Below are 144,179 nucleotides of genomic sequence, written 5' to 3' on the forward strand. Positions count from 1 at the left end.
TGCAGTTTGGTCCGATCATTACAACGCTTATGACACCTTTTTAAACTTTGAATACACAAGTTTGCATTTTCTGCTGGGCAGGAACATTCTCAGTAACAAAAAAGTTATCAAATTAAGATCCTACATCTATCTGTATGTTACTGGGTCAACTTTTCAGATGCATATCAATGTTTTTCCATATACTATGGTTGTTGTTGCTGGCATAATTAGTATTTTAACCACTAAAAGCATACAGTTTCACCCTGAAGAGGAAAAGAAGTAGCTATAGGAAAAGTTATTTGAAATATTTAAGTATGTGCCAAATCTCTTGAGCTCTGAAAAGTGTTACAGGTGCCTTGGTGTGTGAGTAACAGCTAGCATTAAAGTGCTTTTCCTCCAAGCAATAACTTTGGAATTGTAGACATAGTTGGATGTTGAATGCTCTATGAATTTCAATCATTGTGCCTTCTGCAAGTCTTTTACCTTATGTACTGTATGTCTGAAATATAAATCTCATATGAATGGCAGTGGTCTTTTGGTGTAATCGGCATGAAGGGCTGTCCATTTTCAAAAGTTTCCATTCAAAGGTTCTTAAAGGACTTCAAACCTTCACTCTAAAATAAAAAGAAAGCTCAGTAAAAAAAGAAAAGAAAAAAAAGACTGCAGTCCTATATTCACAATTTACAACGTGGTCTTGAATCATCAAAAACAAAATCAGCTATTAGCGTTTCACTGAGGAATGAGAGGGTTGGGATGGAGAAAGATGGAAATAGAAGTGCAAAGTGATTAACTCATCAATGTATGTCTTGTTGTACTCACAGACTGCAACACATACTTTCTACATAGTACACCTGCAAAATTTTAGCAATCCATAGATTGCTCAGTATGATTCAAAGGATTTGAGGCCTGAGGAAACCAAGGGTTGCAACATATACTGCAAAATATAGGCTACCGCAGTAGGGACAGCTTTAACCGATCTCCATGGCATCTTAGTTGACACAACTGCTGTTTTGGCACACTATCTACAGATATCTGCCAAAATAAAGGAAACACTTGAGTAAATGAGGGATACAAAGTATATTGAAAGCAGGTGTTTCCACACAGGTGTGGTTCCTGAGTAAATTTAGCAATTAACATCCCATCATGCTTAGGGTCATGTACAGAAATGCCAAGTTTCCCATTATTATGGCTACCATGGCTAGAAAAAGAGATCTCAGTGACTTTGAGGGGTCTCAAAGGAGCATAGGTGGTTTAAAGTGTATCTGTGTGTGTGTGTGTGTGTGTGTGTGTGTGTGTGTGTGTGTGTGTGTGTGTGTGTGTGTGTGTGTGTGTGTGTGTGTGTGTGTGTGTGTGTGTGTGTGTGTGTGTGTGCGTTCGCATGCGTGTGTGCATGTGTCTCTCAGTCACCAGATCTCATCCCAATTGAACACGCATGGGAGATTCTGGAGCGGCGTCTGAGACAGCGTTTTACACCACCATCAACAAAATACCACATGATGGAATGTCTCATGGAAGAATGGTGTTGCATCCCTCCAAAAGAGTTCCAGACACTTGTAGAATCTATGCAAGGCGCATTGAAGCTGTTCTGGTGGCCCTATTAAGACACCCTATGTTGGTGTTTCCTTTATTTTGTTAGTTACCTGTACATGCTGGCCAAAACATACTGGAACTCCAGAGTAAGGGTATGTTCCAATTCAGCAAAAGGGATCTGCACAGGCCACACGTCACTGATATGCCTTATTCAGGTGTGATCTGATCCGTGGGGACTTCACAATGTTTAGTTAGTATGTAGTAACCTGGGTGTTACCATACGGATCAACCAGTATTCCTCACTAGACAGGAATTCATTTCCCAGTGGTCAGTCTGTGTCACCGCTGTCGTACTGGAGAGAAGACCAAGGCGCAGCGGGTTGCGTGTTCATCATGATAATTTATTAACTAAACGTGAACACGGAAAAACAATAAACAAAAGAGAACGACAGACCGACAGTTTTACAGGCTAGGTACTTACATACAGCGCAATGCAAAAACAACTACCCACAAAATAATCAAACCAAACACACACCTCTATATAGGACTCTCAATCAGAGGCAACTAGAAACACCTGCCTCCAATTGAGAGTCCAACACCCAATCCTAAACATAGAAAAACTAAACTAGACAGAACATAGAAATACATACACAACACAAACTCTCTGCCACGCCCTGACCAAAACTAATACAATTACTCCCTCTGCTGGTCAGGACGTGACAGTACCCCCCCCCCCCTAAAGGTGCAGACCCTGAATGCACCTCAAAAGAAAAACACAGAAAACCCCAAAATAAACAGAAAAATCCCCTAAACAAAAAGGGAGGGAAGGGAGGGTGGCTGCCGTCAACGACGGCACAGTGCTACACCCCCCCTCCCCAACCCACCTATATGGGAGGCGGCTCAGGTGCGGGACGTGGACTCCGCTCCATCCCTGACGTAGTCCACTTAAGTGGCGCCCCTGACCTCGCCCGACTGACGGGTGATTCTTGCCGCGACCAGCTGGCGGGTGTCTCTGGCTGCACCCGGCAGGCGGGCGGCGATGGCTGCGCCCGGCTGGCGGGCCACTCTGGCAGATCCGGCGCGCGGGCCACTCTGGCAGATCCGGCGCGGCGGGCCACTCTGGCAGATCCGGCGCGGCGGACCACTCTGGCAGATCCGGCACGGCGGGCCCCTCTGGCAGCTCCGGGCAGACGGGCCGCTCTGGCAGCTCCGGGCAGACGGGCCGCTCTGGCAGCTCCGGGCAGACGGGCCGCTCTGGCAGCTCCGGGCAGACGGGCCGCTCTGGCAGCTCCGGGCAGACGGGCCGCTCTGGCGGCTCCGGGCAGAAGGGCCGCTCTGGCGGCTCCGGGCAGACGGGCCGCTCTGGCGGCTCCTGACTGGCGGGCGGCTCTGACGGCTCCTGACTGGCGGGCGGCTCTGACGGCTCCTGACTGGCGGGCGGCTCTGGCGGCTCCTGACTGGCGGGCGGCTCTGGCAGCTCCTGACTGGCAGGCTGCTCTGGCAGCTCCTGACTGGCGGGCGGCTCTGGCAGCTCCTGACTGGCGGGCGGCTCTGGCGGCACCAGACTGGCGAGGTTGGGCTGGTACAGGATGTGCCAGTCTGGGCACACATGCACCTTAGGGCTAGTGCGGGGAGCAGGAACAGGCCGAGTCAGACTGGGCTGACGCACCTCAAGGCTCGTGCGTGTAGCAGGAAACACTGGACCGTAGAGGCGCACTGGCGGTCTTGAGCGCAGGACTGGCATCACCCCTACTAGCTGGATGCCCACTTTCCCCTGGCACATGCGGGGTGCTGGTACTGCGCATACTGCCCTGAAAATGCTCGGCCTCGCCACCGTACCCATCACCCCAAAGCACGGGACCTGTCCAGTTCGTCTCTGTCTAAAAAGGGTACGGGGAGCTGGCCTGGGGCTCCATCCTTGCCCCGCCAAACTGCCCTTGTACCCCCCAAAAAAAAATATTGGGGCTGCCTCTCGGGCTCCTTTACCAGCCGTGTTCCCCGGTCCTCGCCAGATATCCTCCGCTGCTTGGTCCTGGTATGGTGGGTAGTTCCTTCACGGCTGTCGTACTGGAGAGAAGACCAAGGCGCAGCGGGTTGCGTGTTTATCATGATAATTTATTAACTAAACGTGAACACGGAAAAACAATAAACAAAAGAGAACGACAGACCGACAGTTTTACAGGTTAGGCACTTACATACAGCGCAATGCAAAAACAACTACCCACAAAATAACCAAACCAAACACACACCTCTATATAGGACTCTCAATCAGAGGCAACTAGAAACACCTGCCTCCAATTGAGAGTCCAACACCCAATCCTAAACATAGAAAAACTAAACTAGACAGAACATAGAAATACATACACAACACAAACCCTCTGCCACGCCCTGATCAAAACTAATACAATCACTCCCTCTGCTGGTCAGGACGTGACAGTCTGAATGAGTGGGGGCTGGTATATAGATTTGTCTAACTTGTTCTAACTTGTTTAGCCTTTTTGAAGCTATCAGATCAGATAAAGAAATGTAATAATTGCAGTTCAGAATGGTATGCTCATGTGTCACAGCTATGAGAATAGAACAGAACCTTTCTAGACATTTATGAATCTTAAAAGCCATTTTCTTAATTTGAAGATCAATTGTGTTTTTTTCTCCCTTTGCTGTCTTGGATGCAGTAATTACTAAAATCAAAGGCATATATTTGCATCAAACACACATAAATTATTATGTGGGGGCTTTGAAGTTAAATGAATCTCACTTCTCCATTATCCTCTACAGTGCTGTTTTTCAAATCAAACACGTCTCAGACAGCAACCTTACTGTAAATAATGGCTGCAGAGCAACACATATCACATGACATTCTAGGATCTGCTAAACAGTGAAAATAACCTCTTCACACTGACAATGAAGGGGATGAGCTATTCCATTTAAAAACACCCAAGTCATTATACAGTCAAGAAGATTCCATAAAATGGCTTCAGTATTAGTATGAGCTGTGGTGAAATGTTCTATTTAATATTTCCTTTTTCAAATTCTCTTTCCCCGCTTTAGAGCTTGATGTCCGAAGTACAAAGCCAATATCTTGAACAAGTCTAATATCTCACTCTCATTAAATGATTTCAAATCATTCAATTGTATTGAACTGAGGAAGTTTCAAAGTCATATAATGTTCCATTGAAAGGTTTAGGATAAGTAGTTTACCCTTTTGTTGGTCCACAAGGTTGTGGTAATTATATGTTTTCACCAGGGACAGTTATTATTCAGATTTGACTGCCATGAAAAATTGCTTCTAAACCACTCTTGAACTGAATGCAAAATGTAGCAGATATGAATAAGTGCTCTTTAGATCCACTATTCTCAGCTCTCCAGTGACGACCTCTCTTCCAAATACACCAGAAGGTCAACAGCAAAATAAACACAAGCTTGTATTGGAAACTCTTAAAATGTTCTATTTTTGAAGGGGATGTTCAACTACAATATCCATCTGTATCAGTATGTCCTGTGTACTTAAAGCCAAAGCTGGACAATAAAACATGTTCTTACATTTCTTCTTTTTTTTGTCTTTGCTGTCTAAAGGTTCATAACTCAATAGACGAGGTGGGCCATCATCCACTTATACTCTTGGTGAATGTCATCCAGAAACATTCTTACTCTCCGTCTGGCTCTCAACACCTTTTCACTGTGATTGAGGTCCCCTTCTTCAGTTTGCAAGTGTCCATAAATCTGACAATTTTTTCACAAAGTCATCACTCCATCTTAATGCTACAACAGAGACTATGATTTGAGGAAGTTTTAAAGCTTTCACCAGAAAAATGTGTCAATTATCCCTTTTCCCTTTAAACATGTATATGTTTGATGCTTAATTTATCAAAATAATCCACACTATATGACCTGAAAATAAGCAAATAAAGGCTCATCAGCAAAAGGGTTTACCTATTAAAGGGTTTGTAAAGAGTACAAATATTTTTCTATGTTTTACAAACTGTTTAGCCTAATCAGTGGTTTAAAGATGGTTTGTGAATCAGTGATATGCAGGACTAAAATAGCATACAGTAGTAGCACATTTATGAGTTACATTTTGCAGAGATCTCTGCATTTAGATGAGGAAAATGGAACCATGATGCTTTACCACCAACGATAGTTCCTTAGTCTAATCAGATTGGAAACCATTTCACAGATGGACTTGGGTGTAGTTTATAATTAAAGTTAGTCATTTGAAGAAACGTTTGTCCAGGATAGAAAAACGATGTTCAACAATGGCACAACGGAGTCCCCCAGCTGCCCAAGCATTTACTCCGTCACGATCTCTCTGAAACATTGCTGATTATTTGAGCGTGAAAACCATCATAAACCTGGTCTTATTCCTAAATCTCTCCTTTTTTGTCTACAATTTCTTATTATGTAGGGATTTTCCATCTGACTAGCATTTCAAAGGGATATACAAAGACCCAACTAATTAGGAATAGATGGCTGAGTTCCAATACAATGGGGGATGAAAGAACCTTGCTAGCCAATGCCTCTGTGTACAAATCATTTTAACCCTGAGAAGAAAAGGACATCTAGCAGCATTAGTGAATAAATTAGGTCGCAGACCCCTCTAATGGGAAACGCTGTTCATATTCAGAAGATGGGTGGTGGTGAAATAAGGGTGTGTCACAATACTCCCCCTGTCACATCAATAAACACAGATTAGCTCAATGGGCTGGTGGGCACTTTGTTTGAAACTGGCATTGTAAAGCTAAACCTTTTCTTTTTGCTTCAAAAGATTTTGGATCGGTCAATGCCTACGTACCAAGTCCCTTCAAAGTTCCATTGAGGTGGTTTGATCACCAGACGCTGCTAGATTATACACCCAGATTGGAAACACAATAGCACACACAGCAATAGCACAGCAATAGCATAGCAATAGCACAGCAATAGCACAGCTGCTTTTCAATTTCAACAAATGTGTAGAATCTCCATTGCTGTCTCACACTGTAAGATGGCTGAACCCTGGCCCCTGGAGAAAGGGATAACAACTTTTTCTTTGACATGTCGGAGGTGAGGAAAGCCTGTCGGACAATGGAAAGTATGGAACTGCTCAGTGATGAAAATTGCTTTTTAGAAAAAAATACTAATTTCATCATGTCATACAACAGCTTTGTTTAAGTCATTAGCACCTGGGTCAGATTAGGTAGCCTGAAATCAATTATGCTGTATCTTTCTTTATTCTGCATGCTATTTATGATAGCTGGATTTAGTTCAACTAATGGTTTTAAATGCATTGCTAGCGCTAATCACCAGCAAACTTCATTGTTCCTTTGCTAGTCCCAAAGTCAAAGATCATCTCCATATTTTCAATTGAATTCTGCAATGGTGAAAGAGTATTAAAAGGACAGAAATTCAATCTGTTTTCTGATACTGTAAATTAGGGATTGTTGTCCTGATTCAGCTGATTAGTACCATAAGGCGAATTGGGGTATGGTTACAACTAAAGTGTGAACACCCAGTAGCTCTCCAAGAGAATAGTCACCCTAGCTATGAATGTGGAATGTGACCTACACGTCACCAAATTTTGATTAGAACCCCAATGCATTCTTTTGTGAGAACATCTAAGCACAGAATTTTCAAATAAAACGTTTTTTTTTTATGGCTGCCCATAGTAAATAATTTCTAATACAGTATCTCGTTTTTGTTTGCAAATGTAATTCCACCTAAGCTCATTGTAGAGACAGCAGCTTAATTTCAGTGCAGACTAGACAAGAATAATAATGGAAGGACTGTGGCGGAATAATCACTAGGGCTTTGCATATAGTGGATTACCACGATGGCTACACTAGTACATTGGGATATTGATAGAAAATGTATCACAATTCTCCAAGGGACAGTTTAGTTGGGGCTGGTTGAGGACAAAAGGTTATTCCTGAGGTTATGATATTAGAGTCGGATACTGTCACGTCCTCGTAATGTATTTTTCTCCAAAATGCACCAAAATCTGTAGCATTTCACATTCTAACTGGATCTGTAATCAGCATAAATGCATGGCAAGAAAACCATAATTTATGAAGAATGCTTGTCAGAGTGACTTTGAAAAGCAAAATATGAGTGAAGCACTGTGTTATGGACATTAAAGCACAGTTCGTAAACTGTTTAATTTGCGACAAAATTGGCTCCATGCCCTGTTTTGTTGTTCCGTAAATTACCTTGAGTCAGCCGTGTAATGAATTAAACCAGATAAGGGCAGCATTAACCTTTAATGCATTTTTTTACTACATAGAAACTGATGAAATTTGGAAGAGATTGATTATCTACCCTGGACATTAATCATTGTTATTAAACCATGTATGAAATAGGGTGCTCAGAAATCTATTTGGGCACCGATAATTGGCAAGGCACAAATATTAGCACAAAATGGGCAGAGAATCAACTATGAACAGCAAGCTAGAGGAAGTAGTAAAAGATTTGTTGAGTAAGGAGAAGTCATGTGTTGAATGCAAACTATGGCCCTTTTTCAATTGAAGGTGAATGTGTTTAGTTGCAAATGCTTGTCGTGGGTGGAGAAAAACAACAAAGTGAATTGTTCAAGCACAACCCATTCACTTAGGGAACACCGTGTCCTTGTATTCCATGGTGCAGCAAGGACTTTGTGAATGCACTCTGTCCATTAATCCTCACTGGTATTCAAAGGAGGATTTTGATGTTTTCAACCCCTCAAGTGCTTTTATCTGACAAAGTGGTTGACCCAGCCTTGTTTATGTTAGAATACCTCTGAACTCCTCTTACTGTTCAATCTACAATTATAAACTCAAGAGGTTAAAAACTTAATAGCAATTTTTTTGTTGTATATGGTCCATTCTATATATTTATCATTTTGGGATTGCATTTGAATGAAATGCAAATAGTACGGACGCTTCCGTTCTGCTTTTGCCTATCAAACTGATACCGCGTCAGTCACAGACGAGTTCATCTAACATAAAAAAGTATAGGGTCAATTTCACGCCATATGTATTGAATTCAAAATAAAATAAATTGTGAACATGAAAAATACAGTTGAGGATGTAAACATTATATTTTCGAGGATGGGTGAAATAATGGATGTTGAAATCAAAAACCAAACAATTGAAAGCTAAATGTATAGAATTGTAAACAAAAATAAGACATCAAAAGCAAAACCCCAAAACTTGTAAGCAAATAATTTTAAAGCGAGAGCAAAACTCTATGATAAAAAAATGTATATATTTGAAAACGTATGCAAAAATCGTTTTTGGTTAAACTTTCCCAGCAAACAATCCTATTGAATACATTTTCCCTATGCTCATTCCTGCATGTACTACCTTTTGGTTACGCTACTCATATCTTTGTTTTCGATGTGTGTTTCTTTGGTTTCACTGCTAGTCTTTTCGATTGGGAGTTTTGGCATAATTTTTCCATGAAGGGCGGGGTTTAAAGGGAGGCGTAGACAATGAGTCTCCATTGGTCTACTAGTTTTGGAGTGACGGTTCATCTTAACCCAATCAATGATTTGATGTGTCACTGGCTCTGACCCTTCTAACTACTTAGGTAACCATATGAATTACCTGTTGCACAACGTTCAGCGCAGGTGTTGGTAACTGGTCCGACATGTTCAGAACATGCGGGCACAGGGGGGAAGATTTGGCATGTAGTGGTGACATCAGACCGTCTACTTAAGTAGGCAATTGAAAAAAGTCTATCATGTTCATTGATTGGGTTAAGATGAACCGTCACTCCAAAACTAGCGGGCCAATGGAGACTCATTGTCTACATCTCCCTCTAAACTCTGCCAAACCTCACAATCGAGAAGACTGGCAGTGAAAGCAAAGAAACAGACATCAAAAGCAAAGATACAAGTAGGGTAACCAAAAGGTAGTACATGCAGGCAAGAGCGTAGGCAAAATGAATTCATTAGGATTGATTGTTGGGAAAGTTTAACCGAAAACGATTTTTGCATTCGTTTTCAAATATATATATGTTTTTATCATTTGTCATAACATTTTGCTCTCACTTTAAAATTATGGGCTTACAAGTTTGGGGTTTTGCTTTTGATGTCTTATTTTTGTTTACAATTCTATACATTTTGCTTTCAATTGTTTGGTTTTTGATTTCAACATCCATTAATTCACCCGTCCTCGAAAATATAATGTTTACATTCTCAACTTTATTTTTCATGTTAATTAAGGTGATGACCCAGTAATCACAGATGTTCCAGAGGATGGCAAATGGCTACAATGTTCCACCTTTTTCTTCAGGGCAAGACAATAACATTACACGACTGAATATCGGCAATAATTCTGAAAACTACACAAACTTGACATGGTAAAAGGCTTCTATTCGACTGCACCAAAAACAATATTCGCATATTATGTTTGAGTAGATGGTAAACTATCTCATTAGTTTGAATAACACATCATAATTCTTTGACGAGACTGAGTTGATTGTAACGTTCTAATTAAACTTGTGGAGCATGACCATATAATAAATGACTTCAATCCATTTGTCTGAGATATTGCATTATGGTAGAGGGGTGGAACCTGAATGCAGATGTAAGTCACCATGAGGAGAGTGAAAACCCTGGTGATTACCTCTAACTGCCTGTAGTGAAGATAGAGGATTTTCTTTCAGTGAAAGGGAGCTTTGACTCTCCACAATGAATCACTGTTGTGTGGCCCCACTCTGAAGTCCTTCCCCACATAAGTCCCTCTTCTACCTTTATCTTTGTTGTTATCTACAAGGGTGGGCTTAGCATGATTAAATAGATGTGAACAAAATAAATGATGAAGAGGAAACCTGGTATACAGGGTTCCTGGATCTCCAAATCCTAGAGATAATATATATGGCCTCCTCTAGGCCTCTAGATACACAGCTGCTCCAGGTTTCAAGCTGTATTACCAAGATGGCCACTGGCAAATACCAAATGATAAGTTCTAGTCTCTTATCTCAGCTTTAGAGAGGGAATAAATCTGATTAACCAGAAATTGAGCAAAATTCACATATGCTAACAATGATATTCGCTGAGGAACTGAACGGTTGAGATCACTAACATGTCTTTTCATGCCTGTGGATTTCCTTGATCAACATGGTCTAGCTGGCATTGCATAGCAACATCAGTCATCAAGGAGCACACAGCACAGTTGTGAACAATCCTGATATGCATATGTGTGTCTGGTGTTTTGTCAGTATAGATAAATAAGTCATGATTTGTTACAGTACAGTATATGTAAGTGTATATCTAGTGTTGGTGAGGTGTTTAGTTATATTTATAAGAGCAATGGTTGAAGTAGTTGTGTTAATTTATATTCAGGTCACAGTTACGTGGATGATGTAATAATCCAGTTATTGATTGGGCCCACATCTGTAGAGGAGCCTTCATCTGTACCCAAACTGGGTGCCAGGCCTCTGATGAGTTGCACCCTAGCCAGAGCTGTGACAACCTGGTGCCAATGGGAGAGGGTTCCTTACTGCAGTCCATACAGATGGTGGCTTACTTCACCACGATACCCCACAATGAGCTATTATATCACATGTGGGATAGCTTTGACCAGGGCATGGGCTCCTATTCTGGATCATAATTCCCACCTGGATCGTCTATGCTAGATATGTTGCTCCATATCTCCATCAGGTTATACAAACTACAATTTCATAAAGCGAAGTAATTCATCTACATTATACAATACACTCTGTAAATCATTCCGTCTCGTCCTGATTACAGAAAACATCTCATAAAAGTGATTTATTTTAATTAACAGCTATTGTATACTCCTAAACATAGCAACAATATTTATCCTCAGAAAAATAATGGTATGAATTGATTTGTTTCAGAATCAAACCCTCAATTGATTTTTTAAGTGGAAGGGAATTTTCCAGATATGATTCTTGTTCCTTCTTGATAGAAAACCTACTCATGCACTGTAGTCGAATTAGAAAAAGCTACAGTTTTCTGCTGTGGGACTGAAAGGTGCAGCCTGGGACCCCCAACACCCATACTTCCTCTTCAACCACTTTATTGGTACTCTGTTGTCATGCCACATTCTGCAGAGTGCATAGGCTACATACAGAAAGCTAAGGGTCTGGTTAAGAAATAGAAAAGGCAACAAAGTGCCTGAATGTGGAAATGGAGACAAGTGGGAGTGGAGTTTCTGTGCGGGAGATAGAATGATGATCAAAGATAAAAGTAAAAAATAATGTAAAATAAAACATAATAAAAAGTATGTTTGAATGACACTGAGGGGCAGTGTTTTAACAACTAATGCCAGTTTGCCTGAGGCTGATGCCATGCAACTGTTTGTACACATGCATATACACACACTCTCATTCAAATAAACACATACCAAAACACACATACATGTAATAGTGCCAGACATGCACACAAAAATATACAATTGGCATTGCTGTTATGATTTTAGTTGTCCTTGATGTCTTGTTTTTTTGCATTGTTGTTTTCTGTCATTTTCTTTTTTCTCTTTTGGTTCATTTTTCCTCAGTTGTTGGTGCATTGGGGGGTTCTTGGGGGTGGGGAATGGAATTAATTGTATTTTCTATTTTTTATTTATTTTTTATCTTCTTGGGGGGACTGTGGGAGGGGTCTCGAATGGTTGAGGGACAGCTATTTGGGAACTGTGGGAGGGATCTTGGAGGGAGATCTGTCAACGTGCCCTTGAGCAGGGCATTGACCCTGGATGCTTCTGTGTGTCGCTCTGAATGGGAGTCTGTTGGATGACTGGTGTGGTGTAGTTGTTGAGCGGCTTCATTGCAAGTATATTGTATGTTTTGGATATTCAATAAAAAAAAGTAAAACACTTTTTTTTTAAAGACTAAGTGCCTGAAACATACTGGCGAGATAGGCTTAACTGAAGTATAGTTCAAGATTTGTTTATGATTTGCATATATTTGTCTTGATCTGCAACAACCCACTCTACTTTTGAGCACTGATTCACAACAGTCCCAAGCAACCATTTGAGTTGACAATAGGCTACCTACTCTACAAGGATTGGAGAGAGTCCCTTTAACAGACGTGATTACGTTTTACTTGACGTGATTAGTCTTACGCTTTAACTACTATGTGATGCACCACTACATCTTTAATGGATTAGGAGAGGATTTCAGACCATTTTTATTGGATGACAGTGAGCGATCCGATCCTGCCTACTGAGTCGAGAGCACTGCTCCAGCTGCCTGTACTCTCTCTGCATCACCACCATCACTACCTCAGGGTGTGATTAGATGTCATTGTGGATAAGAACACTTCCTGACTGCGTCGTGTGCTTGAGCACTTGATTAAACAGTAGCGCTCTGACAGTGGGGTCTGATTTCCTGTCTCTCCATTGTTAACACATCCTCATGGTAACCTGTAGGCTGTAGTGGTCGCTCACAAACAGTTCTAGTGAATTGTTCTCTAGAAAAGTGTAAGAGTCAAAGATGACCACCATGATGGCTTTGTCCAAACGTTTAGTTTGTTGCCTACCTGGATGATCATGCACCAACGATAGAGTGTGAGCATGAGAGGGGTAAGGATATCATTTTGATATATTTGAAAAAGGACCGCATTGTTCATGAAGATAAGACAGCACTGTAACAGGACAGGATAGAGATACAGGTGTCAGACATCCACAGCTGAAGCTAAGGTTATTTTAGTTTCACACACATAGACAGGTACAGATAATGTATCATATTGGCTGTCCTTGAACCACAAAGGTTGTGCCTTTGATATAATTGAAAAGCAGAATGCTGTATCTATCTTAAAGTTGAAGGAAATAATAGAACTCTTGTTTTAATTAACCTAATTATGTGTGGTAATTTTAAACAGCCATATAGAAATGAGGTTACAATTGGGACTATTGGCCTCCACCTTAGAGACACAAGTTCACAGCAGTAGTATGCAAATTATGATATCTACTGGTTTAAAATAAGGGCATTATCACTTTAATACAACGGGTTACCAACAAATTCAAATAATGATTTCCATATGTCATAAAAAATTGTATTTAATTAATGTATTCATACTATTTCATCCTTCCACAAGATATAGTCCCGACACAAATCTATGGTTGCTACCCAAGCCGGCTGGTCGTTCGTTCTTTCGGTTCTGTTGCCAGAGACGCGACTCAGTCATTCAGTCTTTTTGTTGTGTATCTATGGCCGTTCTTTATAAATGTTCCATTGCCATACTGGCTGGCAACATTCTTTTCCCTTGCTTGCTAGCTAGCCAACTACGGCTAATTTACAAGCATGTCAAACATTTCAGCCAGAATAAAGTAGCTGCATTTGCATTTGTTTAAGCTGTAATCTAGTGACATTTATTTGGATTCATCCATAACAATGAGCTAATGCGGTGCGATTTTGCCTCTCAGAAAATGTGCTCACTCGTCAGGATACTGTTGTTCAGAGGAGCTAGCCAACAACAAAGTTGCAGTATAGTAACACAATCACTTCAAACAGAAGCTGAAGAGACTGCAAACTAGCTACACTTTGTTTAGTTGTACCTTTTCTCAATGTACCTTTTTTTGTATATATCCATAAAAATGATGCCAGCTGATTCATGATTTCAACTGGCTGAGAAAAGCTGCCTGTGTGTCTCGTCACAACTCCCGACACGTTCATTACTATGGAACAGCAGGAGATCAAATGTGAATATTGGAACATTGTTGCAAATGTCAGAGACAGACAGCAAGGTTTATACAAATCTCCGCTCTTGAAAACTAAATGTTTACATTTACATTTAAGTCATTTAGCAGACGCTCTTATCCAGAGCGACTTACAAAATGGTGCATTCACCTTATGATATCCAGTGGAACAACCACTTTACAATAGTGCATCTAAATCTTTTAAGGGGGGGGTTAGAAGGATTACTTTATCCTATCCTAGGTATTCCTTAAAGAGGTGGGGTTTCAGGTGTCTCCGGAAGGTGGTGATTGACTCCGCTGTCCTGGCGTCGTGAGGGAGCTTGTTCCACCATTGGGGTGCCAGAGCAGCGAACAGTTTTGACTGGGCTGAGCGGGAACTGTGCTTCCTCAGAGGTAGGGGGGCCAGCAGGCCAGAGGTGGATGAACGCAGTGCCCTTGTTTGGGTGTAGGGCCTGATCAGAGCCTGAAGGTATGGAGGTGCCGTTCCCTTCACAGCTCCGTAGGCAATCACCATGGTCTTGTAGCGGATGCGAGCTTCAACTGGAAGCCAGTGGAGAGAGCGGAGGAGCGGGGTGACGTGAGAGAACTTGGGAAGGTTGAACACCAGACGGGCTGCGGCGTTCTGGATGAGTTGTAGGGGTTTAATGGCACAGGCAGGGAGCCCAGCCAACAGCGAGTTGCAGAATTGCAGAAATGTTAGTCTAAAAGAAATATGAGATAATGTCTAGATGCTTTTTATAGTGTAGATCAAGTTTACAATTTCCCCCCCCCCCATTCTGGAGCGGGCATTATTTCCCTATAACGAGCTGCTTTTGAAAGAAAAAGTTAAATTGAAAACATTATCACCACTGTTGAATTCGATTTCCATAATGGCAAGCTAGGTCTGATGGATTGGTTAGCTAAATTAGCAAGTCTGTTTGTTTGGTTACCATGGCAACTACTGTAGCTATCTAGTAAACTTGCTAGCTAGCTACTTCAGTGGATGTTGAACACATTTTTACAGGCTAATGAACACATTTCTAGTGGCAAATGTGTTAAATTATGGCTATGGTATAAAAGGGATAATCAACTCGGGACTATATATATGCGTTCTATGGAAAATAATGAACAATGTGGAAGGTGTGTTCCACGCACTGCATTATTTTCCAGAGAACGCATATTTTTCCACTGCCAGGTAGAGTCTACTGTAAGGCACTGTTAAGCAAAAAGGTAAAGTATGTAGGGTCTACTGTGAGGAATTACATAATCACAAAGTTATCATATTTCTTTTTTAATGAGATGCAGTATCTAATGAAACTCTAGAGTTAAAGCCAAAACATCTTACTGTGTATACCTGTATCATAAACTTACAACAGTACCTTATTAGCTAATGCAGCCAAATCTAGTCAAATCAGATATATGGAACAAGCTCCACTACATCAGCATGCACAGTGAACCTACTTATTAAGAGTTGAAAAGATATATGTTTTAATTAGCTATACCTCTAGTGAGTTAAGCCTGAGAGACAAAAAAAAATAGAAGTAAAATGTTAATCAAAGTGGCAAAAGAATCCTAATTGTTTTCCTACAGGCTCTCCTGTGTAGGTACTAAAATAATTCTGAAGCTTTTTTTTTTAATCTTTTTTTTTACTAATCTTACATACTAGGTATTAGGCTGGCCTACTTACATGCTCCCTTGCCAGTTGCTGCCACATATAGTAGCTTTACCTGCTAGTTCCGAATGTGCATGCTCACATGGAACTGAAAGTACTTATATATGTCAGACACAAACTCTCCAACATATTACACGACAAAATAACAATATCAAGAGCTACTTTTACAACTTTTTAATGCCAACTCAAGTATTATTTTTTTAGTAATACCAATATCCCTGTATTCTAAAGGCCCACAGGGCAGTAATCAATAACTGTGATGTAAACAAGTGGAGGTAATCAATAAACACATGCAATGCATATTTTGATCTCATTTTTACCTTAAATGCTAAGCTAGGCAGGTAACTTCAATAGCACAAAAGTTAACACACATGATTGATTCTGAATTATTCTGAATATTCTGAATATTCTGAGTTTATTCTGAATATTTGATTAGATTAGGGTGGCAGGTAGCCTAGTGGTTAAGAGCACTGGGCCAGTAGCCTAAAGGTTGCTGGTTCAAATCCCTGAGCTGACTATGTGAAAAATGTATTGATGGGCCCTTGAGCAAGGCACTTAAACCTAATTGGTCCTGTAAGTCACTCTGGATAAGAGTGTCTGCTAAATGACTGAAATGTAATTAGAATAGTTTGTATTTTATTTTTTTAAAGTCAGTAGGATTAAGGCAGCAATGCCGGCATGAACACTACCTGCTCTTTCAGGAGTCCCAGGTGTATGGTATGAATTTGGAAAAGGAGACAAACTGTTGAAGCAAAATATGTATTCCCATTTCCTATTTGGGTGAGGGACATGGACCAGAAAAGCAACATGACCCTGAAGCTTTGTTAGGATCCTGGTGTGAATTATGGAAGCTAAACTATTGCTAGTTTCCTCTGACGTCCAATAAATCACCAGGCATGTCCAGCTTTTATTTATTTATTTTTCCTCCCACATTTTAATGCAGTAGCTTTTACAGTACACAACAAAGTTCTACATTTTGAGGTGAAGACCGACACCTGCACGTCAACTGTTGTAGACCAGAAAAGTGTTGGCCGTGGACATACTTTAAAGTCAATCTTTAAAGTCAATATAAGCTTAATTTGTGGTAATTAGATAATTATTTGCAAAAATATATTAATAGAGTTCATTGACGTATCAAGACGTGACAATTGTTTAACAAGTGGCATAAGAAGGGACATTACTTAACAATTTTTGTTAGAGGATGCAATTTCTGGTCAAAATAAAAATAAGCAATTAACCTTCTTACAACCGGTTTGGTGATACTGATGGTTTGTAGACAGCTGGAACATTTTAGCTAAGCATAACCCAGCTACGGACAGAAGTGACTTGTGTAGCAGGTTGGGAGAACTAACGCCGCAAGTTAGGGTAATTAATGCCAGAGGTTAGGAGAATTAACGCAGCAGATTAGGATAATTAAAGTAGCAGATTAGGAGAATGAGGTTAAGGTTAAGAAAAGGGCTAGGGTTAGGCTTAGTTAAATGCTACAGTTGTCAACAACTGTTATCCCCGATGCGACAATGGCAAACATATGAGGCCTTAGACCCGCTGTGGCGATGCTTTCCATTGACTATAAAGCATACTGTAGCAAAACACCTTAACCTAAACGTCCCTTGTCTGAAACAAATGTTGAATAAAATTATATTTGAACTTACTTTGCCGATTGTCCATGGGGTTGGTCTGTCGGGAGATTCTCAATTGGGAAAAGTCTGTCCTCTCCGGTTTTGGCTAGATGGAGTACGGGTAGAGGTGGCATGTTAGGAGAACTAAAGCAGAAGGTTAGGAAAATGAATGTATCAGGTTAGGATACTTAACATATCAGGTTAGGAGAATTAATTAATTCCTCTCCTCGACTCCTCCATCGTGGTCTCCTACATGACCCAGCAACCGATAAATTATCACCATATGTATGATAGAGAGAAAACCATGCACATGTTTAAAAACAATATTCTACTTACATTTTATCTCTGCTACCAGCTACATTTCTTTTGAACCACTTTACAGATATATTTTGTAAATGTGCCTGACGTGTAGAAGGAGAGACTCATTTCATACAAGAGCATTGGTTTCCACATTTCCTCTACTTTGCCTCCTCTCCTCAATTACCTTTGACCTTTTTCATAAGGAGGAGAGGACACGAGGAGTCAAGCAAATCCAATTTAGAATCTCCCTATGTCATTTTTTTGAGAACAAGTTCTCATTTGCAACTGCGACCTGGCCAAGATAAAGCATAGAAACTTCGACACATACAACAACACATAGTTACACATGGAATAAACAAAACATACAGTCAATAATACAGTAGAACAAAAGAAAACAAAAAGTCTATATACAGTGAGTGCAAATGAGGTAAGTTAAGGCAATAAATAGTCCATGGTGGCGGAGTAATTACAATAGAGCAATTAAACACTGGAATGGTAGCTGTGCAGAAGATGAATGTGCAAGTAGAGATACTGGGGTGCAAAGGAGCAAGATAAATAAATAAATAAATAACAGTATGGGGATGAGGTAGGTAGATAGATGGGCTGTTTACAGATGGGCTATGTACAGGTGCAGTGATCTGTGAGCTGCTCTGACAGCTGGTGCTTAAAGCTAGTGAGGGAGATAGGAGTCTCCAGCTTCAGAGATTTTTGCAGGTCGTTCCAGTTATTGGCAGCAGAGAACTGGAAGGAAAGATGACCAAAGGAGGAATTGGCTTTGGGGGTGACCAGTGAGATATACCCGCTGGAGCACGTGCTACGAGTGGGTGCTGCTATGGTGACCAGTGAGCTGAGATAAGGTGGGGCTTTACCTAGCAGAGACTTGTAGATAACCATTAGCCAGTGGGTTTGGCGACGAGTATGAAGCGAGGGCCAACCAACGAGAGCGCACAGGTCGCAATGGTGGGTAGTGTATGGGGCTTTGGTGACAAAACGGATGGCACTGTGATAGACTACATCCAGTTTGTTGAGTAGAGTGTTGGAGGCTATTTTATAGATGACATCACCGAAGTCGAGGATCGGTAGGATGGTCAGTTTTACGAGGGTATGTTTGGCAGCATGAGTGAAGGATGCTTTGTTGCGATATAGGAAGACGATTCTAGATTTAATTTTGGATTGGAGATACTTAATGTGAGTCTCGAAGGAGAGTTTACAGTCTAACCAGACACCCAGGTATTTGTAGTTGTCCACGTATTCTAAATCAGAGCCGTCCAGAGTAGTGATGCTGGACGGGCGAGCAGGTGCGGACAGTGATCAATTGAATAGCATGCATTTAGTTTTACTTGCGTTTAAGAGCAGTTGGAGGCCACGGAAGGAGAGTTGTATGGCATTGAAGCTCGTCTGGAGGTTAGTTATCACAGTGTCCAAAGAGGGGCCAGAAGTATACAGAATGGTGTCGTCTGCGAAGAGGTGGATCAGAGAATCAGCAGCAGCAAGAGCAACATCATTGATGTATACAGAGAAGAGAGTCAGCCCGAGAATTGAACCCTGTGGCACACCCATAGAGACTGCCAGAGGTCCGGACGCAGGCCATCCGATTTGACACACTGAACTCTATCAGAGAAGTAGTTGGTAAACCAGGCGAGGCAATCATTTGAGAAACCAAGGCTCTCGAGTCTGCCAATAAGAATGTGGTGATTGACAGAGTCGAATGCCTTGGCCAGGTCAATGAATACGGCTGCACAGTAATGTCTCTTATCGATGGTGGTTATGATGTCATTTAGGACCTTGAGCGTGGCTGAGGTGCACCCATGACCAGCTCTGAAACCAGATTGCATAGCGGAGAAGGTACGGTGGGATTTGAAATGGTCGGTAATCTGTTTGTTAACTTGGCTTTCGAAGACCTTAGAAAGACAGGGTAGGATAGATATAGGTCTGTAGCAGTTTGGGTCTAGAGTGTCACCCCCGTTGAAGAGGGGGATGACCGTGACAGCTTTCCAATCTTTGGGAATCTCAGACGATACGAAAGAGAGGTTGAACAGGCTAGTAATAGGGGTTGCAACAATTTCGGCAGATAATTTTAGAAAGAGAGGGCCCAGATTGTCTAGCCCAGCTGATTTGTATGGGTCCAGATTTTGCAGCTCTTTCAGAACATCAGCTATCTGGATTTGGGTGAAGGAGAAATGGTGGGGGCATTGGCGGGTTGCTGTGGAGGGTGCCGGGCTGTTGACTGGAGTAGGGGTAGCCAGGTGGAAAGCATGGCCAGCCGTAGAGAAATGCTTAAAGAAATTCTCAATTATAGTGGATTTATCGGTGGTAACAGTGTTTCCTAGCCTCAGAGCAGTGGGCAGCTGGGAGGACGTGCTCTTATTCTCCATGGACTTTACAGTGTCCCAGAACTTTTTGGAGTTAGTAATACAGGATGCAAATTTCTGTTTGAAAAAGCTAGTCTTAGCTTTTCTAACTGCCTGTGTATATTTGTTCCTAACTTCCCTGAAAAGTTGCATATCACGGGGGCTATTCAATGCTAATGCAGAACGCCACAGGATGTTTTTGTGCTGGTCAAGGGCAGACAGGACTGGAGTGAACCAAGGACAATATCTATTCCTAGTTCTACATTTTTTGAGTGGGGCATGCTTATTTAAGATGGTGAGGAAGGCACTTCTAAAGAATAGCCAGGCATCATCTACTGATGGGATGAGGTCAATGTCATTCCAGTATACCCCGGCCAGGTCGATTAGAAAGGCCTGCTCGCAGAAGTGTTTTAGGGAGCGTTTGACAGTGATGAGGGGTGGTCGTTTGGTCGCAGACCCATTACGGATGCAGGCAATGAGGCAGTGATCGCTGAGATCTTGATTGAAAACAGCAGAGGTATTTGGAGGGCGAGTTAGTTAGGATGATATCTATGAGGGTGCCCGTGTTTACAGATTTGGGGTTGTACCTGGTAGGTTCATTGATCATTTGTGTGAGATTGAGGGCATCAAGCTTAGATTGTAGGATGGCCGGGGTGTTAAGCATGTCCCAGTTTAGGTCACCTAGTAGCACGAGCTCAGAAGATAGATGGGGGGCAATCAATTCACATATGGTATCGAGGGCACATTGGGGGCAGAGGGAGGTCTATAGCAAGCGGCAACAGTGAGAGACTTGTTTCTGGAAAGGTGACTTTTTAGAAGTAGAAGCTCTAATTGTTTGGGTACAGACTTGGATAGTAATACAGAACTCATGGCCTATGTCATTCAGAAAACATTGTTTTAACCATAATATCTGCCCCAGCAGACCTTAATAAAGACAACATTTTTAAAATTAAAAGTACTATATGTATATGCAAATGTACTTAGTTTGTCCATTTTCAACGTTGGCAGCTAGCTAGTTAGCTACATAACCTAGCTAACAAGCAAGCTGGCAATTTAAAATGTTGCCACATGGCCTAACATGGCCTAATTTTTTTTTTGGGGGGGGGGGTATAGCTAACATCAAATGTCATATTTATACACTTTTATCAAATATTTGCAAGCTTCCATTCTATAGTCTATTGTGGTTGGTTAAAGTTAAAGTAATTTGCTGCACTAGTCGGCGGCCATGCTCCCCTCTAACTGCAAGGTATAATGTTGAAAACAATTGAAGCTGAAGGTACAGAGGGATTTACTCAAGCACTCCTGTTTCACACAAAAAACACATGATCATGGCACCATATAATGGCATGGAACACCAAATCAACACAGAGAAGAAATGAATAAAGAGAGACAATAAAACAATCAGCTGACAGTCAGTGTTATGTTCCAAGTCTGAGGTTACTCAGCTACGGTATAATGCATAATTATCTGTGAGCAATTACACACAGACTGAGTCCTTTGCCTTGGTCAGATTTCATGTTGCTGTCATGTTGGTTGTGCATAATTTATTACTCTGATCTGCAGCCAGGGACAACTGTAAAGATGAGACAAACAGGTTGCATTCCTAGTCTGTAATGATAAAACAAGGAGTCCCTCGCCCTCTTGTCTACAATCTCCCACATCTGACCAGATATAAAAGGTAAATTGTGGGACTGCACAGAGCGCTGTCCCCTGACCCCTGCAGTACAGAGTTAGAAGTTTTCTCTAATTCCCCAAACTCACTGGTTCTTGACACACATTTGGATGTCCTAAACATATAACTACATACTGTACTTGACAAAGAGGGGTGTTTTCACATTCACCTCCACTGCTTTCAATTGAGAATTCACACACACAGAGGCACGCACGCACACCCCACAAAACAAGTGTAGCCACAAAACTAGATAACTAGATAATTGGATACTTTCCAAACTCCCTTTCCCTCCTATTCCTCCAGCCTTGGGAGGTGTTTGGGACCAACACTTAATGTCTACAGCACCAGTGTCAGAAAGGAACTATTGATTCATGGTTCCAGAGGAAGAATCTGACACTTTTTTGTGGATCCCAGAGATAAGAGAAAACCCTGCAGCCTGCTGGAGTGCATCATCTCCTCCCTCTCTGGCGCGTGGAGGAGAGAGGGAGGTCAAAGCAGCAGCCCAATCCCTGACAGAGGAATTAGAGAGGCCCTCCAGGGGCTTGGGTGTGCAGGATAATCACCTCAGTGGCTTGGTTAATGGAAAGAGAGTTCAGCTAGGGACTCTCCTCAGCCTAGAGAGATGGGAGAGGGGGCAGACCGTTGGCAGGGCCACCCACAGACCTGTGAGTAAGACCAGCTGCCTACTCTGCCCTGCCACATCCATACACTCTGACACCTGATCCATACACCTCTCTCTCATACATCACATGAAGTTTACGGGCCGCATGGTGATATGTATATTTATCCAGACATATACATATTATGCTTAACAGTAGCTGTATCTACCTGTAATGTAATGTAATCTTGGTACAGCATGCTGACCTGTAGTCTTTCTTCTAAACATGTTATTTCTCAGGTCCAACAGCATTGCTGCTTGAACAGATATGGGACGTTACTCTTCGGATTTAAACAGGGTTGACATCCTGAAACACTGAGGATACACTGGCATCTGCATTTTAAAAACAAGGGTTAATCAGTCTCTTTCGTGTAAGGCTAACGCATTATAGGGATAATAAACACAAGAAAGTGATTGACATTCATCCGAGGGTCAGAATTACACAAATTGTAATTTCATTGAAGATATTGCCGATCAGTAAACCAGGGATGCTGCCTCATGCCGCTTGTACATTTCAGATTACTCTCATGTTATCATCCGCTCTGACAAGATGACTGTGGTTAAGGCTTAAAGCAAACATGACGAAAGCAATATCACCCTGATTAAATTTACTCTGCTGCTGTCTTCATTTTGGATACAGCTTGAAATGCTGGCCTTGTTTTTGCTCTTAAAAGAAAATGGGTCAAAGGTAATCTTGCACACTTAAAGGTGCAATATGCAGAAATTGTTATGCCAATAGTTTGCCTCATTTCAGTTTATGTGACAAAACAAGCAGTCATTGTGTAGAGAATCATTGTACCATCTAAACCGCTGTGAAATATATTTTCCATAACCAAAAATATAGTATTTTAAGCTGTTTGAAGCTGGTATACAAAACCGAAAATAAAACACGCAAAAACAACATTTTAGAACGGGAAGCATAGAAATAGTGCACATAGAACTGGTCTACAGCTTCTTAGACCTGGCGTCAACAAGAATGACAGATCTATAACTCTCATTTCTATGTGGATTTGGTCAGGTTGCCCAAAAAGTTACATATTGTAGCTTTAAGATTGTAACGCATAGCCCAATGACAATGATAGCACTGGGGAAATATATCTATTTATCCCAAACAACCATGATATTGAAGTGCACACGTTAGAGTGTGTAACTACAGTAATTCAGAGGTCAAAAGGCTCACACAGTGCTTTTCTCACTCACTTTAGCATGGTCCATGTGAGATTAACTGAATGTTTCTCAGTGTGTTGCCCCTCCACCAGAGGCTGATTCCCAGGCTCCCTCCAGACTCAGGTAGGGGAGGGGTAGGAGTTTGAGACTCAAGTAAGGGAAGGAGGTTGAGTATCCTTCTGTTTACCTCCAGGTACCTCCCAGGGGAAATTGGTCGTAAGCCTCATTCAGGTGGAGGGAAGTTACATTTTATTCCCTCTCTCTTCGCCATAGTTTTTTAACACTAAATACGCAGAGGCAGTCATTTTGCCTGCCAAAGCATTTAAAATAGAAATATCTGCCATTTTTAAAGTCATGCCCCCTCTGTCCTTTCCTGAATAAGTCTATTTAACACACATACAGTACCAGTCAAAAGTTTGGACACACCTACTCATTCAAGGGTTTTTCTTTATTTGGACTATTTTCTACATTGTAGAATAATAGTGAAGACAACAAAACTATGCAATAACACATTTGGAATCATGTAGAAACCAAAAAACTGTGAAACAAATCAAAATACATTTTATATTCTTCAAAGTAGCCACCCTTTGCCTTGATGATAGCTTTGCCCACTCTTGGCATTCTCTCAACCAGCTTCATGAGGAATGCTTTTCCAACAGTCTTGAAGGAGTTCCCACATATGCTTAGCACTTGTTGGCTGCTTTTCCTTCACTCTGCAGTCCAACTCATCCCAAACCATCTCAATTGGGTTGAGGTTGGGTGATTGTGGAGGCCAGATCATCTGATGCAGCACTCTATCACTCTCCTTCTTAGCCAAATAGCCCTTACACAGCCTGGAGGTGTTTTGGGTCATTGTCCTGTTGAAAAACAAATGATAGTCCCACTAAGCACAAACCAGATGGGATGGCGTATTGCTGCAAAATGCTATGAAGCCATGCTGGTTAAGTGCGCCTTGAATTCTAAATACATCACTGACAGTATCACCAGCAAAGCACACCCACACCATCACACCTCCTCCTCCGTGCTTCATGGGGGAACAACACATGCGAAGATCATCCGTTCACCTGCTCTGCGTCTCACTAAGACAGGGCGGTTGGAACCAAAAATCTCACATTTGGACTCATCCGACCAAAGGACAGATTTCCACCAGTTTAATGTCCATAGCTTGTGTTTCTTGGCCCAAGCAAGTCTCTTCCTCTTATGGTGTCCTTTGGTGGTTTCTTTGCAGCAATTCGACCTGATTCACGCAGTCTCCTCTGAGCAATTGATGTTGAGATGTGTCTTTTACTCGAACTCTATGAAGCATTTATTTGGGCTGCAATCTGAGGTGCCGTTAACTCTAATGAAGTTATCCTCTGCAGCAGAGGTAACTCTGGGTCTTCCTTTCCTGTGGCGGTCCTCATGAGAGCCAGTTTCATAAGAACGCCTGATGGTTTTTGTGACTGCACTTGAAGAAAGTTCTTGAAATGTTCCGTATTGACTGACTTTCATGTCTTAAATTAATGATTGACTCATTTCTCTTTGCTTATTTGAGCTGTTCTTGACATAATATGGACTTGGTCTTTTACCAAATAGGGCTATCTTCTGTATCCCACCCCTACCTTGTCATAACAACTGATTGGCTCAAATGCATTATACTTATGTCATGCAATAAAATGCAAATGAATTACTTAAAAATCATACAATGTGATTTTCTGGATTTTTGTTTTAGATTCCATCTCTCACAGTTGAAGTGTACCTATGATAAAAAATTACAGACCTCTACATGCTTTGTAAGTAGAAAAACCTGCAAAATCAGCAGTGTATGAAATACTTGTTCTCCACACTGTATTTTGATTTATTTAACACTTTGTTTGGTTACTATACGATTCCATATGTGTTCTCATAGTTTTGATGTCTTCACTATTATTCTACAATGTAGAAAATTATTAAAATAAATAAAAACTCAGACAGAGATGGACACACTTTTACACCTGATACATTAGGTTAGATACACAGAGACCGCATAGACGACATGAGAGGAATGTACACAACTACGAGAGGGATAGTGAAAGTATGTCTTATCTACTTTGAAGAACTAGTCAAATTATTTTTTCAGACAACTCTACTGCATGCTTAAGCTTGGCTAGCCTAGCTAAATAGGATGACTAAAGGAATGAAAAATATTAAGTAATAAAATAAAAAAATTTAACCCCACTGAAAATGTTTATTTCATAGACAATGGATATTTTAAATGGTTTGGCATTGGAATGTTCACTATTATTGGCTTTGGAATTTTCAATAAAAAGCTTTAAAATCATTTTAATGTCATTATTTCATAATGATTTTAATGTTCAAAAATAATTATCGGAACCGAAATCACAAGCCAGAATATTATTTTAATTATCTAACTGAAACCGAACCGACCTCAAAAAGCACTAATCAAAGCAAAATATATTTCCAAGAATAACTGCTGCTCCTTGTGCTCCACACATGGTAATATAAACTAATGAAAATACTTTTGTGTTCTTTGAAGAAAAAAAAGTGTATTCTATTGTTACCCAAGACCTTCATAAACACAACCAAAGGATTATTTGTGTTTGTCACACCAGCCTTATCTTTCGCTTCCCCTCCTGTTCGGCTCAGGCGTTCTGCGTCGCCGGCCTTCTAACTGCTTCCGAACCTACTGCTGGCAAACGCCCTTCACTCATCAACCCCGGACTTGTCTCGTCATCATTACACACACCTGGTTCCAATCCCCACTCTGTCACTGTATTTATACTCACTCTGCCATTTGTCTTTGTCGGTCATTGTAAATGTTACTTGTTTTTCTGAGAGAAATCTCTCCTACAATTCCCTGAGTACTTTATATTTTGTACTTTGGATTCGCCCTGTGCCTTTTTGTTTATGAAGATATATTTTGAGCACAACAGCATTTGGGTTTCGTCCCGTTTTGATCTATGGTGCTTAAATAAATTCAGTAGTTGTAAATCTACAACTGCCTCCTGCCTACTCTTCTCTACACCAGGACATTGTTCTACAGTGCTTTCAGAAAGTATTCACACCCCTTGACTTTTTCCACATTTGGTGTGTTACAAAGTGGGATAAAGATGTATTCAATTGTCCTTTTTTGTCAACAATCTACGCAAAATACTCTGTAATTTCAAAGTGTAAGAAAAATGTTACTCTTATAAAACAATGATAAAAAATATAACACTAATATATTTTGCTTTAATAATTATTCAACCCCCGAGTTAATACATGATAGAAACACCTTTGGCAGTGATTAGAGATCTAACTCTTTCTGGGTAAGTCTCTAAGATTTTTGCACACCTGTATTGTACAATATTTGCAAATTATTATTTAAAAAAATTATTCAAGCTCTGTCAAGTTGGTTGTTGATTGTTGCTAGACAGCCATTTTCAAGTCTTGCAATAGATTTTCCAGACAATTTAAGTTAAAACGGTAACTAGGCTGTCACGTCCTGACCAGTGAAAGAGGTCATTTGCCATAGTAGTATGGTCAGGGCGTGGGAGGGGGGTTTGTTTTGTATGTATTTTGGGTTTTCTGTTTCTATGTGGGTTTGTTCTAGTTGTCTATTTCTATGTGCTGGTTTTCACGTTTGGCCGGGTATGGTTTCCAATCAGAGGCAGGTGTCTTTCGTTGTCTCTGATTGAAAGCCATACTTAGGCAGCCTGTTTTTCCTTTGGGGTTGTGGGTAGTTGTTTTCTGTTCTAGTCTAAGTACCTGACGAGACTGTGTAGGTCGTGCGCGCTGCCACTCTAAACTGTGTGGGTCGTGCACGCTGCCACTCTAACCTGGTGGTCCCAGCGTGCACGACCCACGTGGAGTTCCAGGTCTCCGGCCTCTGGAACTGCTGGTCTTCGGCCAACAAGGCAGAGTTCATCTCAGCCTACGCAGGTCCTAATCCAGGCACTTGTCATCTCCCGTCTGGATTACTTCAACTCGCTGTTGGCGGGGCTCCCTGCCTGTGCCATCAAACTCCTACAACTCATCCAGAACGCCGCAGCCCGTCTGGTGTTCAACCTTCCCAAGTTCTCTCACGTCACCCCGCTCCTCCGCACACTCCACTGGCTTCCAGTTGAAACTCGCATCTGCTACAAGACCATGGTGCTTGCCTACGGCACCTCCGTACCTTCAGGCTCTGATCAGTCCCTACACCCAAAGAAGGGCACTGCGTTCATCCACCTCTGGCCTGCTCGCCTCCCTACCTCTGCGGAAGCACAGTTCCCGCTCAGCCCAGTCAAAACTGTTTGCTGCTCTGGCACCCCAATGGTGGAACAAGCTCCCTCACGACGCCAGGACAGCGGAGTCAATCACCACCTTCCGGAGACACCTGAAACCCCACCTCTTTAAGGAATACCTGGGATAGGATTAAGTAATCCTTCTACCCCCCCCCCCCCCTAAAGTGGTTGTTCCACTGGATATCATAAGGTGAATGCACCAATTTGTAAGTCGCTCTGGATAAGAGCGTCTGCTAAATGACTTAAATGTAAATGTAAATGTTATTTTGTTAAGTGTCTTCATTAAAAGATTGAAAATGAGCCCTATCCACGCTGCGTCTTGGTCTCCATTCTACGACCCCTGTGACATAGGCACTCAGAAACATTCAATGTTGTCTTGGAATGCAACTCCAGTTATATTTGGTTTTAGGTTATTGTCCTAATGAAAGATACATTTGTCTCCCAGTGTCTGTTGGAAAGAAGACTGAACCAGGTTTTCCTCTAGGATTTTACCTGTGCTTAGCTCTATTCCATTTATTTTTATCATAAAAAAACTCCCTCATCCTTGCCATTGACAAGCATACCCATGACATGATGCAGCCACCACCATGCTTGAAAATCTGAAGAGTGGTACTCAGTGATGTGTTGTCTTGGATTTGCCCCAAACATAACACTTTGTATTCAGGACATAAAATATAGATAGATGCCCTTCTTTGCGAGGCGTTGGAAAACCTCATTGGTCTTTGTGGTTGAATCTGTGTTAGAAATTCACTGCTCGACTGAGGGAGCTTCATATAATTATATGTGTGGGGTACAGTGATGAGGTACATCAGTCATTAAAAAAAATCATTTTAAGCACTATTGTACTGTACACAGAGTCCATGCAACTCATGTGATTTGTTAAGACGTTTTACCCCTAAACTTATTTAGGCTTGCCATAACAAAGGGGTTGATACTTATTGACTCAAGACATTTCAGCTTTTCATTTGTAATTCATTTCTAAACATAAAAAAAACTTCATTCCACTTTGACGTTATGGTGTATCATGTAGACCAGTGACAAATAATCTAAATGTAATCCATTTTAAATTTAGACTGTAACACAACAACATTTGGAAAAGTCAAGAGGTGTGAATACTTTCGGAAGGCACTGTATATGAAATGTACATATTAGACAGTTAGAATGTTGCTGTCAAAATGGCTCAAAGTGGAGTCCTTCCAGGCCTGGCTTTTCTAGTGTTAAAGTGCACATTGACCTTTAGCTGGGAAGCATCCCTTGGAGAGGTTGAATAAATTCGCTTGGAGCATCCCTGGGAGAGATACGTTAATCTCAGGAAATGGTCAATGGGAACACTGACATCCTGGGTCCATACTAGTGAAAAGCTCCATACATGAATGTGCAGTGTGTGTGTGTGGGCAGTGTGTGTGTAGTGTGTGTGCGTGTGTGTGCATATTCATGGTGTCACTGGTTGTTCTGTGGCACCATTTGCGACTGTATATTGAACTCCTTTATTACTCTAAGTCCTCCCAGCATCATCCAGTAGACACCGTTCAATATCATAACATAGATCACCTCTAGGGAAAGAACAGATTGCTCTTTTGCTCTTACAGATTTATTAACACCATCATTCGTTTTATAAAAAGCATTTATTTCAAAGTTTTTCGCTTCTTAGATAGAAGCACATAATAAAGCAACAGTACAATGTTCATAAAATATAAGTGTGATGCCGTAACATTTTTCTTACATGTTGAAATACTGATATCTGCATGTGTACTAAAATAAGAACTTTTAAAATTGTACAAATAGGTACCATAAATTCGACATAGAAATTAGGCGTCATTCACTACGACAGGACAGATTGCTATTTTCTCAACAAGGGAGAAAAACATACGCCCCCAAAAAATATTTAAAAAATGAAGAGAACAAAAAAATCATAATAATCATAATAACATCATAATAAAAAATGAGATTTACAAGAACCAATAGGCGCACGTTTGATCCTCAAGAGACATATTTGCACATTGTACTGTACATACGTTATATGTACTTTAGCTTGCTTTAGGATATATTTTTCAAGTTGCAAAAAATGCACTGTGATGCAAGAGTGTCCATTACTTAAGGCGATTTTTGAGCTCACAGGTCTTTCCTTGTGATTTATCATTGGTGAAATTGGGCTGAAAGGGGGGAATTTTCACTGGATTTGTGAAAAAGGACTGTCTCTGTTTTTGTTGAATTCATCTTCCTCAGGAAGATGGAGGTGCTACACGAGCGACCAGTCTCAGTTTGCTTTTGTTGTTTTCTCATTGTTTTCTTCATTGATATAAGGCAACAATTTTTTATTCTCCTCTTTGTGAGCTCATTCACAGTATCAACAATTACATGTCTCTCTGTGACCCACATTCCAACCCCAAACCGTAGTAACCTACAAAATGAATAAAAAATTGAAATACCGAGTGTTATTTGATCTCTCACCACAAACATTAAGCATGTCTTAATTTTCCATACACACCAGTACATCCCACAGAGGTGTTTTTATTAAATGTTTTTAATGTGTTTTATATTTCTCTCTCTCTCTCGCTCTTTTGTCTCCACCTCCTCAATACCCTCTGTCCTTCCTTACCAAACATCCCCAACAGGTATCTAGTATACTGCAAGTATACTTTACACGTACAAATAACAAAGTTTACTATAAATAAAAATGCTTGTGGTATACTTATAGTAAACTTCAAGCACCACACAAAGTCAGTGGAAGGTTGGAGAAAGGGTGCAAGGAGGTGGTCAGGGAAATGGGTGAACGTTAAGAGTTGTCATCGGCAGAGTCTTTGGTGCCGTAAAGGTCGGCCAGCTTCTTGAAGCGTGGGCCCCAGCTTTGGAGGTAGTCGTAGTCTAGGTCTGAATCTGTAGTCACCGACTCCAAGGAGCTGAGGGATCCTGCGATGGAGCCCCGGCCCTCGTAGCCATAGATCTGGATGGAGTCATAGGGAGGGGCCGTGGGGTCGTTGTCCGCGTCGTTTATGCGGGTCTTGATGAAATCATCCACATCCACACTGTTGGCCACGGGGCGCCCGCCAGGCCTCATTGGGTACTGGAGCTCAGGCTTGATGTCCTTACGGGGTAGGAAGCCGTTGGCACCGTCAGGGTTCTGTAGCGTAGCAATGTCGAAGGCCTCTGTGTCCTCCTCTCCACCGCCTTCATCGTCATAGGTGATGATGTTCTCACGGATGTCTTCCTCCTCAAAGACAATGAGCGGCTCCTTCTTCTGACGACGCAGGGCCACGAACAGCACCACGATCGCTGCCATGAGAAACATATCAGTCAGCCAATCATACAAGCTCTAGCTCTTACAGCTCTTAAAATACCTTTCGCATTTAACATTGCCTAATTAGCCAGATCATTTGGATTAGAAGTGCAAAAATATACAGTATTACAGGTGGTATGAATCTGTCTGACATTTTTTAAACAGTGTTAATTGCAAGCTAAATAATTAATTGAGCCTGTGTAAATAATCAAAACGCACACTATTAATATTCTGTCAAGCATCTGTTCCATAAATACTTTAAACTATTCTGAAAACATTAAGGATAAGCACCACTCAGGATGGGAAAAAAGATCAAACATGAGTTAAATATTAGATCAACAACAGATTGAATGCAAGTTGATGTTTTCTTTAGTGCTGATGCTCACCCAGGAGAATGACGATACAGGCTAGTATGGCGATGAGAGCTCCGGTGCTGAGGCCTGCAGGCAGGATGTAAGGCTCCACGTTGCAGGACAGGATGGTGTCCTTACTGTCACAGCTGCACACTCGTATGGTCAGCGTGTTGGTGCTGCTCATGGGAGGGATGCCGTTGTCGTTGATCTCAATGGGAAGGAAGTAGACATCCTGGGTCATCCGGCTGAAGCCCCTCCGGGTCACATATATGCTGGCTGTGCTGTCTGTGGGGAACAAGAGAGGAGCCGAAGTAGAATAAGTACAGAGAAAAGAGGGTCCTTTAAATATCTCCGCTGGGGGGGTGGGGTGGGGTGTAGGGGGGGGGGTATTTCCAGTAGTGTACAGACTGCTTAACACGATCATAGTTATAACCGAAGAGTTTTACTCATCCAATGAGTTCAGAAGGCAGACGTGTAGCCGCGGGGGAAAAGCAATGAGCTGTGAATTTCAAGATATTACATTATTGTGAACATTTATTAGCTTTTGGAAGTGTAATCAAAGCTTGCGTGGAGGTAGCTGTATTGGTTTTATTTGGGGCTGGGTGAAGGTGGAAGGATGCCAAGTGCACTCTCCTGACTCAGTGCAAGGTCGCTTTCAGAACAGAGATGGAGCGAGTTCGTTTAAGTGCTTGTGGCTTTAGTCATTTTCCCTCCCTCTCTCACAGCGGTGTCCTCAGCACACTATACCCTTTTCAGAAAAGGTTTCTCATGACAAGGCTATTGTGCATACAGAATGGAAGGGTTCTAGGAAGGGCTCTATGAATCCTGCGCTATTCATTATAGGTCTACATCATACTAAGAAAGGTTATCATTGCCTTGGTAGAGTATCTTTTAAGGGTTGAGGTAGAACACAGTCTAAAGCCATGAGAACTTAAATATCCTACAAGGTAGTGTGGCTGAAAGAAGCACTTCATAAGAAGCCACTTTTGAGGAACATTTTCTTCATAAAATTATACTAGCAAATGTTTTTACATCTGCAGTTATGATAGCGCAAGAAAAAACGAAATAGCCCCTGCTGTCTCAGACAGACACTGCAAACTCTGAAAATCACGAGAAAATACATTGATACATTTAGATTGGAAAGCTGTCCATTTCAAAGGATGCTTTGGATGCTTTAAACCCAACAAATCGGAGGGGCTGTAATCTGTTCTGTTCATATTGTGGGATTTTTGAAAACACTGCTGAAAAGCACTCATTTTGACTCTCATTAAAGCAGATCAAACGGGTAGAGAGCCATCCCTTGCCATGCTGGCTGCAGTATAGTCACTGCAGCACTTCTTGGAACAGTCTGATATGACTTTATCTGGGGATAAAAAAAAATATCCCATTAAACTGCAATTAACACATTCATTCCCCCTCATTCATTCTCCTCCATCACAGAAGGAGAGATGCTTGGAAGTAGCTTGTGATTACGGCACGGTCGGGACGAGTATTAAAGCAATGGCAGAGGATGAAAAAAGAGCTTAAGTTGGCTTAAGTTTGTAGAAGAAAATATTGATGGATGCATGTCATTAAGAGAAGTGTCATGTAATTGCCTGTTCAAAGATGGCAATGCTGACTGAACTACCCGCAGCAGCTGTTGAATGTCTCCATCATAGTCATTACAATAGCTTTGTCACATGGTCCTGAGCAATCTCTATGGATATAAGCAAGTCTAATCAAGTATTTTTATGGAGTCAAAACTCTGTGATTAACTTTTGCTTCTCATTATCTTTAATCCAGGAGTTTATAAACAAGGCTGATGAACGCTATCCCCATGATGAGTAATTCTCCTCTGATGAGAGATGGCATCCTCTGGGGATAAATACCACTGTGCCTCATCTGTTGAAATGGAATGTAACAGGTACTCTCTCTGATCAGCTCGCCTAACCAGCCGCTCCATCACTGTGACTGGCAGACTGGAAGGGGCTTTGAGTTTAAGGACAGCTGGGATGAGTCACCAGCCAGCCAGCCCCCCAAATACAGCAGGCAGAAGGAGAGGTTCTCACTCACTCACACACACACACACACACACACACACACACACACACACACACACACACACACACACACACACACACACACACACACACACACACACACACACACACACACACACACACACACACACACACACACACACACACACACACACACACCTCTCCACTCCTCTGGCTGATCAGACAGAGTGTGATGTAGGGATAGCTAATGCAATCGCAAACTCTGCAAACTGATCCAACAGGCTCAGTCTCCTAGATGCAGCAGTTCACCGATGTAGAGGCTAGGACGCCAGAGAGACACCAGTGGTAATTAATAAGTGGGGAGCTCTATGGGATCTAGCTTCAAATCAAACTTCAGTGTACAAAGATCTGCTGAATCACTTCCCATCTGGATGTAGAGAAACTTGAATTGATGTAAAGAAGGAAAAATACCCAGTGGTTTTCTATCTCACTGACTGGAGTACTGGAGTGCCGACTAGCCACTATAAAGACAGTAAAAGTGTCCAAACAGAAGTCGCTCTTCTCACTGGAAATAGAATGCTTGAGCCACCCACCTCTGTTGTCTTTCAGGGAGAAGTTCTGGTTGTTGACAGCCTCTGGGGCGATGCTGAAGTGGAAGTACTGTCGGTGGACCATCTCATCCTTGTCCACTGCACTGACTGTCTCTATGAGCTGAGTTGAACAACACCCACAGGAGTTAGTACAGACAGAGTCCACCAAAACACTGAACATATTCAATATAATAGAAATATATTTTTGCACATGATGGTTACTAGTATGCATAAAGATCTGTCTTTTCTAAATGTGACTTGGGAAAAAGTACAATATACATTGTAAATGATTAGACTTACTTTGCCAGGGGAGACATTTTCACACACAAGGATTTCGTTCTGTGTGGCAAACTCAGGGGCGTTGTCATTCACATCTTTGACTTTGATGTTGACACGTACTTTTGTATCTTGGTGATGTCCCCCTGTGCAGAATGACAAAAATGAATAACAAACAAGTTAGTGATTCAGTGCGCATTCATGGGATTTGGCTTGCTAGAAAAACAAAACCAGCTCCCTCTGAAATTCACTGCAAACACAATGAGAAGACAGCACAGTATGACCCTGTTTATTGTATAAGAAATTATGTAGGTTGTTGAATGCTTGGAAATGATGCTGTCAGACGAGTGTCGTGCATAATACAACAGAACTGCTTGATTTCTAAAGTTCCAGACATACATTTTTGATGCATCAAATTATCCCTGATAGGAGAGATGGAAATATTTGAGACAGATATACTTCAAAACCAGACATAATAATGTGGTGTAGAATCACACAGGCAGAGAACAGCAACTTAAAGATGTTTATTTCTGATTTGGGGGATGTGGATGTTTTGTAGTAGTCTCTAGCTACTCATTTCACTTTTTGAAAGGCACTTTGTGGTAATCTTCTCTAAAAACATCTTGAGGGGTGGCGGCTCTAGGACGACATAAGAGCCGGGGGGGAGAACACAACATTTCCTGAATTGGGAGGCATGGCATCTCTGGTATTCACAGCTACTCTCTAATTTGAAACCCGAGGTGGATGGTGGCGTACCAATCTCAGTGGCGCTGACAGAGATGTTGTGCCAGGGTAGTGTCTCCCGGTCCAGCGGTCTGGTGGTCTTGATGATGCCATCCTCTGGGCCGACACTGAAGAACTGTTCCACGTCCGTGTAGCGGGGAATCATGTACCTGCAGTGAACAGTAGTGATAAGTAAACACATATTCAATTATTATTGTGCTGTAGGAATGCATGTTTTGCATTGTTTGTATTAATGTCTTCGATGGAACAATGTTTATAGTTTGAACAAAAAAACGGCATATTAATTTAAATATTTGTTCCCGCAGAGCAGGAAATAATATTGGATATTTATTTTGTTTACTGATTGACTAGGGCCCTGCAGTATTTTATGTTGACGAGATGAGGCCTTTGAAACTGAAATCATCTACGCGTCAACATAAAATTGTCAATTTAAAACAGAAAGGATGTATTATAACACTATGAGACTGGGTGGGGTTGATAATCAGACAGCGCCGCTAAAAGCAAACACAAATGAGTAACAGAGAGAGTGAGAGAGAGTGTTCCAAGTAGCCTACCTCACAGGGTTGTTGGCCACGTCTGTGTCTTTAGCGTGTACACGGCCCACCACGGTCCCATCAGGGGCATTCTCCTCCACCTCGTAGCTGTAGCTAGTTGCCATGAAAGCAGGCGGCTCGTCTGCGTCCTCCACCATAACCTTAACCGTGGCTGTGTCTTTGTAGGGGCCCCAGGCGATGAAACGGGGGTCCAAGTGTGTGTTGGATGCCTCTACTCTCAGGGTGTATGCCCTCTTAGTCTCAAAGTCCACAGGCTGGAAAGAGGGAGCAGCGTGGATTTAATAATAATACATTTAAACTATATGATCATTTTAAATCATGGGCCAATAAGGAGAAGGTTGTCTCAACGTAGTTTTTTCTATAATACAATTACTGCATCATAAAAATGATTTACTGTAGCTGTACACTGCTATCTAGAACTTTAGAGGGTTCTTCAGTTGTCCCAATAGGAGAACCCTTTGAAGAATCCTTTTTGGTTGCAGGTAGAACAATTTGGGGTTCCATGTAGAACCCTTTCTACTGCAAAAGGATTCTACCTGGAACCAAAAAGGGTTCTAACTGGAACCAAAAAGGGTTCTTCTATGGGGACAGCCGAAGAACCTATTTGGATGCCTTTTTTCTATGAGTGTCAAATCAACTGTCAGAATGAAGTTGAGATGCTAGCTAGAGGGTGTTGTTGTAAAATAAGACAGTGGTTGTGGTCAACGTCAGCACGAGACAACACAAAGACATTCTTTGCTCAGTCCTTATACGTAAGATGGCCCTTCAGTTGAATGGCGTATCTAAGTCATAGCCTCAATCACCACCAGTTCATTTAATTGCAAGGAAATGGAAAGACACTCCCAAATCAATTATGCTCAAATATAGTTAATGGCCATTTAGTGTGAACAACCCTCATCCCTCCTCACCCTGCCTCCTACTGCTTTCACACATCCACCTGTTTTCTTATTACCCTGTCTCACCCGGCAGCCATCACTCCCACAAATTACCAAGTGAGACTTTAAAGTACCGACCGGAGTTGAGGGGGCAGCATACCAGGATGCGCACACACACACACACACACACACACACACACACACACACACACACACACACACACACACACACACACACACACACACACACACACACACACACACACACACACACACACACACACACACACTTTATCTCTCTCTGCCTGTATGGTGATTGATTTGAAGTCGTTTTCCTATCTCAGTTTTTTTGTTCATCCTTCAGTATTTATTGCATGTCTTTAATGAAGCTGCCAGCGGTGGGAACAGCCATGACCCAGTTATTTCCTTTAACAGGTCGGTGAATGTTCCTCACTGACGTTGTCTCCTGAAGCTGTGGTCCTCTCTGTCTCACTCTTTTCCTCCCCCTCTATCTCTCTCTGTCTCCCTCTCTCTCTTTCTCCCTCCTCTCTCCTTTTCTTTCTGTCTCCCTCCGTCCTCTCAATCTCTCCCCCCTCTCTCTCTTTCTCACTCACTCGGTTCTTTTATTTTGGCACTTAATAATTTTCTGGCTGAAACTAATCAGCGGTAGATAATATTCACAATAATGCCAGACTTCCTCTTAGCATTCAGCCTGCGCCTGGTAGCCCGAAGTTGAAACAGAATACTTGATTAAAACTCTGGCAATTCCGACAGTAATTTCGACTTTAATTTTCAACATGCTTTGAAGAGCAAAAGGTGATGATTTCCCGAGAGGTGTATAGTGGAGGCATTATGTTATTGAGAAGAGCAGGGCTGCATCAAACTGATTGTTGTCGGCACGCTGTATTGTCGTCGTCTCTCCCCCCCCCCACCCCACCACCCAGCTCCACACACACCACACCCAGCCTGATCAGCAGGCAGAATGTTCTCGTTTGGGACCTGGGTCCTGGTATTTGTGATAGTCAAACACTGTTAAGAATTACAACCCACCCACCACCACCCTCTCTACTCAGCGTCAAGCCATTATTTCCCCTGATTCAATTCTTCCACTTTCCCCAGCTACAATTTCTATTATCCGGTGTTCATAAGACTTATTATGATTGGTGCCCCTCTCTGTTATGGAAATTAAAGGGATCTGCACTGAGCAGCGATGTCTGATCCCACTTGGGTTCATCCGGCCAGAGAGGAAGTTGTTTACATGGCCGTTTTCCGCATTTCAATGGCCGCTGTTGTGGCTTACCTGGTATAATCCTCAGGCATGATTAATAGAACAGTGCCATTTTTCAGCACATAGACTACACACTGGTACTCACACTCCACTGAACTGACAAAATTACCCAGCTTGCGTAAACCCTTGAGAAAATATGATTACTTCTCATACACGCATGCAAAGGCCTCCCTCTCTCAGTTGTGTTCTTTTTGGAGAGGAGTAGAGAGGAGTGTGAGTGAGATTGCTGCTGATCTCTGAGTATGAGGGAGCCTGTGCTGTGAAAGACAGTCGAGGGATTTTAAATAATAAAGCACCACCAGGTGGCAATGTTCCGTCTAGGCTGCTGCTACTGCTGCGTAGGGACTAGGGAGGGAAGCAGCGCATCTCTCTCTCTACTCTGGAGGCCCGGCTAAGCCTAACCATGGCAGGCAGGCAGCTCCAGGCGCAATGGTGCCAGTGATCACCCAGAGGCAGCCCAGGCGCGGTACAGTGCAGTGCAAGGCTGACCTCCCCAGGTTGGTAAATGTCGGCATAATCCCAGCCCTGGAGCACAGCAGAGCTGCAGCGCCACGCTAGCAGCCGACCCACAGTCAGACTGCATAGATGAGATTCCTCTCCCAGAGAACCAGCCATGAAAGTCAATGCTCGTAATAAGAAACTGAGGCGGTGTCATTGCAATCACAGAGTGGAACGGTGAAAAATCACTCCTCTCTCTCTCTCTCCACTGCTCAGTGTGTGCTTCAGTCTCACACACAGGCACACACTCTCTTTCTATTTTTCCCTCTCTTTCTCTCTCTACCACACAGAAATTGCATATAGCCACCTTTGCATATTCAAACACGCACAGACACACACAGGTGTATCAAGTAATGTCAAGTATTGAGGCTATCATTTTAGTCCTCAGAACGTTAGTGAAAGGGCAGTAACAAAAAAGGTGATTCAATGCAGATGACTCTATACACTGTCTCACACATTCCTTTCAATCTTCCATCATTTTTATGGAATAGTAAATCCCCTTCACTCCCTTCTCACCTTTCTCAGTTTGATAACACCCTCACGGGTGTCAGTGTCGGTGGTGATCTCAAACACAGTCATCCCATCGCCCTCGATGAAACGATATGACACAAGTCCATTCTCCCCCAGATCTGGATCTTTAGCCTTCAGACGGCCTACCTCCTCACCTGAAACCTTGTCCTCTGAAACGGACATGGCGTATACACCTGTAGGGAGAAACAATAGAAACTGTTACAAATAAAAAATATATAATTCACACTTGTAGTCGATGCCTGATGCCTGCTTTGACTTACTCCGAGGTACAGAATAGCATTCACCCAACTTTCCACTGCATTCATGTAATCTTGTTTTAAATGAGGCCCTGCCTATCCTTGTCACCGTGGGGGCAGCTGTATATAGTTAGATACATGCACCGACTATACAGTACATAGCTAGGTACTAGTAAAGAGGCTCCTAGTCTTCACCAAGTAGCTCAGATTGTCACTGGTCAATCCCCATCTCTTCCTGTATTAGGCTATAGGCTTGGGGAATGTATGTTAGAAGAAGTTGTTGTAAAAGTTGTAAAAGTTGTAAAAGCCAATTCTTGTTATTATATGCCTTTTTCTTGTAACATTTTATAATTCCAGTAAAATTTTGATTGGTTAGTTGGTTTTGTATTTCGCGCCGTGCGATGCCATTGGCTGTTGGCTAGGGGTTCCGCAGGCGGAACGGGATTCCGCTAGCGGAACGTCTGTCCTCAACAGGTTAAGAACAAATTCTTACTTTACAATATCCCTACAATATATTAGTATTCTGATTTCAGATAATCAATCTTTACAAAATATAAGAACGACTAAATATGCTCAAAGTTTTTTTCTATCTTCAATGGCAGTTGTTTGGGGAAAAAAGCATATAAGATACACATTTTCACAGGTGTTTTTTCTTGACTGATTACCATTTCATTGATGTGGTCCTATCACATTTCATATCATTTGAAAGGGCTGTTTCTCAGCTTTCAAAATGGGTATCATGTTTTCATATATGGTTTGACACCTGAAAAGTATGCTCATTAATGCACGCTGAGGTCATGGTCTCAGTAAATTCAGGAATTCCTAAACTCTCCAAACGATGATGCAACAATACCAATATGGCGATTTACAGTTGGAGTTAGCTGGTGTTACCATTCACTTTTAATGCTGTAAAACACATTTGTAGTATTTTACTGTGCATTCTACAGTGTTTTTAAGAGAAGTCTTACATCGTAAGTACATGTCGTGGTCCATCTTCGAAAAACAGTGTGTCTATAACTGTTCTGCATTTACACTTAATTAACGAGAGAGAGAGAGAGAGAGAGAGAGAGAGAGAGAGAGAGAGAGAGAGAGAGAGAGAGAGAGAGAGAGAGAGAGAGAGAGAGAGAGAGAGAGAGAGAGAGAGAGAGAGAGAGAGAGAGAGAGAGAGAGAGAGAGAGAGAGAGAGAGAGAGAGAGAGAGAGAGAGAGAGAGAGAGAGAGAGAGAGAGAGAGAGAGAGAGAGAGAGAGAGAGAGAGAGAGAGAGAGAGAGAGATGGAGCACAAGAGATAACTGTGGAGGTCAGCTGGCCAGCAATGAGCAGTCAGTGAGCAGCGCAGTCAGTGTTTTGTATTTGCATGTGTGTCTACAGGGGTGCATACACCTGCCTGTGGCCGAGCCAGAGCAGTAGGGCCATATGCCCTCTCCGCCCTATCTGCTCCACCTATTGAAGTGTTCAGAGCCAAACGCTTCAGCTGCATTTAAAAATAACTCTGGCATGGGAAGGAGCCTTTTAAAAATGGCCTGATGATATAAAGGGCTGCTACTTCAATCAGACTACATAGAAAACTATGGGATATTTTCATGAGAACGTTACAGAATCCTCCCAGTCTAAAATGGCTCTGACCTGGAAATAAATATTAACATAATATCATAGGCTGAACAATATGGCAATACTGATGTGTATGTCATCTCAAAAAGTACATCATTACTTATTGAACAATGTTCCAGTTTTCATCATCTGGGAAATAGTTGACATTATTACACGTGGTTGAGTCAGCCCAATGACTCAGTTCTAGAAGTTTCTCATCGCACCCAGGACTAGTTTACCCCAAATATGTAGCTAATTTTCCATCCAAGAGCCACTGTTAGCAGGGCTACATCCGAGCCGCAGTGCTGATAGTAGGGGAAAGAGTGGGGTCTCTCTGGGACAAATCTTTAGGCTCTACTCTCAAGAAGTAGGGGGAAATTGATGTAGGCCATTTCTACAATATGAGACATTAATCTGTGTTTAGCTCACGGTTTAGAGCTACAAGAATTCCCCTCCATTCCCCCTCTCTGTTGAACAGAAATACTGACACTAACACTGTTAATATTTCACAACTCTTTATCGCGCTTAAGATACTTGCTGTCATCACATCTCCTATGAGCGCAATGAAACCGTTTAATAATTAAGTTTTAATATTTCCCCTTTAACATCTATACCCTGTAAAGAAACGTGTGTTGCATGGCCTCTGGGGCCAGCAGCGATCCATATTTTCAAGTGTCAATGCTAATATGTCAGCTGAGGCTTGAGGATCTGGGAGAGCGCTAGACTGGCTAAAAGCAGACCTGTCCCTCTTGGATGATGCTGCTCGCACCTCAGCAGAGAGGGACAGTGACGACGGGAAGAGAGACCATCTCAGGGTCTCAGTCAGCTTAAGAAAACAGAAAATAAAAAAACACTGAAAAAGTGAAAGAAAGAGAGACAGGACTCTTCACTTACTCTGAGGGAACTTCGGTGGGTTGTCGTTGACGTCCGTCAGGGTGATTTTCACTTCTGTTGTCCCTGACAGTCCCCCCATGTGTCCCCCCATGTCCTTGGCTTGTATGACGACGTCATATTCCTGCCGCGCTTCCCTGTCCATGTTGGGCAGAGCTGTCCGGATTATCCCTGGGGACAGGAGAGGAGGAAAATGGCTTTAATTCAAGAGGGACCTGCCTGTGACCTTTCAGCAGCCTACTACTCTGCAAGGCCTACTGGGAGGAGCAGGGCATGATGGGTCATCACTGAAACATGAGATCACATTGTGACAAGTGCCATCGCCATCTCATTCATCAGGCTCCTTTTCTAATATTGGGGTAATTAGTGTGATATGTAAAAGGGAAAAAGAAGTGACTTGTTTCATTGGAAACTGCAGATCAATGCTCAGAACAACAGTGAGGAACTGTTTTTTAAGCCAGTTGTTTATTTATTTATTTTTCTGTGAGGAAACTGGCGCTTCTCACATCACAGGAGAATATGATGGGAATGGTTGTTCTCTGGTGATATTTAGATGAGCCTGTGCATGAAACACAGATAAGCCAAAAACAAATTAGAAATGTGAGCATTGGACAGGATCCAGTGAAATATCCAGCTTTGGTTTATTAGCAGGATTTTCTCTCTCCGATCTCTCTCTCACTCTGAGATCTTCCTGTTTGGCTGGGGGTACTTTGGCTCCCAGGATATTTAGAGTTCAACCAGGATATTGCTTGCCTAATCTGGCCGTGAGTTAATTCTGTTTGGCAAAGGACAGGTACACTCAGACTTTGCCTTGGAGAAATCCCAAAGCACGACAGGGCTAATCCTCAACGCCCCTTACTTGGCACGGTTACAAAATCTGAGAATTGACAGATTACCATAAGATACATTTAAATACATGACAGTTTTGATATGAGACATACAGTCGTGGCCAAAAGTTTTGAGAATGACACAAATATTAATTTTCACAAAGTCTGCTGCCTCAGTTTGTATGATGGCAATTTGGATATACTCCAGAATGTTATGAAGAGTGATCAGATGAACTGCAATTAATTGCAAAGTCCCTCTTTCCCATGCAAATGAACTGAATCCCCCAAAAACATTTCCACTGCATTTCAGCCCTGCCACAAAAGGACCAGCTGACATCATGTCAGTGATTCTCTCGTTAACACAGGTGTGAGTGTTGACGAGGACAAGGCTAGAGATCACTCTGTCATGCTGATTGAGTTCGAATAACAGACTGGAAGCTTCAAAAGGAATCATTGCTTGGAATCATTGTTCTTCGTCTGTCAACCATGGTTAACCTGTTGGGGCTAGGGGGCAGTATTTGCACGGCCGGATAAAAAACGTACCCGATTTAATCTGGTTACTACTCCTGCCCAGTAACTAGAATATGCATATAATTGTTTGATTTGGATAGAAAACATCCTAAAGTTTCTAAAACTGTTTGAATGGTGTCTGTGAGTATAACAGAACTCATTTGGCAGGCCAAAACCTGAGAAGATTCCAAACAGGAAGCGCTCTCTCTGACCATTTCATGGCCTTATTGATCATCTCTAACAAAAACAGGGGATCTCTGGCATGACGTGACATTTTCTAACGCTCCCATAGGCTATCAGAAGGCGCCAGAAAGCTGAATCGTGGCTTTGCAGCCCATGGCTGAAATCCAAATCCAAATCCACTCCATGTTTACTTTCTCTCTCTTTGAACGAAAACCACCACTCCCGGTCAGAATATTATCGCTTTTTTACGAGAAAAATGGCATAAAAATTGATTTTAAACAGCGGTTGACATGCTTCGAAGTACGGTAATGGAATATTTATAATTTTTTTGTCACGAAACGCGTCGGGCGCGTGACCCTTATTTACCCCTCGGATAGTGTCTTGAACGCACAAACAAAACGCCGCTATTTGGATATAACTATGGATTATTTGGGACCAAACCAACATTTGTTATTGAAGTAGAAGTCCTGGGAGTGCATTCTGACGAAGAACACCAAAGGTAATCAAACTTTTCTAATAGTAAATCGGAGTTTGGTGAGTACCACACTTGGTTGGTGTCAAAATAGCTAGCCTGTGATGGCCGGGCTATCTACTCAGAATATTGCAAAATGTGCTTTCACCGAAAAGCTATTTTAAAATCGGACATAGCGAGTGCATATAGGAGTTCTGTATCTATAATTCTTAAAATAATTGTTATGTTTTTTGTGAACGTTTATCGTGAGTAATTTAGTAAATTCACCGGAAGTGTTCGGTGGGAATGCTAGTCACATGCTAGTCACACGCTAATGTAAAAAGCTGGTTTTTGATATAAATATGAACTTGATTGAACAAAACATGCATGTATTGTATAACATAACGTCCTAAGATTGTCATCTGATGAAGATCATCAAAGGTTAGTGCTGCATTTAGCTGTGGTTTGGGTTTATGTGACATTATATGCTAGCTTGAAAAATGGGTGTCTGATTATTTCTGGCTGGGTACTCTGCTGACATAATCTAATGTTTTGCTTTCGTTGTAAAGCCTTTTTGAAATCGGACAGTGTGGTTAGATTAACGAGAGTCTTGTCTTTAAAATGGTGTAAAATAGTCATATGTTTGAGAAATTGAAGTAATAGCATTTCTAAGGTATTTGAATAATGCACCACGGGATTCCACTAGCCCATAGAGGTTAACTGCACGGAAACATGTGCCGTCATCATTGTTTTGCACAAAAAGGGCTTCACGGGCAAGGATATTGCTGCCAGTAAAACTGCACCTAAATCAACCATTTATTCGATCATCAAGAACTTCAAGGAGAGCGGTTCAATTGTTGTGAAGAAGGCTTCAAAGCGCCCAAGAAAGTCCAGAAAGCGCCAGGACCGTCTCCTGAAGTTGATTCAGCTGTGGGATCGGGGCACCACCAGTACAGAGATTGCTCAGGAATGGCAGCAGGCAGGTGTGAGTGCATCTGCACGCACAGTGAGGCGAATACTTTTGGAGGATGGCCTGGTGTCAAGAAGGGCAGCAAAGAAGCCACTTCTCTCCAGGAAAAACATCAGGGACAGACTGATATTCTGCAAAAGGTACAGGGATTGGACTGCTGAGGACTGGGGTAAAGTCATTTTCTCTGATGAATCCCCTTTCCGATTGTTTGGGGCATCCGGAAAAAAGCTTTTCCGGAGAAGACAAGGTGAGCGCTACCATCAGTCCTGTGTCATGCCAACAGTAAAGCATCCTGAGACCATTCATGTGTGGGGTTTCTTCTCAGCCAAGCCAAACTTACTATGGTCAGGACTCCGACCGCACCTAAAAAAACCTACAAAAAACTAAACAACAACCCCCCCCCAAAAAAAAACAACACAAAGGGAGGGTAGGGTGGGTGACTACGTCTATGGCGGCGGCTCTGGTTCCGGGCGTAGTACCCCCACCGCCCGCTGATCCGCCCGCTTCTGTATGTCCGGAGGAACCAGACCGCCGCTGAAGGCTCCGGGCTGAGTAGCGCCGCTGGAGGCTCCGGGCTGAGGAGCGTCGCTGGAGGCTCCGGGCTGAGGAGCGTCGCTGGAGGCTCCGGGCTGAGGAGCGTCGCTGGTGGCCTGATGCGTGGGACTGGCATAGGAGGCGCCAGACTAGTAACACGCACCTCAGGGCAAGTGCGGGGAGCAGGAACAGGACACCCCGGACTGGGCAGGCGCACTGGTGGCCTGATGCGTGGAGCTGGCATAGGAGGCGCCAGACTAGTAACACGCACCTCAGGGCGAGTGCGAGGAGGAGGCACAGGACGTACTGGGCTCCAAAGGCGCACCGGAGGTCTGGAGCTTAGAGCTGGCACACCCCGTCCTGGCTGAATAGTGATTTGAGCCAAGCAAGGGCGGAGCGCCGGCACAGGACGAACTGGGCTGTGCTGGTGAAAGGGGGATACCGTGCTAAGAGCAGGCGCAGGATAACCTGGACCGAAGAGACGCACTGGAGACCAGATACGCTGAACTGGCGCACTTTTACCTGGCTGACGGCCAACTCTAGCACGGCAATGGTGAGGAGCTTGCACCGAGCACACCGGGCTGTGAGTGCGCACTGGCGACACAGTGCGCATCACCGCATAACATGGTGTTTGCTCGGTCACTCGGTCCCCACGGTAAGCACGGGGAGTTGGCTCAGGTCTTAAAATCGCCTTAGCCAATCTGCCCGTGTGACCCCCCAAAAAACATTTTTGGTGCTGCCTCTCGTCCTTGCCTCTTGGTGGATATAGTGCCTCATAGCATCGCCGCTCCGCTCTTGCTGCCTCGATCTCCTCCTTCGGATGGCGATACTCCCCAGCCTGCCTCCAGGGTCCTTTCCCATCCAGGATTTCTTCCCACGTCCATGACTCCTGCTGCTCCATTCCACGCTGCTTGGTCCTTTGTTGGTGGGTGATTCTGTCAGGGCTTTCAGAAGGATCGGACCAATACGCAGCGTGAACGTAGTTCCACATCTTTTATTAAATCGTGAAACTAATGCAACAAACAATAAACTTGAAATACAAAAACAAGAAAGCCGTGACGCAGAGCAGTCATACACTACTCACAAAATGAATCACCTACAAAATACCAGTGGGACAAACATCAACTTAAATATGGCCTCCAATTAGAGACAACGACAACCGGCTTTCTCTAATTGGAGGTCATGTCAAACAAAAACGAACCTAGAAATACAACACAAGAAACTAAACATAGAAATACAAAAATGGACAAACACCCCCTGTCACGCCCTGACATACTCTACCAAAGAAAATAACAACTTACTATGATCAGGACGTGACAGAGTGGGCTCACTCACAATTTTGCCTAAGAACACAGCCATGAATAAAGAATGGTACCAACACATCCTCCGAGAGCAACTTCTCCCAACCATCCAGGAACAGTTTGGTGACGAACAATGCCTTTTCCAGCATGATGGAGGACCTTGCCATAAGGCAAAAGTGATAACTAAGTGGCTCCGGGAATAAAACATCGATATTTTGGGTCCATGGCCAGGACACTCCCCAGACCTTAATCCCATTGAGAACTTGTGGTCAATCCTCAAGAGGCAGGTGGACAAACAAAACCCCACAAATTCTGACAAACTCCAAGCATTGATTATGCAAGAATGGGCTGCCATCAGTAAGGATGTGGCTCAGAAGTGAATTGACAGCATGCCAGGGCGGATTGCAGAGGTCTTGAAAAAGAAGGGTCCACACTGCAAATATTGACTCTTTGCATCAACTTCATGTAATTGTCAATAAAATCCTTTGACACTTATGAAATGCTTGTAATTATAATTCAGTATTCCATAGTAACATCTGAAAAAAACATCTAAAGACACTGAAGCAGCAAACTTTGTGGAAATTAATATTTGTGTCATTCTCAAAACTTTTGGCCACGACTCACTCTCTCTCTCTCTCTCTCTCTCTCTCTCTCTCTCTCTCTCTCTCTCTCTCTCTCTCTCTCTCTCTCTCTCTCTCTCTCTCTCTCTCTCTCTCTCTCTCTCTCTCTCTCTCTCTCTCTCTCTCTCTCTCTCATTATTATTATAATTTATATATATATATATATATATATATATACAGATGAGGTTGGAAGTTTACATACACCTTAGCCAAATACATTTAAACTCAGTTTTTATGTTCCTGACATTTAATCCTAGTAAAAATTCCCTGTCTTAGGTCAGTTAGAATCACCACTTTATTTTAAGAATGTGAAATGTCGGAATAATAGCAGAGATAATTATTTATTTCAGCTTTTATTTCTTTCATCACATTCCCAGTGGGTCAGAAATGTACATACACTCAATTAGTATTTGGTAGCATTGCCTTGAAATTGTTTAACTTGGGTCAAACGTTTCAGGTAGCCTTCCACAAGCTTCCCACAATAAGCTGGGTGAAGTTTGGCCCATTCCTCCTGACAGAACTGGTGTAACTGAGTCATGTTTGTAGGTCTCCTTGCTCGCACACACTTTTTCAGTTCTGCCCACAAATGTTCTATAAGACTGAGGTCAGGGCTTTGTGATGGCCACTCCAATACCTTGACTTTGTTGTCCTTAAGCCATTTTGCCACAACTTTGGAAGTATGCTTGGGGTAATTGTCCATTTGGAAGACCCATTTGCGACCAAGCTTTGACTTCCTGACTGATGTCTTGAGATGTTTCTTCAATATATCCACATAATTTTCCATCCTCATGATGCCATCTATTTTGTGAAGTGCACCAGTCCATCCTGCAGCAAAGCACCCCCACAACATGATACTGCCACCCCTATGCTTCAAGGTTGGGATGCTGTTCTTCGGCTTGCAAGCCTCCCCCTTTTTCCTCCAAACATAATGATGGTCATTATTGCCAAACTGTTCTATTTTTGTTTCATCAGACCAGAGGACATTTCTCCAAAAAGTACGATCTTTGTCCCCATGTGCAGTTGCAAACCGTAGTCTGGCTTTTTTATGGTGGCTTTGGAGCAGTGTTTTCTTCCTTGCTGAGTGGCCTTTCAGGTTATTTCGATAGACTCCTTTTACTGTGGATATAGATACTTTTCTACCTGTTTCCTCCAGCATCTTCACAAGGTCCTTTGCTGTTGTTCTGGGATTGATTTGCACTTTTCGCACCAAAGTACGTTCATCTCTAGGAGACAGAACGCGTCTCCTTCTTGAGTGGTATGACGGCTGCGTGGTCCCATGGTGTTTATACTTGCGTACTATTGTTTGTACAGATTAACGTGGTACCTTCAGGCATTTGGAAATTGCTCCCAAGGATGAACCAGACTTGTGAAGGTCTACAATTTTTTTCTGAGGTTTTGGCTGATTTCCTTTTGATTTTCCCATTATGTCAAGCAGAGGCACTGAGTTTGAAGGTAGGCCTTGAAATACATCCTAGGGTACACCTCCAATTGACTCAAATGATGTCAATTAGCCTAACAGAAGCTTCTAAAGCCATGACATCATTTTCTGGAACTTTCCAAGCTGTTTAACGGCACAGTCATCTTAGTGTATGTAAACTTCTGACCCACTGGAATTGTGATACAGTGAATTATAAGTGAAATAATCTGTCTGTAAACAATTGTTGGAAAAATTACTTCTGTCATGCACAAAGTAGATGTCCTAACCGACTTGCCAAAACTATAGTTTGTTAACAAGACATTTGTGGAGTGGTTGAAAAACGAGTTTTAATGACTCCAACCTAAGCGTATGTAAACTTCCGACTTCAACTGTATATAATGTTATGCTATCTAGATGAATATGAAACAAGGCGGGACAGAGAGGTTGGGTACCTGTTTGTGGTTCCACTGAGAAGTAGGGCTGGCCCTGGAGAATGCTGTACACCAGTCTGGCACTATTCCCGTAGGTGGGATCATCAGCATCTGTGGCCGTTACCTGCATCACTGAGGTACCTGGAGGACAAAAGAACAGCAGGTGTTATTATTTTCAACGCCATTTATTTACCCAACATAATAGTAGACCTGCAATTTGTAAATCATTATGGCATTTAGCTTGAGCCAATCCTATGTTTCTCAAATGAAATTCCTGCTATATAGTGCCTGATGCTGGAAGTTTTTGCCATTCTAGAAATCACTTATTCTTAACCGGAATGGTGGTGCAGTCAGCATCCCTCCTATGGTTATAATGTCCTTAAGTGTTCATGGTTTTGGGATTCACACAAAGCCTAGCCATTTCACCAGTATTTGAAATGAATTTGCCATCACAATGGTTTCTGAACATATTTGAAGCTGGACTGGTTTAGACTGCTGAGTCTGAGCCCCAGAAGCACCATTTGGGTTGTCAGCGGGTGGAATCACAGGGTAACAGATTGTTACTCTGTGACAGGCCAGCATAAAGGATGTTGTATTGCAAGGTGTGACCCCCCCCCCCACACACACACACACACAGACACACACACACAAAACACTCACAAGGAAGAGGGAAATTGCAAAGCCGCAACAACAACAGGAACACTTCCAACTTTGCCTCCCCCGGTCAGATTTCAGTAATTTTGAATAATGCATGGGAAACAAGCTGTTCACTGGCAAACAGTCTGAGGAAGGGAGAATTAGACAGAGGGTAGGAAATCCTTCACGGTCCATTCCCCAGCCAGACTCACCGACGTTGGACATTTCAGGCACCCTGGCGTAGTATGGTCCATGTAGGAACTCAGGTGGGTTGTCATTGATGTCCTGGACCTTGACTATGAACTCAGACGGAGGCTCCAGAGGCTTGTTGGTGGCCCTGTCCACAGCCTGAGCTGTGAGGGTGTACTGGGCCTGCTCTTCCCTGTCCAGTGTCTTGGTGGCATGGATGTTGCCTGTCTTGTCATCAATGACAAAAATGGTGCCTGCACCCTCCCCTGAGAGAATGTACTTGCAATTGCCATCTCCAGCGTCAACGTCTGAGTGCAGCTGGAAACAAATGGACAGCAGAACATTTTAGCAATTTTTTTTTTTAAACCATTTAAAAATACTACATTCCAACATGTAGTGTGATCACTAGGAAGAACATGGATAATGAGAAGCACATTCAGCCCAGGCAATCATGTAAATGTGATTATGCAAAACTGCCTTGAAACCAATATGTTTCAACACAGAGAATCAATCTATATTTACTCTGATGATAAACATTAGGTGCAACACAGCAACATTACAATTAGTGGTCTGTCACCTTATCAGGTCACTTAGTTGAGTGGTTCATTTCTGCAATTCAAAACACATAGAACTATACTGCTCAAAAAAATAAAGGGAACACTTAAACAACACAATGTAACTCCAAGTCAATCACACTTCTGTGAAATCAAACTGTCCACTTAGGAAGCAACACTGATTGACAATAAATTGCACATGCTGTTGTGCAAATGGAATAGACAACAGGTGGAAATTATAGGCAATTAGCAAGACACCCCCAATAAAGGAGTGGTTCTGCAGGTGGTGACCACAGACCACTTCTCAGTTCCTATGCTTCCTGGCTGATGTTTTGGTCACTTTTGAATGCTGGCGGTGCTTTCACTCTAGTGGTAGCATGAGACGGAGTCTACAACCCACACAAGTGGCTCAGGTAGTGCAGCTCATCCAGGATGGCACATCAATGCGAGCTGTGGCAAGAAGGTTTGCTGTGTCTGTCAGCGTAGTGTCCAGAGCATGGAGGCGCTACCAGGAGACAGGCCAGTACATCAGGAGACGTGGAGGAGGGCGTAGGAGGGCAACAACCCAGCAGCAGGACCGCTACCTCCGCCTTTGTGCAAGGAGGAGCAGGAGGAGCACTGCCAGAGCCCTGCAAAATGACCTCCAGCAGGCCACAAATGTGCATGTGTCTGCTCAAACGGTCAGAAACAGACTCCATGAGGGTGGTATGAGGGCCCAACATCCACAGGTGGGGGTTGTGCTTACAGCCCAACACCGTGCAGGACGTTTGGCATTTGCCAGAGAACACCAAGATTGGCAAATTCGCCACTGGCACCCTGTGCTCTTCACAGATGAAAGCAGGTTCACACTGAGCACATGTGACAGACGTGACAGAGTCTGGAGACGCCGTGGAGAACGTTCTGCTGCCTGCAACATCCTCCAGCATGACCGGTTTGGCGGTGGGTCAGTCATGGTGTGGGGCGGCATTTCTTTGGGGGGCCGCACAGCCCTCCATGTGCTCGCCAGAGGTAGCCTGACTGCCATTAGGTACCGAGATGAGATCCTCAGACCCCTTGTGAGACCATATGCTGGTGCGGTTGGCCCTGGGTTCCTCCTAATGCAAGACAGTGCTAGACCTCATGTGGCTGGAGTGTGTCAGCATTTCCTGCAAGAGGAAGGCATTGATGCTATGGACTGGCCCGCCCGTTCGCCAAACCTGAATCCAATTGAGCACATCTGGGATATCATGTCTCTCTCCATCCACCAACGCCAAGTTGCACCACAGACTGTCCAGGAGTTGGCGGGTGCTTTAGTCCAGGTCTAGGAGGAGATCCCTCAGGAGACCATCCGTCACCTCATCAGGAGCATGCCCAGGCATTGTAGAGAGGTCATACAAGCACGTGGAGGCCACACACACTACTGAGCCTCATTTTGACTTGTTTTAAGGACATTACATCAATGTTGGATCAGCCTGTAGTGTGGTTTTCCACTTTAATTTTGAGTGTGACTCCAAATCCAGACCTCTATAGGTTGATAAATTGGATTACCATTGATTATTTTTGTGTGATTTTGTTGTCAGCACATTCAACTATGTAAAGAAAAAAGTATTTAATAAGATTATTTCATTCATTCAGATCTAGGATGTGTTATTTTAGTGTTCCCTTTATTTTTTTGAGCAGTGTATATTCCCACAAACGCATATATGAATGATATTTTAATTTTGCAATATATACCCATTTTCATTATATTCCTTGAAATATTCTTCATAGAAGCCTGTTCTGCATGCATGTTCTTTTTGTTGTTGATTGATGTCATGATTGATATTCCAATCCAATAATAACAAGGTACCATCTCTGTCACTGCTGGAATTAGAGGCAAATTTAGGTCCCCATTTGTAATCATCATTTCTGTGGACCCATAAATCGCCTGTTTCCCAGATGTCAGTGTCTTTGGGGGATGCTTTGATATTAAAAATGAAATCCAATTTATAACCTTTAATCAAGTGGGCCACTGATTGCTTTTGTGTAACAAATTGAGGATATTGCAAGGTCTCCGCTGGTAATGAAAACCCCTTGTGACTTTAATTCAGCAGTCAACAGATAGAGAGGGGGAAAGAATGGGAGAGAAAAGAGAGATGTGAAGGTGATGATTAAGAATGTAAAACAGTGACCTTACCCTGCCCACTAACACTGGGTCTGGCCCTGTGTACTCCTCAATGACAAAGAACTGGTTCCAGACCCAGCCTCTCTTGGAGCGGTGTAGGACCTGTCCCTCTTTGCCTGTCCTCTCCCGGTGCCTGTGTAGGGAGAGGCGGTGGCGGTGGCTGTGCTCCAGGGGTGCCGAGGCGGCCACAGCGCTGCACAGCACAGCGCCCAGGCACATCAGGAACACCTGCAGTCCTAGTCCCTCCCACATCCTGCTGCCTGCTGCCTGCTGATCAACGCTACTCCGACCTTCCTCTGGGCCTTCCTGCACGTGTGCCTGTGTCCCCTGAGAGGCACAACCCAGAGATAATCCTGGGAAAACCTTCCTCTGAGGTCCTTCCTGGACGGTGGCTTCACTTCACTCACTCACTAGCCTGGGGACTTGGGCCCTAAACCTCACCGGATCCTTTGGTTTTGCTTTATGCAGTTACTCATCACAACCCCCTTCTTCTTCTTCTCTCTCTTCCTCCTTCTTCTCCTCCCAACGTAGGCCCTGAAATGAAACGAAAATACACAGAGTCAGTCACAGGGGACAAAACAGTTCTGTACAAGAGTAGTTATCGTCAGCCCACACTCCAACCAAAGTTTTAATTGACTCCTCTCTAAATCTCGACATATTAATTCATTTTGTGCCTCTGTATCTTGCTCTAATTAAGTGATAGAGGTTGTAAACTCATTTGCTCTTATTTAATTAGACATCAAGCCACTGGTGTTCTCAAATTGAAACGTTGCCTATGTTTTGTCCCTTGTAGTATTACATTAGGTGAGTAGAGCAAAAGTGAAATTGTTTCCATGAAAATTCTTATTTGGATAAAATGCATCACTTAATTTTCATTCCCTGACCATGCACTGATGGTCAACAAAGCGACAATGGAGCTAAAAAGAGAATAGTCTAATAGTTTCCTCAGTCATAACTGCAACCAAAAGCAGGCTTTATCACATGCCAATAGGTTATGTTACACATCCGACAATTAACCAGATGAGGTGTTGTTGTCAGTCCCATGATTGGCTTTCATCACTTCCTACTTGGCTGCTCATGGATGGACAGAGGAACAAATGGCCCTGCGGGGGATTTTCCCATTCAGTGAGCCACTAAGAACCTTCAGCCTCAGCACTTCAGCAACGACGCTAGCTGGGAGCCCAACCACAACAATAATGCTTTAACACACTGCTTAAAGCTGCCTCTCACTGGAACCAGTTAAACACACAGTCCAGCAGGGAAGAGAGGGAGGGAGACAAGAGGAAAAAATAGAACAAATCTCCAGCTTGTGTGACAGAGCTCATAAATAAAGTCCAAATAAAGCGCATCCACCAGTGAAGTAGGGAAATGGGCACCCTAACTCAGTTGGACCTCTCCACTGTCAGCCCCCATAATGAACGCCTGATAACGCTTCATGCTTTCCAGTGTCTCAGCTGTAAATTGGCAGCTACTCTGGAAAAATAATACATTTTATGCTTTCTTTCATTATTGACTGGCCACCAAAATGTCAGCAAACTGTGTGTGTAAGAGTGGTTTTATTGCCTCCGAAGCCCCATCATCTCAAGGGGAGTGTTTCCCATTTAAATGCTTCGGGAATCACAGGCATTCATTCCTTTCCAGTAAATCCAGATGGCTCCTATAGGCCTACTCTGCAGAGGTACATTAAAAAAAAATGGACAGCTAATGCAGCTCTATGCTATCATGTCGGAAATTCCTATGCAGAAGCAGTTATTTTCAATCTGTGTCAAATCAAAGGAAATGAGTTGAGATTCAAACAGCCGACTCAGAAGTCTGAGACACAAGTCTCCTACTTGTTTGATGATGAAATTACGTGACTAGGATCTAATCAACGCTGGATATTCCATTACATTCCACAGGATTTAAGCTTGACTCACACACCTTTCGTAGGTCTACCTTGGGTGAAATGAAAACCCACTCCATATTTTTTATGTATTTTTTAAGTATTTCTCTTGGTAGGTCCTCTAAAGAGGTACTTGAAAGAGTGAGCTTCCACCCACAACATGTTGCAACAATATCCATGTGGTACATAGGGGCGGCAGGTAGCCTAGCATTGGGCCAGTGGCCAAAAGGCTACTGGTTCAAATCCCAGAGCTGACTAGGTGAATAATCTGCTGATGTGCCTTTGAGCAAGGAATTTAACCATAATTGCTCCTGTAAGTCGCTCTGGATAAGAGCGTCTGCTAAATGACTGAAATGTAAAAACATTGCAGTCCTACAACTTTGCCTACATTTGATTTAAAATGCATCCCCACTCCAAGACGAATCAAGAGGGTTCTAATACATGATTCACCTCCAGATCGATCTCTATTTGCTTCCGTCTTGGCTAAGACAGATGTGCTGAATAAGTAGTCTGGTCCAAAGTCACTAATTGATGGTAAGTGATTCACCAGTGATGCAAAATCTCTCATCTGTTTCAGTAATATAGTGACTGTGAGTCATGTATTAAGTATTCCAGTGGATGGCTAGACAGCTAAATGTTTCAATGCAGCACCACTATGGAATGGTGAGGGAGCATTTGTGAATATGGAAAAATACACTGAAAAAACCAAACATCAGGAACACCTTCCTAATATTGACTTGCCGCAAGATTGACCAGCTGCCGCAAGATTGACCAGCTGCAAAGTGAAAATTGGCTATATTGTAAAAATGTATGAAAACAAAAATGTGCTTTTTGGTCTTAATTTAAGGTTAGGGTTAACAGTGTGGTTAAGGTTAGGGTTAAGGTTAGGTTCAAAATCAGATTTTATGACTTTGTGGCTGTGCCAGCTAGTGACAACGCTGCAGAGCTGCCTCCAAAACAAGATTCATGAAGAAAAACGCTAAAGAAGTGTATCATGTTCCTCTTGAATAAATAACTTAATGAGGGGTAAGAAAATGCCACAGCTGCTTGTAAGCGCAAAATTATTACTGAGACTTAGAGACAATAGTTATGGGATAAAGGGGAAAAATAGCTTGTGCTCCAGAAGAAACTAAATTGCCAGCTACAAATATCCTTGGCCTTAATTGTAGTGTGTGACTCCGGCTCTATTTCTACTGTTCAAGCCCAGCCATGGACATTGGTGGAGAGGGGATGTCTGAGGAGAAATGGAGTGACCTGACAGTGAGGGACAATTAAAACAATCCCTCTGGTCTTTCTCCAAGTCTCCGCTATTCTAAAAGTAGCCAGTAACTTCACACTATCACACCCATGAAAAGAGAAGATCAGGAGAGAGGCACTGGTCAGAAAAATCCTCCCTCTCTTCAGCGCGGTCTTTTTGACATTAAGCAAGTGTCTTCAGTATCTCATTGAGGTGCTGTAACAGCACATGTCTTAGTGCACTGCCAATAGGACTATTTTAAATGGAACAAAGGGGAAAGTGGAATAATTGAGTTCGTTCCATGCTGATGTTTAATATTGAGCCCCAACACATCAATAGACTCTAAAAGGCATAAGATCCCACACCATTTGATTGAGGGGAACCCCAAAAAGCTCAGTGGGGCTCTTACATAATTGAACTCTAACCAGCAAGCATAGTCCTCAAAGGAAATGTCATTAAGCAGTGCATACAAAAAAAATATTTTACTGGTTCAATGCAGGGCTTCATTAGGGTTATAATAAGAATCAAATATCTCATGATTTTCACACAGTAGAAAGGGGGCCTGTCAAATGATGTCCTCAATAAGTAAAGCATTTCTTCAGCCTCTGAAGGTGCATGTGGGGGTTGGGGTTTGGTTTTTATAGCTGGTTTATAGTTCTTGTAGTTCTTCTTTTTTTAAGTAGGAAGCGCAATCGCTCCCCAATGGTTATTGGAGCTATAGTTTTTTAATCGCAAGCAAAACAAATGCATTTTAACAGCAGACAGAGTACGGAATTGTATGCTCAAACCTGAACCTCCCTGTGCAGAGGGGTTCAGCTTACCTACCATTAAAATTGTACAAGAAAATAGAAGCTTTTAGGAATTGAACAAGGGGGCTTTTTTCTCTCTATCCCTCTCCCTGTCCCACTCCCTCACTCTTTCTCTCTCTCTCTTTCTCTCTTATTCTCTAGTGCCAGTTTAATTCTGTAAGTCCAGTCACACATAGGTCTAGATGGAATTGATTTAAAGCAATAAAGGTGATTCATGTCTGTGCAGATTTGATATATGCCCCTGTCTTCCAGAACCCTGGAGGCTCCACCGTCTGTTCTCACAAGTGTTTATGACTGTATTGTCATACTATTGTGTGTGCACAAAGTACGTCTATTGACTGTGCACATGTACTGATTGTGTGAATGGTGTGGGCAAACAGTTTATTTATTGGGTGTTGTCATTATACAATGAATTGCCTATGCTAACCTTTACTAGGCCAGTCAGTTAAAAACACATTCTTATTTACAATGACGGCCTACCAAAAGGCGAAAGGCCTCCTGCGGGGACAGGGGCTGGGATTAAAAATACAAATATAGGACAAAACACACATCATGACAAGAGATACACTACATAAAGAGAGACCTACGACAACAACACAACATGACAACAACATGGTAGAAAGAAAGAAAGAAAGAAAGAAAGAAAGAAAGAAAGAAAGAAAGAAAGAAAGAAAGAAAGAAAGAAAGAAAGAAAGAAAGAAAGAAAGAAAGAAAGAAAGAGAAAAAAGAGAGAGTGAGGGATAGAGGGAAAGAGAGAAATACAGAGAGAGAGGGTGTAGAGATAGAAGAGAGAGAAAGCGAGGGAGAAAGAGAGAGGTAGAGACTACAGTCTAGCGTTACAAATGGGGTTGCTGAGAGGGATGCAGCAGCTTTGGAATTAATTCTCCATGTGCTGCCTGCATCCTGGCCTTCCCTTTTCGTGACCAGCTTTGAAGCACTTACTGGAGCAGTGGAGGAGGGTTTAGTGCTTGGTTTACTGTGCAGCTTGAGGGGATGTAAAAGAGTGGAGGTATTTCTGCTCTAAGAATGGCATGTGTGAAGAATGACATACCTTTGCACTGCTCGAATGCGATATTGAATGGTTTCTCAGTATAATTACCTAATCTATATGGAATAAAATAATGAACATTACAACAAAAACAAAGACCATTAAATATACAGCTAAATGTATTTTCATTCAAGTTCCAAGAAATGTTAAATACAGTGAATAAGATTGCACCTCTAAACAGTAGGCTATGCATCCTTTAAAGATACAAGCACTGTACTGTATGGGTTATACGGATAAGAACATGCTTGCACTCAACACAAAGTGGCCATATGATCACAGCAGATTGTTAGACAGACCATATCATAATGAAAATCAACCACCCCTCTAAGCCAACCACATGCTCTGTAATACGCCACTTTCATGGAAAAACAAGGTGCACTGCAGTCTGTATATTACACCATAGGTGCTGAGTGTTTCCCTTTAACAATGCTGTATTTTGGAGCATGACCCCTGTATCCGCCTGAGTGGTGGTTCTATTCCTAGGAATCAGGCTTTCTCAGAATCTTACCCCTTGTACACATAGAAATCTTTGTTTGGAGAAAAAAAATTGAGAAATACACCACCGTCACCACCTATTCTTACAGTGTTGAAATAAGCAGATCAGGATCAAGTGATCAGGACTGTAGTCTTGTGTAGTCCTCAGAGCTTCACCATGCTGCTTCTCACTCTGACAGGTAATTGCTCCAACACTATTACCATAGAGGACTCTGAGATCAGGAGGTTCTCTGCTATTCTCCTATTCATTTTAGAGAGAGACATTTTTTTTATTTTAAAGTTAATTTCCTGGAATTCTACACATTTAGCTATGGGGAGTAGAGAACATGTTGCCGTTTTAAAGCAAGCTTTCTGCAATTCTACACATTTTGCCATGGTGGAGCAAACATTTTGCAATCTTATTACACATTTCACACAATTCTGCCCATTTTGCCATGGAGTGTAGAGAACATTTTTGCCAAAACGCATGCCATGTTAATGATAGCTGAGTGAGAGTGACTAACAAAATCAATGGGGGTCCACTGGCAGTCAGGACCCCTGGGCACCTGCCCTGCATGCCCAGTCTCAATTCGGACATGATAACAACAAGTTTATTTAGCTGGCTAGACTAACTTACCAAGCTAAAAAATGTTAGCTGACATTCAAATTTAGTGACTGTCAGTGACTGACAAAACAAGAGAAAAACTGCTGAAGCGCAACCAAATTTCGAAATTGCACCTTTTGTATTCTACTATTCTAAGTCGCAACAGTAAGTTGAGACAACGACTGAGTCCCTAGCGGCCGGGGGCCCTAAGCGACCACTTGTGTCACATATACCCTGCTGACAAGCTTATCAACTTTGAAAATACTGTCCTATTTTTACCTTTTGTATACGATATGGCTTCTGTAAATCAATGCCTCACAACAAAGACTTGCTAGTATATCTACAAAGATATCATAGCATGCATGGCCTTGACAGACTTAACTCTTTAAAAGAAGACATAAGAGGATAAACAACAACAACAACAACAAAAAACGATTTTCTACTCAATACGACTGCATGGAAAGAGGCTTTGAAGCCCCACTGCAAGGAGGAGAAGTGGTCTTTGGTGTCTGGTTACTGTGGGCTGCATCCTGTGGCTTTTAAAAGCAACAAAATAGAGAAAAGAAACGATTGTGCTCCCAGGACATATCCTGACTCTTAATTGCCATTCAATTACACAGACTAATCAGTGTAGGTGTTTCACAAACAAAATACCCCAGTCTGGCTTTATGCACTTCAGAGCCAAAGAAGTCATTAGTATTCTAACAGGTGAGTGATGCACCCGCTTTTTTACCCCTCTGAGCTGACAGAGTCAGAATAATATGCTAAAGCCATCATCCACAATGTCGCGTCACGGCTACAGGTGAAGGAAGAGTGCATGCACAGAAGATACTGTTACTGTTGCTACAGCCTTTGCATGCTGCTGTTCATGTTGCTGCCGATGCCGTTGCTCAGAGGGATGTCAAGAGCCGTGGAAAACGACTGATTCCATGGATAGCAGCCAGTAATTTGCACTATGAGAGTAAGGGAAAGCAACCAAAAAAAGAGTGAGGGAGAGGATGCAGAGGATGCAGCTGAGCTTGAAGCGATGGTGGGAGTCTCGTTACCGAGACGGCTGGCTGTGGGATGGAGATGGAAATGGCGGAGGAGGTATGTATCACAGAGGAGCTGCACTCAAAGTGATGATATTTCAGATCAGCCCTAGGCTTCTTTCCTCTCTGGTGTGCTCAGGAAGGCAGTGCATGCCCTTGAAGTTGAAAGGTTTATGACTGAGTATCATTTTCCTGTGGCAAACAAGGCTCAGCACTCAGGTTAAGTTACCTTGAAATATCTGAAGGTTAGATGCCCTGCACAAGTCAACCACAGTGCTTCTTCTGTATACCTGGCTACAGGAGTGTGGGTGGGAAGGGGTTTGATAGAGCAGTGTGAAGGTAGGATGCACCTGTCACTCATGACTACAACAAACTGGAAGGAAAACAAGATGGAGGAGAGTAAGAGAAGGACAAGAAGCTACAGCTGAAACAGTACAGTGCATACACAGCCTGAACAAAGGGCAGTCACAGACAAACCACAAAGGGAAGGATAAGGTTCAGCGAGACAAACACGATTGTTCCACTTCACATCAGCTTCTGACTATGTGTGTTCATGCGTGTGTGCGTGTATCTGGTGGAGTAGGGGGATCTGATCTCTCTTAAGTCACTACATAAAGTTAAGGAGTAATTATTAACTACAAGTACCCACATCAGTTTGTTCATTGACTAGTAATCCTAGTCTCAGAAGACATGATTGCGCTGTATTATGTATATGAACACAAACAGCATTAATAATAGGCCTATCTAGGAATTCTGAAAGATAACTTATTCATGCCAGTATCCCTAACCTCTGTAATTTAGTAAATGTATCTCCAACTTAAAATGAATAAAGCAGAGGAAAGACTATCTTTGTAAATGACGAAAATGGTAAGGTGCACACAGAAGTTAATGAACATTTACTACAGTCAGCAAAACTGAATTGATGTTGCAATTGCTCAACAATACCATTAACCAAAGAGTTGTATCATTAAGAAAATGCTGAATAACTATTCAGCTCAAAAATATACTTTTTAAACAGCTGAGAATACAATTAAAGAAACATAAAAGAAACAAGAAATTTGAATCGGAAATAGCAAAATAGACTGCAATTGCAAGCACCAATCTGAAATCTCTCCACTGAATGTGAAACCAAATGGCATGTACTCAAAACCTTTACAAAGGGTCTCCACTACTGACAACCAGCAGACGTCAGAAGGCAACGCATGCTATGGTGGTGCCTCCAATTAGTAAGAACCAGGGTTTCTCTTTTTGTGTCACATCCATAACATAATAATTATGTCTTCGGTTATTATGCAAGTCTAATTGGTATGCCTCATTGCTGTGTATCCAAGAATGTTAATGACTGGATATATAGAAAAAATAAGAAAAAAAATAATTGAAGACATCTGCATCTCTTCCGCTATTCAATCACCCACAAGACAATTTAACCATAATTAAAATGTGTGAGGTTTAAAAAATCCAGTCTTTTCCCTTTTGTCTAGCAAGGAGATGCTAGTATTATAGTTACAAAAAGAGGAATTGCCAGCATAATGTCTTTTTACAGCTACACTCAAACTGTGGAACAGTGGAACTGTCGGTTTCCAAAGCCCCAAACTCCCCAGCCTTCTCCTATTCCTGGAAATTAAGGAGTAGCTGGAGTTTCAGATGGCCCAGTCCAGCCAGCCAGCCTGATCTAGGGAGCAGGAAACTGCGGTGTCTGGAATTGATTTGAGGCAAAGGGAAAATAAAATACTTCAGATTCTTAAGGATATGGGACAGGACACAAAGCCCCAGATCCCAACCATTATAGCTGGGGGATGACACACGAGAAGAACGGAGCAAAGTGAGAAACTGTAATAGAGTGTCTGGGATTTTTGTTAGTTCATTCTGTGTTGAAATGCCCAGAAGGAAAATGGAGACCAAAAATGTTTGGAGAAAAGCCTCATACACAAAGTGTATGCACAGAAGGAAAAAAATACCTAAATATTTTGGGGGGGAGAGCACCTTTTCACCAGACAGGCTGTATGACCAGACTTTACTTTTCATAACTGTCATACTTGAACTTAACTAATTTGAATTAAAAATATATATATATTATCTTCTGTGCAATGTTTTCCCTTGCTGAACAAATTGATTGAAAGCTTTCCTACTTAGATTTTCTATAATGATAGAAAAGCTAATCTCCCATTAAAGAGGTAATCCGCATTTGAAACAATAACAAAGCAGCTCCCAACCACTTTTTTTACGGGTAAAAGCTGAGGGCTGGGGCTTGAAAAATGTAACCACTCAAATATATTGACAGAGCTATGGATGCAAGGACTGACCATACATGATATCAAAAGTGTAGTTTTAATGTCATAGCCAGCATAATAAGTCATTTTAGCCATTGCTAAAAGTAAGTAATTCGTCAGTGGTAATGAATCTGCCAGGTTGAATAATGATATAGAAGATAGTCTACACTGTGGGTTATGTATCAATATATTGTATCAGTAGAATCCATAAAGAATCTCACAAACCATCTAGCTACCACTGGCTGGTAATCTGCCTTTGCAGCAGAAAAAAAAAAAAACATTACTAAACTCACAATTTCATAGCCACTGAACTGATTTCTTTCATGGACAAGAGCAGCAGACCTGAAACAGTCTCCATGGTTGTTAAACAAACAAAGAAGACGTCAAGGTGATGAGAGTGAAGGGAAGAGAGAGAGAGAGAGAGAGAGAGAGAGAGAGAGAGAGAGCAAAGTGAACAAGATGAGCAAAGAGAAATCAAAGGGAAAGCACACAGAATGTCAGGGACCACTTCAGTGCTTCAAAGCTCCCCTTATCGATGATGAACACAACAATGTCAATTCACAGAAAGAGATTGGAAATTGAATGCATACCACTAGTTTCCGGATCAGATTTCAGTTGACCCATAAAATACACTGACCTTGTTGGCTTTTTACATCAGCAGTTGTCACAACCCACGGACACAAACTGGTTGAATCAACGTTGTTTCCACGTCATTTCAACCCAAACAAATGTATGTGATGACGTTGAATCAACGTGGAAAACTGATTGGATTTTAAAAAAGTAATCAACTTAAGGGCATTTAGTCTTTTTCTCACCCAAATTTTTCCTAAATCCAATGACATGGTGATTTCACATTGAATTCACGTTAGTTGACAACTCAACCAAATGTAAATCAAAAAATCGAATTTATGTGTCACATACACGTGTTTTGCAGATGTTATTGTGTAGCGAAATGCTTGTGTTTCTAGCTCCAACAGTGCAGTAATATCTAACAACTAATATCTAACAATTGCACAACAATACACACAATACACACACATCTAAAGTAAGAAATGGAATTAAGAATATATAAATATTTGGACGAGCAATGTCAGAGCGGCATAGACTAAGATACAGTAGAATTGGATAGAATACAGTATATACATATGAGATGAGTAATGCAAAATATGTAAACATTATTAAAGTGACTAGTGTTCCATTATTAAAGTGGCCAGTGATTTCAAGTCTATGTATATAGGACAGCAGCCTCTAATGTATTAGTGATGGCTGTTTAACAGTCTGATGGCCTTGAGATAGAAGCTGTTTTTCAGTTTCTCGGTCCCAGCTTTGATGCACCTGTACTGACCTCACCTTCTGGATGATAGCGGGGTGATCAGGCAGTGGCTCAGGTGGTTGTTGTCCTTGATGATTTTTTGGGGGCTTTTCTGTGACATCGGGTGCCGTAGGTGTCCTGGAGGGCAGGTAGTTTGCCCCCGGTGATGAGTTGGGCAGACCTCACCAGGCTCTGGCGAGACCTGCGGTTGCGGGCGGAGCAGTTGCCGTAGCAGGCGGTGATACAGCCCGAGAAGGTTGCTGTAAAAGTTTGTGAGGGTTTTAGATGCCAAGCCAAATTTCTTCAGCTTCTTGAGGTTGAAGAGGCGCTGTTGCGCCTTCTTCACCACACTTAATGTGTGGGTGGACCATTTCAGTTTGTCAGTGATGTGTACACCGAGGAACTTGAAGCTTTCCAACTTCTCCACTGCGGTCCCGTTGATGTGTATAGAGGGATGCTCCCTCTGCTGTTTCCCGAAGTCCACGATCAGCTCCTTTGTTTTGTTGACGTTAGGTGAGAGGTTATTTTCCTGGCACCACACTCCCAGGGCCCTTACCTCCTTCCTGTAGGCTGTCTCGTCAATGTTGGTAATCAGGCCTACTACTGTTGTGTCATCTGCAAACTTGATGATTGAGTTGGAGGCGTGCATGGCCATGCAGTCATAGGTGAACAGGGAGTACAAGAGGGGGCTGAGCACGCAACCTTGTTGGGGCTCCAGTGTTGAGGATAAGCGAAGTGGAGCCGTTGTTTCCTACCTTCACCACCTGGGGGCGGCCCGTCAAGAAGTCCAGGACCCAGTTGCACAGGGCGGGGTTCAGACCCAGGACCTCGAGCTTAATGATGAGCTTGGAGGGTACTATGGTGTTGAATGCTGAGCTATGGTCAATGAACAGCATTCTTACATATGTATTCCTCTTGTCCAGATGGGATAGGGCAGTGTGCAGTACGATGGCGATTGCATTGTCTGTGGATCTATTGGGGCAGTAAGCAAATTGAAGTGGGTCTAGGGTGTCAGGTAAGGTAGAGGTGATATGATCCTTGACTAGTCTCTCAAAGCACTTCATGATGACAGAAGTGAGTGCTATCGGGCGATAGTCATTTAGTTCAGTTATCTTTGCTGGACATCTTGAGGCATGTGGGGAGAGTGGACTGGGTGAGGGAGAGACTGAATATGTCCGTAAACACTCCAGCCAGCTGTTCTGCGCATGCTCTGAGGACGCGGCTAGGGATGCCATCTTGGCCGACAGACTTGCGAGGGTTAACACGCTAAAATGTCTTACTCACGTCGGCCACGGAAAACTAGACGTTGAACTGACGTCTGTGCCCAGTGGGAAAGGGCTTTACAGATACCCAGCCTAAAACCACAAAGAGCAAGCAATGCAGATGCCGAAGCAAAGTGTCTCGGAAAAACTCCATAGAAGGCAAGAACCTAGGAAGAAACCTAGAGAGGAGCCAGACTCCAAGAGGTGGCCAGTCCTCTTCTGGCTGTACCGGGTGGTCATTTAAAAGTACATGCAGCCATTGCATGGATGAAATTCTTTATGTCATTATTCTAATGAAAAATGTAGGCTATTTACCGGAGGTTATACCATTTAATAACCCATACAAATTAGGGCTGGGAATTACCAGGGACCTCACAATATGATATTATCAGGTGCCGATACGATATTTATTGCGATTCTCACGATTCTCACAATTCTATATGTATTGCGATTTAATACAGCGATTTCTTTGCGATTTAATGTTCCAAACATATTGCTCACTATATCTGCTGCAGAGAGACAAGAGTTTTGGCGCTTGTACAGCCGACTAGCGTTAGCTAACTCGACCTAAAGTAGCAAAACAATGTAATGTATGTTTTTTACAAATCGATACTTGGAGTCAAATATTGATATCATATCGTACAAAAAAAATAATATTGTGATATGTTACTGTATCGATTTTTTTCTGTCCAAACAGAGATGGGACTGTTCAAGTCCTACTACAACCGTACACTGCTGACTAAACGGACCATAGCCGCCTTAAGAAACATTAGTATAACAACAACAGTTGATAGGCTTAATCCCTTCTTCTGATTCAGTGAAAGTGATTAAAAATGAGCAAAGCAAGAGGATAATAACTCTTAGACACAACAGAGTGGCCAACAGGGGAAATAAACAAGGGAAGGAAGATAGAAGACAGGAAATATGATCCCACGTGTTATCAATCTTACCGGGTCTTGGCGGTTCAGTCCAGCCACCATTAATTAGCAATATCCTTTACGTCTGGGACTGATATGTCTATTTGTGAATAAAAATCCCATATATCATCTATTCCACAGACGCAGGTTAATGAGTCACATTCTAAAGTCAATTATATCCAACTCAAGCCTGTGGGAGTCACCATTGAGGAAATTACCCATCACCCTCTCCTCTCATAGCACATGATTGTGGGGACTAATTGGAGAGAAAATGAACGATGGTGTGTTGTGACCTGTCTCTAAAGATCCTGTAAAGATTGAGCACTGGCAGGAAATCTGCTCATTTAAAATGAGATATTGACAGAGATGTTCAACTCCATCAAGGTCCTCAAAAGATAATTGTGTCAATTCAGAGCAGAGGTATGAAAAGGGGGTATTTAAACTATAACACATAGACCAATAATGGATGAGGGCCTCTCATCATTTCAGGATCAGCACAATGTGCTGGGCCTAAATCAACACACATGCTCTACTTTTGAATACGGCACAGGGAGGAAAAGTGAATATACTGTATTTTACACAGTACAGCGTGCTACAAAGCATGAATGGACACATTGATAACACAACAATGACAATGATCTGTATGCACCCTTAACCCCTGTCTCTAAAGAAGTCGGCCATGGTTAATAAAATCCCAGTTCTCTGCAGCCTGTGACAGCGGTGACCTTTGGCAGTGTTGTGAGGCGGAAGGCGATATAGCGTTATCATCAGGTCTGTCTCCCGGAGCCCCAGAGCCCTAGGCTAGGTATTCTCTGGGTTTAATCCGACATTTAATGCAGCATTACTGTATCTGTATCTTGGCCATGGCTTTATCCTTTTCCCTTTATATAAAGTGATATTCTTTTCTGCAGGGAAAGGAAGGAGGGGGAAAAACATGCCTGAAGGGGAATTTACCCTCTACACACAATCCGCCATTTCATGTAACGCACAAAGGAGACAAAAAAGAAATGTAGCCCTGGCTCGCTTTGACCGGAGCTGTCTAGGCTCTGATGCACAGGGCTATACTTTATCCCATAAATTGCAGAAATTAATACATTATTAATATGACAGATATCAAAGGAGGAATGGAAATCCTCTTTTCATTCTTGCAAGCAGAGAAATTAGATTGTTAATCCTCAAGGGCTTACATTTGTTTTCTGTATCTCTGAGTTTGATTCCTTTGGGATTTATGAACCATGGTAATCCCACAGGAAGTGAGTTCAACTTCTTTTTTCCCTTCGCACTGGGACAGCATCAATATTGCTTTGATCTGTGTCACTGGAGCCTGGCAAACATTTGGGTTTGATTTGGGCACCCAGACAGAATTCTAATTTTTCCAGGTGAACTTGATGCCCAGTTGATCAGAGTATCGAGGCATAATTTCACCGTTTGACCTTGCTGTCAGGTTTGGATTTAGATGATGGATTGTTGCAAGTATTGCAATGCCCTAAGTCCCAAGAAATACGGAAACTTGTAATGAATTGTAGCACTTCAAGAAAAAATAAATAAGGAAAACTGGTTACATCAGGTGTTTAGCTAATTCAATTAATTTGCACAGTGAAATAAATATCTGGCTGCTACTTTAACTGTACCATTTGTACTGATTTGTCAGTTTTCTACCCTACATTTGTTCAAACCTCCTGGTAACAATCAATAGTGTTAGTGGGTATAAAACACAGCAGTGGCACAGGAAAGATCCCAGCAAATCCGCCCCAACAAGGAGATGGATTTAGCAACACCAGTCAGAACCAGGTATTCAGACAGAGGGAGGCTGTTTATCTATTTATAGTGACAAACTAAACACTAAAAGAAAATCAGTCTTCTACCATGGCAACAAGACAACAAGTAATTGTGTAGCGTGGCTGAACCAGTAACCTGCAGCTGAAAACCCTGACGCTAAGTGCTTTTGTCCCTGTGCGGGATGTGCACAGAGCTGACGCTCCACCCTAAATGTGTCTGCGAAGAATAGAAATAATCTGCATATTCGAAGGAGTTAAGGCTGAAATAAAAGTCCCTATATCTCTGATGGATCTGGCTTTAGGACCAGGGGTCTGGGGGTAGAGCTAAGAGGGGAGGCCTTCTGCTGGAGATATTGACATCCTACTCCATTGCCTTGTAGTTAAAACAGCTGCCATGCTGTCTGTCTTTTTCTCACATTGCAGGACTTTTCTAAGATTAGAGACTCTGGTACTCTCTGACATAAGGTCACCCAGGGACACAATCCTAATAACTACATCTCATTTAGATAAATATTTCTAAATCATACATTATTTAAAATATATATATAATACATGTGTTTCTCAAATTAGTGTTGCTCACAGAGGGGGTGGGCGGCAACAACATGTCTCCTCCGATTCTATTCAGTGTGGGAAAAGTGACTTTCAATAATTCTATACAGCTATCTGAGTAGTGGGTGTCACAGACAATTTATACGCTTTTTGATTTCAAAACACCAAGGGATGTTATGAAGCACAGTTTCTACATAATTCAAGTCAGTTATAATCAAACCATGTTTATTCTGTGGCGGCCATGCTTTCTAATTATCGATGTAGCGTGAATTCCATATGACAAGAAAATCACATTGCATCAGTCAACCAACCCAATGAAATGGTCATGATGTCCATAAAAAATCTGGAAAATTTATAAATGTACCCTCAAACATGTTACAGTACTGCAGCGAATCCACAAAGCTGTATATTTTAATAAGGTCAAATCAATTGCCTTTTTGTACAAGTGAACTCACTCTCTTATAGACATGGGCATTTCCATGTAAAAAGCCCCATGAGCACTAACATGTGAAGTTCATAGGAGCCCATAGAATTTGGTGTGAAATGAAAGCTAAGAGTCTATTTATTTATTTTTATTAAGGCATATATACACTGAACAAAAATATAAACACAAGAAGTGTTGGTTCCATGTTTCATGAGCTAAAATAAAAGATCCCAGAAATGTTCCATATTCACAAAAAGCTTATTTCTCTCAAATGTTCTGCACAAATGTGTTTACATCCCTGTTAGTGAGCATTTCTCCTTTTCAAAGATAATCTATCCACCTGACAGGTGTGGCATATCAAGAAGCTGATTAAACAGCATGATCATTGCACAGGTGCACCTTGAGCTGGGGACAATTAAAGGCCACTCTAAAATGTGCAGTATTGTCACACAACACAATGCCACAGATGACTCAAGTTCTGAGGGAGCGTGCAATTGGCATGCTGACTGCAGGAATGTCCCCCAGAGCTGTTTCCAGAGAATTGAATGTTCATTTCTCTAGCATAAACGTCATTTTAGAGAATTTGGCAGTATGTCCAACCAGCCTCACAACAGCAGACCACGTGTATGGCATTGTGTGGGCGAGCAGTTTGCTGATGTCAACGTTGGTGCCGGTAGGGTTCTGGTATGGACAACAAACACAATTGCATTTTATCGATGGCAATTTGAATGCACAGAGATACCGTGACGAGGTCATGAGGCCCATTGCCGTGCCATTCATCTGCCGCCATCACCTCACGTTTCAGCATGATAATGCACAGCCCCATGTCGCAAGGATCTGTACACAATTTCTGGAAGCTGAAAATGTCCCAGTCTGTGATTTATTAAGTGTCATTCAGTTACCAAATCTGTGAAAGATTGACCAAAAAAACTGTAACAGATTGACTGCAACTGAATTGACTACAATGGGAATTCATAGTAGTCACAAACCACTGTTGGGTCACCTGCAACTGTCCTCCCTTCCAGTGGCATACTGTTGTGTTCAGCTCACAACTGATTTCTTTCTATTTCTGTCAAAGCAAGAGTGTGAAACTGTCTGGACAACCCGTCCCTCTCTCTGTGGTCTTGTTTGGGGGTGGAGCTCAGAATAATAATACCCCAACATGCAAAGGAAAATGTTCTACCTGTGTGTACCTTTCAGGATGCATCACCATGAAGATAATGGCATTCACAATTATGCATTTCTGTATAGTACAGATCAGGGACTCATGATGAAATTATCTTACCATCATTCTGTTACCGGGTGTTAATCGACTTCACTTACTGTAGTTCGATAACCAAAATAGATTTTTGTCAAACTCAAGGTGCCTTATCACAGCTGACACCCCATTATTTCTGCAGACATCTTTGAATCTTAATTCAGAGTAGCTATATAACCGAGTTCAGGGGAAAATATAGTCACATACAAAACTGAGGAAGATTATACCATCATTCCATTGCCAAACTTAACATCGGCGCTGTTCGAGTAAACGTATTTTTGTCAAATGTTCTATGGAAATTCTAAAAAATAGTTATTGTGCATAGAGCTCTATACTTTGTTTAACTTTGCAATCAATGGGTTTTGTTTGCCATACTTGTAAAGTGAAAAAGCAGTCTCAGCGTCATTCTGTTACCATTGAATTGCCCACATATGAAAATCCTCTAGGGTTTGATTCTCCGTAATGAGTTATCATCGACTGTTCTCTCTAAACTATACAAAATGAAACTGTTTAATAAAAGTATTCCTGTGATTGAGTGTACAGTAACTGCACACTCCAACAGTCTACATTACATTATCAGGTTGAATACCAGAAAGTTTTGTTTATACATTCTTACAATTCATTTTATTAGCCATATAAAACCTCTCTCGCTCACATACTTGACTTATTTCACTGTAATGTTGTAAAACGGGCATATACTACTTATGTAAAAGACAGCAGTGAGGGAGGAATACTTTTTGTAAATACTGTACCAATGAAATAAATTGCATCAAGCTGCAAGGACATTTGGAAGGGATTGGAGTATATCTCTATTTTTCTTCCCAAGGAACAGTTACACAACACTGACTTCACCCTACAGCAATCATAATTTCTTCCTCTGTCTTTTAAACGCTGCAAAGTCAGATTATTTCCACACGATGACACACAGAACTATCAAATCCATGAAGAGTTTAATTTCCCCCTTGATGACAACATCAATCAGACACAAATCTCTAAGGTGCACCGTAGTATTGTCCGTAGACATTCACTCTCATCTAAGAGACCACAAAAGAGCTTCCACATTGAAATGCAGTACAATTCTATTAGCTAAGCACCTCCATCTGAGGAACTTTCATAAAAATTGAAAAGTGATCCTTTTCTTTGAGACCCTGCAATGACAATGGTCTGCATACAAGCACTGGTACCATTTCCATAATGTGGTTTTCACTCTTGATTAAGATGCAGTATATTGGACCACATTTGTAGTGACTGTCCACCTCTTCTTTCTCCATATTAAATGATATACAGTGTCTTCATACCCCTTGACTTATTTCACAATTGTTTGTGTTACAGCCTGAATTCAAAATGTATTAAATATATATATATATTTTTTTACCCTTCTACACACAATACCCCATAACGACAACGTGAAAACAGCTTAACATTTTTTGGGGGCAAATCTATTGAAAATGAAATACAGAAATACAGTATCTTATTTACATAACTATTCACACCCCTGAGTCAATACATTGTTGTTGATTCATCCTCAGTTTTCTCCTATCACATCCATTAAACTCTGCAATTGTTTTAAAGTCACCATTGGCCCCCTTCCTCTCTGGAAACAAGGACGCCTGTATCGTTGCAGTGACTGGGTGTATTGATACACCATCCAAAGTGTAATTCATAAACTCACCATGCTCAAAGGGATATTCAATGTCTGTTTTTTTTTTTTTACACATCTTCCAATAGGTGCCCTTTCTTCGCGACGCTTTGGAAATACCTTCCTGGTTTTTGTGATTGAATCTGTTTGAAATTCACTGCTCGACTGATGTGTGGGGTACAGAGATGAGATAGTCATTCGAAAATCATGTTAAACACTATTATTGCACACAAAGTGAGTCCATGTGTAAGGAAGTCTGTGTGTAGCTGGTGTATAGGAGTCAGGTGCAGGACAGCAGATATGAGTAAATAAAACTTATTTTATTATTTTAATAAATGCAATACAAAAACAGAGCCCCCAATAACAGACCTTCCTACATATAAATAATCACTCACAAACAAACATGGGGCAACAGAGGGTTATATAATGAACAGGTAATTGGGGGATTGAAACCAGGTGTGTAAGACAAAGACAAAACAAATGGAAAATGAAAAGTGGATCGGCGATGGCTAGAAGGCCGGTGACGTCGACCACCGAACGCCGTCCGAACAAGGAGAGGGACCAACTTTGGCGGAAGTCATGACACCATGAAACGTATTGTGACTTGTTAAGCACATTTCTACTCCTGAACATATTCAGGCTTGCCATAAGAAAAGGGTTGAAAACATATTGACTAGCTTTTCCTTTTTAATTCATTTGTGCAAATTTCAAAAAACATAATTCCTCTTTTACATTATGGGGTATTATGTGTACGCCAATGACATAAAGTCTAAATGTAATACATTTTTAATTAAGGCTGTAACACAACAAAATGTGGAAAAAGTCAAGGGGTGTGAATACTTTCTGAAGGCACTGTATCTGCATACAGCACATCATCGTGCTGATCATCTTCAACATAAGAATATTATTGCTAGTGGATCTCTGGTATCTGATTCACTCTGACAACACAAAGCCACGACAGATGGTCATGGATGGTGCGGTATAGGCTCCTTTAGAAAAACATTCACACAACACAGTGAAAGTAGGTGTATGTCTCTATTTGTTTGTGCCACTGAGGCCTCCTGAGGTCAACTCACCCTGGTCTGTGATCCTACAAATCCTCTACTGTGAGATAGGGATTACCAGCAAACAGCAGTCTGACAGAGCAATTATTATAAGAAGGAACAAGATATTGTTGAAATAAGGTTTGTTTTTGGTCAGATGTGTTATGGGTGACTGCTCGGACATAGGAGAGGGCACACAAATGAAATTGAGAGCTATGTCCCTAGAATTATGTCTTGTAACAGCAGCTTCCCTTCAGGCCTTGGTATTCAACCTCAACAGAACCTTGACTTCTGATACTGCGAGAGCAGGAGCAGTGCTATTGGACCCAACCTATACTCTACTCTGCTCTTACCTGTGATGCATGGCTGCATGAGCAGAATCAATGAGAGGGCGTTCAGGCAGAACAGAATTATACCAGCTTTCGGGAGGATTTTGCAGGCCACAGCTGTGTGGAATTGACAGGTGGCAACGATGCCAGTGTTTCGAAGTCAATTACACACACACGACCAACATAGCTGAACAGGGCCACAACCACACCAAAAAAAATGTCCGTGCACAAAGACTGAGTTCATGTATTCTGCAAGTCTGATTAAGATGACTGTCAAATGATGCCAGCCAGAGATGTACGAAGGACACATCTTCCTCCTGGCGCACTAGGGCCAGTATTTACCCCAGATAACCGTTTCCCACTTCCTCTACATTAGATGTTAGTCATTCTAGTCACACACACACACAAACATTCACATACATACATCACCACTGAGCACCTCTGGACACATTACTGGTTTACTCACATATAAATCATAGGCTATTCTGAAATGTCCTTCAACTTCTCACATTTTCCACAGTTCCTTTGGTTAAAGCCATTGTAAGAGAAGCTCATAGAAAAGCCTAAGGATGGCTTGCTGAACATAACATAAGCAGATATTTCGCCGCTTACTGCATTACAACAGGGCTGTCAAACTCCTTGCATGGAGGGTCTAGTGTCTGCTGGTTTTTGCTTTTTATTTTCAATTAAGACCTAGACAACCAGGTGAGGGGAGTTCCTTACTAATTAGTGACCTTAATTCATCAAGTACAAGGGAGACGCGAAAACCCGCAGACACTCAGCCTAATGTGGAATGAGTTTGACACATGCTTTACAAGAATACCTGCCCACACGATGTGTTCTGCAAGCAAAATGTAAATTTAGACATAAAATATATATAGAAAAATAACAGATTGCCAAAGTCAATATAAATGCAAAGTAACATAACAATAACCACCTTAAAGAAACCCAGCACTACAAACCTGCTTCAATCCCCTGGAGATGTGTGCATGGTGCCATCACTGACAGCTCTGTATAGGCTTGATTTCCCCCACTTCAAATGAAACGTGGGAGAACAAACTGAATGAATAAGTAACCACAAACAACATGTGCCACCATACACAGCAAGTGCAAAAGGTAATTGAACGGAATCAGAGTAAATCTCCACAGAAGAGACTAGCATTATCCATGACACATTGATTTAGTGAACCAAGAACAACAACCCAAATTTTTCTAGCCATCTGACAGGACTATCGAGTAGAGGAGGGCCAGAGGGGTTTGTCCAATACAGAATCAAAATAAACAACAGTTTACATTTTATAATACGCATTGCATCGCTGGACGAAGCAATATGGTGGCTCAAAACAGCTTGGATGAAATCCAGTATTCAGAGTGGATCGGCTTAATATCAGTCCCCAACAGAATACATCAATGCCATCCTAGCAAGGGAACAAAAATAAGGTCATTGGACAGAAAAGCCTATCAGAACATCAGCTTTGACAAGCATCATTCACCCACTCTTCCTTTCAGAGCCACTAGGCTTTGATAACAGACTACCCTTTGTGTGGCCACTATTCGACACACCCATTGAGCTGTTGATAACGACAAATTACATTATTCAAGTCAACTCTCCTGTCACTCTTTTCAGCAGCTATATTTTCTTTCCAGTCCTTTAAAAACAATAAATATGTGAGACGGAGAGAAAGGGAGATGAAAACACCCCGGCAGTTTTTCTTTTTGCATTTTGTATGAATTATACAATAGGAGCACACCCTCGTAATGAGTTTCGGGGCCATTTATTTGACCTTCCCCCTTCTTTATCAACAATACTCAGCATTTTTCCATGGTTGGAGAGAAGATTACCTAGCCAAGGTGAGTGAGTCTGTGTGTGTAATGACAGCAGGAGAGCCAGAGTGAAATTGCACAGGTAATACATTTAGAGTCGAGAGATGTGGGATTGGGAGTAGGGAGGAGGCCTGGACAGTTAGGAGAAAAAAAACGCTCAATCCCAGAGCCGGAATCTTTTCCCCTGTATGTTGATATTCAGAGCAGTGCTCACCTCTTGTGGATGATGTTTATGGATAAGCTGATGAATATGTATTTGCCAGATTATGAGCTTTTGCCACCAAACGACCGTCCTTTATTTATCCAGATAGAGGTCGCTGACCTCCTCTGTTGACGCTCACCCTACTTGTGCCCAAATTAAATCCCTCCACTTTGCCTCCTTGACTGGTGATTCATTCTGAAGGAGATGCTGCCACTGCATCGTATTACCTGTGTAGAAAACCTGCAATTGAGGGAAATTCAATATGCTTTTAACATACATTTAGCCTCAGCAGCATGGGTGTCAGATTCAAAATCTATGTTTCACCCAGGAGAAAAAAATTAACATCAAATCATTTAAGTCCGTCTTTCAGTTTATAAACCATACTATTTTATTTCACAACCAAAAGCAAATGATTTTGGCTCTCACCAGTGCTGACTAATAGGATTTGAAACGGTAGATATTAGATTGCATCAATCTATCTCCATACATCTTCAAACTGCATAGGAGCTGAGTACATGCTGTGAAAATGATAAAGTGCTATTTAGACATTGGTATTTGTTTGTTTATGATATTGCAGTTCTCTCTGTGGAGGAGATTAATTTGTATAAAAATAGCATAGAATTGAATAGCCATGCAATACATAATAGATAATTAGTGTAGTGGTGGATGTTTGAAGAACTCGCCCTATTTAAGATAAAGCAACTGCATTTAATGAGATAAGCCCTTGGGTAATCTGCCATACTCTAAATTCCTGAACTTTGCCTTACACCATTTCAATAGTCAATATAAATGTTGAGCATTATTTGCATTAATATTTCCACCATTCTCTCCACTTGTAACGAGCCTGTATCTAATGCCAGGCTGGAACCATCAGTCCTAAAGGATAAGACAATAATCTTCTTCTTCTAATGATAAGTAAGTGCAATTTCTCTTCTTTGCTTTTTTGTTGTCATTGGTAAGTAACCTATAGTATCTCTTTTTTATTTCCTGGAGTAGTCAAAAGAGCTGGGCCACCGAATGGTTATCTTGATAAGAGTAAGCCCTGAGCTAGCCGCGCTGAGACAGCCTCCAATGAATATCAAGTGACATGAGTCAGAGTGGGAGCAGCTCCGGAAAAAAAAATACTCTTCCATTAGGGTTGCCTTCTTCATTTAAACAGCCATTTCTTCACAGCACACTGGCCAGAGGTGAGGCGGGGGGCGCTGACATACACCCGCTGTCGCTTGCCAAATTAAAAGAGGCTCCGGCCTACTTTGGTGAATACTAAACATAGTTTGGCTCGCTCTCTATGCCACTAATTCATTCCCTCCGACTGGACTTTCACAATTTGCCCACACACTGCAAACTCCCCGCAAACCCTGTTACATGTGTGGGAGAAATCGATAACTTTGAATCATTTGATAAATAAGGCTTTGGCATGGGCTTATTTACAGGTGTTAAGAGTCATTGGTGCAGACGAACTTGGCTGCAGCAGTGGCAAGGATGCTAAAGGACTCTCTCCTCCAACCACCCCTCCCTCCCTCCCTCTACCTCTCCCTCTCTCCCTCTGTGCCAGCCTGTACGCTGTATAAATCGGATCCAGTTGGGGCTCATTCATCAATGCTGGCTAGTCTCCTCCCCCACACACGCCCACTCACTGAGGGGACCAGGGGATGTAGGTTTCCCGCTATACGCTCCACTCTGCCACTAATGACTAAATCTGTCATTTTCAATGTTATGAGGATTTCTGTGCATTCTGCCTACAACTCCATCATGGCTGATTAGTTCCGGTGAGCTAGATCCAGTGTGAAATAAGTTCCTCGCTTTCAGACTCGACCTCCCTCACTCTCTGTCCCCTCTCTCTTCCTTTACAGTACCTTCTCACTCTCTATCTCTCACTCTCACCATGGCCCTTGATTATTGCACAGACTACAATGTGAAATAATTCATACCATAATGAAAATGGTTTGAGCCAGCCAGCTCGACTCCTCACTATTTAAATAATGCATCATTCAATAATTTCCATTCAACGTGCCCTGTTCTCCAGCTTCTGATGGTTAATGGTTGCATATTAACTTTTTCTTGCAACAAAATAGGATAAGTTAAATTGGATAACTTCTGAAGTAAACACAATTCATTATCTATTTGGAAAACGTCATAATTGCTTCAGCAAGGGGACAAGTTTGTATTATTACTAGTACAAAATATATGCCAGCTGTGTAGACCCTCATTAACACTTGAACTTAATTATTTACCTAGTAAATAATGGAAGCACTTGAGCAAATGAGGGATACAAATGAAATCCTCACAGGTGTGGTTCCTAAGTTAATTAAGCAATTAACATCCGATCACGATTAGGGTCATGTATAAAAATGCTGACCATGAATTTAAGCATGAGAATAGCGTGCTATTCACCTTTTAACTTGCCGGAATGAGCACTCTCGAATGCCTTAATTATAGGCTTCCCTGACTTTCTTTGTTTCCTATTTCTATCATGTAAAATATTAGCCACTATCCGTACCAACCGTCAGTAGGCCTAATAACACCACATATTCAACTTCCAATTTACTGTTGGTTCCCTTCTGTTGGTATAGCCTACATTATCATGCCAGTTAACTACATTGTTTTGTTTACCTTAATTTGCTTCCTCTGTAAACAATGTCACAGCCATGTGGTTGTTGCGGAGGATCATTAGTAACAGTTGTTAATATAAAAAAGACAAGTAGGCTAATTAAATCGTTATGGAGCAAATAGCAGACCAAGCGTAACCGTTTGAACCCAACTCATGGCGCAATACTTGGCTGTGTCAGTACACAGTTCCATGGTCACTGCAGACAATAGACGAGGGTATACTCTACTATTGTAGACTTTCCTCCCTATTATAATGTTATGTACACTAATCTTCCAGCATCACAATGGGTTAAATAACGAAATATTCAGAATGAATCAAACCGCCCTTTTCTTTCTTTCGCGTGTAAAGGCTCTCCAAACCTGCTTTTTATGATCCATAAATACTTTCCTGACCCTAAATAATCTACAAGATCGGAGTATTTTCAAATATAGCAATAGGTGCTGAAACGGAGACGTAAATACATATATTTAGATGGCTTTCTTTCATTGATCCCTAATATTCTGAAACCATTCTCTCGATATATTCAAACTAAAGTGTACACAATTCTTTAAAGGGAAGGCTTAAGATAAATGTACTGAAAACCATACTGAATGAAAACTCCACGAGAAAATCTGTTGGCCAGCAAGAGGGAGGGTTGAATTACAATTATTCAGCACGTGCAAGGGATCCATACCTGCAAAGCCCGTTAGGCACCATCATAAGGTAAGTCTGAATACCAACTACTGAGAAGTGCGTAGGAAAGGTGTGCGTAAGGAAGGCATAATTTCCAACGTCTGAATGAATGCCCTATATGCTTAGGCATGTGTGAACAAAAATGTGAATGGAAGTATAGGATCTCTATGGGCACAGAGAGCACCCAGACAGCACAAAGCCGCTCTCACCATGTTTAATCTAACCATAATTAATTAGAGAAAAAAAACACTCAATTTGTTTCAATGTAATTCCACTTGGTAACCACTTAGAATCAATGAAAAGTCTGACCTTAAAATAAGGGTCAAGACAATCAATTATGCAGTTATCTTAGACCTAAGACTCACACAGTCTCTGACTCTCACACACACACACACACACACACACACACACACACACACACACACACACACACACACACACACACACACACACACACACACACACACACACAGTCTTGTACAGCTAACCTTGTGTGGATGCAATTCAGTCCCATTGAAAATCCTATTTCCCTAACACTAACCCTAACCTGTACTCTTACCGTAACCATAACCCTAACCTTAACCTTAACCCTAAACCTAAACCTAACCCTAACCCATTTTTGTTTGTTTACCAGAAGTCCCCACAAGAATAGTTAAACACAGGTCCACATGCACACACACGCACGCATGCCCACACACACACACACACACACACACACACACACACACACACACACACACACGTTATGCCCTGTCTGCATAGCAATACTGGAAAGTCCCTGTCTCAACCCCACTCCCACAGTGACTAAACTTTCCATTGAATTATTTTTTTCTTCTCAATCTTAGTTTTTTCAAGTCAAACCCTAGACCCTAGAACTGCCACTGGCCAGTCATAATCTGTTATTGTTTCCCTGAAACCATGTGAGATTATTATTAAAATGTGTTCTTCTAAATTAAATATCCAGGCTGATTTGACATTGGGCGCTATGATGGAGCTGCACTATAAATGGTTTATGTCATAGGTTTTGTCAAGTTCCTTTCCCTTGCAGCTCCACTTTGTAATTGAAAAGCCATTTCAGAATAAGATTGACCGGCTATGTTTGCTGCATTCTGAACACTGACACTTGGGGAAAATGGGCCTTGAGCGACACTGGTCAACTTTATTTGACACATTATCAAAGCAGGGGCTCGCAAAACCCAGATACCAACTGAACCCTGCAAGTCTCACTGGATGCATGTATGCTTGTGTATCAGCAAGTTAGAGTAAGATGAAGTAGATGCATTTTTACATTGGCTCTTTTGAAAACGCCTGTTAATAGCCTGCCAGACAGAATTGAAAGGTGCAGGAGAAAAAAAAGAGGTCAGTTTAGTATCAATGTCATATCTGTGGAAATCCATTCAGAAATCTCAGTCGAGGCCGAGCAGTTTCACTTTCTAATAGCTTCGGCCGACATGCACATTCCTGTCTGACCCTCGGTGTCTATCTCTCTCCCTCTTCCTCCATCTCTCTTTCTTCCTTTACCTCAGTCTTTCTCCCTCCTGCAGAGGCCCCCAGGTGCTGCTTTGCTTGCAGACCGAAGGCTGGTGATAAATGGCCACATCTGCCTGTCTTTAATGCCAAGTGCAGTTCCAGCTTCAGTCCCTAATGTAGCCACACACAGTATCACAGGGCCACTTATCAACCCATACAAACACCCAGGAGACTCAACTAAATCCCCAAAACTAAGATCTCACATTCTAGTCAGCCATGTAATTGCTCATATTAAGTGCAAGTGGTAGTCCAAGTACTGTACTGTTTAGTGGCTTGTGAATGGGAAAAGGAAGTCAATCTGTATGCCCACCTCAGCATAACCCCTGATCATTTACACCCACATTTTTCAAGGATTTAAAAATATACAGCCATCAGTATGAGCTACTATACACCTGCCATATTTATGGGCCTAACAGGTGAGCCTTTACATTTTTTATCAAGTAGCGTCTGACTCCGCCCTTTAGCTATTTCGATGGCAACCTGCCGAGCCCTGAGCAGGAGATGGGAGCAGATCAAGGCACCAAGGACGAGGGTACAAGAAACGTCAGCGTTTCCGCCAAACACAAATCTAACTGTGAGGCATGCAAGCGCCCCCTTCAAAGCCACGTTGGCAAATTGTTTTTGAAATGCTTTATTCAGGTGGATGCGCTGAGACCAAGGCTGCTGCACCTCTCTCGAAACAACAGCAGACACTGGCTGTGTCTGAATATCCATACTAGCGTGCTACATACTTAAACTGCATACTATGTACTCATTGTCGCATACCTTTTAGCACGTACTGTTTTTAGTAAAAGGTATGCAGTATGCCACAGCCACAACGCAGTAGCAGCTCCTGACTGGCTGAGTAGGTGGGGCGGGACCAAGTGCGGGTGGATTTTTCCAAATTCAACAGACATGCATAGTATTAATCAGCCTGATAATAGCTTGTTTCCTATTCAATTAATTTCTCTAAACTTTGAATAGAATAGGAATGGAGTTATAGGCCTACTCAGACTGGTTATAGGCAGACTATCACATTAGACCTATACCGTAGCCCATATAGCAAATCTATCCTATTTAAAAAGGACAGAATACAGAAACAGATCATTTAGTTCCATTTCAACATACAGTACTCATCCGTGAAACCAAAGTACTGTAACATACAGTACCGGTCAAAAGTTTGGACACACCTACTTATTCAAGGGTTTTTCTTGGGTTTTACTATTTTCTACAGTGTAGAATAATAGTGAAGACATAAAAACTATGAAATAACACATATGGAATCATGTAGTAACCAAAAAAGTATTAAACAAATCAAAATATATTTTAGATTTTAGATTCTTAAGTTTACAGTGTATTGTATGGTCATCACCTAGGAAGCCATTGAATAAACCAGAGCTCTGCTGTAACTAAGGAGAGTAGTTCAAATGGAAGCAGCTGCCAGGCCTGCAATAATGCATCTGGCCTTCAAAAGTAAAGTAGGTTTCCTCCCAGTGTCAAATAAATAAAAGGTGAATGGTTTGATTGCTGGGAAGGGAGGGCTAAGTACTAACGGGAACAAGCCTTTTGGGCAGCAGATGAAAAGACTACCATTTTACATGACAGAAAATAGAAGCTGGGGCTTGTTTACTCTCTTGTGTGTATTGGTGGGAGTGTCGGGGGTGACAGGGTTATGGTATGGTAAGGGGCCTGGTGTTCTGGTAGAAGGCACAGCAGGAGACATGCCTTCCCATCTCCCACTCCTGCCCTCCATTATGATCAGGTCCTCGTTTACTACACCCATCTGAGTGTCATGTTAATGACAGCCCTCCTGGAGTTTACAGCCCCAATGTCCTTGCGGGAGTGACAGGCATCTTTCAGCTCACAGCCGTTTCCATTGAGCAGGCCATGACATTCCTGGTCCTTCACTGGTTGTGCTGCTCATGCTCAACTGCCTCAATTATAAAGGGAAAAAACTGATTTCCTTAAAGGGATATTTCAGGATTTTGGCAATGAAGCCCTTTATCTACAGTACCGGTCAAAAGTATGGACACACGTACTCATTCCAGGGTTTTTCTTTATTTTTACTATTTTCTACATTGTAGAATAATAGTGAAGACATCAAAACTATGAAATAACACACTAACTAACTTTGCACACTAACAGGTGTGCCTTGTTAAAAGTTCATTTGTGGAATTTATTTCCTTCTTAATGTGTTTGAGCCAATCAGTTGTGTTGTGACAAGGTAGGGGTGGTATACAGAAGACAGCCCTATTTGGTAAAATACCAAATCCATATTATTGCAAGAACAGCTCAAATAAGCAAAGAGAAACGACAGTCCATCATTACTTTAAAACATGGTCAGTCAATACGCAAAATTTCAAAAACCATCAATCGCTATGATGAAACTGCCTCTCATGAGGACCGCCACAGGAAAGGAAGAACCAGAGTTACCTCTGCTGCAGAGGATAAGTTCATTAGAGTTACCAGCCTCAGAAATTGCAGCCCAAAAAAATGCTTCACAGAGTTCAAGTAACTGACACATCTCAACATCACCTTTTCAGAGGAGACTGAATGAATCAGGCCTTCATGGTCAAATTGCTACAAAGAAACCACTACTAAAGGACACCAATAATAAGAAGAGACATGTTTGCGCGAAGAAACACGAGCAATGGACATTAGGCCGGTGGAAATATGTCCTTAGTCTGATGAGTCCAAATTTGAGATTTTTGGTTCCAACAGCCGTGTCTTTGTGAGACGCTGAGTAGGTGAACGGATGATCTCTGCATGTGTGGTTCCCACCGTGAAGCATGGAGGAGGACGTGTGATGGTGTGGGGGGTGCTTTGCTGGTGACACTGTCAGTGATTTATTTAGAATTCAGGCAAAATTAACCAGCATGGCTACCACAGCATTCTGCAGCAATATGCCATCCCATCTGGTTTGCGCTTAGTGGGACTATCATTTATTTTTCAACAGGATAATGACCCAACACACACAGGCTGTGTAAGGGCTATTTGACCAAGAACGAGAGTGATGGAGTGCTGCATCAGATGACCTGGCCTCCACAATCACCCGACCTCAAACCAATTGGGATGGTTTGGGAAGAGTTGGACCGCAGAGTGAAGGAAAAGAAGATGACAAGTGCTCAGCATATGTGGGGACTCATTCAAGACTGTTGGAAAAGCATTCCCGGTGAAGCTGGTTGAGAGAATGCCAAGAGTGTGCAAAGCTATCATCAACGGCAAAGGGTGGCTATATATTTTGATTGGTTAAAGATTTTTGTTGGTTACTATGTGTTATTTCATAGTTCTGATGTCTTCACTATTATTCTATAATGTAGAAAATAGTACAAATAAAGAAAATGAATGAGTAGGTGTGTCCAAACTTTGCTTATGTTTTATGTTTCTGCGTGCAGTTTGAAGGAAGTTGCTAACTAGTGTTAGCGCAATGACTGGAAGTCTATGGTAACTGCTAGCATGATAGTAGAGACCATAGATGTTCAGTCATTGTGCTAATGATTGTTAGCATTGGCACATGAAACTACCTCTAACTTCCTTCATACTGGATGCAGAGACATAAAACTGGTATCCAGGAGTTCATCTGACTCTGGGGAAGTAGATGGCCAAAATCCCAAAGTATCCCTTTAATGGGAAGCTACCCCTGGGCCACCCACAATGTCAGCCACTTAACCCATGTAGTAATAATTTCTGCCCTGCTGTAAAACTCATCCCAAGAAACAAAGGCCTTGGAAAGATTGCCAAACTGCTTTCAATTGCCTACAATATAATCTCAAGACTTTAAATTATTCTCAGAAGAAAAGTTTTAAAGTAACAGTTATAAAGAAATCCCTAGATATGAGGGAGTTAACAGAGGTAGGAAATTAGCTGAAACTTGGCCTCATACCAATCAGTGGGGCCTAAAATACTTTAATGCACTTTCCAAACACACAGAATGAGAAATGACCCAGAGGGGCTTCCAGTCACGGAAAAGCCATCTCATTGGAGGCTGACAAACAGCTCTGGGACAGAAATCAAAATGGCTTCCCTGCAGACACAGTGGAGGAGCTGGTGGGGTCTAATAGGTGCCAATTCCAGAGTGGTGAATGGGTGCACTGATGCAAAGCTACCCTGACAGTTTGAAACAACCCAAGCGAACAACACATAATAGATGCCAACTTTTTTCTTTCTTTTCTCTCTTTTTTCCCTATTTCGGTTTTAGCATTGTCTGCCATATTACCCATGGAGTCAAATGGAAAGTGACAACATACTTCAAACTCTTTCTGACAGTGCTGAGTCTGCTGCTGTCCAGGGGAAGAGTGTGGTCAGTATTGACTATTCCCCTTTCCAGTGTCCTGAATAAAGGGGTCTGGCTCAGGAGAAGAGAGGGGGGGGGGTGCTCAATCCATTGTCGCGAGCTGATAAAGAGATTAGGGCACTGTGAAAAGACGCAGGACCGAATATCCCAGCATCTGAGACGCCTGTATGAAAGGGCCATTGTGGCCCTGGTACACATCCTGCCTTCCCTGAACACTTGACAACCTAAACAGTGGACAAGAGAATTCCTGTGTCAGACAAAACACTTTTTCTGCACCAAAGGTTTATCAGCCTCATTTACAAATGTATGCCTTTGTGACCAAATAATTCCCCATTAGCAAAGATACTAGAAGCAGAACTAAATCAATTATTCACAGATGCACTGATCTTAATGGTTAAAAAATAAATACAACCGTCTTCATGACCACATGACTGAGTGCAAAACAATAAGTTGATTAAAAAGTGCCATGCATCAGTTTGAAAACATGTGGTGGTAAGGTTTTTTTCTCTAGCATTTGTGTGTCACTGTGTTTGACTGGTTTTATGTGGTTAGAATCTGCACGTCAAAAGCAGAGAAACCATTTGAGTGGGCCACCAGATGTTCCATCGCAATGGGATTCACATGAATACAGCCTCTCCCCCTAACCTATTGATTCCCATACGATTTCCCCTGGAGGGAATTCGAACTGTAGATGTGCAAAATGAAATAAACAAATGTAATCAATGACACTCCATTTCTTATTATAATGACAAATAAAATCTAAAATGAGAAACGGGAGAAAATCATTTGCATACCTATACAATTTTAATGCATCCAGGATGGAAGCAAAGACCACATTATACCACAGTACATAGCCTGCATCCCTCTTCCACAAGAAGTAAACAAACTACTGATGATGATCCGCGGGGGGTATTTTAGTTTCATAATTCATATGAGACAGATTTCCTTCCATGGTAATTCTGAAGCTCGGAAGATCGCTGGAACAAAGCTGTGAATGCCAAAGACCACATAAAGGTTTTCAATGAGTCAACAGACTATGAGTGCAGCATCTGGTCTCCTTGTTTCACCCCAGTATGTTAAGGCGTATGATGCCCTAACAGCTTCTACAGTATGTGCTGACTGCACTTCCCCTTACACGTGTGCTAACTTTCCGATGAATTCAAAAACCTTTGTCTCACCAACTCCCTCTCCTCTGAAATATATGCTCACTCTTGGAAATCAAAGATCATATGCAGCCAGTCCAAGGTTTACTTCATCGTTTTTTTATATCAATAAAACTATATTACATTCTCCAGACAATTCCTAATTGGCCTCTGTTTAGAGCCAACTTGCAGAGCTGATTTCAACTTGTAGAGCTGATCCCTTTGTGTAACCTTCTGTTGACATTGTGACCCCTTCTGAGGAAGAGGATGACCAAAGGATTTAGACAACTGGGAGCAGACCCTGATTACTCACTCTCCATGGAATTGTCTAAAGATAGGACAGTGTTGGTATACATTGCCAAAGCTTTTAAGACCACATATATCCCAGTTATAGCATGGAGGCCTTAGGGCTCTGTTTTGTCTTACTGTCCTCCAGCTGTGACTGATAAGATGATACCTGGTCTGGTGTAGCTTGTGTTTGGCCTATCTCAAAGTGATCTTGGATTCCCCAAGGAAGACAGGCCTACATCACACAGACACATTAAATCCAGTATTTCTTTGTGAAAGGTGCTGAGAGGAGAGCCTGGCTGACTGACAGGGTGCTAACAGACTGATGAGGGATAATACCAAGTGAAGAAGCCTCAGCTCAGACAGAACAGCCTGATAGGGCAGCGGCTGAGCTCAGAGAGGAAGGGAGGCCTGAGATTAAGAGTGAAGAAAAAGCAGGAAAAGCAGCCAACAAGTGCTCAGCATATGTGGGAAATCCTTCAAGACTGTTGGAAAAGCATTCCAGGTGAAGCTGGTTGAGAGAATGCCAAGAGTGTGCAAAGCAGTCATGAAGGCAAAGGGTGGCTTCTTTGAAGAATCTACAATCTAAAATATAATTAGAATTGTTTAACACTTTTTTGGTTACTACATGATTCCATATGTGTTATTTCATAGTTTAGATGACTTCACTACTTTTCTACAATGTAGAAAATAGTAAAAATAAAGAAAAACCCTTGAATGAGTAGGTGTGTCCAAATTTTTGACTGGTACTGTACTTCCCCAGAGTAAGATGAACTCATGGATACCATTTTGTGTTTCTGCGTGCAATTTGAAGGAAGTTGCTAACAAGTGTTAGCACAATGACTGGAAGTATATGGTAACTCCAAGCATGCTAGTAGAGACTATACACTTCCAGTCATTGTGCTAATGCTAGTTAGCATTGACTCGCGAAACTACCTCTAACTTCCTCCGTACTGGATGCAGAGACATAAAAATGCTATCCGGGTGTTCATCTGACTCTGGGGAAGTAGAGGACCAAAATCCCAAAGTATCCCTTTAATGGGTACCTACCTCTGGGCCACCCACGTCAGCCACTTAACCCATGTAGTAACAATTTCTGTCCTGCTGTAAAACTCCCAAGAAACAAAGGCCATGGAAAGATTGACAAACTGCTTTCAATTACCTACAATATAATCTCAATACTTCAAATTATTCTCAGAAGAAAAGTTTTAAAGTAACAGTTATAAAGAAATCCCTATAATTCTGACTGAAGTTTTCAGAGAGGTAGAGGTAGTGAGGTAGCAGGTGGACAACACTAAGGAGGGCCAGGCAGCCTGAGATAGAATGGGATAAATTTCACAATCCTTTATTACAGACAGTGTGACATTTACAGTCCTAATCTGAGTGGGGAAGAAGCCGGACACAGCTCTTGGCCTTCACTTTATTACAAGCAGCACATCCACAATATACACTCACCGGAGAGTTTATTAGACACATCATCCCGTTCACAAAAATGGATCGCAGAGAATGGTGCGACAAACAAAAATTATCCAATAAGCGGCAGTCCTGTGGGCGAAAACAGCTCGTTGATGAGAGAGGTTGAAGAAGAATGGAAAGAATCGTGCAAGCGGGCTACAAACAGACAAATAACAGCGCAGTACAACAGTGGTGTGCAGAAGGGCATCTCGGAACGCACAACTCGTAGGACCTTATCACGGATGGACAATTGCAGCAGACGACCACACCGGGTTCCACTCCTATCAGCTTTAAAACAAGAAGAAGCGGCTCCAGTGGACACGCGATCACCAACACTGGACAATTGAGGAGTGGAAAAACATAGACTGGAACATGGCAGTGAGTTCAGTTTACTTGAGTGGCCAGCGCAGGACCCAGACCTCAACCCAGTAGAGCATCTTTAAGATGAGATAGAACGGGCTGTTAACAACATGAATGTACCGCCATCCAATTTGCTGCAACAGTGTGATGCCATCACGTCAGCATGGACCAACATCCCTACGGAACGTTTCCGACACCTTGTAGAATGCTTGTTCTGGAGGCAAAGGGGGGTCCGACCCGGTATGATGGGTGTACCTAATAAACTGACACAATGCAGAAAATAAGGACAGTGAAAATGAAAAGGCCTATTGAAATATGTGTTGCCTCTTACAGTCATGATCTATCAAGCTTCCAATCAATTGCATATGTTGTATTGTGTTTCCAATGTTACTATCAAAACCCTGCTTTCCCTAGAAAAACACATTATCAATCCTAGCTACCTCCCATGGAGTAGCCCAAAAAGTGGGTGGAAATAAGACCCTTTTCAAAGTGTCTTCAGACACTATGGGAGGACTTTTCCAAATATAAGCCAGCAAGCAGTTTGCTCTTTGCATCTCATTCCAAATTACATACAAATGGATGCAAAAGAACCAGACACTGTGAAACACTTTTATTTCCACCTGCCATTCTCTGTTACTTTACTAAATTCAGCTAATTTCACAGGCTGCTGAAGCAACTGATACACATTCAAAGATGGAATATGCATCCGTGATTAACATGGGCTCTTTTCACATCTACAGACACAACTTTCAAATAGCTACACATCAACAAAAATTTGAACAGCAAGCAGGTTGTGATTCTCAGTTCGCTTTCACTCTTTCTTTCAGAATCCTCTAAGACGTATAATTAGACTATTTAACGAAGAGTGCACATCTCTGGGAAGTTGAATTGCCCTGAATCTCACACTGCCAATAGGCACAGCAAAGGATAAAAGGAAGAGAGCTAGAGTAAGCATTAGCTGATTATGCAAATGCGCACCATATGCCAGCAAATAATGAATGAACCTGGTGCACTTAGCACTCTGATTGCAGACTACAGGTGATTTATAAATCAAAAAGATGTTATCTTAGCATTAGAGCAAGGGGGAGGATGGGCTGCACATTTACTGCCTGTGTGTTCCATCTTAGTGGTTCCTTTAAACAGAAACACTTTCCCTTATGCTCTTTTTGTTTAGGTGCTTTCTGTTGTTGACTGGGTTGGTGTGGGGGCAACCAACAATTAGGGTTATTGCAGATGTAGAGTGGGTGTAATGGAGCCTGTCATTGCTAATCGATTCCTCCTCCACCCCTTACAAGGCTAAAAAGGAAAGTAAGTGTTGAGGTTGATTACAAGGTGCACCTCCGATATGCTTAAGATTATTGTTTTCAACCAGGGGTCTACATTTATACTTCAGTCTCAGGTCAACGCAACAGTGTTTTCTGTATATGTTTAGCTGTCAGCATTTCCATAGTAAACCAAGACCATAATCCTCTGTGTAATAGTATCTTATTACAAAGGCCAAAAGCAGTATTGTTCAGCAAGCTCATTTATGTGCCCCTTCCATTGCTCCCCTCAGTGCCCTTGCTAATTTAACCTACAGTACAATGGCATTAGATGTCAAGTGCAAAGTCCTATCAGAAATAATCATGACACATCTGCTAACGCCTTGGAGCAACAGTGAAGAAAAGCACCATGCAGTGACTGTCAGTTGTCAGTGAAAAAGAAACAAAGACAATACCCAACAAACACCATATCAACTTTTTTCGTATTTGAAATGGAAAAGATATGCACCTCTGTTCTCAGGAAAGTAAGGCTAAGAAGGTCTCCTAAGGCCTGGGAGAGAACTCAGCCACATTACCATACATACAGTATATTGAAGCCAAATCCCTTATGGACTGTGTTTTATTTTTAAAGGTCAGCTTGGCCATAGCTCTTATCAAAGCAGTTTCTTTCGATTATGCCATGAAAAAATGAATTTAGGAATCAAGTTTGCACAGAAAATACAGGACTTATTGCATACATTCATATATTTGAACTTTTATTCAAGGACTAGCGGTGGAATGCAAGCATAATAAACTCAGCAAAAAAAGAAACGTCACTTTTTCAGGACCCTGTCTTTCAAAGATAACTCGTAAAAATCCAAATATCTTTACAAATCTTCATTGTAAAGTGTCACTGTTTCCCATGCTTGTTCAATGAACCATAAACAATTAATGAACATGCACCTGTGGAATAGTCGTTAAGACACTAACAGCTGACAGATGGTAGGCAATTAAGGTCACAGTTATGAAAACTTCGGACACTAAAGAGGCCTTTCTACTGACTCTGAAAAACACCAAAAGAAAGATGCCCAGGGTCCCTGCTCATCTGTGTGAACGTGCCTTAGGCATGCTGCAAGGAGGCATGAGGACTGCAGATGTGGCCAGGGCAATAAATTGCAATGTCCGTACTGTGAGAAGCCTAAGACAGCACTACAGGGAGACAGGACGGACAGCTGATCGTCCTCGCAGTGGCAGACCACGTGTAACAACACCTGCACAGGATCGGTACATCCGAACATCACACCTACGGGACAGGTACAGGATGGCAACAACAACTGCCCGAGTTACACCAGGAACGCACAATCCCTACATCAGTGCTCAGCCTGTCCACAATAGGCTGAGAGAGGCTGGAGTGAGGGCTTGTAGGCCTGTTGTAAGGCAGGTCCTCACCAGACATCACCAGCAACAACGTCGGTTATGGGCACAAACCCACCGTCGCTGGACCAGACAGGACTGGCAAAAAGTGCTCTTCACTGACGAGTCGCGGTTTTGTCTCACCAGAGGTGATGGTCGGATTCGCATTTATCGTCGAAGGAATGAGCATTACACCGAGGTCTGTACTCTGAAGCAGGATCGATTTGGAGGTGGCGGGTCTGTCATGGTCTTGGGCGGTGTGTCACAGCATCATCGGACTGAGCTTGTTGTCATTGCAGGCAATCTCAACGCTGTGCATTACAGGGAAGACATCCTCCTCATTCATGTGGTACCCTTCCTGCAGGCTCATCCTGACAAAACCCTCCAGCATGACAATGCCATCAGCCATACTGCTCGTTCTGTGCGTGATTTCCTGCAAGACAAGAATGTCAGTGTTCTGCAATGGCCAACGAAGAGACCGAATCTCAATCCCATTGAGCACGTCTAGGACCTGTTGGATCGGTGCGTGAGGGAAGGAGCCATTCCCCCCCAGAAATGTCTGGGAACTTGCAGGTGCCTTGGTGGAAGAGTGGGGTAACATCTCACAGCAAGAACTGGCAAATCTGATGCAGTCCATGAGGAGGAGATGCACTGGAGTACTTAATGCAGCTGGTGGCCACAACAGCTACTGACTGTTACTTTTGACCCCCCCCCCTTTATTCAGGGACACATTATTTTATTTCTGTTAGTCACATGTCTGTGGAACATGTTCAGTTTATGTCTCAGTTGTTGAATCTTATGTTCATACAAATATTTACACATGTTAAGTTTGCTGAAAATTAACACCGTTTACAGTGAGAGGACGATTCTTTTTTTGCTGAGTTTATATCAGAGAATATTGTCAATATCTATTGTCTGTTTCTTGAAAGACAAAAAATAGCTGTAGGGACTTCAGCTGTGGTACAGATGTACATACAGTGCATTCGGAAAGTATTCAGACTCCCTCTCTCTAAAATGTATTAAATTACATTTTTTCCTAATCAATCTGCACATAATACCCCATCACGACAAAGCGAAAACAGGTTTTTAGATTTTTCTGCACATAAAAAATTATAATACAGAAATACCTTATTTACGTAAGTATTCAGACCCTGCTATGAGACTCGAAATTGAGCTCAGGTGCATACTGTTTCCATTGATCATCCTTGATATGTTTCTACAACTTGATTGGAGTCCACCTATTGTAAATTCAATTGATTGGACAAGATTTGGAAAGGCATACACCTGTCTATATAAGGTCCCACAATTGACAGTGCATGTAAGAGCAAATACCAAGCCATGAGGTTGAAGGAATTGTCCGTAGTGCTCTGAGACAGGATTGGGTTGAGGCACAGATCTGGGGAAAAGTACAAAACATGTCTGCAGCATTGAAGGTCCTCAGGAACACAGTGGCCTCCATCATTCTTAAATAGAAGAAGTTTGGAACCACCAATACTCTTCCTAGAGCTGGCCGCCCTCCAAAACTGAGTAATCGGGGGAGAAGGGCCTTGGTCAGGGAGGTGACCAAGAACCCGATGGTCACTCTGATAGAGCTCCAGAGGTCCTCTGTGGAGATGGGAGGACTCTGCAGTACTACACTACACCAATCTCTGCAGCACTACACCAATCAGGCCTTTATGGTAGAGTGGCCAGACGGAAGCCACTCCTCAGTAAAAGGCACATGACAGCCTGATTGGAGTTTGCTAAATGGCACCTAAAGGACTCTCAGACCATGATAAACAAGATTCTCTGGTCTGATGAAACCAAGATTGAATTATTTGGATTGAATGCCAAGCACATAGCCAAGACAATGCAGGAGTGGCTTCGGGACAAGTCTCTGAATGTCCTTGAGTGGCCCAGCCAGAGCACAGACTTGAATCTGATCTAACATATCTGGATAGACCTGAAAACAGCTGTGCAGCGACGCTCCCCATCCAACCTGATATAGATTGAGAGGATCTGCAGAGAAGAATGGGAGAAACTCCCCAAATACAGGTGTGCCAAGCTTGTAGTGTCATACCCAAGAAGACTCGAGGCTGTAATCGCTGCCAAAGGTGCTTCAACAAAGTGCTGAGTAAAGGGTCTGAATATTTATTTATCTTTTTTTAAAACCTGTTTTTGCTTTGTCATTATGGGGTATTGTGTGTAGATTCATGAGAGGGAAAAACAATTTAATCAATTTTAGAATAAGGCTGTAACGTAACAAAATGTATAAAAAGTCAAGGGGTCTGAATACTTTCCAAAAGCACTGTATATCCCATTACAGTACCTCCATGAGCACGCTCATTCTTGTGCAACAAAGAGCCTGCCAGAAATGCACATTCAAATGAAAGTGGGAAGATGGCTGCAGCTTCAAAGAATGTTAAAAGAATGCTGATATGTTGTGGAGCAAAAGCTGATTGCAATAGAGTTATACGTTAGTAGCCTTAGCCTGCCAACCGATAGGATGTTATAGATAGATACTGTCTTCACTACTGTATGTCTATATCTATACTATATCTATCATATCCTCACCTAGCTATCTTAAGATGAATGCGCTAACTGTAAGTCTCTCTGGATAAAAGAGTCTTCTAAATGACTAGAATGTAAATGTAATCGGAAAGTCTGTTTTTAGTTTTTTGAAAGTCAGGGTGAAATTCAGCCAAACTCTCTCATGACAAAAAGCTTTCCAGTTCACAAAATGTACTCAGAGCAAATGTACAGTACAAAACTTGCCATTCTCAAAAGTTACGGAATTGTTTAACTTTGTGTGACTTCAACCCCCTTTTCCCAAGTGCATGTGATCCAAAAATGTGTACACACAAAAGTTACGAGGGGAAATTTGTTAGAACATCACGACAAGCATCAAGCTTACAGAAAAGCAATGGGATAATGCGTCCTTTGATCAAAGTGTGAATTTGACATCAGAGAAAGACTATGCATGCTGCTGCCAGACATCAAATCCAGTTCAGCCAACATATCCCCTCCAGGAAACAGTTGAAGGAAGGTTAATAAAGGCATTAGAATGTTCCTGAGAGGTCTGTTTTAATGAGTGGATAATTCAGACTGCAACACTGTAAATGAGGCCCTACCTAAATCAACCCCATAATCAGTTAAGCTTCATGCAGCATTTGGCATGTTGGCCTTCAGTATGTTAAGCTTGTGCTTTTGACACGCATATGGACACAGTTTGAGCATGTGTCCACATATCCGCACTCACATAGATGCTGATGCTCATACAGTATCATACACACAGCTTGTGCACCGCTTCAGAGTTGATCACCAGCAATAAGGTTCTGACATATTCCCTTCTCAAAGCTACCCTTCTATACACAAGCTCTAGAGAGTATTAGAACCCCTACAGTATGTTAATCAGAAGCATTACATTAAAATATAATGTTAGAAAGCAACACATATTTCTACGTAAATTACTGTCATGAAAAGGTACCCCAAGGAGAAGGGGATTATATGGCCTCCATGTTGACACCCTTGAAATAGACTTTGACTCACACATAGCCTTGCACTTACGGGTGTAGAGAGAAAATAAATACTTCATATGGCCTTCACGAAGAGTCCTTTCAGATTACAACGTTGTACACTAAAGGTGGCATGGAAGGAACATGGTGTTCTGGTCTTGTAGTATCTTAACACACTCAGGGTCAAGTCTACCAGACCAAGTGTTCCTGTTTTTCTTGTATAAAGTTGTTGTTTTCAGACTGAAGAATAAGCATGTATTTTACTTGGACAATCCTACACGTGTTATGATTGTCTTCTTCAGCAACACAACAAGTATGTACATAAGTAGAAATAACTCGTTGTTTATATTGCTTGAACATGAAATCATTATCAATGATGCTCTTGAGGGTAAGTGACAGTGTTCTGTGCACCCACATAGTGATTTACCCAGCAATAAGTGGAGTGCAACAATAAGGACAGCTTTGAATAAACTGAGCCATGGTCCTACTTTCATCAGTGTCAAGCAATATTAGTACTGCATAATTCTGTAACTATTCATTAAATCTCTAAATTGTCCACCCACTATCTGCAGTAATTAGTGAATGAAAATAGATATAAACACCACTATTCAATATTATTTTTGTCCAGAATGCTTCATTAAATGAGACTTGCTGGTTATTCTACTTCCTGACTGTTACTATCTTCATTTATCCTCAAAGTCACCGTAAATATCCATCTAAAAAAAAGGCCACGGCTAATGTTCAACCAGCAACGCCGTAATACCTTCCTTTCATGTCCCAGTGCTTGTGAGATAGATGGCGTGGTAATATCATGGGACTGCCTAAAAGCCACCTCGCCTGACCTTAATGTCTGTCACAAGACCTGAATGACATGTAAACAACAGAAACGCACAGGGAATGAAAAGAAGCCTAGTGGTAACCAAGCAGTAGACACGGAATATCTACTGTCTTGGATTGTGAAATGGTGGGGTACCCTAATCTAGGGTACCCCACCATTTGTCCCACAACATGAGGATAATGATTCAATCCAATCTGTCACCCTACTAGCTGCTGATGGAGAGACACAGATGTCCCATATTAGCATACTATCGAACAGTAACATGTAAACAGGGTTAAGAAGAAGTGTCACATATTCAGATAGCTTGATGTCTTAATTAGGCTGCCATGCACCCCCAGGAGGACCAAGGTCTAGGTGGCATCCACTAATAATTATCCAGGTACTGTCTGTTTAAAAGTTGTAATATTGTTATGTCAAGTCATTTGTAGACTCCCTTATGATTAGAATCCATACTAAAGGACACATGGCCAAACAAGGACTTCTTGCTTTACTGCCAATGAGAATATTCAGATATTTTTTCAGCTCAAAATCAGCAAACTGCGAGCTGTTTATTTCTATTTAGCTGACGGATGTGCATTTAGTCTACATTTTAAAAAGGGCACACTTTTGTGTCTTTCCTTTTTTTTTCAAAGTAGAAAAATAACTCCTTGAAAAGCTCTGGCTGGCAGTCAAAATAACAAATGCCTTTATTTGTTGAAAATGATGGAGTCTCTTCCTCTATCGACTCACAGTAATGTGGAATTGGAATAGCACAGCGTGGAGCAGAGCAGGAAACCGGTGCCTCATTTTTCTCCCCTCCCCAGAACTCCAAGGTGGTAACGTGACACCGAAGGTAACAGAAGCCACTGACTAGAAAGATGTTAATCCTGACAAAGTGCCACAGCATTAGCCAGAGCCTCTGTTAGATTGAATTCTCCGTCCCCTGGGACCATGGGCAACACCGGAGGTGGCGTTCCATCTTTTTGAGTGTCCCTCAGAGACTAGTGCCGAGGTAAGCAAACTGGGCCAGCTGTCCACAGAACAACAGCACCCTCTATTGATTCCTTGAATACATGTATTTTCTTCCTCTGGGGGGTTTCAAGACTGTTGCCTGTAAGTGTAGTTATAGAGGTCTATTCAGTTTTGGCAACTATTTAAGTCTGGTCAGTCAGTCAGAAACTAAACTGATCTTTCAGTTAACAAGTAAGCTAACTATGATTCTGAAATGTTTGTTGTTTTTTTGTTGTTGTTCAAAACTGATTTTAAAACGTTTGAGTGAATTTGAAATAGGCTATGGAATAAGCTATGAAACAATCTATGCAATTCTTTGATATATGTATATTTCAACTATTTTCAGCAGTCATGTCACACACCAATGCCTCTGAGCTGTGACTGGAGCTAAGCCTTCTCTGATGTGTCATTCACTTCTGGTTATGCTGCTCAAAAGATTTCACCATCAAGCATTATTACACTTTCATTTTTAATTCACGAATGATTGTTTCATCAAATTAAGAAGCGGGAATGATTTTTGAGGGGTAAAATCACCATTAAATACAATCAATTAAATGATAAACCCTTTGATGTGCATTATTTATTTTCAATATCTTGTTAGGGCGTAACACAGACCAATAATATCAGTAAAAGCATGTTCAATAAGGAGAACGTTAAATTATTATATGAATGGTTCCCACAAGAGCACATGAAGGGAAGCAGAGCAGACATTTCGCTGAGCAACAGAGCGGTGGGGGTTTAGAGGGGTAGCGGGTGGAGGGGAGATTATTTTCTTCTTGCAAGCAGCAATCATGAGCTGTGGACATGAATACTGAGGGTTATGTGAATACATACAGTCAATGCAATGGACCAACTACGCACGCTGTTTTCTTTAGGCTTCCTTCTCCCTATGAATAAAACCTATTGAAAACATGTTAGAATGCCTGTGAATTCTGAAATGCACATTTCACATGAATTGCTGAGTAGTTTAGCCTAATAAGATGTCCATGATCAATGCAACAAAAATGTGCACCAGGCTATATCGCCTTGGTTAGAGACGCAACAAGGGGAAAAATATGTTTTGCCCCATTTCAGTTTGTATTCAGTTGTAAATTATACACCAACCTGTTATCACTATAAAACTGTGACTCAGAAGAAGGCTAAACAAAAAGATTCAAACGACAGCTATCAAATAGCAATAAATACAAAACATACACAATTGAAGAAATTAAACTGACTTTAAGATAATATAATAAATTACGAAAAACAAAAACCGTAATATGAATGCAGGACGGAGAGAAAGTGGAATATCGTCCGCATTACAATGAATACAATATACATATTATTTGGCTATCCATCCCATTCAGTTCGGTTAGCTATTTAACTACAAACTCTTTCAAGGAAATGTATCCCCGTATAGCCTACACTTGCAGAGAAAGTTACCGTGTAGACTATTCGTCACTAAAACCTGAAAATGAATTGATGGGCTCAAATATGTAGTATTGCCAACCGGTGTGTCAAACAAGCCGTGAATACTCAAGGTGTAATTTGCACCGCCAGGCTTCCGATTAGAGACGGAGGATATATGAAAAAGTGAACGACGTGAGATAATTCGATATAGGCTATGTTTGCGGTCCTGATGAGAATCAAAATACCCCCCAAAATAAGTCGCCTATAGCCCTAATTTACTACATTTAAAGTGCTGGACATACAATGGACACAGTCCACTCAGATTGCGTATTAAATGTATCAAACATGTCGCTTCTGAAGCGTAGGTTTTATCATTTGGAAAAGCAATTTCGGTCCAATCGCAGGACTATCACATTTTCCAGTTCAAATGACTCCAGAAATTGCGCAACACAACTGTACTAAAATAAATTGATAGGACAACAACTATGGGCTAAATCCCTTACCTTGCTTGGAGTAAAACCAGACTAAATGGTGTCAATCCACTGCTTGTCCCATTAGCAGCTCCAGACTATGACCACTTCTTTATGGCTATGAACATCCAACTCGACCCGTCCTTGCGTTATCACTCCTGGTCCAAGCGCCTCTCCTCCTGTGCGTTCCGCTGGATAAGAGAAATACCGTGGACCGGTTGAGAAGACAGTGGAACTAGACGCCTAGGGCGAGTATAGTATCATGAGAAAATGAGAATGAGTTAAGGATTAAAACCGTAGCATCCCCAATGATCAATCCGGTGCAGCCGTTTAGGAGCGCACGTCCTCTCCAGCTTTCTAGTGAAACGAAGCTCGCAGATCTTAGTAGCAATGCAAACAGGATGTCTTACCGAGGGCGCCTAAGTAGAATCACCCTCTTTTCCCTTTCCCTGCGATACCAGATGGAAGCAGTTTCTTATCTGTCGCACGTTCCCAGACCCAGACAGTGCAAGAGAACAGCGCGAATGGTTACACTAGGTTAAGAAATCTTCGTCCAATCAAAATAGGCGGGTGGAAGTAAAGCCCTCACTGGGAACCGAGAGCACTCAAGGGAGATGGAGACAAAACTCATCTTCAAAATAAATGTACATCATATGAAAATAAAAACTTTCCATGAGTAAAGTGATATAGTTACAATGTATCCAATTTCATGACAAAACAGTTTTGCTTCCAATTACAGGTTAGCTTCCCTTCATTATTACCCCTACTGACCTTAACAGCCTACTGAAGGCCTATGTTGCAATGGTTGAGCCACTGTTTAATTAGGCTGTAGGGAAATACTACTTTTTTAAATGAAAAACATAAACCTATAGCTGTAGCTTATGGTAACACATAATATTACATTGCTATTAGGTAATAAACCTGTAATTGCATACCATTTTAGTATTAGCTGGACAAGTCTTTCAGATTGTATTTAAAGCCAGGTGATCGGTGTTTAGCAGTCAAATAGAATATACACAAATGGATCCAGAAAATATAAACCATTTTTAGCAGTCCACCTCCCAACTCTACACCTACGGTCTGAAACAGACTGTCATAAATAGGCTATCAGTTGGCAACCCTTGTACCTGGATTTGGTCATACCAACTCACTTCTCCAGAGAGAGGGATGTTATCGCTCTAAAATCAAATCAAATCAAATTGTATTTGCCACATGCTTCGTAGACAACAGGTGTAAACTAACAGTGGAATGCTGGGTCCTTTTCCAACAATGCAGAGTTCAAGGTAAGATTATAAAAAATAAAAGACCATTTTGAAATAGTGACACGATGTACATCATCGTAGGCCTATTACACCCATAACCATGGCATGACATTCCTAGATGAGTCAGCATAGAACAAATTGTGCATACCTCAAAGCAGAAATAATGAAGAGCTCATACATTTATATTCTCAGAATAACAAACAGGGAGAAATTGAACCCCTGTGGCATTGGTACCTCCAAACTGGGCATGAATGGGCATTGGGCACCCAATCCGGAACGTCCCCTCCGCCTAGGACCAGGAAGTCAACGTCGGAAACATTGTAACAAATGCCATAAACTTTACTAAAGTGAGTAATATATTACTTTTAATTACTGGAAAATGTATAATAGTTAGCGGACCATGTAAACTACGTCCCTTCCGTCTTCAAGAGAGCGAGAGTTGCACCCCTTCTGAAAAAACCTACACTCGATCCCTCCGATGTCAACAACTACAGACCAGTATCCCTTCTTTCCTTTCTCTCCAAAACTCTTGAACGTGCCGTCCTTGGCCAGCTCTCTTGCTATCTCTCTCAGAATGACCTTCTTGATCCTAATCAGTCAGGTTTCAAGACTGGGCATTCAACTGAGACTGCTCTTCTCTGTGTCACGGAGGCTCTCCGCACTGCTAAAGCTAACTCTCTCTCCTCTGCTCTCATCCTCCTAGACCTATCTGCTGCCTTTGATACTGTGAACCATCAGATCCTCCTCTCCACCCTCTCCGACCTGGGCATCTCCGGCGCGGCCCACGCTTGGATTGCGTCCTACCTGACAGGTCGCTCCTACCAGGTGGCGTGGCGAGAATCTGTCTCCGCACCACGTGCTCTCACCACTGGTGTCCCCCAGGGCTCTGTTCTAGGCCCTCTCCTATTTTCGCTATACACCAAGTCACTTGGCTCTGTCATATCCTCACATGGTCTCTCATATCATTGCTATGCAGATGACACACAATTAATCTTCTCCTTTCCCCCTTCTGACAACCAGGTGGCGAATCGCATCTCTGCATGTCTGGCAGACATATCAGTGTGGATGACGGATCACCACCTCAAGCTGAACCTCGGCAAGACGGAGCTGCTCTTCCTCCCGGGGAAGGACTGCCCGTTCCATGATCTCGCCATCACGGTTGACAACTCCCTTGTGTCCTCCTCCCAGAGTGCTAAGAGCCTCGGCGTGACCCTGGACAACACCCTGTCGTTCTCCACTAACATCAAGGCGGTGACCCGATCCTGTAGGTTCATGCTCTACAACATTCGCAGAGTACGACCCTGCCTCACACAGGAAGCGGATCTCCCGTCTGGATTACTGCAACTCGTTGTTGGCTGGGCTCCCTGCTTGTGCCATTAAACCCCTACAACTCATCCAGAACGCCGCAGCCCGTCTGGTGTTCAACCTTCCCAAGTTCTCTCACGTCACCCCGCTCCTCCGCTCTCTCCACTGGCTTCCAGTCGAAGCTCGCATCCGCTACAAGACCATGGTGCTTGCCTATGGAGCTGTGAGGGGAACGGCACCTCCGTACCTTCAGGATCTGATCAGGCCCTACACCCAAACAAGGGCACTGCGTTCATCCACCTCTGGCCTGCTCGCCTCCCTACCTCTGAGGAAGCACAGTTCCCGCTCAGCCCAGTCAAAACTGTTCGCTGCTCTGGCACCCCAATGGTGGAACAAGCTCCCTCACGACGCCAGGACAGCGGAGTCAATCACCACCTTCCGGAGACACCTGAAACCCCACCTCTTTAAGGAATACCTGGGATAGGATAAAGTAATCCTTCTAACCCCCCCTTAAAAGATTTAGATGCACTATTGTAAAGTGGTTGTTCCACTGGATATTATAAGGTGAATGCACCAATTTGTAAGTCGCTCTGGATAAGAGCGTCTGCTAAATGACTTAAATGTAAATGTAAATGTAACTAAGTGCTGACTATGTTTCAAAAACTGAATGCTTGTCTGAAAGTTAGCCAAGGTCTAGGCTAATTAGCTAGGACTAGGCCTACTAACATGAAGGGGAAATCAAACAAACACCGAAACAAGGTGAATGAAGCTATGCATATCTCCAACCACAATAGGCCTATGACTGAAAGTGGTTAAAATGACTTTAATAGTATTGCAGTTGCAACTAGCTACTGGTATAGCCACGGGAAGTAGAGGTGGTGTGGGTTGTGCAGCATCCCCTGAAAAAAACAACAACATATTAATACTCAGTGACTTCCAACGTGGCACCGTCACAGGATGCCATCTTTCAACAAGTCCGTTTGTCATATGTATGCACTGCTAGATCTGCCCCAGCATTATCCTGCTGGAAAAACCAATCCTCAGAGTTGGGGAACATTGTCAGAGCAGAAGGAAGCAAGTTTTCTTCCAGGACAACCTTGTACGTGGCTTGATTCATGCGTCCTTCACAAAGACGAATCTGCCCGATTCCATCCTTGCTGAAGCACCCCCAGATATTCACCGATCCTCCACCAAATTTCACAGTGGGTGCAAGACCATGCAAGATGCATGAGCTCCAGAAATAGTCTGTGGAGATGGGAGAACCTTCCAGATGGAAAACCATCTCTGCAGCTATCCAACAATCAGGCCTTTATGGTAGAGTGGTCAGACAGAAGCCACTCCTCAGTAAAAGGCACATGACAGCCCGCTTGGAGTTTGCTAAAAGGCACCTAAAGGACTCTCAGACCATGAGAAACAAGATTCTCTCATCTGATGAAACCAAGATTGAACTCTTTGGCCTGAATGCCAAGCATCATGTCTGGACAAAACGTGGCACCATACCTATGGTGAAGCATGGTGGTCGCAAGCATCATGCTGTGGGGATGTTTTTAAGCGACAGGGACTGGGTGACTTGTCAGGATCGAGGGAAAGATGAAAGGAGCAAAGTAGTGAGAGATCCTTGATGAAAACCTGTTCCAGAGTGCTCAGAACCTCACAGTGGGATGAAGGTTCAACTTCCAACAGGACAACAACCCTAAGCACACAGCCAAGACAAAGCAGGAGTGGTTTTGGGACATGTCGCTGAATGTCCTTGAGTGACCCAACCAGAGCCCTGACTTGAACCCGATTTAACATCTCTGGAGAGACGTGAAAATAGCTGTGCAGCGACGCTCCCCATCCAACCTGACAGAGCTTGAGAGGATCTGCAGAGAAGAATGGGAGAAACTCCCCAAATACAGGAGAGCCAAGCTTGTAGCATCATATCCAAGAGGCTGTAATCACAGCCAAAGGTGCTTCAACAAAGTGTTGAGTAAAGGGTCATGTAAATGCAGCAAGGCCTGATTCACACAGTCTCCTCTGAACAGTTGATGTTGAGATGTGTCTGTTACTTGAACTCTGTGAAGCATTTATCTGGGCTGCAATTTCTGAGACTTAACTCTTATGAACTTATCCTCTGTCTTTCTTTCCTGTGGCACACACATTTTTTCTACGTAGATGCTGTTCACACTGCCCCTCCCTTTACATATCCCTCTTTACTCACCCTCTTCTGAACCGTGATGATGTAGCCTATGTCTCTGCCTCATATTTCCATATATCTGCTAGCCAGAGTTGCTGAAAAAGAACACTGTTACGTTGACTGCCTGTCTGCCTCCTGCTTAGCCAATGTTTGCAATGATGATGGGAAAAATAACATTAAATCACTAATTAGACTGTGTGTCTGTGTCTTACTTGTGTTTGAAATGCTGCCTAGATAGCTGCATGTATACTGAGTGTACAAAACATTAGGAACACCTTGGTAATATTGAGTTGCACCCCCCTTTTGCCCTCAGAACAGCCTCGATTCGTTGGGGCATGGACTCTGCAATGTGTTGAAGGAATTCCACAGGGATGCTGGCCAAAGTTGACTCCAATGCTTCCCACAGTTGTGTGAAGTTGGCTGGATGTCCTTTGGGTGGTGAACCATTCTTGATACACACGGGAAACTGTTGAGCATGAAAAACCAAGCAGCTTTGCAGTCCTTGACACACTCAAACCGGTGCGCCTGTCACCTACTGCCATACCCGTTCAAAGGCACTAAAATATGTCTTGTCTTGCCCATTCACCCTCTGAATGACACACGTACACAATCCATGTCTCAATTATCTCAAGGCTGAAAAATCCTTCTTTAACCTGACTCCTCCCCTTCATCTACACTGATTGAAGTGGATTTAGCAAGTGACATCAATAAGGGATCATATATTTCACCTGGATTCACCTGGTCAGTCTATATCATGGAAAGAGCAGGTGTTCCTAACGTTTTGTACACTTTAGTGTAACTATTTTGTTTACAACATGTAAAAAGATGCATGTAGCCTTACTCGCCTCCTGAAAAAAGTACATGAAATCAAGCTTACGCTTAATGACCTACTGAGGAATGGAACGCAGTAGGTGGAATATGTCGATCATGTCCTTTGTGTACAACATGACGATTGTAGGCTACAGCAGACAAAGCCATTCATCACTGATCAAGAAATCTCTGTCTTTTTTGCCACGGCAAATCTGGTTTCCAGAAAATCCGGAACAGTAGCCATCATAGCCCACATAAAACAGTTTTACAGCTGTTTTATTACTATGTCATACCCTACAACTAGGATCCAGAGTTTTACCTGGTTAGGTTAGCCTACCAAATCAGGAAAAGCTCTGGGCCCCCATTGGTGGCAGGAATGGGCTTTCATAGGAACAAATATATTTTCTGCATGCGTATATTTACCTGGCATATGAACCAAAGACTCAGATTTGTATTTTTTTTTTACATTGGACATACAATGTAATAAACATAGCCTAATCAAACAATGTATTTGATTATCAGTCTTCCATTTTCTCTGATTACAAGTAGAACAGTGGCCCCTCCACTCTGGGCGGTGAAAGCTCATTTTCAGCCACATTCCTGTCCTACAGCAGGGAATATCAAACATGATCCTTCCTGCATTGGCCATTTGTCTGGGAATATAGTGAACAATCAATTCTGTCAGATTATTAGCCCGTCTAATAATTGAATGTGGCTGTCGCTGGGGTAATGGATTCACTGTTCACACAGCCGCATTTAGCACACTAAAGCAGGGAGAGGGAAGGAAAAACAGATACCATGTCTGAGGTGACACTGGTGGATGGCATAGCAATCAGCAAGTGTGGCAGGTTTTAATCAGTTCTCGAAAAGCACAAATTAGTCATTGGGTGAGAACAACACCTTCCTTCTCTCCTTTTATTGGCTGTGATGTGAACCACCATTTTGCTTCTCTTTTGAGTCTGGCAGGAACTGGGCCAGTGATCTAAGTAAAATAATACACATCAGACATTGCTCTATATATAGAACCAATTATAGTTTCAACAAATAAGGTATGGGGCAAATAACTTTGGACTAACACGTATTCTGTATGACCAAAAAATTCCTTTATTTTCAGGTATGCTTTGATACATTAGTATGGTTACTTGAAGAATAGTGAATGGCTTATCTAGGCTAACCATCTTTGTGACTCCCAAAGATCAGGAATCAAATGTAGAACCAAATCGGCCTACAATCAGAATTCTGAAGAATATAGCTATGTATTATAGCTATGAATATAGCTTCTGAAGAATATAGCTACCCCGTGTTGCCTTTTTTATTATATAAATTTGGTGTTTGTTCTGTCTGGTCCCATTTAAAAGTCTCCATCCAAAAAGATTGATTTCTGCTGCAAGATCTGATGCATCAGCAGGCAGCCCACAAAGCATGTTAAAGAGGATGATTAAAATGTGTTTATGCTGTGGGAGTTCAGATTAAACAAAAACAGAGCAGCTCCCATCATATGGAGAGAGCAAGATATCTGACACCTTATCAGTCAGTGGGCATTGGAGCACGGACTGATTTTCCTCGCAGAAAGAGAAACAGAGAGAGAGAGAGAGAGAGAGAGAGAGAGAGAGAGAGAGAGAGAGTGGTGATGGACAATTTAGGGTACCCCACTGTGCTTAGAGACAGTAAAAACACAAACTTTACTGCATCATTGACCTAATCACACCATTCATGGAATTGCTAAAGAAACAGAGAGGGATTTCACAGGCAGAGTAGGCAACTAAGATTGTAGTTTATTAAAAAGTCAACCAATATCACTTTCTTCTCACATTATTTTGTAACTTAGGTCATTTGAGTTTTTCATGGTCAGGTCACATGGCCAGAAAAAAAAACTCTTGTTCTTGGTTATAACTGCTTTGTTCATTTTTAAGTTATTACACAATTATTCACAGAGGTAAAGGGGGATACCTAGTCAGTTTTACAACTGAATGCATTCAACTGAAATGTGTCTTCCGCATTTAACCCAACCCCTCTGAATCAGAGAGGTGCAGGGTGCTGCCATTATCGACATCCACGTCTTCGGCGCCCTGGGAACAGCGGGTTAACTGCCTTGCTCAGGGGTAGAAGCACAGATTTGTACCTTGTCAGCTCTGGGATTCGATCCAGTAACCTTTCGGTAACCTCTCCCGTGAAGAGCAATGCCTCTCCACGGGAACACCAATAAATGTTCGACTCTAAAACAATTTCTATGTGAATTAGTGTACATAATACAGGTTATATGAATAATTAAATGCAAACATTAAAATCAGGGCTGATCATGTTGGTGTCTATGATGTTCTTTTTCTGATGACGTCAACCTTTTTTTAATCAAATTTAGGCTAATTAGTGTCTGAGTTAAACAGATGCAGTGTTTGACAGATGTATCAGGACAAGCTCTTCTTAAATATTGTCAGTGGAAGAAAGACATTGCATTTTCTAAATATATGAATGTCTGCCAAGGAATGCTTTAATTAGAGTTAATGCAACTGGCATCCTTACAATAAAAAGTAGACAAAATGTTGGTATTCAAAGAAGTCCACATAGACAAAAAAGGTTTGATTTAATTTGATGTTTCATTTAGTATAACTACTGATACTCCTTGAAAGAAGAATCATGTTTGATCATAATGACTAGGGCAGCATCAATGTTAAACTTGAATAAAAAATAAAGTATTGGTTGTAAGAGTGCCTTTGTCTCTTGTTCTCGCTTCTCTTTATTGTTGTAGGTGACAGATCCTACATTTGAATGGGGATACTCAGCGGTGCCATGGACAGTTGGCTTGATAAGGCAGCGGCGATGGATGGTCTGGCTGGCGGTGCAGTGCTGGGGAGCAGGGGAGCCATTGGCAGGTACAGCAGATGTAATTGAATGAACGTGGGCCTGTGCCGCGCCAGCTAATGGAAAGGAAACAAGCTGCTGGGCAGAAATGAGAATCTCACAGACCAAACAGGGGGTGTGGGCCAGGCGGGCGGCGGGGGCTGCTGCGTTGGTGATATCCAGTACATAGGATAGATCCTTTCAGGGATCTGAATGCTGGATCAGGGGCAGGAGGCAGGACCCTTGGATGGACCTTTAGAGGGAAACCCATTCCAGTCCATCTATCATCTATCTACTATCTCCTCCTCCTTTTGACATGTGAGGCCTGCTAATCTGATCTCCTGTGGTGTGATAGCCCAAACATAACCTCCATTTATTGACAGAGATGGATGGTCACTGAAATACATTCAGGATTGTATTTCATTTAATGAATTATTATGACTTGGCTCATATGATATGCATACTGTAAAAAAGTTGGATATGTCAGTAAGCTGTCGGTCTATACTACACTCTTGTGTATTAACACATGCAGAATATTATAAAACCAGAATCATTTGCATTCTCACCTCTCTCTGAACCCCCATGATAAGAGACAAACATTCCCCACTTCAGTAAACAAAGTTTTGAAGCATCTCCACACAAGGGACAAACAAAGCTGCACACATTATTTGTTTTAGTCAGTGACAGATCTTATTTAGGTTGATGAAATTCAGACCTAGAGGTACAGCTTAAACACAACAAAGCCATACGGAAAGCTGTTCTGCCCTCTCCCACCAAGAGTTTTAGAACTGGTTCCAAGGGCACATTCATGAATTCATTCATTCCCATATTTATTCATATCTCCACAGATGCTTGATATGTGGTGGTTGGCTTCCTGACACAAAATGGACACAGTCGCAGTAGCATCACCCAGGAGTCTGCTACATTATATAGTGGATGAGGTTAATTCCCCTTGGCAAAGTGTTATATAAATCCTGTCTGTTTAAAATGTGGTACTTTAGTAGTTATATAATGTGACTAAAGTAGCTTTCAGTCGTTGATATGCTAAGAAAAACAAAGAAACCATAATTCCATGGTTTTTCAATGTATTACAACCTTGGAGAATAGTTTTCTCGCTCTGCTGGAAGCCATCTCAATCAGCCCAAACATCACCTGAGCCATACCTGTCAATTACTGGTCCTGTGTTTAGACAGAGAGGCAGAGGCATTATCCTGCCCAGTTGGGGACCCTGGACTGGACCACATTAGGCCCTTTCATTGCCCCTCACCCTACCCCATCCATCACACTCACAATAATGTGCCACACATATTGTAACCTGATACATCCTCCACATTGTTACAAGAACAAATCCTACTCCAGGCCGACAACAAACAGCCTTTTTCTTTCTCATTCATATCCAAGCTGGCCAAGTAATCTGACACATCCATCATGACCTCTGCAGCTCTGTTTAATATAAACCTCACTGGAGACAGTGTCCAAGCCCCATGCATCATTAAGGTTTCTGTAAATATTTACACTGCAATTTTTGAAGGCTTTTCACAATGGATTCTCTACAGTGTTGAAATGGGCTCTTGTTTAGGGATTTGAAGGGGGTGATGGGGTATGACCATAGTTTCCTTTTTCTTCATTTTTCTGCCTTTAGTTATTCTTAGGTAACAATAAAATATCATTGTGGGTCCCCTGGAATTAATTTAAACTCCTTATGACTCAGAGTCCTGTATTAGTTTTGCAGAATAATCTGAACTCTCTTCATATCAAATTAAGCAAGGCTATTCAGAGAATTCCTCCTCTTTAGCTCTATACTGTTTTTCTGCATAAGGAATTTATAAGAGGTGTTTGTGCTGTAATGTGAAATGACATTAACAGTAGACAATGGTTTAGGGTGATTTTTACCATTGAGACATGAGCCTATGCAACAACAATGCTGGATTTGCACTTATCACTTCTCTTTGGTGAGATAGGGAAGAGGTGGGGAAGAAAATTTCAGATGTCAAGACCAAAGGGATTAAACACCTCATGAACAGGGACCACACTCCACTCTGCACTGCATATTTGAATACAGATGTAGTAGGATTTCGTGGACCCAAACATTTAAAAAAAAGAACACATTCCAGATAAAATTTGCTTGGAAATACATTTCAAATTTTGTTACATAAGACCGAATCCAGGTGGTGAGTCACATACAGTATGGTGTTTATTGTTATGCATGAAATATTTCCCTCACTTATCAAGAATGCTGGAATGGATAAAAAAAAATACATATACAGACTGTTTAACCCTTCCTATTAGCTATAAGGGAACAATACTACAAAATAATACAAATTGCAACAGATTACGAAATGTGGACAATTGCCAAACACACTGTATTTCAGTGCACATAATCAGGACAATAATTTAATAATTCATAAATGAATATCATTGCCTGGGAGCTATGAGCCAGATACAGGAAGTATGTTTTGCTGGGTCTTACTAAAATAACTGAGGAACACTATTTGGCTGATGACAAAATGTATTTTGCTTTTGTAACAACATTTTGAAGGATAGCCATTTCATGGATTAGACTTGAGAAACAGTCTCCAAGACGTGTTAGTGTCATCCCTCTGTCTCCCCAACCAACCCCTTTAGTCACTGACTAAGTTCGAATGGACTGATGTTCTATATTTAGTGTTAGTGTGTGTAATGATTTTTTTACAGTGAAGGAAACAGTGAAGGAAATGTCATATATTTTATCCCATTGCTCTTTCTCAGTTCTCCTTTGTGATATTTGTAACACCTGCATTGTGCTCTTAACTTCCACAGTTGGAGGCATCAGTGGAAAAAGCATGCTACTGAGCTATGCTTTTATTGGTGGAAGTTTAAGACATATGGTAGAATTGAAAGCCACGCAACATGGCATGGGTGTAACTAAGCATATGTGGAGTGAAACAGACTGGAAATCCTAACAGTGAATCAAAGCTTCAACTGTGTAATTGTTCACTTGTGTGTGTGACTGTTCATGTGTCGTGAGAATAGCTGTTTCATCTGTGCTCAAGATGGATGTGTTTATGTTGCTGCCAAGTTTGTTGTTTGATCGTTGTGCATTTTTTTTTAAAGAGCATCTTGCTCTCTTCTGGTCACCTGCTTCCCTAATCTCTTAATCACCATAATTAGGGGTCAAAGACTCAGATGTCAATTTTTGATTGCTCAAAGGCAATTATTGCTACAACAGATGTGTGTAACTGGGTCTTTTTTAGTGTGCATGGCTTTTCATTAGAAAATGTCCATTAAGATTCTAAACCAGGGATGGGCAACTTTTAATGGGGGTGGGGGCCACCAAAAATCATGGGGGGGGCCGCAGCATCTCACATACCCACATCCATTATTTTTTAAATGTAACCTTTATTTAACTAGGCAAGTCAGTTAAGAACAAATTCTTATTTACAATGACGGACTGCCCCGGCGCTGGGCCAATTGTGTGCCGCCCTATGGGACTCCCAATCACAGCCAGATGTGATGCAGCCTGGATTCAAAACAGGTACTGCAGTGATGCCTCTTGCACTGAGATGCAGTGTCTTTGATCACTGCACCACTCGGGAGCCCATACCCACACATGCAGTCAGAGCCGGCCCTAGCCTAAGCAACATTTTGTTGACATAGAGCTTGCATAAAATGTTTGCAGTTTTCAATATAATATCTAAGGGACTAACAAAATCAATACCCCCCCCCCAGTCGGTAATTCGACCATGATCACTACATGTTTATATAGCTGGCCGCTAGACTAATTCACCAATCTCAAATAAATATCTGACATTGGCTAATTGAGTGACTGTCAGTGACTGACATAACAACAGGAAAACTGTTGATGCACAGCCAAATTTCGTAATTGCGCCTTGTGTATTCGACGAGTTCCAAATTTGGAAATTGATCCGCAGGCCTACAAAAGGGGGTCATGCAGCCTGCGGGCCGCTAGTTGCCTATCCCTGTTCTAAACAAACCCAAATAATGTCAATGTTGCCAAGGATTACAAATTATAAATATGCTATATGGAAACTTAAATCTTTAAAACTCTGGCAAGCAATGTGATATACTGTAGCTTCTACAGTATATCACATTTTGCAGCAGTGAGTGAGACAGCCACTGTGTCCTTCGGCTTGTAGCTACAGCACACAAAGGAAGTCTCTGAAGAGCCCTTTCAAAAATAAATATGTTCAACCCCTTTCAATATGTCCAATGGCAGGTACAGAGATGCACAGTGCCCCAGGGACTGAGGTCATCTGAGTGGAGAGAGGACACTAATGTCACAGATGTCTGCCTGTTTGTTTGAGAGGCAAGTTGAGTCTAATGTCATTGCAGAGAGACAGGGCTCCGTCTCCACTGTGCTCTCTGGTGGGCTTCTATCAGCCTTCACCGCCGGGGAAGGGTCAAGTAGATGATTTCTTCACACAGAAGATCATACCAGGGACAGAGAGGAAGAGCTCAGAGATTTTCTTGTAGTAGATTGTGAGTTACATTTGAGAACTTTCTGCATTTGACTCAAAGGGGATTTGGGTTTATGCTCTGAAATGTATTAACTACATATGTGCAGCAAATGTTTTGTTACCCTGAAGCTACAAGACAATTGGATAATTGAATTACTTTCAGGGACACTAAAATGAGTCCAATCTATCAATGTCTATGGACCTTGTTTACTGGCCTTTTTGTTAAATTTTGTCTTACTGGAATGCCAGATGACTTGACATGCACATGGCTAAGTGACACAAAAACAACTATTTCAGTCTCCTGCAGTGAATGCACGCAGCAAATCCAGTGTATCCGAAAAATATCCTTGCAACAAAGGTATACAAATTATTTTAAGAAAGTATATGTAAAAAAGAGAGCTTTAAAGAAATCTTGTGCAACAGTTGACAATAGACAGGAAGTCCAATGAGGGGAGACAGAACTGGGCTATACCAGCGGAGAGGGATGAGTTCTGATCCTGAAATCTGCTGACTAAGGTTAATAACTTAGCATTTTTCAATCCCCAAAACTGTCATAACTACATAGCAGCAAACCTTCAATTCAGAGCCATTTACTATATACACTGACTTATTCAGCCTGCTGTCTGCACACACTGGCATGAATAACATTCTCACTGTCTCAAAAGCCTGAAGACAGCATCAGTATATATAACAATTATGATAATTCCTACCATCTGGGTTTAGGCGAAGCAGCAGATTCTCAATCAGAGTTGCTGTCTGGTCCAAATGTTAAAGCCTGGTTTGCCTGGGGCCCTATCCTGTAGGAACATATCTGATCATGGTGTCTATCTTCTGGGAGATACCTCAGTTACAAAACATGAAGCTCTGAAGTCCCATTCACTTATCCATGGCTCTCTGGTCTTAATCAAAGAAAAATGATCATTTTCCATTTGCCCCCCTCTTCTGCTATGCTTTGGTAAATGGACGTCTCTGTAATAATTCTGAGTGTCTACTCACCAGTGTGCTGAAGGTAGACATAGGGATCTTGTTAGTGGGGCAGGAAGTGAGGGCTGCTTGCTATTATAAGGACATTATGATTAGGAATAGAACAGAGAAACAGATAGCATTACACAAACTGCTACTATTGCAACCTGATAGTCTACTACAGTATGGGTACTATCATGTTCTTACTACATTTGCAAACACTGTATATATATTTTTCTATTGTGTTATTGACTGTACGTTTGTTTATCCCATGTGTAACTCTGTGTTGTTGTTTTTGCCGCACTGTTTTGCTTTATCTTGGCCAGGTCGCAGTTGTAAATGAGAACTTGTTCTCAACTGGCCTACCTGGTTAAATAAAGGTGAAATAAAAATAAAAATAAAATAAATAAACATGTTGTGGCTACCATTACATTGACTTTTACTACAATTACCACTGTAAGTGTTCCTGCTACAACCACCAGTATAACCATCATCTTTGAGGTTGATGCAAGACAGACACCTTCTTTATAATTACATTTTGAAATCAATTCGAAATCTAAAAGGATGCGACTCTGGCAGGTGATGGTATCATCCAATCCCAAAGCATGAGAGGGTTAGAGCGTGAGTCATACCTCATATTGGCTCTGCCTGAGAGACAATAAAAATCGGTAAGCCATGACTCAGACAGCAGGACACCAGTCTTGCGGTTGACATGTTGCATTTCCAGTGGACATTTACAAGACAGACTAAATAAATTGTGCATAAGGTTGGCCTTCTATTTCATGTTACAGACAAGGCCATTGACGGGACAATTTTTTTCTCATTTTCTCATTTTTCTCTCCTTAAATAAGAATGAGCATCCCTCATTCTTATTTAAGAGGCAAAGGCAAAACGCCGCTTGTGGCCCACAGCACTTTGAAGCGAATGGATGGCTCAAAACAAATGAGACAATGTCAATGTGGGAAATAGGCCGGCAGAGATTATTAGTGTTCTACTACAGTCTGATAAGGTTTGACCTTTCAGGGCTGCCATAATAATTCCCTGCCCAAGTCATAGTGAGTGAAGATACCTAGTTGAGAACGAAACAATACAATACACAATACACACTAATCATAGTAGATAACACACAATTATGTTGTTTAGGTAGTTTAGGTAGGGAAATATTCCCATTCAGGGATTGGACATCAGAAGACACTGTTAGGAATATCAGACATATGGTACACCAGTATAAATCATGTTTGTTTCACAGTGTCCACATAATGAATAAGGATAACCCATGTGATAATTAGAGGTTTAATTCGTTAGTCTATATTGTACTTGGGTTAGTCCTATTTGTCAAATACACAACCAAGGTAAACAATTGTATAGTAACATGGTTAGAGAGGTGGTTTTAGACCAAGGATCATCAATTAGATTCAGCCGCGGGCCAATTTCTTTCTTGAGCGGCTGGTCGGGGGGCCGGAACATACAGTATAGTTGACTAAAACATAATTTCAAATCTTTCTTACGTGATTATGTGATTGCGTGTCTCTATTATGCGTGTGAATATTTGGGAACAGATTTGCTAAATTTAAATCACTTGGAGCCAATTTCCTGGTGTTGTCACAGTCTTTTACAGTATGTCCAACAAAGAAAATGCTAAAAAATAAATACAAATAAATAAATACAAAATTTAAATACAAAATCGGCCCGCAGGCCACTAGTTGGGGAACCCTGTTTTAGGCCTCGCTAAAATAAAACGTATTCATGCAAACGTGTGTCAATTGAGCAAAAATGAATGCCATCTAGTATGCTAAAACATGGTGGCTCTGATAAACACAGGCCCCCTGACAGCATCCATTTACTGAGCCTGGTAACGTGGGCTCTGATATTACTCATTCGCCGCCTCGCGGCCAGCTGCGAGCGCTGGGGAAACAGAGATTCTTATGTGACACAAACAGCAGCACACTCAGTGGAAGATGGACGCTGCAGGCCTCGGCCTTTGCCTGCGTTAATTGCTTTAAATTATTCAATTGCATCCGATGCCGACGAGGGCACAGAGCACTTCTCTAGTGTGCTCTTGCTGGGCACACAGCTGCTAAGGAGATGGCACGTGCATGCGTGGCCCCCATTCACATTCAAAGGCCGACCGCACTCTTCATTACTCCTTGAAGTGGGTTAATGTGAGTGGGCAGCATGGCTGATCTGGTCAAATCCCACAGTAAGAACAAGCATCACTCAAGCCATTATAAGTCTTAGGTTATTGATTTGCTTGGCTCATGTGTTTGTCCTTGATGCTCTCTCTCATAGCTTACATTTCACATATATCAAACCCATTTGTATGAAGGAACATGTATTGCATCTTCCGATACCACATACTACTAGGGATGCCTAGGGATAAAATGATGCAAGATGCAGCTTGTTTTCGCCCTGCAACCTAGAGGCACAATAATGTCTCCTTATGAGGATGTCATATTGCATAAACAGTCAGCTCTTTCACACACACACACACACACACACACACACACACACACACACACACACACACACACACACACACACACACACACACACACATGCGCAAAGAGCACTTAAGAAACTCTTCAAATGTAATATCTGGATCTAAAGCCGTCTTTCACTCTCAAACACAGAGGAATTTAGTGGGATAGAGGCACAGGAGTTTTATTATAAGAATTGTATGTACAGTATTCAAATGTATGTGTGATATTTTTTCCAGCAGTATAAATACGGTAAGAGAAAAAGGGAAATATTTTATCACTCGTCCCATTATGTGAGCATGCTAGGAGATACAAACTGAGTCATACATGATTCATTGGATGGGTTTGGGACTGAGTGTTGGGGTTGTGTTGGCCCATTGTGTACAATGACTTCCTCTGTGCTCGGAACATCAGACGGCCTCCTTTGATGATTTAATGCCACAAAGCTAGAGTCTTCCCCCTGACAGGGTTTCAGGACACAGCGAAAACAGCTCCAGATAGGCAGCATCTCCAAACCAGCATGGAAACTGAAGGGAAGAAAAATAGAGGGGAAGAGAGTAATGGGTTAGGGTAGGTTGGAGTGGTGAGCTGAGGTGATCCAGATGGTAGCTATGACAGGGGTGGTATGACTGTTGATTACCATAGTAAAACCTTTATCAGAAGTTTAAAGAAATACTTGGCCTCCTTGCACAGATTTCACATTCTGTTGCCTTAGAGCCTGTTATTTTGATGCATTCATGTAGAATTTTCCTTCACAGCTTGTGCAAATTGCACATTTGGCAGCTGAATCAGAGGTAGTGTAGAGTACAGCCAGCCTTTCAGGCTGCCCATTTCAGTGCTGCTCCCTTGCTTTTAAAAGCCTGTTATGCAGCAGTTCACCAAGGCCTTACTTGTACGAAAGGCACCGCTTGTTGGTTGTCACATCTCTCCTCTTCTCCTTATCTGTTTTTTTTTTTGCTAGGCAGCTGAGTGGAAGGGGGAGGTGGGGTGTCAGAAGGAAGTGGGGAGTCCTCCGATGAGACTACAGGCACCCTGTGTCCAGTGTGAAGCCCCCACCTCTTCACTAGGAAAAAGCTTTTTGCGACCTGTCACCAGATATGTCACAGCTTTCCTGTTCCACGTTTTTTTTATGTGTTGTTAAAAGAAACAACTCTCCCACTATCGAGCATCAACATGTCATGGCTGTTGGGAGTTCTCCCTCTCCCCCCTCCCTTCCTCCAGCCTACCCCTCCCCCCCTCTCTCTCTTTACATAATATCTTTGAATGTATATTTACTCAAGGGACATGATGGATGTAAAATATACATACTGTGTTATATTTTGTGCATGTGTAGCTGAAGTAGGCCTACTTTTTTGCTATGTGAAAGTACTTATAAATGTTATCGGTATACAAATCCATAAAGAGCCAATGGAATAACTCGACTAGCATGAGACGGAATGATCACTGTCAGCTTGAGTTGAGTCTTTTGGGTTGACATTGCTTTCCTGGCGTCTTGTATAGGGACTGCCACTGTCTGCCAGCGTGATGAAACGGGTTACAGGGCGCCAAAGACATGTCCAACAAAGGGGGCCAAAGACATATCCAACAGAAGCCTGGCAATCCTACAACAAGGTATTCGTCACTCACCAGGGACTATTTGTCATGCGTCTGAAAGCGAGAGGATACCTCTGGAGAAGCTACGGTGGCACATCATCAATTTGAGTAAAATAAATTGTGACAGTCAGGTATATGCAGAAAGTCACTTGAAAAAGTCAGATCTGATTCTGTCAAGCTGGAGCACTTACCATCAGAGTGGGGTAAGCACCAGAAGATCTCCTTCCTAACTGCAGAAGACAATGCTGATTTTCTCACTCCTCTAAAGACTTTTGGGTGTAACAGCCAAACACCTGTGAATTCCCAATGGGCTGCAGAATTATTCAGTCTGATCGTTGTCTCTGTCTATGCTCCACAGTTAAAAGAAGACCCAGATTCAAGCAACAGATTAACTAAACAGGAATAATGTTTCGAAACCAAACAGACCAAAAGGTTTTGAATGTAAGAATAACAAAATCTGTTTTTTCCCCCAATATTTTACAATGACAAGCTAGTTGGTTAATGATCCCCCTCCCCCCAAGCACACAAGCAAACTTGCACACACACATACATACAGTTGAAGTCAGAAGTTTACATACACTTAGGTTGGAGTCATTAAAACTAGTTTTTCAACCACTCCAGAAATGTCTTGTTAACAAACTATAGTTTTTGCAAGTCAGTTAGGACATCTACTTTGTGCATGACATGACCCAAAATGTTTGACCCAAGTTAAACAATTTAAAGGCAATGCTACCAAATACTAAAAAAAAACTGAGTGAAAAAATTGAGTCTAAATGTATTTGGCTAAGGTGTATGTAAACTTCCGACTTCAACTGTACATAAATACACACACACACACACACACACACACACACACACACACACACACACACACACACACACACACACACACACACACAAAACACATAGCATATCATATTCTCTAAACATCTCTCTCTACTGATTTTTTTCGCCTTTATTGCCATCTGTGTCTGACAGATTTTGAGGCAACACTGTGGGGCCATTCGTTCCACACAACCTGTTAATTAGAAACAATCCTATTTAGTTGCTTTATCCCAGATGCATTACTCAAGCTTTCAGAAATTGAATTTTAAGTCAAAGGTGTATAGTGTTGATAATAATGGATAATAATGGTTGATAATAATGGTTGATAATAATGTGTTCTCCATTGAAATCTCCAATAGACTCGCATCGGATGAATTTTGATCATAATGGCTTAATCAAGAATGTATTGGTCTGGTCGATATACACTATATATACATATGTATGTGGACACCCCTTCAAATTAGTGGATTCGGCTATTTCAGCCACAACCATTGTTGACAGGTGTATAAAATTGAGGACACATCCATGCATTCTCCATAGACAAACATTGGCATGAATGGCCTTACTGAGGAGCTCAATGACTTTCAACATAGCACTGTCATAGGATGCCACCTTTCTAACAAGTCAGTTCATAAAATATCTGCCCTGCTAGAGCCGCCCCAGTCAACTGCAAGTGCTGTTATTGTAAAGTGGAAACGTCTAGGAGCAACAATGGCTCAGCCGTGAAGTGGTAGACCACACAAGCTCACAGAACGGGACCGCTAAGTGCAGAAGCACGTAGATGGTAAAAATTGTCTGTCCTCGGTTGCAACACTCACTACCGAGTTCCAAACTACCTTTGGAAGCAACGTCAGCACAACAACTGTTTGTCAGGAGCTTCATGAAACGGGTTTCCATGGCCGAGCAGCCGCACACAAGCCTAAGATCACCATGCGCAATGCTATGCGTCAACTGGAGTGGTGTAAAGCTCACCGCCATTGGATTCTGGAGGAGTGGAAACGCGTTCTCTGGAGTGATGAATCACACTTCACCATCTGGCAGTCCTACGGACAAATCTGGGTGCCAGGAGAATGCTACCTGCCCCGATGCATAGTGCCAACTGTAAAGTTTGGTGGAGGACGATTAATGGTCTGGGACTGTTTTTCATGGTTTGGGCTCCTTAGCTCCAGTGAAGGGAAATCTTAACACTGCAGCATGCAATGACATTATTTTTTTTGTGGTAACAGTTTGGGGAATGCTGTTTCAGCATGACAATGCCCCCGTGCACAAAGCGAGGTCCATACAGAAATTGTTTGTTGAAATCGGTGTGGAAGAACTTGACTGGCTTGCACAGAGCCCTGACCTCAACCCCATTGAACACCATTGGGATGAATTGGAACGCCAATTGCGTGCCAGACCTAATCGCCCAACATCAGTGCCCGACCTCACTATGTTCCAACATCTAGTGGAAAGCCTTCCCAGAAGAGTGGTCTGTTATAGCAGCAAAGGGGGAACCAATTCCATATTAATGCCCATGACTTTGGAATGAGATGACATGCAGGTGTCCACATACTTTTGGTCATGTCACGAACCGGCTCGAAGTTCGTAACAAAAAGGGAGACAACGTGGAGATAAGGAATAACAAAATATATTTATTAACTGAAGTAAACTAAATACAATTAACAATGGCACGTGTAGTCAGTAATCAGTAGTGTAAGTGAGTGTTTGCGTGCATAAATGTGATAATGAGGGGTGTTGAAAGGTGCCAAAGCAAACAAACAAAACGGCCACAAAAATGCCACAACCAAAATCTAACAGTGTGTCTGCATGGAGAGAGTCTCCTCAATGAATGGGGAAGAGGTGTATTTATCCTGGGATACACCCGGGCCCAGGTGTGTCCCATGTCGCTGACGACCCTCCCAGCTCCGTCCGCCGACATCCTAATAAGGAAAAGAAGAGCAAAGAGAAAGAATACGGCAGACAGAGTGGGAGGGTCGTCACAGTCATGTAATGTATCTTGTGATTACTGTAATCTTTAAATAGTAATCCCACCATTCTCCCAATACCACAATCCATCAGTGATCAGAAGCACCAATTCTCATTTTTAATGTACATGTCCTCTTCCCACCACTCACTCTACCAATGGGGCCCAGGTGGCTGAGTAATCTTGGACTCATCTATCGATTTTAGTTTTCCAATGTAAAGTGAACCAGTTGGTTGACCATGGGGCACAGTATTGATTCACGATGTCTGGTATTGAACCTAGGCACTGGTGTCCTATATGAATTACATGTATAGGGATCCATCAACCATGTGCAAAGCTCTTTCTAAGAAAACACTCTGTAATCTCACCCCCCATTGCCTACCTTTGTGATGGTCTCAGGCTTTGCATTTAAAGCCTGTGCATAAGGATATTTAATAATTTATTGTCTGGACACTGTTACTGCCCTATGTAACACAGTACATCTACTTGTGCATTCGAAGAATCTCTTTGAAAAGAAGATCAGGGTGCTAACACCACTAGCCATCACACCCGCTCTGCCTTTCGTGGTGGGTGCATGACCATCGGTGAGGGGTGTAAAGGTAAGTGATGAGAGGCAGACAAAGATGTCATGATACACAGCAGCAGGCCAGCAGGCCAGGGGAGCCAGGGTAGAGCAGAGCAGATCAGCATATCCCTCCTGGGCTCAGGGGATCAGCAGCAGGGGACAGGAGACAAATGGAGAGGTGCCCAGGTGGAACTACCGCAAGGTGATCAATGGCCACGCTCGAAAGATTCACCTGTGATGCCAAGGCGATCATGACGTGCATACTAAGTGCCTGAGACAAAGACCACGTTTAGAATCTAAACATAATTACTGACTGTGATTTGTCAAATCAAATCAAATGTATTGGTCACATACTGTACACATGTTTAGCAGATTGCGGGTGTAGCGAAATGCTTGTGTTTCTAGCTCCAACAGTGCGGTAATATCTAACAAGTAATATCTAACATTTCACAACAATACACACACATCTAAAGTAAAGGAATAGATATAAATAAATATAAATATTTGGATGAGCGGAATTAAGATTATATAAATATTTGGATTGTGTCACGTGTTCATGTCTCACTGTCATGTAAGAAAACAGCAAAATTAGCTTTGGGTGATTGCATAGGGAAAAACTGTATTGAAATGAAGGTAGCATAAGTGAAGTTTATGACCCATAAGAAGTGATATAATAGTGATTGGTAATGTAATAGGTACGTGATATGTTACACATGTCCATCTTACATGTCCTTAATCAAACACGTATCAGAAGAACAGTATTTAGTTGACTTTGTTGTTGCAGTAAGTTATTGTCCAGTGTCACTTTTTTTTCTCCACTTGAGGTTGAGTGTAAAGATAGGAACACACTTGAGTATAGGAATGGTCTTGACAAGGCAAACCTAACACCCTGAAGTCCCATGGGCTCTATTGTTATTTACATTTAATATTAACTGAAATAAAATAAACATAATCTATAGCGCCAGAACAAGAAGAGACAAGACAGAAAAAGAGGGATGAAGGTCTATGCAGTGGGGAACTTAACTTTGGGAAAGGCGTGCCGCTAGTGGGACACCTCGACAACAGAATGCGAAGTTCAAACTACAGAATTATAAATATTTAACTTTCATAAAATCACAAGTGTAATACATCAAAATGAAGCCGCTGTGGCAGATTTCAAAAAGGTTTTACGGCGAATGCACACCATGTGATTATCTGAGGACAGCGCACCGCATACAAAACAATGAAAAATAATATTTCAACCAGGCAGGTGCGACACGAAAGTCAGAAGTAGCGATATAATAAATGCCTTACCTTTGATGATCTTCTTCTGTTGGCACTCCAAAAGGTCCCAGTTACATCACAAATGGTCCTTTTGTTTGATAATGTCCTTCTTTATATCCATAAAAACTCAGTTGAGCTGGCGCGCTTCAGTCAATAATCCACCCAGTTTCCCTCCATCAAAATGCATACAAAATGAATCCCAAACGTTACTAATAAACTTTTCCAAACAAGTCAAACAACGTTTATAATCAAACCTTAGGTACCCTAATATGTAAATAAATGATCAAATTTAAGATGGAGAATCGTTATTGTCTTTACTGGAGAAAAATACCAAAGAACGCGCTCTCATTCACGAGCTTGGAAACACTACAGCCAAAATGGGAGCCACCTAGAAAAACTACAATTTCTGGCTCATTTTTCCAAAAACCAGCCTAAAACTCTTTCTAAAGACTGTTGACATCTAGTGGAAGCCCTAGGAACTGCAATCTGGGATGATTTCGCCTTATAATAAAAGTGACAGCCATTGAAAACAGTGGTAGGTTGAATTATTTTGGGGGGGATGGTTTGTCCTTGGGGTTTCGCCTGCCATCAGTTCTGTTATACTCACAGACATAATTTGAACAGTTTTAGAAACATTAGAGTGTTTTCTATCCAAATCTACCAATAATATGCATATCCTAGCTTCTGGGCCTGAGTAACAGGCAGTTTACTTTGGGCACGCTTTTCATCCGGACGTCAAAATACTGCCCCCTATCCCAAACAAGTTAAGCAGTTTTGAAACACAATGAAGTAAAGCCATTTGATTCTACCTGCAGGGGCTGGCTGGCTATTGTCGATGGTCAAAATTGTAGCTACTGTAGGATGTCCAGATATCTTTTTTGTAAGACAGAATAATCCATGGCAATATACTCGTTTAGAAATGTGTTATTGTCAAGAGTGAAATTGGGATTTTGTAGAAATGTCTCCAAAACGGATTGTTTTGACATGGTCATTTAACAGCAATCTGTTTAATTCCCTCTGTAACGTATACTGCCTAACAACAGCTTCATCGTTTGAAATGGGATCCTTTTTATGAGGCTGTCAATCTTCTGAGGGAGGACCTTGCCACGCAATTTCAACAATTAGTGTGCCATGATTGAAATACGTTTCATCTTGTAGCCAGGCCTTTGGCAAAGAGAGAGAGGTACAAGCTCTAGGGGCATAAAATCAAAACAAGCGTATAATCGGAAGATTTCTACCAAGGGAAGGCTTCCTTTCAACTGCCCCATGCTGCTCCTTCTGCAGCCTTGTCCACGAATGGCTGTGCACACTTGGAAAAATAAACAGAGATGGAAGGAGATGGACTTAATCTGCACTCATCCTCTCTTGTTGGTTTTCCACTTTGAAAGCAAATATCACTTTTAAAGGATCAGATTTAATGGACCACAGGCTCCCTCGTGTCCAGATAGGAAGAGGAATCGTCCTGCCATTTTATTCTGGCATGTAAAAAATGCATGTTGAAATCTGATACAAAGCATATGTCATATATACAGCGTTGAATTAGTTGGTTTTTAAACCACTCACAAAAGTCAATGGCGTTCTAAATAATAGGCATGTTGGGTATGCAAATAAAATAACATTTAATAGTATTAGAAATGTTGTATCAAATCAAATTGTATTTGTCACATGCGCCGAATACAACAGGTGAAACCTTACAGTGAAATGCTTACTTACAAGCCCTTAACCAACAATGCAGTTTTGAGAAAAGTACCTAAAGAAAAATAAAGATTATTGAAGAGCAGCAGTAAAATAACAATAGCGAGGCTATATACAGGGGGTACCAGAACAGAGTCAACATGCGGGGGCACCGGTTAGTCGAGGTAATTGAGGTAATATATACATGTAGGTAGAGTTATTAAAGTGACTTATGCATAGATAATAACAGAGTAGTAGCAGCGTAAAAGGGTGGGGGGGGCAATGCTTATAGTCTGCGTAGCCATTTAATTAGATGTTCAGTAGTCTTATAGCTTGGGGGTAGAAGCTGTTTAGAAGCCTCTTGGACCTAGACTTGGTGCTCCGGTCCTGCTTGCCGTGTGGTAGCAGAGAGAACAGTCTATGACTAGGGTGGCTGGAGTCTTTGACAATATTTAGGGCCTTCCTCTGACACCACCTGGTACAGAGGTCTTGGATGACAGGAAGCTTTGCCCCAGTGATGTACTGGACCATACGCACTATCCTCTCTAGTGCCTTGCAGTCGGAGGCCGAGCAGTTGCCATACCAGGCAGTGATGCAACCAGTCAGGATGCTCTCAATGGTGCAGCTGTAGAACGTTTTGAGGATCTGAGGACCCATGCCAAATCTTTTCAGTCTCCTGAGGGGGAATAGGCTTTGTCATCGGCAAACTTGATGATGGTGTTGGAGTCGTGCCTGGCCATGCAGTCATGCCATGCTGTGTAATGACTCAACAATAACCTGCAAGAGATATTGTTTCGACGTATGGTATAATCTATTTATTTTCTTTCTTAGTTGCTTGGTGCAGGCTGGCATTGTAAATTGTAAAGAATAATTTGTTCTTAACTGGCTTGCCTAGTTAACAAAAGGTTACATACTAAAAACAATAATAATAATTCTGAAAATACAATATACACAGAACCTTCAAATCAGCAGATTTTGCATGGGTGGAGTTTTGGCTTGACTGGTGACGTCACCAGGCTGTATAAGTTAACAGACCAATAACAAGGAGTTCAAAACCTCACTGCCAATAAACAGTTAGTTCACCACTCTGGTGATGAACTTTGGTTAATCCACTTCTTTGATTACTTTTTACCATTTGAATAGAATAATATTACAGTAAGTTACTTAATTATTACCCACACACTGGCCCTTTAAGACATACCACAAAAAAATAAGCTTAAAAGTTAGTTCACTTTCTAGACAAATGCATAATTAAGAATAAATCACTGAGAAAAGTATTTTCTACCCGACCAACTTGTGTTCACTTACATAACTGTGAGGTGAAATAATAGCAAGTTCGTCCATGCACTCTCACAGACCCAATTGGGGGAAATATATTTGTTGTTGTTCAGAAGTCACATAAATCCGCCATCTTGAATAATTCACCACAGTGGAGCAGTGATTTTATACCCCCTTTCTATCTTTAAGTGTTATCTCTGTGGACAACTGTCTGAAAGAATGACTCTGCGCTTAGAATATCAAATGAGTGTATTGCTTAGGTGATCACAACGAACAGTGACCTTATAAATTGAATATAAGCAGCAAACTTTGACGTGACATAATTAAGTTTAGGTCTGGATGTTCCCTTGCCTGGCATGACCTACATCAATTTATCAATGTAGAGATTTCATAATCAAGTCACAAGTTAACTCAGTGTTGCCACTTGCCAGTGTTTTCTGAAGGCAGAAAAAGTCATGATAAATAATAAAGGCAATTCCTGGGAGGTGTTATCTTGTGCACTTTCATTATTTACCTACAGCAATTTGCTCAAAAAGAGGCACAATGTGTGAACAACCAAAGTGGACAAAATAGTTTTCTAGGGATAGACAATTTGCTTGTCGTTGAAGGGCCTTACCCAGCCTCAAAGGTGAGCTGGAGCGCTTGCCGTCATACCGCTCTACAGTACTTTCTCATTGTAGGAACTTCAATCTTTGTTTTTGTTTTTTTATCAGTGACCTTTCTACCTTTTAATCACTGATTCCTGCTTGCATTGAGGTAATCGCCTGTACTTTCAATAGAAAAAATCTCCTGGTCTGTAGTTTTCAAAGGACATGTTGGATAAACTGTATGACAGTATGAAGATTGACCTTTGTGATGTGATTGATGATGTATAAATGCAACATGGACACATGAGTCAAAGATGGTGAAAGTGATTGTATGCTAATATAATCTAGTTGGGTCTGCCTTGAATACTGCCTGCAGCCTCAAAAAATGTGAGATTGGCACAGACCAGTGAATCATCATCCACTGTAATTGAATCAAGAGTCCCTCTTCCTGAGTTCTATTTAGGGCAGCCAGTTGGAGACACAGGCCATGTTATCCAATCAGAACAGTTGAAAGGCAAATTTTTCCACACTTGGAGTAAAAAGTACATATTTTCTTTCGGAATGTATTGGAGTAAAAGTAAATGTTGTCAAGAATATCAATAGTAAAGTACAGACACCCCAAAAAGTACTTTAAAGTATTTTTACTTGTGTACTTTACACCACTGTCTGAGTCTAACATAAAACATACAAGATTATATAGGCCTAGTCATCTAAAATCAAGATTCATAGGCTACAAAAATATAGATGTGGCACTGTTAGAGACATAAAAGGGAAATACATTTACACTGAAACATCAGGTCAGTGATACTGATAAACCTGTTAGAAACAGATGGTTCGGCCTCCTCTGATATATTCCTCATATTCATTCCTCATATTTTATCTCTGTAATGTACAGATAGTTCCTGGTCTCATGACAAAGTTATTTGTTACTAAACATGGTCCATAGATGAAATCCTTACAAACCTGTGAATTCCTGAGAAAATGTAGAACCATTTCAGGCCCATCCATATAATATGATCAAATCAAAGTTTATTTGTCTTGTGTGCCGAATACAACAGGTGTAGATCTCACAGTGAAATGCTTACTTACAGGCTCTAACCAATAGTGCAAAAAAGGTTATAAAGGTTATATAGACAGGCTATATACAGAAGCGAGGCTATAAAAGTAGTGAGGCTACATACAGACACCGGTTAGTTAGGCTGATTGAGGTAGTGTGTACATGTATATATGGTTAAAGTGACTATGCATATATGATGAACAGAGAGTAGCAGTAGCGTAAAAGAGGGGTTGGCAGGTGGTGGGTGGTGGGTGGTGGGTGGCGGAACACAATGCAGATAGCCCGGTTAGCCAATGTGCGGGAGCACTGGTTGGTCGGCCCAATTGTTGGATATAAGTTGGGGGGGGGTGAGAGTCCTCTCTAACTTCCTCACAGTAAGAGCTCTTTCTGAGAAATTACTCCTCTACTATGTCATCCTTTGGAGTGGGCAGCATGGCAACATTTATCACTCAGATCAGTGTGACATCTGCCATGACTGATAAAGTGAGAGAGAGAGAGGGAGTACACTTCCCACAAAGTATCTTCTTGTCTATCCTGGTTTGGTGAATAGTGTCAGTAAAGAAAATAATCGATTAATCGATTAATACCTAAAGGTGAAGTCAAAGATAAAGTCCTACTATCCCTTCTTATAAGTCTCATGTAATTAATCTTGGACTTTAATGTAATTAAAGTTGTATGCAAGTCACATGCTACAGTATGTAATGAACACAAATCAAACACACAAACAACTCTTGTCTTTAAAAGAGGACTTTAATGTACGCTTGCTGGTTCGCATAGTTAGGTTTAGTCAGCCTCTATGTCTTGGGTTAGCATTGATTACAGTTGTAAAATGTGTATATTTTATATTTTGACATTCTGTAGTCTCTAATTTGTAGGCCTTTTAATCCCCAGCAGGGATGTTTTTTTGTGGTTGCAGGGCAGGATCTATAGCTCAGGTGCAGTCCCCCAATCAGCAGGGGAAACCAGCTGAAAGCCTTCTGAGCCATGGCCATCAGTAAGTCTCAGGGACTGGGCTCAGAATGGAGGGGGGTGGCCGAACATCCGCATATGGAGCGATTAAAACTGTTGTGAAAAACTTCCATTAATAAGATATGTACATTATGGACAAGAGCATCCGCTCAGCTTGAAATAAAAAATTCATACCGAGGAGAGATAGCCTGCAGAAAAGCGCCTCCTGAAATAAAACATGGACCCTTGGAGGCACATTAGTGGTATCAATAAATCAGGAAATAAAAGGCAAGTTTCAAGTGAATAAAGGGCAGTTCCCTCGCTTATCCCCTGCAGGTACAGTAGAAAAGTATGAAAATGTATGCACTCAATACTGCTAAATGACTAAAATATAAATTGAAAAATGTTGATGTACTCTGAGCTCTGAGATTTTCAATTAAATCCGATAGAGGCCAACACTTCTTTTTCTGTACACCCTGTATCAGGCTTATAGGAAACAACTGGATGTACAGTATATAATTTACATCCTACTCAGACACTTCCTTTGTTTCTCTTTAGTTTTAGGTACATTATGCTAGATAAACTCATCCAACAACAAGTATTTCTTTCATAAGTTATGCAATAGGTATTTAATATCAAGCAAAAACAGTTTAAAGACCAACAATTATGAAACTGCTCTCAACTGCTGTTATTATGTGCTAGACATCACTAAATGATTTACTAAGTGCCTAGTATTTGCGGAGAACATTATAATCTCTGAGCAATTATGCTTTAGAATAGTTAAGACACTCATAATTGTTCAGTGATTGCAAAGTAATCAATACTTATTATTGCTATTATCCATTTTCATGTGCTTATATTACTAATACACAAAATAGCTGAGTCTTCCAGTAGCATTTACATAAATCAGAGAAGGAAAAAATGCAATTCAAATTATAAATTGTCCAAGCCAAAGTATGTCCAGAGGTATGACTACAGCTAAGAGTCTTAAACAATGAGAGAGAAGTAAAGATGCGTCGGGAGCTCTTAATGGCACTTTTCCACTGTAGGGCCATGCCGGGCCTTGAATATCAGCATTTCCATTTCATTCCATGTGCCCATGGCCCGCTTGATTCCTGGAACCAAGCAGGATACTGACCTTAAACCAAGTAGGCCGGTGGATGGGGTTACAAATGGCCGTACTCAATGATAGGTCTCACGCAATAATGTAACAGTATGTTGTTATTAGGTACAGTACATAAATGGTACAGCCACAGACAGAACTTGGTACAGCTACTGTACACTAACGAAAAACTCTAAAGCTAAAACTGAATAATGGAAGCAGCAAATTGGTCAGTTGGAGACGCTTATGAGCACCTGGGCAGACTCCAGCATCCAGAGGTAACTGGATTCTTCCACCAGGAATGAAAAGGTATTTTAAAAAAAATTAAGAAACTCAAACAAGAATATAAAAAGACAAAAGACCACACAACAACAAAAGTGTATTTGACAGAGATATTTGAAGCCATGATGATGCCGAGCAGCGATGATCAGCATGGTAATACATTGTTTTTAGCCAAATTACTATCTAGCTAGCAACCAATGTCTTCAGCCACCTGGCGTCCTACATGGGTGCATACCTGGTTGACCAGGTTGCCGGCGGTGGAAGTCAGCGATGAGTCAGCTGGGTCCAGGATGTCTCTAACGGGGACTCAGCACCTCTCCTCATGGGCCATAACCCTCCCATTCAACCAGGTACTGGAACCCCTGCCCTGCAGTCGAACACTCAGGAGGTGTCTCACCGTGTACATTGGATGGCCATCGATGACAAGGGGCGGAGGGGTGGGCCTGGAAACAGAAGACAAAGGGCTGTGAGACACGGGCTTAAACCTAGACACATGGAACGTAGGGTGAATACGGAGAGTATGGGGTAACAAAAGATGAACAGCAGTGGAACTAAGGACTCTAGAGATGGGAAAAGGTCCTATGAAACGGGGGGAAAGTTTGCGGGACTCCACCCGAAGGGGCAGGTCCTGTGTGGATAGCCATACCCTCTGCCCAATGCGATAGCGAGGAGCTGGAGTCTGGCGGCGATCTGCTTGTCGACAATACCTGGAGCTGGTCTTGAGAAGCACCGCCCGGGCTCTTCTCCAGGTACGCCAACAGAGGCGGATGAACATCTGGGCCGAGGGCATGTAGATTTCCTGCTCTTGTTCTGGGAAGAGCAGAGGCTGATACCCCATAGAGCACTCGAAAGGGGAGAGTCCCGTGGCCGAACAGGGAAGAGTGTTCCAGGCATACTCCACCCAAACCAGTTGTTGGCTCCAGGTAGTGGGGTTGGTCGAGACGAGGCATCTTAAGGTTGTTTCCAGGTTTTGGTTTTCCCGCTCCGACTGGCCGTTGGATTGTGGATGGAAGGCAGGCTGGCCGACGACCCAATAAGGGTGCCGAACGCCTTTCAGAACTGAGGACCACAGTCGGAGACCATGTCCACCGGGAGTCCATGGAACCTGAAGCTGAAGCTGCACCATGAGCTGTGACGTCTCTTTGGCAAAGGGTAGTTTGGGGAGAGGGATGAAATGGGCGGCCTTGGAAAACCGATCCACTACCGTCAGAATGACTGTGTTGCCATCAGACGGAGGGAGCCCAGTGACAAAGTCCAGGGAGATATGGGACCAGGGACAGGTAGTGGCTCAAGGAGGCTGGAAGGGGCTTGCCACGGAGTCTTATTCTGAGCAGAAGCGGTGCATGCGGCGAAGAAGGCCATCAACCATTGTGGGCCACCAGAAACGTGGTCGAGGAAGGCCAGGGTTCGACGGGAACCTGGATGACATTTAAGCCTGGAGGAATGATCCCATTCCAGGACCTGGGACCGGACTGAATTAGGGACAAACAACCGGTTAGCCGGGCCCCCTCGAGGGTCTCAATACCCCAGCCCACAGCAGCCGGAAGGCATGAGGTAGGGAGGATGGTCTTGGAGTCAGAGGATGTGGCAGCGGGACTGTACAGGCAAGAGATGGCATCAGGTTTAACAGTCTTGGACCCTGGGCGATAGGAAATGGTGAAGTTGAACCGGGTGAATAACAGAGCCCACCGGGCATGCCTGGAGTTAAAGCGCTTGGCTGTGCGAAGATATTCCAAATTCTTGTTGTCGGACTAAACCAAAAAGTGATGTTCTGCTCCTTTCAGCCAGTGTCTCCACTCCTCCAGTGCCATCTTGACCGCCAGGAGTTCTCGGTTACCCACATCATAGTTTCTTTCTGCAGAGTTGAGACGATGGGACAGGAAGGCGCAAGGATGAAGCTTTTGGTCCTGAATGGATATTTGGGACAGGATAGCCCCCATTCTAACGTCAGAAGCATCGACCTCAACCCCGAACTGACGGGACAGGTCCGGATGGACGAGGATGGGGGCCGTAGTGAACCGGCGCTTCAGGTCCACAAAGGCTCTGTCAACCGCTGGGGACCATGTGAATGGTACCTTGGGAGAGGTGAGTACCGAGAGGGGTGGCGCCAGGGTGCTGTAGCCGAGAATGAAACGCTGGTAGAAATTGGCAAACCCCAGGAAACGTTGTAGCTGCACCCTGGACGTAGGTTGGGGCCAATCCACTACTGCTTTCACCTTTTCAGGGTCCATGTGGACATTTCCTTCAGCGATGACAATTCCCAGAAAGGAGAGGGTAGAACGGTGGAACTCGCATTTCTCCACTTTCACAAATAACTAGTTCTCTTCGAGGCGCTGAAGGACTTGTCGAACATGGAGGATGTGTTCTTGGGCAGAACGGGAAAAAACAAGGATGTCGTCGAGGTAGACGAACCTGAAACAGTTTAACATGTCCCAGAGAACATTGTTTACAGGGCCTGGAAGACCGCGGGGTCGTTGGTGAGTCCAAACGGCATGAGCAGGTACTCATAATGTCCACTGGCAGTGTTGAAGGCTGTCTTCCACTTATCCCCTTTGCGTATCCAAACCAGGTTGTAGACATTCCGAAGGTCCAAGAAGATGGTAGCCCCCTGGAGAGGTTTGAAAGCTGAGGAGAGGAGTGGTAGGGGGTAACCATTCTTGATCATTATGTCATTAAGGCCCCGGTAGTCAATGCAAGGACGCAGGGTCTTGTCCTTCTTTTACACAAAGAAAAACCCTTCGCCGTCAGGGGATGCAGAAGGATGGATCCCTCCAGCAGCCAGAGAGTCCTCAATATACTTCTCCATTGCTTTGGTCTCCGGGCCGGATAGGGAATATAGCTGACCACGAGGCGGTATGGTGACTGGGAGAAGGTCAATGGCACAATCGTAGGGACAATGCGGGGGAAGAGAATTAGCCCGTGCCTTGCTGAAGACCTCCAGGAGGTCATGGTACTCTGCGGGGATGGCAGAGAAATGCGTGTCTTGACTTAAGCCCTGAGGAGGCCATCTCGGGGAAGTCTGCACTGCTTTGAGGCAATGGGAATGGCAGAACAGACTCCAACAAATGACTGAATTCGTGGTCCAGTCAATAACGGGGTTGTGTTTTTGGAGCCAAGAAAATCCCAACACAACAGGAACATGGGGGGACTCAATGAGGAGAAGCTGTATAGCCTCACTGTGAGGCTAACAGGAACAGTGCTGTGGGTAACTCGACCAATGGAGCGGCCTTCCAGTGCTCTAGCGTCCATGGGAACAGAGAGGAGTTGAGTGGGGATACCTAATTCAGAAACTAGGGTAGCGTCCATAAAACTCTCATCAGCCCCAGAGTCAACTGTTGGAACTTAGTCTATGTGAACGTTCCCTAGGCAATAATCTAGCTCTGCCCAGTTGCATAGGTTTTGATGTATCTGACTCACCTATCGCCAATGATTCTCGAGGGAACTCGTGTGGCTTCGGGTCTTCTCGGACCAGACCAGACCTCCTCTCACTCCTGCGTTCCCGTAGACGCCCATCAATCCTAAGAGTGAGGGCGATAAGGGAATCGAGGCCCAGCGGTAACTCCCGAGCTGCTAGCTCATCTTTTATTTCCTCTGAGAGTCTGTGAACGAAGGTATCGAATAGGGACTCTGGATTCCAGGCACTCTTGGCAGCCAACGTGTGAAAATCTACTGTGTAGTCTGCCCCACTACGGGAGTCTTGACGTAACTCGAGTAGTTTTCGGGCCGCCTCTCTCTAGGATACCGGAGAATCGAACACCTTCCTCACCTCTGCCATAAAATCTTTCAGATGACAACAAATGGCGGATTGTTGCTCGCAAACTGCCATAGCCCAGGAGAGCGCCCTTCCTGACATTAGCGTAATAATATACGGTATCTTCGACCGGTCCAAAGGGAACAAAGATGGCTGTAGCTCAAAAATAAGGGAGCATTGAGAACGAAAACCCCGGCAGGTTCCAGTAACCAGAATATCGCTCCGGAGGTGGTAAGCGGGGTTCCCGGGGAGCCGGGGTAGGCTGTACAAACCCACCACTGATAGTAGACAGGTTACTGGGTGGTTGGGAGGTCTCAGAGGTGGCAGGCTGCCTATGAGCTAACTCACTGATTCACTCCATAATAGCCTTGAACCCTTGGTCGTGGCGATCCGTCAGGAAATGACGCCCTTCCAAAAGGTCCAGCATTAGCTCCTCATGCCTCCCAATGGTGGCTTCCTGCAGGGAGACAGCGTGGCGGAGCTGGTCCAAGTCTGCTGGTTCTGTCATGGCCAGTTCGTACTACAAGGGCACAAGGCGAGACCCAGATGCAGACACAAGAGGCAGATGGTTTGAGTCTTTGTTGTTTATTCATAATCCAAAAGAAGTAGGCAAGAGAATGGTCATGGACAGGCAAAAGGTCAAAACCAGTTCAGAGTCCAGGAGGTACAGTGTGGCAGGCAGGCTCGAGGTCAGGGCAGGCAGAATGGTTAGGCAGGCGGGTACAGAGTGGAGACAAGCACAAGGACAGGTGAAACAGATCTGGGTGTGACGATTGGAGGATTCTAAATTAATATCTAATGGGCATTTTTCGTTAGGGAAAACTGATCTGTGAGAATATTTAAGGGGCTTTTATATCATTCTAAATGAATTAATAATAATATTCACTTTTTTTAAATTAACGACATTTTGGAGATCATTTCGTTTTCATTTAACCTAGCGTGAGCGAGAAAAGGCCATTCTTGAACATGGACATTCTCGCTAATTTGTAAATAAAGCCAGTTTGTTATTTAGAATGATTTATTTCTGTTTTTAGGAGGGAAACCAAAAGCTGCCTCATTGGTCTCCCAGAGGCGGCCAGCACGGGTATCGAACAAGCATCTGTAGCAACGCAGTTGGCAATGCGATGCAGTGTCTTAGACCACTGTGCCACTCGGGAGGCCCCATCCACAAAGTTTTCAATGCTGATCAATATCAAAATACAGAGAGGTGTTGGTAAGCGTATATTGTCATACTAATAGCCCATAATGGATAACCAAAACATTCATTTATTAAAGACTATCAGAAAAAATGTACTTATTTATTTTGATCTGAAGCCATGAATCACTAAGCTTTATGTAGGTGCTGAGGCTGTATGACTGTGCCGTCAACTTGATTATTTAGCAGACATCACCTGCTTATATTCAGTCAACACATATATCTTAAGAAATCATGGAATATAATTGAACATTTTTGTTTCTCCATGCTTGTCTCTCTCCATGCTGAAATAGTTGACCACAGCGGGTAGGCTATATATAACGATATTTTAGAGATTATATCATTTAAAATAATAATAATAATATTTATAAAGGCCAAAATATTTATTTATGTTTTTAGAGGGAGAGAAACCAAGGACATCTCGACCAGCAAACCCTTCCCTTAACCGGATGACGGTGGGCCAATTGTGCGCAACCCTATGGGACTCCCAATCATGGCCAGATGTGATACAGCCTGGATTCAAACCAGGTACTGTAGTGATGCCTCTTACACTGAGATGCAGTGCCTTAGACCACTGCACCACTTGGGAGCCATGACCAATATGACCAATATATATTGTCCTGCTAATAGCCCATCCTAGAAATGTTATATGCAGAATTCACAGCCTGCTACGCTTGTGAAAAACAGGGTTAGTACTAATAATAATGATACTTTTTCCCCCTTCCGCATGTAAAAGTTTTTTTTTAATCAATTAGTATATTTGAGTTTAACCACAATATCTGCTGTATTATTTGTTTTGTCTTTTCTGGTGCATTAAACTGAAATTGCAACCAATCACGGCCGGTTGTGATACAGCCAACCTAAATAAGAAATACATTTGACGATAGAATTCTCCCCCTACCCTCCTTCTAGGCAAGTCTATTGTCCTGCTAATAGCCCTGCTAATAGCCATAATGGCGATGTACAAGGTGACCGTGTGTTTGAAAGAGTATTTTCCAGTAAGCAACAATTTGTTTACCTTTATTAGCCTACTTTGTTCCAATATTTCTGTCATTCAGTGATATTTATTCCCATAGTAATTTGATATGGATCCATACCTAAATAAACATCTGCATTTTGAAAGAGTATTTTCATCATTATTTTATTAACGAATGCATAAAGATGCTGATGAAGAAATATAGTACTGTACAGTATATGCTTATCCAACATTTTGGGGTTAGATGAGGTCGACCACACGCACTTTAAACATTTGGATAATAAAGTATTTAAAGCATTTTGAAGATAGAAGCCGCCTGCATTTGTTTATTAGGCTACTGTGTAGTCTGACAAGTAAACATAGCCTACAGTACAAACTGTAGTAAACATGGTAAAGTGCCTAATTCCTTACATAACGGAGAGCAGGCCATGTCCAGACATTGTTGTGATCTCAAATACTCATTAACTCTGTCTTTAATGCTTTTTCGGATTGCATCAGTCATGGACATTAACACCCGGAGGTTCAATGGCAAGCCACATTTGCCTCGGAATCCATCCCAGTTGACATTCTGTGTCCACTCGTGGTATCTCTCTTCGGTTACACATCCTTGGAATAGTAGAAGGGAGGAGGGAGGAGACGGCAGGACTTAGAACACCATTCCACAATGACCAGGATCGTGGTGTTGCCCTGTGAGGGAGGAAGATCCGTTAGGAAGTCCACCGACAGGTGCGACCACGGCCGTTGTGGAACGGCCGTGGTCGTCAGCTGCCTGGGAACCTTGCACTGGGCGCACATCGAGCAGGAGGAAACATAAACCCTCACGTCCTTGGCCAAGGTGGACCACCAGTACATCCCACTAAGACAGCGCACTGTCCGACCGATGCCAGGATGAACAGAGGAGGGTGACGTGTGGGCCCAATAGATCAACCAGTCGCGGACAGCAGACGGAACATACAGATGCCCAGCTGGACACTGGAGAGGAGTGGGCTCTGTACGTTACGCCCGCTCGATGTCTGCGTCTAGCATCCACACTACCAGTGCCACCAGGCAAGAGGCTGGGAGTATGGGAGTGTGATCCATGGACCGCTCCTCTGTGTCATACATCCGGGACAGTGTGTTTGCCTTAGCGTTCTGGGAACCTGGTCTGTAGGACCGGGTGAACACAAAACTCCGGCTCATTTTCAAGTCCTCCTGAAAATCCTAACCCTGGAAAGGGTAGCACCATAGAAAGAAGCTGGCTTGATGAAAACGATGTCCATTTCAACCGTAGGCCTTATAAAAAATGTATTCACATCTGTGATCACTATTATTTTGATTGATTAATTCCAGTGAATAATTTTGGATTAAAAATGTATATGCAACATGTACCCTGGGAGTCGGGAAGCAAGTACAGAGAGTGACTTTAATAAAAAAATAACACAAGGAATAAAACAAGAAACACGATTAGTGTACATACATGAAACACTGAAAGAGAAACAATAATGACTAGGGAAAGAACCAAAGGGAGTGACATACATTTGAAGTCGGAAGTTTATATACACTTAGGTTGGAGTCATTAAAACTAGTTTTTCAACCACTCCACAAATTTCTTGTTAACAAACTATAGTTTTGGCAAGTCGGTTAGAACATCTACTTTATGCATGACACAAATAATTTTTCCAACAATTGTTAACAGACAGATTATTTCATTTTTAACTCACTGTATCACAATTCCAGTGTGTCAGAAGTTTACATACACTAAGTTGACTGTGCCTTCAAACAGCTTGGAAAATTACAGAAAATGATGTCGTGGCTTTAGAAGCTTCTGATAGGCTAATTGACATCATTCGAGTCAATTGGAGGTATACCTGTGGACGTATTTCAAGGCCTACCTTCAATCTCAGTGCCTCTTTGCTTGACATCATGGGAAAATCAAAAGAAATCAGCCAAGACCTCAGAAGAAAATGGTGCAATTTCCAAGGGCCTGAAGGTACCACGTTCATCTGTACAAACAATAGTACACAAGTATAAACACCATGGGACCACGCAGCCATCATACCACTCAGGAAGGAGACGAGTTCTGTCTCCTAGAGATGAACGTACTTTGGTGTGAAAAGTGCAAATCAATCCCAGAACAACAGCAAAGGACCTTGTAAAGATGCTGGAGGAAACAGGTACAAAAGTATCTATATCCACAGTAAAACGAGTCCTATATTGCCTCAACCTGAAAGGCCACTCAGCAAGGAAGAAGCCACCACTCCAAAACCACCATAAAAAAAAGCCAGACTACAGTTTGCAACTGCACATGGGGACAAAGATCGTACTTTTTAGAGAAATGTCCTCTGGTCTAATGAAACAAAAATAGAACTGTTTGGCCAAAATGATCATCGTTTTGTTTGGAGGAGAATAGGGGACTTGCAAGCCGAAGAACACCATACCAACCGTGAAGCACGGGGGTGGCAGCATCATGTTGTGGGGGTGCTTTGCTGCAGGAGGGACTGGTGCACTTCACAAAATAGATGGCATCATGAGGACAGAAAATTATGTGGATATATTGAATCAACATCTCAAGACATCAGTCAGGCTGTTAAAGCGTGGTTGCAAATGGGTCTTCCAAATGGACAATGACCCCAAGCATACATCCAAAGTTGTAGCAAAATGGCTTAAGGACAACAAAGTCAAGGTATTGGAGTGGCCATCATAAAGTCCTGACCTCAATCCTGTAGAACATTTGTGGCCAGAACTGAAAAAGCGTGTGCAAGCAAGGCCTAAAAACCTGACTCAGTTACACTAGCTCTGTCAGGAGGAATGGGCCAAAATTCACCCAATTTATTGTGGGAAGCTTGCGGAAGGCAACCTGTAACCTTTGACCCAAGTTAATCAATTTAAAGGCAATGCTACCAAATACTAATTGAATGTATGTAACTTCTGACCCACTGGGAATGTGATGAAAGAAATCAAAGCTGAAATAAATAATTCTCTCTGCGATGGAAGCTATCAAATCATTCGGAATTGTTTTCGACATCCAGAAAAGACAGTCGAAAGTTAGAAATGTTCTGCAAGTAAAGCATCGTACAGTGCAATTACCTCTGCAAGCTCCTTGTAGTTGCCCTTGTTGGCTGGACTTTCCCTCTCGTTGTGTCCTCTGAAAGCAAATTCTTGAATGCCCAAAAACGCAGTAGTGTTGATCAGCCACTTGAGACGATTCATGTTTCTTCTTACTTTCTTGTGGTTTTGCGTAGTTTGAATACGCAGACCTTTGTCATAATCGATACAGATTTTTCCCAGAAGCTTGAATCTGATGTGGGCATTTATATGCTCCCTGCTTTTGTTTTGACATTTAGCTGAACAATCAATGTTCTTCAGGTCACTGTACCCACCTTTCGACCAAGGCTTTCCAAAAAGCAGGCAAGGCCAGCAATACAAGCGGCTTGATGAAAGGCTCCCTGTTAACCAGCTATACTTTTGATACCAGTTGGTAGTGAACACCCTCCCCTTTTCATCCTCCTTCAGAGCAGCCACACACAAGCCTAAGATCACCATGTGTAATGACAAGCTTCGGCTGGAGTCGTATCAAGCTCGCCGCCATTGGGTCCTGGAGCACTGGAAACACCTTCTCTGAAGTGATGAATCACGATTCACCATCTGGCAGTCCGATGGATGAATCTGGATTTGGCGGATTCCAGGAGAACTCTGGCCCAATGCATAGTGCCAACTGTAAAGTTTGGTGGAGGAAGAATAACGGTCTGGGGCTGTTTGTCATGGTTTGGGCTAGGCCCCTTAGTTCCAGTGAAGGGAAATCTTAACGCTACAGCATACAATGACATTCTAGACGATTCTGTGCTTCCAACTTTGTGGGAACAGTTTGGGGAAGGCTCTTTACCATTTTAGTATAACAATGCCCCCGTGCACAACACAAGGTCCATACAGAAATGGTTTGTCGAGATTGGTGTGGAAGAACATGACTGGCCTGCACAGAGCCCTGACCTCAACCCCATCGAACACCTTTAGGATGAATTGGAACACCGACTGCAAGCGAGGCCTAATCTCCCAACATCAGTGCCCGACCTCACTAATGCTCTTGTCCCCGCAGCAATGTTCCAACATCTAGTAAAAGCCTTCCCAGAAGAGTGGAAGCTGTTATAGCAGCAAAGTGGGGACCAACTCCATATTAATGCCCATTATTTTGGAATGAGATGTTTGACGAGCAAGTGTCCACATATTTTTGGTCATGTAGTGTATCTATCACAAAGACAGATACACATTATGTAACTAACTAAATAGATACATTTTACGTACCTCCTAGGGGCCTATAACACAGCATACTACAAGAGTAATACCGTATTTGCAGGACTTCAACTTATTGAAAGGAACTGTAATACTGTAGCTGTTCTCATACCAAAAAGGTTTTGAACAATTCACAAAGACAGATGACCAAGAGCTAGCTAAACAGATAAACATACCTCTCTTGAGCATTTCTTTCGACGCATAAGCTGGTCTGTCAACCGGCTTAAGCAATCCTCTCCTTGCATGATGACATGTTGTGTATTTCTGTCTCTTTTCAGCTGTCTCCTCTCGTTTGCTGCCCACAAACCAAAAAAATGAAAAGGACGGCACAAAATAGCCCAGCTAACCCCACAGTATGTCTCCCTCCTCCATACTTAAAAATGGCAGTCACTAGCAGCTTTTCCGCGAGTTAAACCTAGTCTTGTTTCCAGTTCCACTGCAAATGGAAAACAACGAAGAACCAACAATTCTAGTTAGTACTGGTTCTGCACGGCACTGCCCAGCACGGTTTGGTTCCTCTAGTGGAATTGCGCCATAAATTGCAGGGTAATAGCCTAGTCATCACTATCAGGTGATTATTGCAGCGCCCCATCTTCAGAAGTCAGGTATACTCGCCCTCCTGTGGTTATTTATGGTGGTCTATCTCAACTTTCCCAGCTGGGGGTGAGATGCATCAATGCACCAGTGAGCTTTGAAAATCTCTCTTCTCCTTCATACTACCTCCCACCAAATTCCCCATGGGTTTTCTCAGTGGGTTTTGGCAGACACTATGCCTCCTGCCAATAGTTGGCTGTAGGCTCAATAGCAGCACTTTTCTTTACTGAGCTGGGAAGCGGTAGGGAGCATTATAAAGTAAGGGGACAACTTGAGAGGGAGACCAAAGTGATGACCAGAGATGTCCCATTGTCATATTTACATGGACCCTGATATTCATTAAGTTTTTCCTTTTGTTCCTTCCCTCCTTGGTGCTCTTGAGATGATGTGATAGGCCTATCTTTGATCCTGGAGCACGGAGAAAGACCAGCCCTCGCTGTGTCACTCATAGCAAATCCAAACAGGCAGCCAGCCAGGCGCTTCAGAGACATTCCTTGGCGAAGCCACCCCATGTCATCCGACATGCTAAAGTCTCTCTCAGCGTGTAATTACTGATGCAGTCTGGGATATCATTTCATTTCCCCTCAGAGTGTATAATTTTTCTTTACACTATTTTACATGGGGCCCCTCATTGGGCCACCATCACAGGGTGACTGTTATTCCCGACTCATGAAAAAAAAACTCCAGTTCATAGTCTTAGAAAAATGTAATGTTATCGTCAGTTTCTAAATTACATAGAAGGTCTCAATGGACCCCATACTAAACATGCAATCAAGGCGTACTACAATTCAAGACTCACAGCAATTATGCAGAAGAGGCCATTTATGTCCCAGTGGTTCCACTAGAACTATTTACAGGCTTCTTTGAAATTGCTTCTTACAGATGCGGATGCAAATCAAAGTCTTGTTTTTGTGTCATGCTCATAACTGCAGGTTCAGCTACCTCTCACAATGTCAATAGCAGCTAATACACTAAGTACACATTCTGTATGTCACAGTAGTGGTGTCCTAGGGCATCCTATCTTTTTACCCTTCTATGACAATACTGTGTAGGTTCTTACTGTAACTCATCCAAAGACATATAATCAATGGATATTATTGTCACTTAAGTGTTGGTTGAAATGCGTTAGGTGATGAACTTTATTGAAAAATCAACTGTTTACACAATACAGTGATACTGCAACCTTATATCTGGGGTTTGGGCTTAGCTATGTGTCCAATGTCATCATCCACATCATTCATATCAAAGATATGCTGGTTAGTGCTGCTGCTGCTTCCAATTGGCTCATTCATCCCACCTCCTCTCCCCTGTAACTATTCCCCAGGTCATTGCTGTAAATGAGAATGTGTTCTCAGTCAACTTACCTGGTTAAATACATTTAAAAAAAATGAGAAATCATTCTCAGCCTTATTCTGACCTTTGGGTGGTTTAGCTTTTTTTTCAGCCCCTGATTTAGTTACAATTTCCAAGAAAAGCTATAGAGACTCCTCTGACCCTCCCTGTGGCATGTGATGTGGTAGTGGACAGGGTTAAGAGCTAAGTAGTGTGCTAGAATGTCCTCATTCATATCCTCCATCTACTCCTTCAATTGAGTTATATGCTTGTTAAAGTTAAGGTTTGTTCTTTATATTTCATGACCATGGGGTAAACAGATATTTTATAAATAGTCCAATGAATATGGCAAGCTGGCGCAGATTCACTTGAGGAGAGTAAAGACTGAATGAAAATGAAAAACTGTGTTATATATAAAAAGTAAATGTCTCACATTGGATAATTACTATTTAAAGCTCTGTGGCGACAGCACTTTTATGAAATCTGTGTATTATATGGGTTTTGGGCGGATTCTGACATTTCATCTGACAAGATCTGTAATCTCAGAGAAATTGCAGTTCAGTCAGCTGTATGGAAAATATAGATTATTTTTAGAGAAATGATTCCTCTGATAACCTTGCAAGAGCCAAGGTATATTTTAATAAAGCTTGCATGTTTGAAAGGGTGTGATGCCCTGCCACACCTCTCCCTACTGTAATGCTGTTATGAAAAACCTTAGTTTCTCTCTATACCTGATTTCACACCAAAATAGTGTTCTCCTGACTGCCTCCTGCCCACTTCACTGTGACACTCCCAAACATTGTCTAACTCAGTGTTTTCCTAAACACTGTTCTTTCTATGCATAGTGCACTCAGTACAGAGAGCTATTGACAGTAGGACACTGAAATAAACAAGTGCTGAAACATATCATGGGTACACGTTACAGTCATAGTAAAATGTTGACAGGTTCACTGCAGCGAGACAGGAGCTGACATATAAAATATGCTTATTTGGGTAGGGTTATAACAATGAGAGGCTCAGAAGACTCTGTTATGCATACAGAGTGTCATACCACTCAAATGAAGAGGCATCTTAGCACACTATGGAATTCACAAAATACACCTCTTTCCTCTGACAAAGGCATTGCTTTGCTTCACTGCAGGCACAGGACTATACAAACCAGCATTCATTTCTGCCAGTGTGTTAAAGCAAGATCAGAGCTGACAACGAACTTCTCCTCTTCCGTTTTCCTTCTTTCACAGAGTGATAGAACGTAGACCTAAGACGGAAAGGTCGTCTGATTGCATTATGGGTCACGTAATGAGCCAGTGTTATAGATCCAGGGTTCTGTTGGCACCCGTCGCCTTAGGTAATGCAGTAATACAAAGTCATTACCTGTGTCATTTAGTTTAATGTCCCACATCTCAGTGCTCTTAGAGGGCTTTTACGCTGATTAAAGCCTTGACTGGCACAGACCTTAATACTGCTGTTTCGGTTGTCTACAGATTACTACAATTATTTAGATTCAGTATACTTAGCTTTCTGAACTTACCCAAAATATATGGTACGAAGGAGAAGCAATTGCCTCTTGCACTTTACTTAGTATCAGCAGTGATTCTTTGAGACCAGTGTTTACATAATTTTTGCAAAACAAGTAGCTAGACATCTCTACTTGAACAATGGAATGTCCTTCAAGTCCAGTGCTGAGATACCTCATCTAACTACTACTTACTTGGAATATTCAAAACATGTAGAAATGTGCTCGCCTGTGACCTCGTTTCCAGGTCATCTACAAAACTAACACTGACATAGATATTGAGATAACCATCTTTCTAAATCTCACTTCTTCAAACAATTCCACAAATGTTTGGCATGTGACTTCAAGACGAAGATTGTCTGTCTCCGAGTAAGGAATTGGACTTGCATCTGAAAACTAGAAAATATACGCAGGGGAGGATTAAACATGAGCTTAATTGAAACCAAACAAAGGTCTCAGAGCCATATACAAGTCACAAGAGGGGAGGAAAATCATCCCAGACTTCCTAGACCAAGGACCACATGAAGTAAATCACTGCTATTAATAGTGATGTTGATGTAGAAGAACTTGTGATGTAAGGGATGAACAGTGGCCAGGGATTTTTATGATACTGCTCAAAGCCACACAGCTCTTTTAATGACACCATGCAGCTTGGGATGTATGTCTCACCACTCCTCTGCCCCCACATAGCCAGGCCTGCCAGATGAGGTAAGCCAGACGCCATTTCCCTGACTTGCATATTCCGCAGAACATTTCACCTGTGTAATTAATGCGATTGGACGCCTGTCTGCCTGTCTGTCTCAGTATGCTTGACATGTCCTTATGTAACCTAGGCAGCTCTTTCAAAATCCTGTCTTGGAAACTGCAGTATAATGATTGGGTTATTGGACAAAAACATACACTGAGTATACAAAACATTAAGAACACCTGCTCTTTCCAGACTGACCAGGTGAATCCAGGTGAAATAAATGATCCCTTATTGATGTCACTTGTTAAATCCACTTCAGTCAGTGTAGATAAAGGGGAGGAGACAGGTTAAAGAAGGTCTTCAGACAATTTGAGACATGGAGACATGGATTGTGTATGTAGGCTTTCAGGAGGTGAATGGGCAATAAAAAATATTTAAGTGCCTTTGAAGAGGTTTTGTTAGTAGGTGCTAGGCGCATCGGTTTGTGTCAAGAACTTCAACGGTGCTGGGTTTTTCACGCTCAACCGTTTCCCGGGTCTATCAAGAATGGTCCCCCACCCAAAGAACATCCAGCCAATTTGACACAACTGTGGGAAGCGTTGGAGTCAACGTGGTCCAGCATACAAGTGGAACACTTTCCACACCTTGTAGAGTCCGTGCCCCGACAAATTGAGGCTGTTCTGTGGACAAAAGGAGAGAGCGCAACTCAATATTAGGACGGTGTTCCTAATGTACAGTATATATGGTATTCAGAGGCGTTAAGCTGAAAGGCGGAAAGGAGATGAAAGAGGCAGTGCTAAGGGTATCACAGGCCTGCTTAATGCTGACTGAAGGGTGAACACACAGGCCTAGCCAGTGTGTTTGAGTGGGTGGGGTTCAATGTAGGTAGGCCTACCCACGACACACTCCACACTCTCTCCTGTCTGTCGCAGTTCCACCCAGCTACTCTGCTGATGGAGTTCTTTCATCCCAAATCTCATTTTCCAGGCTTCTCTGAGACGACTGACTGTTCACTGTAATCACATCAGCATCAAGCAGCATTACATTGGAGTCTGACAATGGCAAACAAGACAATAGTAAAAGGTTTTAAAGACTATTTTCATCTCTTTACAGTGCATTTGAATCTAAAACCACAGTTGTGAGAGAGAGAGAGAGAGAGAGAGAGAGAGAGAGAGACTGAATGGAAAGTCAACAAGGGAGTAGAAGTGTGAGTGAAAGACAGGCGTCTGTCATGAAGCCCTTGGTCTGAGGATGTTTAAAATTCCAAACCGTTCCTGATTGTTATGTGAAGAGGAGAATACTAATGTTGTGAAATAGTGGGGCCAGGACATACATTCATTCATCACCAACCCTTCCCTGTTAACTTCATACAGATGCTAAATATATTTTTACATAGGACTGTAAATATTTTGGGTGCTGGAGGAGACATCGTAACAAACAACCTCTAACTCTAAATGTCTTGAGGTTTAACACAAACATCACTGCAGAAATGAATAACTGCAATGCTAATATCCTTGTCTGACAAATCAGTAAATGCACAGAGCCACAATACATTACCAAATGATTATGTATTAATGAAAAAAAAAAATTCTTATTTGGTATTTCAATTTCCCATTGCTGCAGCGTTATAGATTTAGAAGTTACAAAAACTCATTGTAACTGAGGAAGTCATTTAATTGGATCCAGCAGGGGTCTGATTGGAATTGTTCAGACTTTGACAGACAAAACATTCCAAAGGAAAATTCTTGTAAATGATGGGCATTTGTTCTCATAACTCCAGAACCCAGAGGATTATTCCCTTAATGATTAGAAAGAAAAGTGATACCACTTATTTAGATAATTAAAACAGAATGTGACACAGGCCTCAATTTACAACCTGTTTTTCCACTAATTACTCCTTGTGACCCCTGGTAGCAGCTGAACATCTTACTAGTCTGGACCCTGACAAAGGCACCTTGTGAATCCTGCTAGGCCGGTGAGAGAGTGATGGGGAGGGGGAAGACAAAGAGAGAGGGAGATCTAAATTGCTATATCCTGTTCTTCTGTTGAATACTTCACCTGGCACCGGATAACTGAATACCAGTCACAACTCTGTCAGAGGTTCATCCTCCAGACAAAAGATAGTGTGTGAATGTATGTGTGGGGGGCAGAGCAGTGAGGCTTGGCCCTGTGTGGAGGTTCAGGTTGGTGGCGTCCGGGCCGGGCACTGGGAGGGCGAGTGCTTAGCTGCAGGACTAGCTCCAGCAGTCTAAACCCCCAGTGGCTCACCAGTAGATCTGGTGCCATGGAGTGGGAGTGGAGATAGTGATCCCTTGACTAATCCCCTCATGGGAGTGATGGATTAGTGCTGGAGCCCCTGGGTGGCCACATTGCCACACTGGGCAACGTTCTGCCCAATTATCTCCTGTCTCCAGCAGGTCTCAGGCCATGCTCCCCTGATCCCCAGCAGCCCTGTCACAGCCACAGCCACCTAGGACTCACAGGGAGGGCTGTGACTCACACCACCAGCTGAATACAGGACCACTGACACCACTACTATGGGTGACAGACACAACAAAACAGTCTACACAAGAACATTACTGTATTATAGTACTTTGATTTCACTGTAGGGGACTATTCAGATAAAGAGGTAGATTAAGTCCTTCCCATCGGTTTCCCATTTTATAAAATGTATAGGAAATGAGGCAGCTCAATGGCTATTCAGAGCCATGCTGTGGTTACATACATTTTCCAGTAATGATTCAATTCAATGGTCACTTACTGTACATATGGATAAATCATGCAAATCGCTAACTTCCATGAAATCTATCTCCACAGAGGCTAACCATACATTTAAAATGCCTTCAGATAGTATTGACACCACTTGACTTTTTGTTACAGCCTGAATTTAAAATGGATTGAATTGAGATTCTGTGCCACTACACACAATACCCCATAATGTCAAAGCAGAACGATGTTTATTTCCCGAATTTCTTTAACAAATTAATAAAAAATGAAAAGCTGAAATGTCTTGAGCCAATAAATATGAACCCCTTTGTTATGACAAGCCTAAATAAGTTCAGGAGTAAAAAATGTGCTTAACAAGTCACATAATAAGTTGCATGGAATCTGTGTGCAATAATGGTGTTTAACATGATTTTTGAATGACTACCTCATCTCTGTACTCCACACATACAATTATATGTAAGGTCCCTCATATCAAGGCACAAGGCGAGACCCAGATGCAGACACAGGAGGCAGATGGTTGGAGTCTTACAATGTTTATTAACCCAAAAAGGGGTAGGCAAGAGAATGGTCGTGTACAGGCAAAAGGTCAAAACAAGTCCAATAGGTACCGAAGGGCAGGCAGATTCAAGGTCAGGGCAGGCAGGATGATCAGGCAGGCGGGAAAGTAGTCCAGAGTCAGGCAGGGGTCAAAACCAGGAAGACTAGCAAAAGAGAATAGAAAAGGAGTACGGGGAAAAACACGCTGGTTGACTTGACTAAACATACAAGACGAACTGGCACAGAGAGATAGGAAACACAGGGATAAATACACTGGGGAAAATAAGCAACACCTGGAGGGGGTGGAGACCATCACAGGGACAGGTGAACCAGATCAGGGCGTGACACCTCAGTCGAGCAGTGAATTTCAAACACAGATTCAACCATGTCACGTCTACTCCCGCTCCCCCTCTCCGGTGCTTGACGTTGCCGATCTACTAACCACCAGTCCTGGAAACCTTTCATTACGCACACCTGCGCCCCTGGATTCCATCACTTCCCTGATTACTCCCCCTTTATCTACCACTCCCTAGCATCACTCTTCAGGCAGTTTTGGTTATGTTTCCTTGTCAGACGTTTCGCTTGTTTTGTATCATTCTACTTTCATTATTATTAAACTCACTAACTGCAGCTGCTTCCTGACTCCCTGCATCAATGTTACAGAATACTGCCTATACAAATGGAAGCAGCAGTTAATCGGGACATCTCCCAAATGGTCAGTGAACAGAGATACCTACTTAACCTGTTGGGGCTAGGGGGCAGTATTTGCACGGCCGGATAAAAAACATACCCGATTTAATCTGCCAATTTGTTGTCCTTCTGTAGCCTCTCTATCGAAAATACAGCATCTGTGCTGTAAC

At 42.3% G+C, this 144,179-nt stretch overlaps 1 protein-coding gene across 3 annotated transcripts; it reads right to left on the minus strand.

Annotated features, from left to right (window-relative positions):
- Nucleotides 1-29,393: 29,393 nt before the first annotated feature.
- On the minus strand, nt 29,394-96,870 carry LOC106587288 (cadherin-11). Of its 3 annotated transcripts, none has more exons than XM_014175532.2 (13): nt 96,723-96,870; nt 96,346-96,503; nt 52,267-52,788; nt 49,581-49,875; nt 48,754-48,873; nt 41,492-41,659; nt 38,759-38,946; nt 35,582-35,835; nt 35,040-35,176; nt 34,308-34,429; nt 34,011-34,128; nt 31,451-31,702; nt 29,394-31,060 (listed from the first exon to the last, which is right to left on the minus strand). In XM_014175532.2, the coding sequence occupies exons 3-13, from the start codon at nt 52,504-52,506 to the stop codon at nt 30,564-30,566; spliced, it is 2,391 nt and encodes a 796-aa protein (XP_014031007.1). In that variant the 5' UTR covers nt 52,507-52,788; nt 96,346-96,503; nt 96,723-96,870; the 3' UTR covers nt 29,394-30,563. The 3 variants fall into 3 exon arrangements, with proteins under 3 accessions (XP_014031007.1, XP_014031006.1, XP_014031005.1); XM_014175531.2 differs by having other exon boundaries at nt 96,608-96,838; XM_014175530.2 differs by having other exon boundaries at nt 96,346-96,840.
- Between the last annotated feature and the right edge of the window lie 47,309 nt (nt 96,871-144,179).

The sequence above is a fragment of the Salmo salar genome, chromosome ssa26 (assembly GCF_905237065.1).
Source record: "Salmo salar chromosome ssa26, Ssal_v3.1, whole genome shotgun sequence".
In the NCBI taxonomy this organism is placed as follows: Eukaryota; Metazoa; Chordata; class Actinopteri; order Salmoniformes; family Salmonidae; genus Salmo; species Salmo salar.

Coding starts and splice junctions, on each gene's coding strand:
- LOC106587288 (XM_014175532.2), bottom strand. CDS start 52,506: ATGTGGGAGGGACTAGGACTGCAGGTGTTCCTGATGTGCCTGGGCGCT. Junction 49,876..52,266: donor ACCCAGTGTTAGTGGGCAGG/GTAAGGTCACTG, acceptor ATTTGTTTCCAG/CTGCACTCAGACGTTGACGC. Junction 48,874..49,580: donor GCCTGAAATGTCCAACGTCG/GTGAGTCTGGCT, acceptor TTTGTCCTCCAG/GTACCTCAGTGATGCAGGTA.